This window comes from Triticum urartu, chromosome 4A, assembly GCF_056163025.1.
Source record: "Triticum urartu cultivar PI428250 chromosome 4A, HENAU_Tu73, whole genome shotgun sequence".
NCBI classification, from domain to species: Eukaryota; Viridiplantae; Streptophyta; class Magnoliopsida; order Poales; family Poaceae; genus Triticum; species Triticum urartu.
Genome location: NC_141876.1, coordinates 415,386,476 through 415,530,654, shown reverse-complemented (window position 1 = coordinate 415,530,654; position 144,179 = coordinate 415,386,476).

Genomic DNA, 144,179 nt, shown 5'->3' with positions numbered 1-144,179 from the left:
TTTCACAATTACTCAATTAGCACGAATCTAATATTACCATCTTTATATATCAAAACAATTGTCAAGTATCCAACTTCTCATAGTATTTAATGCACTCTATATGAAAGTTTTTACTATACCCATCTTGGATGCCTATCATATTAGGACTAATTTTATAGCCAAAGCAAATTACCATGCTATTCTAAAAGACTCTCAAAATAATATAAGTGAAGCATGAGAGATCAATAATTTCTATAAAATAAAACCACCACCGTGCTCTAAAAAGATATAAGTGGAGCACTAGGGCAAAAGACAAACTACTCCGAAAGATATAAGTGAAGATCAATGAGTAGTTGAATAATTATGCAACTATGTGAAGACTCTCTAACATTTAAGAATTTAAGATCTTGGTATTTTATTCAAAAAGCAAGCAAAACAAAAGAAAATAAAATGACGCTCCAAGAAAAACACATATCATGTGGTGAATAAAAATATAGCTCCAAGTAAAGTTACCGATGAACGAAGACGAAAGAGGGGATGCCATCCGGCGCATCCCCAAGCTTAGGCTCTTGGTTGTCCTTGAGTATTACCTTGGGGTGCCTTGGGCATACCCAAGCTTAGGCTCTTGCCACTCCTTATTCCATAGTCCATCGAATCTTTACCCAAAACTTGAAAACTTTACAACACAAATCTTAACAGAAAACTCGTAAGCTCCGTTAGTATAAGAAAATAAATCACCACTTAGGTACTGTTGTGAACTCATTATAAATTCATATTGGTGTAATATCTACTGTATTCAAACTTCTCTATGGTTCATACCCTCCGATACTACTCATAGATTCATCAAAATAAGCAAACAACACAATGAAAACAGAATCTGTCAAAAACAGAATAGTCTGTAGCAATCTGGATGTTTCGAATACTTCTGTAACTCCAAAAATTCTGAAAAATTAGGAAAACCAGGAAAATTTGTATATTGATCAACTTCAGTTGGAAATGGTATTTTATCGCTTTCTAGTAAAACATGAAATTTATTTTCGTGAGCGCATACTTTCTATTTTTGTCAGCAAGATCAAACAACAATTGCCCAAGAAGATCCTAAAGGCTTTCCTTGGCACAAACACTAATTAAAACATAAAAAACACAATCATAATAGAAGCTCGATGAATTATTTATTACTAAATAGGAACAAAAAGCAAAGGACAAAAATAATATTGGGCTTCCTCCCGACAAGCGCTATCGTTTAACGCCCCTAGCTAGGCATGATGATTTCAATGATGCTCACATAAAAGATAAGAATTGAAACATAAAGAGAGCATCATGAAGAATATGACTAGCACATTTAATTCTAACCCACTTCCTATGCATAGGGATTTTGTGAGCAAACAATTTATGGGAACAAGAATCAACTAGCATAGGAAAGCAAAACAAGCATAACTTCAAAACTTTAGGCACATAGAGAGGAAACTTGGTATTATTGCAATTCCTACAAGCATATATTCCTCCGTCATAATAGTTTTCAGTAGCATCACGAATGAATTCAACAATATAACTATCACATAAATCATTCTTCTTATGTTCTACAAGCATAGATTTTTTTATTACTCTCCACATAAGCAAATTTCTTCTCATGAATAGTAGTGGGAGCAAACTCAACAAAATAACTATCATGTGAGGCATAATCCAATTGAAAATTAAAATCATGATTACAAGTTTCATGGATTTCATTATTCTTTATAGCATACGTGTCATCACATAATCATCATAGATAGGAGGGATGCTTTCATCATAATAAATTTGCTCATCAAAACTTGGGGGACAAAAAATATCATCTTCATCAAGCATAGCATCCCCAAGCTTGTGGCTTTGCATACCATTAGCAACATGGATATTCAAAGAATTCATACTAACAACATTTCAATCATGCTCATCATTCAAATATTTAGTTCCAAACATTTTAATGCATTCTTCTTCTAACACTTGAGCACATTTCCATCATTTTCACAAAAGATATTAAAAAGATGAAGCATATGAGGCAACCTCAATTCCATTTTTTAGTTTTGTTTTATAGACTAAACTAGTGATAAAAACAAGAAACAAAAAGATTTGATTGCAAGATCTAAAGATATACCTACCTCCCCGGCAACGGCGCCAGAAAAGAGCTTGATGTCTACTACACAACCTTCTTCTTGTAGATGTTGTTGGGCCTCCAAGTGCAGATGTTTGTAGGACAGTAGCAAATTTCCCTCAAGTGGATGACCTAAGGTTTATTAATCCATGGGAGGCGTAGGATGAACATGGTCTCTCTCAAACAACCTTGCAACCAAATAACAAAGAGTCTCTTGTGTCCCCAACACACCCAATACAATGGTAAATTGTATAGGTGCACTAGTTCGGCAAAGATATGGTGATACAAGTGCAATATGGATGGTAGATATAGGTTTTTGTAATCTGAAAATATAAAAACAGCAAGGTAACTAATGATAATAGTGAGCAAAAACAGTATTGTAATGCGTTGAAACAAGGCCTAGGGTTCATACTTTCACCAGTACAAGTTCTCTCAACAATAATAACATAATTGGATCATATAACTATCCCTCAACATGCAACAAAGAGTCACTCCAAAGTCACTAATAGAGGAGAACAAACGAAAAGATTATTGTAGGGTACGAAACCACCTCGAAGTTATCCTTTCTGATCGATCTATTCAAGAGTCCATAGTAAAATACCACGAAGCTATTCTTTCTGTTCAATCTATCCTAGAGTTCGTACTAGAGTGCCCCGAAGCTTCTACCGGAGAGTCAAGAAGAAAACCTGTGCCAACCCCTATGCATAAGTTCACAAGGTCACGTAACTCGCAAGTTGATCACTAAAACATACATCAAGTGGATCACGTGAATATCCCATTGTCACCAAAGATAAGCACATGCAAGACATACATCAAGTGTTCTCAAATCCTTAAAGACTCAATCCGATAAGATGACTTCAAAGGGAAAACTCAATCCATTACAATAGAGTAGGGGGGGAGAAGCATCATAAGATCCAACTATAATAGCAAAGCTCACGATACATCAAGATCATGCCTAATAAAGAACACGAGAGAGAGAGAGAGATCAAACACATAGCTACAGGTACATATCCTCAGCCCCGAGGGTGAACTACTCCCTCCTCATCATGGGGAGCGTCAGGATGATGAAGATAGCCACCGGTGGTGGATTCTCCCCTTCGACAGGGTGCCGGAACGGGTCTAGATTGGTTTTCGGTGGCTACGGAGGCTTGCGGCGGTGGAACTCCCGATCTAGGTTATTTTCTGGAAGTTTTGGGATATATAAGAGGCGTTGATACGTCTCCATCGTATATACTTTTGCAAACACTTTTGCCCTTGTTTTGGACTCTAATTTGCATGATTTGAACGGAACTAACCCGGACTGACGCTGTTTTCAGCAGAATTGCCATGGTGTTATTTCCGTGCAGAAATGAAAGTTCTCGGAATGACCTGAAAATCAACGGAGAATTATTTTGGAATATATAAAAATACTAGAAGAAAGATCCACATCAGGGGGCCTCCACCTGTCCATGAGGGTGGGGGTGCTCCCTACCCCCTGGGCACGCCCCCTGCCTCATGGGCCCCCTGACGCTCCACCGACCTCAACCTTGAATCCATATATTCACTTTTAGGTAGAAAATAATCAGAGAGATGGATTCATCACGTTTTACGATACGAAGCCGCCGCCAAGCCCTAAACTCTCTCGGGAGGGCTGATCTGGAGTCCGTTCGGGGCTCCGGAGAGGGGAATCCGTCGCCATCATCATCATCATCATCATCATCATCAACCTTCCTCCATCACCAATTTCATGATGCTCACCGCCGTGTGTGAGTAATTCCATTGAAGGCTTGCTGGACGGTGATGGGTTGGATGAGATTTATCATGTAATCGAGTTAGTTTTGTTAGGGTTTGATCCCTAGTATCCACTATGTTCTGAGATTGATGTTGCTATGACTTTTCTATGCTTAATGCTTGTCACTAAGGCCCGAGTGCCATGATTTCAGATCTGAACCTATTATGTTTTCATCAATATATGAGAGTTCTTGATCCTATCTTGCAAGTCTACAGTCACCTATTATGTGTTATGATCCGTTAACCCCGAAGTGACAATAATCGGGATACTTGCCGGTGATGACCGTAGTTTGAGGAGTTCATGTATTCACTATGTGTTAATTCTTTGGTCCGGTACTCTATTAAAAGGAGGCCTTAATATCCCTTAGTTTCCAATAGGACCCTGCTGCCACGGGAGGGTAGGACAAAAGATGTCATGCAAGTTCTTTTCCATAAGCACGTATGACTATATTCGGAATACATGCCTACATTACATTGATGAACTGGAGCTAGTTCTGTCTCACCCTAGGTTATGACTGTTACATGATCGATCGCATCCGGCATAATTCTCCATCACCGATCCAATGCGTACGAGATTTTCCTATACTGTTCTTCGCTTATTTACTTTTCCGTTGCTACTGTTACAATCACTACAAAACCCAAAAATATTACTTTTGCTACCGTTACCTTTTGCTATCGTTACCACTACTATCATATTACTTTGCTACTAAATACCTTGCTGCAGATATTAAGTTTCCAGGTGTGGTTGAATTGACAACTCAGCTGCTAATACTTGAGAATATTCTTTGGCTCCCCTTGTGTCGAATCAATAAATTTGGGTTGAATACTCTACCCTCGAAAACTGTTGCGATCCCCTAAACTTGTGGGTTATCAAGAACATTTTCTGGCGCCGTTGCCGGGGAGCATATCTCTATTCTTTGTGTCACTTGGGATTTATATCTGCTTATCATTATAAAGAACTTGAAAGATCAAAGAACCAAGGTTTTTCCCTCAACTACGAGGGGAGGTAAGGAACTGCCATCTAGCTCTACACTTGATTCACCTTCTATTTTGAGTAAGCTTGCGACACCTAAACCTACTTCTGCTATTAATTCTGATATGTCGCATGTATTGATGATGCCACTTCTGCTTTGCGTGATACTTATGATGAAACTACTTCTATGCTTGATAATACTGTGCCACTTGGTGAATTTCTTGATGAACAACTTGCTAGGGCTAGGGAGAATGAAATTATTGAAACTGATAATATTAATGAAAGTGATGATGAAGATTCTCCCCTAGATATGAATTGCCTGTTGTGCCTGAAGGTTATGTTATGGATGAAGAAACTGCTAGAGACTTTCTTGCTTGCAATGATAGAAGTGATCTTAAGAAATTATTAGCTAAGCTAAAACAAAAATCTCTGAATGCTAGAATGAAATATGATCCTGCTTATGCTACTTCACCTATCTTTGTTACTGATAAGGGTTATGAATTCTTTGTCGATCCTGAGTTAATTACTTTGGTTGAATTTGATCCTTTCTATGGCTATGAATCTAAAACTGTTGTGGCACATCTTACTAAATTAAATGATATAGCTACCCTGTTCACTAATGATGAGAAAATTCGCTACTATTATATCCTTAAATTATTTCCGTTCTCATTAAAGGGTGATGCTAAGATATGGTTTAATTCTCTTGATCCTGGTTGTGTGCATAGTCCCCAGGATATGATTTACTGTTTCTCTGCTAAATATTTCCCCGCTCATAAAAAACAAGCTGATTTAAGGGAAATATATAATTTTGTGCAAATTGAAGAAGAGAGTCTCCCACAAGCTTGGGGGAGGCTTCTCCGATTACTTAATGCTTTGCCTGACCATCCTCTAAAGTAAAATGAAATACTTGATATCTTTTATAATGGACTGACCGATGCTTCTAGAGATTACCTGGATAGTTGTGCTAGTTGTGTTTTCAGGGAAAGAACTGTTGATGAAGCTGAAATTCTATTGAATAGTATGTTGACCAATGAAAATAATTGGACACTTCCTGAACCAACTCCTAAGCCAACTCCGAAGAAAAGGGGTATTCTTTTTCTCAGTCCTGAAGATATGCAAGAGGCAAAGAAATCTATGAAAGAAAAAGGTATTAAAGCTGAAGATGTTAAGAATTTACCTCCTATTGAAGAAATACATGGTCTTAATTTGCTGCCTATTTAAGAAACACATGGTCTCGATAACCCGACACATGTAGTAAAGGTAAATTCTCTCTATAGATATGATAAATATGAAACCCCTCCTGCTAAGATTGCTAGCCAATGTTTGGATGAATTTGATAACTTTATGGTTAAGCAAGAAGATTTTAATGCTTATGTTGGTAGACAATTGAAACATAAAGCTTACATGATTGAACACTTGAGTGATTATATGGATAGTGTTAAAGGTGAACTTAAACTTATTAGTAAACATGCTTCTATGGTTACCACTCAAGTAGAACAAGTGCTTAAAGCTCAGAATGAATTGCTCAATGAATTGAATAGTAAAAATAATGACTTTGTTGTTAGAGTTGCAACTAGAGGAGGTAAAGTGACTCAGGAACCTTTGTATCCTGAGGGCCACCCTAAGAGAATTGAGAAAGATTCTTAGAGAACTAATATAGATGCACCTAGTCCTTCTAAGAGGAAGAAAAAGAAAAATGATAGGACTTTGCATGCTTCTAGTGAACCTGTTGTAGACACACCTGAGAATCCCAATGATATTTCTATTTCTGATGCTGAAACACAACCTGGTAATGAACATGAACCTAGTGATAATGTCAATAATGATGTTCATGTTGATGCTCAACCTAGCAATAATAATGATGTAGAAATTGTTGGGGAACGTAGAAGAATTTTAAAATTTTCTATGCATCACCAAGATCAATCTATGGAGTCATCTAGAAATGAGGGAAAGGGGAGTGCATCTACATACCCTTGTAGATCGCGAGCGGAAGCGTTCAAGAGAACGGGGTTGATGGAGTCGTACTCGTCGTGATCCAAATCACCGATGAACAAGTGCCGAACGGACGGCACCTCCGCGTTCAACACACGTACGGTTGGGAAGACGTCTCCTCCTTCTTGATCCAGCAAGGGGAAGGACAGGTTGATGGAGATCCAGCAGCACGACGGCTTGGTGGTGGAAGCAGCGGTGATCTCGGCAGGGCTTCGCCAAGCTCCAACGAGAGAGAGAGGTGTTACGAGGGAGAGGGAGGCGCCAAGGCTTGGGTGTGGCTGCCCTCCCTCCCCCCCACTATATATAGGACCCCTAGGGGGGCGCCGGCCAAGGGGGACTTGCCCCCCAAGCCAAGTGGGGCGCCACCCACCCCTAGGGTTTCCAACCCTAGGCGCAGGGGGAGGCCCATGGGAGGCGCACCAGCCCACCAGGGGCTGGTTCCCCTCCCACTTCAGCCCATGGGGCCCTCTGGGATAGGTGGCCCCACCCGGTGGACCCCCGAGACCCTTCCGGTGGTCCCGGTACAATACCGATTACCCCTGAAACTTTCCCGATGGCCGAAACTGGACTTCCTATATATAAATCTTCACCTCCGGACCATTGCGGAACTCCTCGTGACGTCCGGGACTCCGAAAAACTTTCGGGTTACCGCATACTAACATCTCTACAACCCTAGCGTCACCGAACCTTAAGTGTGTAGACCCTACGGGTTCGGGAGACACGCAGACATGACCGAGACGACTCTCCAATCAATAACCAACAGCATGATCTGGATACCCATTTTGGCTCCCACATGTTCCACGATGATCTCATCGGATGAACCATGATGTCGAGGAGTCAATCAATCCCGTATTTAGTTCCCTTTGTCAATCGGGACATTACTTTCCCGAGATTCGATCGTTGGTATCCCAATACCTCGTTCAATCTCGTTACCGGCAAGTCACTTTACTCGTACCGTAATGCATGATCCCGTGACCAAGCACTTGGTCACATTGAGCTCATTATGATGATGCATTACCGAGTGGGCCCAGAGATACCTCTCCGTCATACGGAGTGACAAATCCCAGTCTCGATCCATGTCAACCCAACAGATACTTTCGGGGATACCTGTAGTATACCTTTATAGTCACCCAGTTACATTGTGACATTTGGTACACCCAAAGCACTCCTACGGCATCCGGGAGTTACACGATCTCATGGTCTAAGGAAATGATACTTGACATTGGAAAAGTTCTAGCAAACGAACTACACGATCTTGTGCTATGCTTAGGATTGGGTCTTGTCCATCACATCATTCTCCTAATGATGTGATCCCGTTATCAATGACATCCAATGTCCATAGTCAGGAAACCATGGCTATCTATTGATCAACGAGCTAGTTAACTAGAGGCTCACTAGGGACATGTTATGGTCTATGTATTCACACATGTATTATGATTTCCGGATAACACAATTATAACATGAATAATAGACAATTATCATGAACAAGGAAATATAATAATAACCATTTTATTATTGCCTCTAGGGCATATTTCCAACAGTCTCCCACTTGCACTAAAGTCAATAATCTAGTTACATTGTGATGAATCGAACACCCATAGAGTTCTGGTGTTGATCATCTTTTGCTCACGGAAGAGGTTTAGTCAACGGATCTGCGACATTCAGATCCGTATGTACTTTGCAAATATCTATGTATCCATCTTGAACATTTTCACGAATGGAGTTGAAGCGACGCTTGATGTGCCTGGTCTTCTTGTGAAACCTGGGCTCCTTGGCAAGGGCAATAGCTCCAGTGTTGTCACAGAAGAGAGTTATTGGTCCCGACGCATTGGGTATGACTCCTAGGTCGGTGATGAACTCCTTCATCCAGATTGCTTCATGCGTTGCCTCCGAGGCTGCCATGTACTCCGCTTCACATGTAGATCCCGCCACGACGCTTTGCTTGCAACTGCACCAGCTTACTGCCCCACCATTCAAAATATACACGTATCCGGTTTGTGACTTAGAGTCATCCAGATCTGTGTCGAAGCTAGCGTCAACGTAACCCTTTACGACGAGCTCCTCGTTACCTCCATATACGAGAAACATATCCTTAGTCCTTTTCAGGTACTTCAGGATGTTCTTGACCGCTGTCCAGTGTTCCATGCCAGGATTACTTTGGTACCTTCCTACCAAACTCACGACAAGGTTTACATCAGGTCTGGTACACAACATGGCATACATGATAGACCCTATGGCTGAGGCGTAGGGGACGACACTCATCTTTTCTCTATCTTCTGCCGTGGTCGGACATTGAGCTGAGCTCAATTTCACACCTTGCAACACAGGCAATAACCCCTTCTTGGACTGATCCATATTGAACTTCTTCAATATCTTATCAAGGTATGTGCTTTGTGAAAGACCTATGAGGCGTCTCGATCTATCTCTATAGATCTTGATGCCTAATATGTAAGCAGCTTCTCCAAGGTCCTTCATTGAAAAACACTTATTCAAGTAGGCCTTAATACTGTCCAAAAGTTCTATATCATTTCCCATCAAAAGTATGTCATCCACATATAATATGAGAAATGCTACAGAGCTCCCACTCACTTTCTTATAAATGCAGGCTTCTCCATAAGTCTGCATAAACCCAAACGCTTTGATCATTTCATTAAAGAGAATGTTCCAACTCCGAGATGCTTGCACCAGCCCATAGATGGAGCGCTGGAGCTTGCATGCCTTGTTAGCATTCTTAGGATCGACAAAACCTTCCGGCTGCATCAGATACAATTCTTCCTTAAGAAAGCCGTTAAGGAATGCCGTTTTGACGTCAATTTGCCATATCTCATAATCATAGTATGCGGCAATTGCTAACATGATTCGGACGGACTTCAGCTTCGCTATGGGTGAGAAGGTCTCATCGTAGTCAACCCCTTGAACTTGTCGATAACCCTTAGCGACAAGTCGAGCCTTATAGATGGTAACATTACCATCCGTGTCCGTCTTCTTCTTAAAGATCCATTTATTCTCTATCGCTCGCCGATCATTGGGCAAGTCTGTCAAAGTCCATACTTTGTTTTCATACATGGATCCTATCTCGGATTGCATGGCTTCAAGCCATTTGTTGGAATATGGGCCCGCCATTGCTTATTCATAGTTCGAAGGTTCACCGTTGTCTAACAACATGATTTCCAGGACAGGGTTGCCATACCATTCTGGTGTGGAACGTGTCCTTGTGGACCTTCGAAGTTCAGTAGCAACTTGATCCGAAGTACCTTGATCATTATCATTAACTTCCTCTCTAGTCGGTGCAGGCACCACAGGAATATCTTCCTGAGCTGCGCTACTTTCCGGTTCAAGCAGCAGTACTTCATCAAGTTCTACTTTCCTCCCACTTACTTCTCTCGAGAGAAACTCTTTCTCCAGAAAGGACCCGTTCTTGGCAACAAAGATCTTGCCTTCGGATCTGAGGTAGAAGGTATACCCAATGGTTTCCTTAGGGTATCCTATGAAGACGCATTTTTCCGACTTGGGTTCGAGCTTTTCAGGTTGAAGTTTCTTGACATAAGCATCGCATCTCCAAACTTTTAGAAACGACAGCTTAGGTTTCTTCCCAAACCATAATTCGTATGGTGTCGTCTCAATGGATTTAGACGGTGCCCTATTTAAAGTGAATGTAGCTGTCTCTAGAGCGTATCCCCAAAATGATAGCGGTAAATCAGTGAGTGACATCATAGATCGCACCATATCCAATAGAGTGCGATTACGACGTTCGGACACACCGTTACGCTGAGGTGTTCCAGGCGGCGTGAGTTGTGAAACGATTCCACATTTCCTACAGTGCGTACCAAATTCGTGACTTAAATATTCTCCCCCACGATCTGATCATAAGAATTTTATCTTTCGGTCACGTTGATTCTCTACCTCATTCTGAAATTCCTTGAACTTTTCAAAGGTCTTAGACTTGTGTTTCATCAAATAGACATACCCATATCTACTTAAGTCATCAGTGAGAGTGAGAACATAACGATAGCCACCGCGAGCCTCAACACTCATTGGACCGCACACATCAGTATGTATAATTTCCAATAAGTTGGTTGCTCGCTCCATTGTTCCGGAGAACAGAGTCTTGGTCATTTTACCCATGAGGCATGGTTCGCACGTGTCAAATGATTCGAAATCGAGAGACTCTAAAAGTCCATCTGTATGGAGCTTCTTCATGCGTTTGACACCGATGTGACCAAGGCGGCAGTGCCACAGGTATGTGGGACTATCATTATCAACCTTACATCTTTTGGTATTCACACTATGAATATGTGTAACATCACGTTCGAGATTCATTAAGAACAAACCATTGACCAGCGGGGCATGACCATAAAACATATCTCTCATATAAATAGAACAACCATTATTCTCAGATTTAAATGAGTAGCCATCTCGTATTAAACGAGATCCAGATACAATGTTCATGCTCAAAGCTGGCACTAAATAACAATTATTGAGGTTTAAAACTAATCCCGTAGGTAAATGTAGAGGTAGCGTGCCAACGGCGATCACATCGACCTTGGAACCATTCCCTACGCGCATCGTTACCTCGTCCTTCACCAGTCTCCGCTTATTCCGCAGCTCCTGTTTTGAGTTACAAATGTGAGCAACCGCACCGGTATCAAATACCTAGGAGCTACTACGAGTACTGGTAAGGTACACATCAATTACATGTATATCACATATACCTTTAGTGTTGCCGGCCTTCTTGTCCGCTAAGTATTTGGGGCAGTTCCGCTTCCAGTGTCCCTTTCCCTTGCAATAGAAGCACTCAATCTCAGGTTTGGTCCATTCTTTGACTTCTTCCCGGCAACTGGTTTACCGGGCGCGGCAACTCCCTTGCCGTCCTTCTTGAAGTTCTTCTTACCCTTGCCTTTCTTGAAACTAGTGGTTTTATTGACCATCAACACTTGATGTTCCTTTTTGATTTCCACCTCCGCTGATTTCAACATTGAAAATACTTCAGGAATAGTTTTCACCATCCCCTGCATATTGTAGTTCATCACAAAGCTCTTGTAGCTAGGTGGGAGCGACTGAAGGATTCTTTCAATGACCGCCTTGTCCGGGAGGTTAATGTCCAGCTAGGACAAGCGATTGTGCAACCCAGACATTTTGAGTATGTGCTCACTGACAGAACTATTTTCCTCCATCTTACAACTGTAGAACTTGTCGGAGACTTCATATCTCTCGACCCGGGCATGAGCTTGGAAAACCATTTTCAGCTCTTCGAACATCTCATATGCTCCATGTCTCTCAAAACGCTTTTGGAGCCCCGGTTCTAAGCTGTATAGCATGCCGCACTAAACGAGGGAGTAATCATCAGCACGTGACTGCCAAGCGTTCATAACGTCTTGGTTCTCCGGGATGGGTGCATCATCTAGCGGTGCTTCTAGGACATATGCTTTCCTGGCAGCTATGAGGATGATCCTCAGGTTCCGGACCCAGTCCGTATAGTTGCTGCCATCATCTTTCAGCTTGGTTTTCTCTAGGAATGCGTTGAAGTTGAGGTTGACATGAGTGTTGGCCATTTGATCTACAAGACATTTTGCAAGGGTTTTTAGACTAAGTTCATGATAATTAAGTTCATATAATCAAATTATTTAATGAACTCCCACTCAGATTAGACATCCCTCTAGTCATCTAAGTGATACATGATCCGACTCAACTAGACCGTGTGCGATCATCACGTGAGATGGACTAGTCATCATCGGTGAACATCTCCATGTTGATCGTATCTTCCATACGACTCATGTTTGACCTTTTGGCCTCTTGTGTTCCGAGGCCATGTCTGTACATGCTAGGCTAGTCAAGTCAACCTAAGTGTTTTGCATGTGTAAATCTGGCTTACACCCGTTGTATGTGAACGTTAGAATCTATCACACCCAATCATCACGTGGTGCTTCGAGACAACGAACTTTCGCAATGGCGCACAGTTAGGGGGAACACTTTCTTGAAATTACTGTGAGGGATCATCTTATTTACTACCGTCGTTCTAAGCAAATAAGAAGCAAAAACATGATAAACATCACATGCAATCAAATAGTGACATGATATGGCCAATATCATTTGCTCCTTTTGATCTCCATCTTCGGGGCGCCATGATCATCATCATCACCGGCATGACACCATGATCTCCATCATCATGATCTCCATCATCGTGTCTTCATGAAGTTGTCTCGTCATCTATTACTTCTACTACTATGGCTAACGGTTTAGCAATAAAGTAAAGTAATTACATGACGTTTATATTGACACGCAGGTCGTAAATAAATTAAGACAACTCCTATGGCTCCTGCCGGTTGTCATACTCATCGACATGCAAGTCGTGATTCCTATTACAAGAACATGATCAATCTCATACATCATATATATCATTCATCACATCCTTTTGGCCATATCACATCACATGGCATATGCTGCAAAAACAAGTTAGACGTCCTCTAATTGTTGTTGCAAGTTTTTACGTGGCTGCTATAGGTTTCTAGCAAGAACGTTTCTTACCTACGCCAAAACCACAACGTGATATGCCAATTTCTATTTACCCTTCATAAGGACCCTTTTCATCGAATCCGATCTGACTAAAGTGGGAGAGACAGACACCCGCTAGCCACCTTATGCAACTGGTGCACGTCAGTCGGTGGAACTAGTCTCACGTAAGCATACGTGTAAGGTCGGTCCGGGCCGCTTCATCCCACGATGCCGCCGAATCAAGATAAGACTAGTAACGGCAAGTAAATTGACAAAATCAACGCCCACAACAACTTGTGTTCTACTCGTGCATAGAAACTACGCATAGACCTAGCTCTGATACCACTGTTGGGGAACGTAGCAGAATTTTAAAATTTTCTACGCATCACCAAGATCAATCTATGGAGTCATCTAGCCACGAGGGAAAGGGGAGTGCATCTACATACCCTGGTAGATCGCGAGCGGAAGCGTTCAAGAGAACGGGGTTGATGGAGTCGTACTCGTCATGATCCAAATCACCGATGAACAAGTGCCGGACGGACGCCACCTCCGCGTTCAACACACGTATGGTTGGGAAGACGTCTCCTCCTTCTTGATCCAGCAAGGGGCAGGAGAGGTTGATGGAGATCCAGCAGCATGACGGCGTGGTGGTGGAAGCGGCGGTGATCTCGGCAGGGCTTCGCCAAGCTCCAATGAGAGAGAGAGGTGTTACGAGGGAGAGGGAGGCGCCAAGGCATGGGTGTGGCTGCCCTCCCTCCCCCCACTATATATAGGACCCCTAGGGGGGCGCCGGCCCTAGGAGATGGGATCTCCAAGGGGGGGCATCGGCCAAGGGGGACTTGCCCCCCAAGCCAAGTGGGGCGCCCCCCACCCCTAGGGTTTCCAACCCTAGGCGCAGGGGGAGGCCCATGGGGGGCGCACCAGCCCACCAGGGGCTGGTTCCCCTCCCACTTCAGCCCATGGGGCCCTTCGGGATAGGTGGCCCCACCCGGTGGATCCCCGGGACCCTTCCGGTGGTCCCGGTACAATACTGATTACCCCCGAAACTTTCCCGATGGCCGAAAGTGGACTTCCTATATATAAATCTTCACCTCCGTACCATTCCGGAACTCCTCGTGATGTCTGGGATCTCATCCGGGACTCCGAACAACTTTCGGGTTACCACATACTAACATCTCTAAAACCCTAGCGTCACCGAACCTTAAGTGTGTAGACCCTACGGGTTCGGGAGACACGCAGACATGACCGAGACGACTCTCCGATCAATAACCAACAGCGGGATCTGGATACCCATGTTGGCTCCCACATGTTCCATGATGATCTCATCGGATGAACCACAATGTCGAGGATTCAATCAATCCCATATTCAATTCCCTTTGTCAATCGGTACGTTACTTGCCCGAGATTCGATTGTTGGTATCCCAATACCTCGTTCAATCTCGTTACCGGCAAGTCACTTTACTCGTACCGTAGTGCATGATCTAGTGACCAAACACTTGGTCACATTGAGCTCATTATGATGATGCATTACCGAGTGGGCCCAGAGATACCTCTCCGTCATACGGAGTGACAAATCCCAGTCTCGATCCGTGTCAACCCAACAGATACTTTCAGGGATACCTGTAGTATACCTTTATAGTCACCCAGTTATGTTGTGACGTTTGGTACACCCAAAGCACTCCTACGGCATCCGGGAGTTACACGATCTCATGGTCTAAGGAAATGATACTTGACATTGGAAAAGCTCTAGCAAACGAACTACACGATCTTGTGCTATGCTTAGGATTGGGTCTTGTCCATCACATCATTCTCCTAATGATGTGATCTCGTTATCAATGACATCCAATGTCCATAGTCAGGAAACCATGACTATCTATTGATCAACGAGCTAGTTAACTAGAGGCTCACTAGGGACATGTTATGGTCTATGTATTCACACATGTATTATGATTTCCGGATAACACAATTATAGCATGAATAATAGACAATTATCATGAACAAGGAAATATAATAATAACCATTTTATTATTGCCTCTAGGGCATATTTCCAACAGAAATTGAACCTGCTGTTGATCTTGATAACCCACAATCAAATAATCAACGTTATGATAAGAGAGACTTTGTTGCTAGGAAGCACGATAAGGAAAGAGAACCATGGGTTTAGAAACCCATGCCTTTTCCTCCTAAACCATCCAAGAAAAAGGATGATGAGGATTTTGAGCGCTTTACTGAAATGATTAGACCTATCTTTTTGCGTATGCGTTTGACTGATATGCTTAAAATGAATCCTTATGCTAAATATATGAAGGAAATTGTTACTAATAAGAGAAAGATACCGGAAGCTGAAATTTCCACCATGCTTGCTAATCATACTTTTAAGGGTGGAATACCAAAGAAACTTGGAGATCCAGGAGTACCAACTATACCATGCTCCATTAAAAGAAACTATGTTAAAACTGCTTTATGTGATCTTGGAGCCGGTGTTAGTGTTATGCCTCTCTCTTTATATCGTAGACTTGATTTGAATAAGTTGACACCTACTGAAATATCTTTGCAAATGGCTAATAAATCAACTGCTATACCTGTCAGTATTTGTGAGGATGTGCCTGTTGTGGTTGCAAACATTACTATTTTAACGGACTTTGTTATTCTTGATATTCCCGAGGACGATAGTATGTCTATTACTCTTGGAAGACCCTTTTTGAATACTGCAGGGGCTGTTATTGATTGCACCAAAGGCAATGTCACTTTTCATGTTAATGGTAATGAGCGCATGGTACACTTTTCGAGGAAACAACCTCAAGTCCACAATATCAATTCTATTAGAAAAATTTCAACTATTACTATTGGAGGTTTTGAATTTCCTCTTCCTACTGTCAAGAAGAAATATGATATTCTTATTGTTGGGGACATGCATATCCCCGTTGAGGTAACCTAGTGTTATTCGAAAATTCTCTGGTTTCATGTTATTCGAAATGAGTTTGTTAACAAGTACTGATCAACCTTGTTAGTGGATTCCTTTTGAAGAGCATGAGATGGATGAATTTAGAAAACACAACTCTCTGTGCCCTCTTTTTACTTTCTGTTATTTATATTAAATAAGGCAAAAATAGTATTTTTCTATCTGTTTTCTGAATTATCCATGCAATAAAAAATACCCCGAAAATAAAAGTTCTCCAAATGCCCTGAAATTTAAATATGTCTTTTTCTGGAATATTTGAGAATATTTGGCACTGAGAACACACCAGGGGGAGCAAGCACCTGGCCACGAGGGTCCAGGGCGCGCCCACCCCCTGGGTGCGCCCCCTGCCTCGTGGGCCCATGGTGGCTCCCCTCCACTTATTCCAGCTACCACACACTCCTTCTTCCTCCCAAAAACATCACGAGCCAGCTCAAACCCGAGTCCAAGCTCATCTTGCTGCCATTTTCGATCTCCTTGCTCAAAGCTCCATTCACAAAACTGCTTTGGGGGATTGTTCTTTGGTATGTGACTCCTCCAGTGGCCCAATTAGTGTTTGTTCTAGTGCTTTATTTATTGCAATTTTTTGCTACTTAGGTGACCCTGTTCTTGAGCTTGCATGTCAAATTTATTTGGTCAAAAGTAGTTTTAATGCATGATATTGCCTCTAGGCACTTGTAGGAGTAGTTGCTATCAATTTTGTTGAGTTTGGTTCACATTTATTTTGAAGTTACTAAAAATTTCAGAAATTTTTTAGAGGAAAAAATATGTTTAGGAAAATGTACCAAGGTGGTTCTTCAAGGAAGCAAGGACCCAGACTCACAATATGCGATGCGAACGAGGAACCACCAAGGGATGCTCAAGTGCGGCCCTGTGAATGGCCGTCAGAGGACTTCATGGTTCGAGCGGGAATCAAGGAGGAATTTGAAGCTTATGTGCGTAATGCTGATCTTGCGAGATTCGAGGCAGATAAGTGCCGTCAATACCTCTATTTATCTGATTCATTTGTGAGAAGGTTTAAATTTTCATCATCACCCAATTCTCAAACTGTCCTGTTTGACCTTTATGATAAATCTTATACCATGGACTTAGAAGATTTTAACACTGCTTGTAAACTCCCACAGTGGGGTGATGTTAGTGAACCTCGCAAGTCTGAATTTAGAGTTTTTCTTGCTAGTATAACTGTGGGGGAATATAGGGATGTGACACAAGCTACCATAGGGAGCATTCATTTTCCTGCTATACATTATTTTGCTCTCTTCATAGGTAGATGCATTAATGGTAAATATGAAGCATGTCACATGTGTGTGCCTGATCTTAGCGTTCTCAGAAGCACTGTTTTAGGAGATAAACAATACAACTTGGGGGCTATCATTGCATGTAGGTTTCATAATAATCGTATTCATGGAGATTTCTATGGTGGAATTTATGCAACCCGTATAGCTAACTTTCTTGAGATACCCATACGTGGACATGATATTGAGTTGCCTCCTTCTTATCTAGATTATGATGCTATGGTTCGTCATCAGTTTGTTGAGAGGAACGATCAGTTCCTCCAGTACCGACTAATCTTTAACAGACGATGCACCTATCACGTCGCTCTCCCTGCTCCTACTTTCTTTGACTTTCAGGCAAAAGGGAGATATGTTATAACCAGGGAGGAGGCAACCGAGTACGAGAGGACGACGGAGACAGCTCACCTCCAAGCTGCAGCCCATCAGGCAATTGCCGCTGCATCTCAGTACAACCCCAGCTACAACTTTGGATATCTGCCAGGCCAGCCGTGTCCATAGACCAACTTAGGCCAAAAGCCTAAGCTTGGGGGAGTACGTATTTCTCACTGACATTACATTCATGTTCACACACCCATGCTAGTTATGGGTGCTCATACTTTTTCATTGTAATACCCATGCTAGTTTATTTTCCTTTTTTATGCTTTCTTCTTGTGCATTTGAAAAACCTTAAGAACAAACAAAAAAATTAGTTGTAGCTTTTAGCTAGTTTACTTTCCATGCCTGTAGTAATAATAATTAAAAAGAAAACCCAAAAAGATTTCTCGTTCTTCTTTTGCTTGTTGGGAGCTTTCCCGTGTAAATAGTTTTGTTTCTTTTCTGTTTTTTGGGGGTCGAGAGGAGAAGACCATGATTAAAATGTTAAGTGGCTCTTATATGTATTATTGTTGATCTAAAAAAGAGCCCATATTACCTTGTCTTCTCTCTTGAATTGAATGCTTGCAGATTCCATCTTAGTCCAACGTACGTGCACTATTATTATTATCCACACTATTCAGTCGTGCAAGTGAAAGGCAATAATGATGATTATATGATGAACTTATTGAGATGAGAAAAGCTGGTATGAACTCGACCTCTCTTGTTTTTGTAAATATGATTAGTCCATCGTTCCTGATTCAGCCTATTATGAAAGAAACACATTTGCAATGACAATTAGAGATTGTACTTGCTTATGCCATGCTTAATTAGCTAGGAGTTTATAATGGATTATCTTGCATGCCAACATGCTATTAAAATGGTTGTGATGTGGTATGATAGGGTGGTATCCTCTTTTGAATGATCCGAGTGGCTTGACTTGGCACATGTTCATGCATGTAGTTGAAACAAAATCAACATAGCCTCTACGATATTTATGTTCATGGTGCATTATATCCTACTCATGCTTGCATTCGGTGTTGATTAATTTTAATGCATGTTCATGACTGTTGTCGCTCTCTAGTTGGCCACTTCCCAGTCTTTTGCTAGCCTTCACTTGTACTAAGCGAGAATACTGCTTGTGCATAAACCCCAAAGTTGTTCCTTATGAGTACACCATACCTACCTATATACAGTATCTACCTGCCGTTCCAAGTAAATTTGTATGTGCCAAAATCTAAACCTTCAAATAAACATTCTGTTTTGTATGCTCGAATAGCTCATGTATCAACTAGGGCTGTCTGTATCTTCCATGCTAGGCGGGTTATTCTCCAGAGGAGTGGACTTCGCTCCTCACTCACGAGAAAGTGGCTGGTCACCGGGATGCCCAGTCCCATACTTTATGCAAATCAAATCAAAATAACTGCAAACAAAACTCCCCTGGGACTCTTGTTAGTTGGAGGCACTCGTTGTTTCGAGCAAGGCATGGCTTGATGCTTGTTGGTGGAGGGGGAGTATAAACTTTACCATTCTATTTGGGAACCACCTATAATGTGTGTAGCATGGAAGATATCGAGATCTCTCGGTTGTTATGTTGACAATGAAAGTATACCGCTCAAAATATTATTCATATCCATTTCAAAACTAAGCTCTGGCACCTCTACAAATCCCTGCTTCCCTCTGCGAAGGGCCTATCTATTTACTTTTATGTTGAGCCATCATCCTCTTATTAAAAAGCACCAGTTGGAGAGCACCGCTGTCATTTGCATCCATTACTGTTAGTTTAGATTGAGTATGACTTGACTGGATCTCTTTTACCATGAATTACAATGTCCAGTCAGTCCTTGATCTTTAAAGGTGCTCTGCATTTATGTTTTGCGGTCTCAGAAAGGGCTAGCGAGATACCATCTTGTCATATCATATCATGATTATTTTGAGAAAGTGTTATCATCCAAGATTTATTATTATTGCTCGCTAGTTGATTATGCCATTGATATGAGTAAACATGAGACCTAAATGTTATTTTGAATATGGTTAGTTCATAATCTTTGCTGAAAACCTGAATGCTGGCTTTACATATTTACAACAACAAGAGCAAGCAGAGTTTGTCAAAGTTTTTCTTTATCACTTTCGGTTTATCAACTGAATTGCTTGAGGACAAGCAACGGTTTAAGCTTGGGGGAGTTGATACGTCCCCGTCGTATCTACTTTTCCAAACACTTTTTCCCTTGTTTTGGACTCTAATTTGCATGATTTGAATGGAACTAACCCGGACTGATGCTGTTTTCAGCAGAATTGCCATGGTGTTATTTTTGTGCAGAAATAAAAGTTCTCGGAATGACCTGAAAATGAACGGAGAATTATTTTGGAATATATAAAAAATACTAAAAGAAAGAACCACGTCAGGGGGCCTCCACCTGTCCACGAGGGTAGGGGCGCGCCCTACCCCCTTGGGCGCACCCCCTGCCTCGTGGGCCCCCTGATGCTCCACCGACCTCAACCTTGACTCCATATATTCACTTTCGGGGAGAAAAAAATCAGAGAGAAGGATTCATCGCGTTTTACGATACAGAGCCGCCGCCAAACCCTAAACTCTCTCGGGAGGGTTGATCTGGAGTCCGTTCGGGGCTCCAGAGAGGGGAATCCGCCGCCATCATCATTATCAACCTTCCTCCATCACCAATTTCATGATGCTCACCGCCATGTGTGAGTAATTCCATCATAGGCTTGCTGGACGGTGATGGGTTGGATGAGATTTATCATGTAATCGAGTTAGTTTTGTTAGGGTTTGATCCCTAGTATCCACTATGTTCTGAGATTGATGTTGCTATGACTTTGCTATGCTTAATGCTTGTCACTAGGGCCCGAGTGCCATGATTTCAGATCTGAACCTATTATGTTTTCATCAATATATGAGAGTTCTTGATCCTATCTTGCAAGTCTATAGTCACCTATTATGTGTTATGATCCGTTAACCCCGAAGTGACAATAATCGGGATACTTACTAGTGATGACCGTAGTTTGAGGAGTTCATGTATTCACTATGTGTTAATGCTTTGGTCCGGTACTCTATTAAAAGGAGGCCTTAATATCCCTTAGTTTCCAGTAGGACCCCGCTGCCATGGGAGGGTAGGACAAAAGATGTCATGCAAGTTCTTTTCCATAAGCACGTATGACTATATTCGGAATACATGCCTACATTACATTGATGAACTGGAGCTAGTTCTGTGTCACCCTAGGTTATGACTGTTACATGATCGATCGCATCCGGCATAATTCTCCATCACCGATCCAATGCCTACGATCTTTTCCTATACTGTTCTTCGCTTATTTACTTTTCCGTTGCTACTGTTACAATCACTACAAAACCCAAAATTATTACTTTTGCTATCGTTACCTTTTGCTATCGTTACCACTACTATCATATTACTTTGCTACTAAATACCTTGCTGCAGATATTAAGTTTCCAGGTGTGGTTGAATTGACAACTCAGCTGCTATACTTGAGAATATTCTTTGGCTCCCCTTGTGTCGAATCAATAAATTTGGGTTGAATACTCTACCCTCGAAAACTGTTGCGATCCCGTATACTTGTGGGTTATCAAGCGTTGGCGTCGGGAACAAGTCAGGGGGTCCACGAGGCGGCCACGAGGTAGGGGAGCGCGCCGAGGGGGTAGGGCGCGCCCCCACCCTCGTGGTGGCCTCGGGACTCTTGTGGTCCATCTATGATGCTCCGTGGGCTTCTTCTGGTCCAAAAATGATCTCCGTAAATTTTCAGGTCAATTGGACTCCGTTTGATATTACTTTTCTGCGATACTCAAAAACAAGGAAAAAACAGAAACTGGCACTGGGCTCTAGGTTAATAGGTTAGTCCGTAAAATCATATAAAATAGCATATAAATGCATATAAAACATACAAGATTGATAATATAATAGCATGGAACAATAAAAATTATAGATACGTTGGAGACGTATCACATACAAGCATGACATTAGATGTGAGGACATGAACGTTTGACTACTAGTACACAACCCTGCGGGCCAATGTCGAACCTCCAGGGTTTGCAACGATGTCCCCGTTGAAAACGAAGGACTAGAATTCTATGTCACTCCCATTGTACTAGGGTCATGTAGCATTGACCTCATTCTGGGAATGGATTGGATGAAAGCGCATACTGCTTTTATCGCTTGCGCCACTAAAACCGTCCATCTCCTACACCCTTCCAATGAGATAGTAAGCTACCACGTCTGTCTAGTTCAAGATACCGAGTTAAGACTATATGTCTTGAATGCATTGAACGCTGCACCACTCGAGGGCATTGAAAACATTCCCGCCGTTCATGAATTCCAAGACGTCTTTCCTGGGGAATTTCCAGGGATTCCCCCTGCTAGAGCTGTTGAGTTCATCATCGACATGAAACCAGGCACCACTCCTATAGCTAAACGACCCTACAAGATGCCGCCTCATGAACTCATTGAGCTTAAGGAGGAAATCGACAAATCTCTTCGCAGTGGCTTCATTCGCCCAAGTTGCTCTCCTTGGGGAGCACCTTCTCTCTTTGTCAAGAAGAAGGATGTGACAAATCGATTGGTCCAAGATTATCGTCCTATTAACCAAGCCACTATCCAAAACAAATATCCCCTTCCTCAGTTTAATGATTTGTATGATCAACTGGCTGGTTCATCAATGTTCTCTAAACACGACTTGAGGTTGGGTTACCACCAGATCCGTGTTCGTGAAGAGGATATCCCAAAGACCACCTTCGTGACTCGATATGGTTCGTACGAGTACACCATCATGTCATTCGGCTTAACCAATGCTCCAGCTACATTCTCTCGCGTGATGAAATATATATTCATGGAATACCTCGACAAGTTCGTCGTGGTTTATCTGGATGATATCCTCGTATATTCCAAGAACAAAGAGGAACATGCTGAACATCTTCGTCTTGTCCTAGAAAAGCTTTGGAAGCACCAACTCTATGGTAAGTATTCCAAGTGTGAATTCTGGCTTTCCGAAGTAACCTATCTTGGGCATTTCATATACAAGGATGGTATTTGCCGTCAATCGTGAGCGAGTTCAGGCTATTCTCGATTGGACTCCTCCAAAGAATGTCAAGCGAGTCAGAAGTTTTCTCGGACTCGCCAGCTATTGTCGTCGATTCGTCGAGAACTTCTCCAAGATCGCCAGGCCTCTGACTAACCTGTGTCATAATGGCGTCAAGTTCTAATGGACAGACAAATGTCAGGAAAGTTTCCAGGCACTCAAAGACAAGTTGACTTCTTCCCCAGTGCTTGCTCCACCTGCTACTAAGAAGGACTTCATCATTTACTGTGATGCTTCCCGTCAAGGATTAGGCTGTGTCCTAATTCAAGAGCGCAGAGCGGTTGCTTATGCCTATCATCAATTGCGCCCTCACGAAGAGAACTACCCAATTCATGACCTTGAGCTTGCTGCTATCATACATGCACTGGAACAGTGGTGACATTACCTTCTCGGTAATCGTCATGAGATCTTCACCGACCACCAAAGTCTGAAGTATCTGTTTACTCAGCTAGAACTAAACCTCTGTCAGCAGAGATGGATGGAGACTATTGCAGACTTTGACTTGGGTATTTCGTATACACCAGGCAAGGCTAATGTAATGGTTGATGTCTTGAGCCGCAAGTCATATTGCAACCACCTCCAGGTTCACAAAGTTCAGCCCCCGCTTGTTGAAGAATTCAAGAAGCTGAACCTCCATATTGTTCCTCCTGGTGCACTTGCTCCTCCTCCTCCAGAGTTTCGCATGATGAATCTCCGTGTTGTTCCCCAACGTTCCCTTAATACCCTGGCAGTTGAACCATATCTCGTGGGCGACATCAAGACTATTCAGCACTATGACTCTGAAATCGACAAGATTAAACTCTATCTCGCAGAAGGAAAGCCCTCATTCTTCACTATTGCTAATGATGGTGCTTTGTACTTAAAGGGCCGCCTAATGGTGCCATGTGCGAGAAAAAACCTGGATATGACTCCAAAGGTTATGAAAGAAGCTGATGCTATGCCTCTGTCTATCCATCCTGGTAGTACAAAGATGTACCAAGATATCCGTCAGAGATTCTGGTGGTCTAATATGAAGCAAGACATTGCTCGTTATGTTGCTGAGTGTGACATTTGCCGTCGTATCAAAACAGAACAACAAAGGCCTGCTGGAACCCTGCAACCTATCTCTATTCCTAAATGGAAATGGGACCATGTTGAGTTGGACTTCGTTACTGGGTTTCCCAAATCATAGAAAGGTAAGTATGCAATTCTTGTCGTCATTGACCGGCTTTCTAAAGTTGCACATTTTCTGGTGGTCTAAGAAACAATCACTGCTAGTCAGCTTGCAACTCTCTACATGTCCAAAATTGTTTCACTTCACAATATTCCACTGGTTATCAGTTCGGACCATGGCAGCTTATTCACTTCAAGATTTTGGGCAAGTTTCTAAGAAGCCATGGGGACTCATCTGTCATTCAATACTGCATTTCAACCCCAGTCGCAAGGGCAAGTTGAACACGTCAACCAAGTTCTCTAAGACATGCTTCGAGCTTGTGTCCTTCGGCAAGAAATGGGAGGAATCTCTCCTGTATGCCGAGTTCTCTTATAATAATAGCTATCAAGCTAGTATAAAGATGGCCCCCTTTGAAGTGTTGACGAAAGTGTCGAATCCACTCTGAACTGGTCAGTAACTAGGGAACGTCCACTCTTCGGTCCGGATATTATCTAACACACTAAAGAGCAAGTACGCATCATTCGTGAGAACCTCAAGACTGCTCAGTCACATCAGAAGAGTCAGTATGACCGTCATCATAAAGACATGGTCTATCAACCTGGCGAAAAGGCTTATCTTTGAGTTACACTAATGAAGGGTGCTCACCGCTTCGGGATCAAGGGAAAGCTAGCTCCTCGCTATATTGGTCCATTCACTATTTTCGAAAAGCGTAGAAAGGTGGCATATCAACTGGAGCTACGCCGAACCTTTCTCAGGTTCATGATGTGTTCCACGTGTCACAACTCCGCTGCTGCTTCAAGGACCCAATCCGAGTTGTGGATCACAAAGTGCTCGAGTTGCAACAGGACCTCTCTTATAAAGAGCCTCCGGTCCGCATTCTCGACCAAGTTGAACGCCGCACACATCAGAAGGCGATCAAGTTCCTCAAGGTCCAGTGGTCGCATCATTCTGAAGATGAAGCCACTTGGGAACGCAAGGACCGCCTACGCGAAGAATACCCCACACTGTTTCCTTCTACCTCCTAAATCTCGGGACAAGATTTCTTGTAGTGGAAGAGAATTGTAACGCTCGGATAATTGAGCTACAACAACCCCACCCTAATGTACCATGTCATCATGTTTTATTAAGCCAAATTGCTACTTGATGAAATCGAAGTCAAATTCAAATTTCAAATAAAAAGTCAAATTCTTATTTCTTCAAACTGTCAAATAGAAATTTTTGATGGGTTTCAAATATTTACTAAGTAATTACCATGTAGGAATTAACATTAAATGGATTAAATTTCCCCTATAAATAATTAAAGTGAACGAGCATCCCTTATTATGCACATTAAAATATGAACTGAATTTTAAACATTTCCAAATAACCCCAAACTTTTTGGACAACACCCAAAATATCAGGAGGTAATTATTTGAGGAGTTTCTCAACTTTAACTAAAATCATTTAGTACCTAAACTAAATACAAAAAATAGATAAATAAGAAAAACAATAAACAAAAAGAAGCGAAAAACATAATACCTAATCTACTGGGCACTTGGCCCATCTAGCAAAATGAGCAGGCCCAGCCCAACTCACCTTCCTTCTTCAACCTCCTGTTCATAGGAGGCTCGGTGGACGCCTGTGCGACGTCCGTGCCTCGGATCAGCCATGCACCGGCCATCCGCCGACTCCTCTCGTTGGTTAAGACCATCCTCGACGCCCCCGGAAACCCTAGACACCCCAACTCTCCCCCTCTCGCCCCACATCCACCTCCCTGCACACGCTCGGACACCCCCGTCACCAAGGATCCATTGTATGCATAGCTACCGTCGTCCTCACGCCTAGCCGTCGTGTCTAGTCGCTTCACAGTGCTCGACTATGCCCTCTACGCCAACGAATGTGACGCGGGAGCCATCACCATGTCGGGATCGAGTCATTTTCCTCCTCTGCATCGTCATCACAGTCACCGGAACCCGCTATCGTTGAGCCCTCCCCGAGCCCGTTGTGCACCTCTAGAGGGCCCCTGTGAGCTCCGCTTCCTCCCGTGCATCTTCTTAAGCTTAGGCCCAAGCTATAACATGCCCCTGCCATCGCCAGTAGCTCCTGTTGCCACTGCCCCATGTAGTTGCCATGGCCAGAGGCCTTTTCCACGGTTGCCGAGCATGGCAACATGCTCCTGGAGACCCCAGCACACCGTAACACCCCTCACCTCCCTCCCGCTAGTGCACCGTAGCCATGCCCACCTACACCCGAGAGCCGCCCAGGCCTTGATAGCCCCGACCACGTTTGGTCGTGCCTCACCGCCTCTGCCTTGCCCCTGGAATGTGCCCTGGCTGCGTCCAACACCCACGCAAACCCCGTGCCTACCTACGTGTGGCCTCATCCACCACTCGCCCCGCACCTCGCCGGCCGCGCTGCTCGCCGCGCCGCCCCCTTGCTACTGCTGCTGCCCCGCGCGCCACCACAGCTTGCCGCCCACTCCTCGCTGCGTACCGCCATGGCCCCCGCCTCTGCTCCTGCGCCCCGCCGTGGCCTGGCCACTGTTACCTCCGGCGGCCGGCCTCGCCGCGCACTGCTGTGGCCGGCGCCCCCTGGTGGCCTGGGCATGTGCCCAATCGTGCTAGGCACCCGACACCCATTATGCCTTCCCCGCTAAGGATATGCCACTGAATGTTGGGGCCCACGCCCCTGAAAAAAGGAAATCAAATCATTAATTAAATTAATTAATTAACTATGTTTAACTTACCTAATCACTTAGTTAAGCTAATTGACTTTGATTAGTTAAACTCTGTCAATGACAAATGGGACCCATCTATCAGTTTGACTGGTCAATGGCCAGAGTTGACCGCTGACGTCAAGTTGATGTCATAAATGCTTTTTGATTAAATTAATCTGTTAACTCCTGAAAATGAATGAAAACTTTGAAAATCAATATAAAATAATCCATATCTCGGATGAAAATACTTTGTACATGAAAGTTGCTCAGAACGACTAGACGAATCTGAATACGCAGTCCCTTCGTCCACCACACATCCTTAGCATAGCGAACATGCAACCTTCCCCCTCCGGTTCGATTGTCCAAAAACGCCAAACACCGGGAATACTTTCCCGGATGTTTTCCCCCTTCGCCAGTAGCACCTACTGATAACCCACAAGTATAGGGGATCGTTTGTAGCCTTCTTCGATAAATAAGAGTGTTGAATCCAATGAGGAGCTAAAGGCAGAACAAATATTCCCTCAAGTTCTATCGACCACCGATACAACTCTACGCACACTTGACATCTGCTTTACCGAAAGCAAGTATGAAACTAGTTTGTAGATGTGATGCTAGAACTACTTTGCAAGAATAAAACTAAAAGTACTTTGCAAGATAATAAAAGTTAGGTGTTTAGAGAAAGGGTTTGTGTCAACAAGAAAGTTATTTGTCCCTAGGCAATCGATAACAAGTACTGGTAATCATTCTTGCAATTCTATATGCGGGAGAGGCATAAGCTAACATACTTTCTCTACTCAGATCATATGCACTTATGATTGGAACTCTAGCAAGCATCCGCAACTGCTAAAGATCATTAAGGCCATGAAACCTAACCATAGCATTAAGTATCAAGTCCTCTTTATCCCATACGCCATAGCCCACCTACTCGGGTTTAAGCTTCTGTCACTCTGGAAACCCACCATAAGCGAACCATGAACATATTGCAACACCCTACAACGAGGGCCCCTCACGTTTGCACAAGAACGAAGGGCATCATAGGATAGCACCATAAATAAAATATACAATCATACCAACCAAGCTCACGATTAACCCATAGGACAAAACGGATCTACTCAAACATCATAGGATAACCATAGATCATTGAGAAATAATATATTGAGTTCATCACCATGTTTAAGTAGAGATTATAGTGGGGAGAAGAGGTGTTACACTACTGCATAGAGGGGGAGAGAGTTGGTGTTGACGGTAGCAAGATTGTTGATGTAGATCGTCGTCCCGATCGTTGGCCCGGCAGCACTCTGGCGCCACCGTAAGCGAGGGGGGGAGAGCCCCCCTCCTTCTTCTTATTCCTTGGTCTCCCCCTAGATGGGAGGAGAGTTCCCCCTCTGGTCCATGGTCTCCATGGCGGCAGAGGGGCAGGAGCCCCTCCGAGATTGGATCTCCCTCTCTGTTCTCTTCTATTTCATGTTCCTCAGATTTGGCCCAGAACCGTTTCTTATATTCCGGGAGATCCGTAACTCTGATTGTGCTGAGATTTTAACACGATCGTTATACGGATATAAAATTCCTTGCGCCCGAAGTAGAGCTCCAATCGATGTTCGAGGAGGGCACAACCCACCACCACACGCCAGGGGCCTCTGGCGCGCCCTGGTGTCTTGTGGGCTGTGTGGGCCTCTGCTTGCGGTGATTGCAACTCCCAAAAATCACATATATTCCAAAATAATTCTCCGTAAAATTTTATTGCATTTGGACTTCGTTTGATATGGATACTCTGCAATACAAAAAGATGCAGAAAACAAGAACTAGCACTGGGCACTGGATCAATAGGTTAGTCCAATAAATCATATAAAAAGTTGCCAATAGTATGTGAAAGTTGTATAATATTGGCATGAAACAATCAAAAATTATAGATACGATAGAGACGTATCAGCATCCCCAAGCTTAATTCCTACTTGTCCTCGAGTACGTAAATGATAAAAAAGATAATTTTTGATGTGGAATGCTACCTAGCATAAACTTGATCATATATCTAGTCATGGAATGAATATTAACACATAAGTGATTCAACGCAATAGTCTATAATTTGACATAAAGACATCAATACTCAGGCATCCCAACAAACAATCATGTCTTTCAGAATATCAACGGTAAAGAAAGCCATCCCTACAAAATCATATAGTCTTGTCATGCTCTGTCTTCTTAACACAAAGTATTTATCATGCACAACCCTGATGACAAGCCGAGCAATTGGTTCATACTTTTTAACACACTTGAGCTTTTTCAACCCTCATGCAATACATGAGTGCAAGCCATGGATATAGCACTATGGGTGGAATAGAGTATGATGATAGGGGTAAATATAGAGAAGACAAAAAAGTAAGAAAGTCTCACATCGACGCGGCTAACCAACGGGCTATGGAGATGCCCGTCAATCGATATCAATGCGAGGAGTAGGGATTGCCATGCAACGAATGCACTAGGAGCTATAAGTGTATGAAAGCTCAATGTAGCGACCCGATCCCAATGGACCGTAGTCTCTATGCTTAAGTGTCATCCCTGGATTGGTATTACTGACACACACATTACTCAAGGATTTATTGCAGAGTTCAATCACACACTTATTACATGAGTATCTCAAAGAGAGTACTTATTACAATAATATGGCTGAAGGCCATGTAAATAAGATAACTACAGAAGCTTCGAAGATAAATGAGTCCATCCAACTCCACAGCAAAACTGAGTGCATGACAACAACCTATCGCACCTTACTCTTCGTCTGAAAAATTTACAACATGATACGTTGCAGCCGTGTAGGTCAGCACATGGAATATGCTGGCAAGATAACACCATAGAGCAATGAACAAATAAAAACTATCACTACATGCATATTTGGCTGGTGGAGGCTCTATGGTTATCATTTGCATAAAGCTATTTTTTCCCTACAACAAAGGAATATATTTTATTTAACTACAAATTTTATGTCATTATTGAGAAGGTTCCTCAAACTCAATCCCAAAATATAGTTATAACCCAACAAATTCATTAAGCAAAGTGATTAGATCAATCAATAATTCAAATACCAGATACTCAAGATGTCCATAACCGGGGACACGACTAACCATGATTAGTTTGTACACTCTGCAGAGGTTTGCGCACTTTCCCCACAAGACTCGATCTCCCCCGTTTGTTTTCTCGCACTACATGATGTTTGAGAAACAGATGACCAAGACACAGTCATTCAGAAGCATTAACTCTTTACTCTGGGTACACAGTACCACCTACATCCCCTACATCTGCTAGCCTACCACTGAAAGAGGTCACACAACTTACTCAACTATGCCAGAGCCCATAATGGCTTGTGGCTGTACGTGGAAGTTTCTAGAATGAATAGTATTATGATCCCTTTGAGCCTGGGTGGCAAATCATAGGATGATCACATGGGTACTCCGGGATATCCTAGGACAACACTGGATTGCTCCAGGTGCCCGCAACCAATCCACCCATATGTGTATTAAAGTAGCCACCTTAAGTTAACCCTTAGATACAAATAACGCTCACATCTTTCATGAATCTCACATACCAATCCATGTCTACGAGCATAGCAAAGTAATGCAATCATAACGCAATAATACCCGGGGTTTGAATATAAGACAATAGGTTCCTACCTCTTCAACCACTTCCCATACCCACATGTTATCAAAACCTACCGATGCAATGTTTGAGGATTGAAACTAATGCATAAAAACTGGGTAATAAAAGGGGTATGATCAAAGTGTTACTTGCCTTGCTGACGATCAGAAAACCCTAGTGATTCGTAGTAGCAAGCCTCGCACTCCGGAAACTCTATCATGAACAAACAATAGCATACATAAGCACTCAAGCATAAGATGCAAAGGTAAAACCATAAGAAAAGATCTAGAAAGAAAATTCAAGGGAAGAGCTTCCATTTGCAAAAAGAACCGATCAAATTGGAGTTACGAAACTCAAACTATGATCAAAAGAAGTTCGAATTTAAATCTGCTTGAAACCAAATCTAAAATTTCCAAAATCATGTTCAAGTTGTTTATCTGGATAGAGGGGAACAAGACAAAGATTTTGGTGCTGGTTTCACTAGATTTGGATAAACAAGCAAAAAGTTGTGAGGGTTTGAAAATCGGGGACTAATCGGTAAGAAAACTATTTGCGGATAGGTCCCTGGTCGAAATTAAACAGAAGAAGAAAAATCTATCGGTTGAACGTCCGCTAACAGAGACTAACGTACGAATTAGTTTGTTAACAGAGCTAAATGGGTGAACCTTCGTTAATTATCGAAATAAAATATATAAAACCGATCTAATGTAAAAACCGAAAAAACATAGAAACCGATCGGTTTTTACCTGTTCTCGAGGATTCGGCCGGCGGCGAGAAAAACCAATGGCGGCGGTGGATCGGCGAGGCGGGATGGCGGCTCCGGCGACGGCTAGTGGCGATGCGGGCGGCGAGAGGCGGCGTCGGGTAGCGGCAAGGCGGCGGCGCGGTGAGGCAGGCGGCGGCGCAAGCGGCGGCAAGCGGCTGTGGCGGCATGGGCGGTGGGGCGGTGGTGCAGTGCGTGCGGCGGTGGCTTGATGGGGAGAGGGGGCGGCAGCGGCGGTGGCTAAATAAGAGGGGGCGTCTTGGGGAAGGAGGCACGGGCAGCGGCGGAGTCCGGCTTGGACTCGAGCGGCGGCGACGGCGTGCGGGATTCACGCACTCGGGGAAGGCGGCGGCGGTGCGGGCCGGTTGGGCTTTGGCCCAGTCAGTCAAAGAGTTTTTTTTAAATAATTTTGCCGAAAAGGAAAAATCTAATAGTAAAATAAATAAAAATCTAAAATCCCAAAAATGATTTTCTCGGTCCTCTACTAATATTTAGGACAACGTGAACATTTTTCTGGGCTAAAATGCAATTTTCAAAAATGCATTTTTTGCTAATTTAACCGAATAAAATCTCAAATAAAATTCAAATAAAATAAATATTTTTATTCAAAGTTAAATTTCCATTATTTCCTCTATTTTGAAGAATTTATGTTATCTTCTCTCATTATTTTATTTATTTTGGAAATAAATGGAAAAATAATTCCAAATAAAAATCACCTTGATCCAGTTTACCAATTTTGAAAATTCAAAAATGGAATTTTCTAAAAACCTCCAACTCTCTCACATGGTCCTTGAGTTGCTTAATGTCTCTAGGATCAAAATGTCCAAATAAAATAAATTCAAAATGCAAGAACCATGGATGCATATGATGACCTAATAATTAACATCCAAATTGAAAATTGAGATGTTACAAACCTACCTACCCCCCCTTAAGATGAATCTCGCCCTCGAGATTCGGGTTGGCTGGCAAATAGTTGTGGGTGGTCTTTCCATAGGTCTTCTTCTTGCTCCCTGGTGGCTTCTTCCTCGGTATGGTGGCTCCACTGAACTTTGCAAAACTTGATGGCCTTGTTGCTTGTAAATCGGCTGGCACACTCGAGAATCTTGACGGGTTTCTCCTCGTAGGTTAGGTCACTCTCCAATTGAATTGCTTCCAGGGGCACTATATCTCTCAGAGGAATATCGGCCATCTTTGCATGGCACTTCTTTAACTGGGAAATGTGAAACACATCATGAACTCCTGACAATCCTTCGGGTAACTCCAATTTGTAGGCAAATTCTCCCATACGTTCCAAAACTCGGTATGTGTAACACCCACGATGCGGCTATATCTCCCACGTGTCGGAGCATGACTTAGAGGCATAACCACATAGTAGGCATGTCGCAAGAGGGGTAATCTTTACACATCCCATGTACTGAATAAGAAAGAGATAAAGAGTTGGCTTACAATCGCCACTTCACACAATACATAAATATAGCATTAAATCATCCAGATACAATCAAGGTCTGACTACGGAACCGAATAAAGAAAGACAACCCCTAATGCTAGATCCCTGATTGCCTCGACTGGGCTCCACTACTGATCAACTTGAAACGAAACAACACAACGAACACGATTTTCATCAAGCTCACACTTGAGCTCTGTTGCGTCACCTGCACGCTTGTCATCGGTACCTGCAACTGTTTGAAGTAATCTGTGAGTCACGGGGACTCAGCAATTTCACACCCTAGCGATCAAGACTATTTAAGCTTATGGGTAGGAAAAGGTAGTGAGGTGGACATGTAGTAAGCACTAGCATGTATGGTGGCTAATGTAACACCCCGGATGTAATTTACCTAATCTCTACTCCAACTCTTGCCATTTCCGGCGCTAAGTTATTTTATTTCCTCGTTGTCGGGTTTTTCGTCTCCGTGTGTTGTTGTCTTTGTCATGCATCTCATATCATGTCATCATGTGCATTGCATTTGCATATGTGTTCGTCTCATGCATTCGAGCATTTTCCCCGTTGTCCATTTTGCATTCCGGCGCTCCTATGTCACCCGGTGTCCCTTTCTACCTCTTTTCGTGTGTGGGGGTTAAAATTTCCGGATTGGACCGAGAGTTGTCATGCGGCCTTGGTTTACTACCGGTAGACCGCCTGTCAAGTTTCGCGTCATTTGGACTTCATTTGATACTCCAACGGTTAACCGAGGGACCGAAAAGGCCTCGTGTGTGTTGTAGCCCAACACCCTTCCAATTTGGCCCAAAACCCACCTAAACCCTCTCCATCATCTAGAGCGTTCGATCACGATCGCGTGGCCGCAAACCGCACCTTATTTGGAGCTTCCTAGCTCCCTCTACCTCTATATAAAGGGATCCTCCCCGAAATTTTTGGATCTTTCCTACCCTAAACCCTAGCCCCCTTCTTCCTCCGCGCGCCGAACAGCGTCCGCCGGCGCCGGACGTGTCCGACCTGACCGCACCACCGTTTTGCTCCAGTGGCATCCCGCCACGTGTCCCTCCGTCCTCTCCCGCCGCTCGCGGCCCGCCGGGCCCGAGGAGAGCTCCCGCGGCCCGGGTCTCCTCCGCCGCCGCCCGGGTCTTCTTCTTCCTCTCGCGCCGCCCGACGCCACTTTGCCGCCACGCCGCCCCATCGCCGGCCCCTCGCCGGAACCCATCAGTCGCCGCCCCGCCGCGCCTAATAGCGCCGCTCGGAGCCACCACCGCGGCGAGCCTCTCCGTCTTCTCCTCCGGCCGAGTCTCCAAGTTCCACGACGAACTCCGGCCAACTCCGGCGCCAAGTACCACTCTGACCGCCGTTGTCCACTGTTTCGGCAAAGTTTTCCGTCGATCCTCGAAATCCGCGCCAGATCTGGATCTGGGACGAAGGGTTGACTTTTGCCCCGAAACCCTAATTTTCTTGAAATCTTTGACATGCCATAACTCTGCATCCATAGCTCCGATTGGTGCGTGTAGCATATCAAAATGTTCGTCTCGACGAGTACATCATTTCATCTTAATGCATCATTTTCATTTGAGCTCATCTTGATGCCCGAAATGCTATTGGAAGAGGGCTATGTGATGAATTTGTCAGATCTGTTTCAGCAAATAGCCTTTTGTCATTTTGCCATGATTGATGTGTGCATGCTATGATCCTGAGCTCTACATGTGTTTTGTTATATGCCATGCCATCTTTACAGAGGTGCTTGCCATGTATTTTTGTGATATTTGTGGTGACTAGCACAAGCTTGCAAAGTAGCGTAATCGGTAATGCTGATTTCAGGGACTTAGAATTCCTCGAAGTCCTTCTCCTGATTTTGTTGTCATGCCATATGTTCATGTTGTTTCCTAGTGATCCGTGCCTCTTTTGAGGATGATCAGTAAGGATGTTTTGTTAACATTGTGGTGCTCTATCCATCCATGTCCTTGTTTGCATTTATGGAGCACCCTAGCTTGAGTCAATCGAGCTCTACTTTTGCTATAAATTGATCCTGGCAGATTGTTGACATGTTTAGCGATTTTGCCGAGGATGTTGCTATTGATCCGTGCATGCTATGTTGTTGTTCTTGCCATGTCTAGCTCCTATGTCATGTCTTATTCATGGGTGTATGATTAGTTTGTCATGCAATGCTCCGTAGTGAGTGCATCGAGCTCGTAAACATGCCTACTCGTTAACTGATTTGCATGCTCCAGTTTTTCACTAAGTCTGAATCTGTTTATGTTTTTGCCATGTTCACATGCTTGCAATTGTATTTTCTGTTCCCTTTTGGCTCAAGGTCACTAAGGGACTTTTGTTAAGTGCTTTGAGTAGCTTCATGCGATTCCTTGATTTGCCATGTTAAGTTACTGTAGCTTGTAGTTTTCATGCTCTAAAGTGTGCTTCCTGATGATAAATTCCAGACTTGTGTTAATTTCACTAAGTCTGAAACCTGTTATCATTTGCTCTTTTTCCATGCTTGTTTGAACCTGTTAATGCATGAATTAGCCGTAGCTCAGTGTTCATCTTTTGTCAAGCATCATGAGTGGATCCCTGCCATGTATTTTGTTGCCATGTTTGAGTGTTGTAGCATATTTATCTTGATGCATTTAGTTGGTCACTTGCTGATTATCGCAGACCGGTGCCATATTTGTTTTGCTTGCCATTTCCAAACCGTGCATCCGATTCCGGTGATCTTTATATAGATTTCAACTGAAATCAACTCCCCTTTCCAGTGGCACTCTTGGATTTACATGTTGATGCCAGGTTCAATCATTCCTTTGCAAATCATGCATATGCATCACATATCGCATCCCGCATATCATACCATGTTTGCATCATGTTGTTTGAGCATTGCACGTGGTTGATTGTGCTCCCTTTGCTTGTTATTCTTGTTTGGCAAGATCCGGGAGATGAGTTCGTGAACGAGGAGACCGTTGAGTTCGCTTACAAGGATCAAAGCAACTCTGACACCTTTGCAGGCAAGATGACCATACCCTCGAAATCACTTCTATCTTTGCTTGCTAGATGCTCGCTCTTTTGCTATGCCTATGCTATGATACCTACCACTTGCTTATCATGCCTCCCATATTGCCATGTCAAACCTCTAACCCACCTTGTCCTAGCAAACCATTGTTTGGCTATGTTACCGCTTTGCTCATCCCCTCTTATAGCGTTGCTAGTTGCAGGTGAAGATTGGAGATCGTTCCTTGTTGGAACATTGTTTATTTCTGGGATGTCACTATATTATCTTGTTTATCTTAATGCACCTATATACTTGGTAAAGGGTGGAAGGCTCAGCCTTATGCCTGTGTTTTGTTCCACTCTTGCCGCCCTAGTTTCCGTCATATCGGTGTTATGTTCCCGGATTTTGCGTTCCTTACACGGTTGGGTTATAATGGGAACCCCTTGACAGTTCGCCTTGAATAAAAATCTTCCAGCAATGCCCAACATTGGTTTTACCATTCGCCACCTAGCCTCTTTTTCCCTTGGGTTCCACGGACTCAAGGGTCATATTTATTTAAACCCCCGGGCCAGTGCTCCTCTGAGTGTTGGTCCAACCTGTCAGCTGCCGGTGGCCACCAGGGGCAACTCTGGGCTAGCCTACCGGAACCTTGGACAATCTGGTGTGCCCTGAGAACGAGATATGTGCATCTCCTATCGGGATTTGTCGGCACATTCGGGTGGCTTTGCTGGTTTAGTTTTACCATTGTCGAGGATGTCTTGTAACCGGGATGCCGAGCCTGATCGGATTGTCTTGGGAGAAGGAATATCCTTCGTTGATCGTGAGAGCTTGTGATGGGCTAAGTTGGGACTCCCCTGCAAGGATTTGAACTTTCGAAAGCCGTGCCCGCAGTTATGGGCAGATGGGTATTTGTTAATGTCCGGTTGTAGATAACATGAAACTTAACTTAATTAAAATGCACCAACCGCCTGTGTAACCGTGATGGTCTCTTCTCGGCGGAGTCCGGGAAGTGAACATGGTGTTGGAGAAATGCTTGACGTAGGTTGTTCTAGGATCACTTCTTGATCATAGTTGTTCGACCGTGCGTTTGCCTTTCTCTTCTCGCTCTCTTTTGCGAATAGGTTAGCCACCATATATGCTAGTCGCTTGCTGCAGCTCCACATCATACCTTTGCCTTACCTATAAGCTTAAATAGTCTTGATAACGAGGGTGTGAGATTGCTGAGTGCCCGTGACTCACAGATTCCTTCCTAGACCAGATGCAGGGACCGATGATACCGTTCCAGATGACATGACCGAGCTCAAGTGGGAGTTCGATGAAGACTCTCGTCATTACTATGTGTCTTTCCCAGATGATCAGTAGTGGTGCCCAGTTGGGGCGATCGGGGACTTTGTCGCATTTGGGGGTTGATCTTTATTTTGGTACTGTAGTCGGACCATGAGTATATTGGATGAATGTAATGACTTATTTATGTATTTGTGTGACGTGGCGAGTGTAAGCCAACTATGTACTTTACCCCTTTTATTTATTTACATGGGTTGCTGTGAAGATTACCTCACTTGCGACATTGCTTTCAATGCGGTTATGCCTCTAAGTCATGGTTCGACATGTAGGAGATATAGCCACATCGAGGGCGTTACAAGTAGGTATTCGGAGCCTTCCCCGACCTTAGGAGCCCCCTGGTTGATCGAATCGTTGGCGTTGTTGAGTCTAGAAAAATGGTTTGAGTCATCTAGGATTTATATATCGGAGAGTTTAGGAATTCTTTTTACTCCCCAGTCCCTTCGTTGCTCTGGTGAGGCATCCTGACGTAGAGTTTTGACTCTTCTCTTCTCAAATTTCACTAAAAAAATTTAGGATCACGCGGGTATCTTGGAATCGTTCCGATCGATTTGTGACGAGAACATTGTTCTTGGTGCCTCCTGTCATTTAGGGGTTGTGGCAGTGTCCCGGGGAGTTAAGCTCCGAGGTGTTGTCGTCACAATTTTATCGTTGAGATTCTGGAATACCTGAGTTTCGCCGACATCGAAAATCTCTTTTATGTAGTTGTTGGTGAGATAACCTCGACGCCACCCAGTAATGGGGCGGGAGTTCGGGAGTATTTCCATAACTTGTATAACGGATGCTTTTCGAAGGTTGAGGTAAATGATTTCTGAAGGTTTCTTGGTTATGTGTTGAAGGATGGATACAGCTGGATGTAGGATTTGCTAGATTTGGGTGAGATATTATGCTTCCCCTGTATCCCCAACACCTGATTGCATAACCGGAAAGGTTCGGGAGTTTCATAGGTGGGAATTCTTGTAGCTCTAGTTCTTCTTCCGCAGATATTTGGTTTGGGATTGGGTAATCCTCACCAAGTATTCGTTCTTGCCCGTACCTTGTTGGTTTTATTCTTCTACCTCAATTCTAAGTGGCTTCTCAGTTTATGGAAATGTGACCATTTCAATTGGAATGCATTTGTTCATTTTGTTCGGATGTGAAGACTTTATGTTGCAATTTCAACCCATTTGATTCAGCTTCAATATTTGTTTGTCAAGATGCTAATGGATGTCAACCTCTTCAGGATGGCTCCTCCAACGCGCACGATGCTGAATCCTGATCCGCTGCCACCACCTCCACCTCTGGAGGCATGGCAAGCTGTGATGGCCGCTACCAATGCAAACACACAACTGATCATGCAACTTCTTCAAGAGCGCAACCAAGGGAACCAGGGCCATGGCAACAATCAGAATCAGTCTGCTACACTCAACCAGTTCCTTGCTAACTAGCCAAAGACCTTCAGCAATTGTGTTGAGGCAACAGACGCTGATGATTGGCTCATGGACATATGCAAGCATTTCGAGTGCAGTAACGTCAGGCCTGAGGACTTTGTCAAGTTTGCCTCCTTCCAACTCTAAGACCAAGCTACAGAATGGTTTCAGCAGTACAAAGATTCCAGAGGAGGCCGTGTGATTACCTGGGATGAATTCCGTCAAGACTTCAAAGCTCATCATATTCCTAAGAGTGTAGTTGAGAGCAAGCGTGAGGAATTCCGCAACCTGAAGCAAGGCATTATGTCTGTTTACCAGTACAACATCATGTTTCAGAAGCTCGCCCGTTTTGCTAAGCAAGACGTCCCTGACGAGAAGAGCATGATATACCAGTTCAGGGGTGTTCTCAGAGAAGAACTCCAGCTAGCTCTCGTCCTTTTTGAGCCCAAGAAGTATGATGAGTTCTACAATATGGCAATGAAGCAAGAGACTGCTCAACTGAAGTGCGATGCTTCCAAGAAGCGAGTCAGAGATGCAACTCCTTCTTCCTCAACTCAAGTGGCTAAGCAGCAAAAGTATTGGCTTCCTCCTCCTCCGTTCCGTCAGCCTTATCAACAGAAGAGCAAAGGTGGCAGTGGATCTTCCCACCCACCCAACCCTGGCTTTCATAACAAGACTTCGTGTCAAGCTCCAAGATCAAGTGCTCCGTATCACCGTCCGCTCTCGGAGGTCACGTGCAACAAGTGCCAACAGAAGGGTCACTATGCCAACAAATGCTTCAATCAGAGACGTCTCCCTCCTCCTCCTGTGAGATCGGCAAGTACCGCAGTGGTCAAGCATAACCCCAAGCACGCCAAGGTCAACTTGATGAATGCAGCTCAGGTAAAGGACTCGTTAGATGTCATCATGGGTAACCTTCCTGTTAACGATATTCCTGCAAAAGTTCTTTTTGACACTGGTGCATCGCGTTGTTTCATCTCGAGACCTTTTGCATCTAAGCATGAATTGGCTCTCCAAGTTTTGCCTAGACCGATAGCAGTTGTCTCTCCGGGTAAACGCATGAATGCTAACTCCAGGGTTCCGGATGTTACTATCACGTTGGGCGACTACAAGTTTCTGTCATCTCCTACAGTTCTTGGTGACTCGGATATTGATCTTATTCTTGGAATGGATTGGCTTTCTAAGCACAAGGCTCAGCTTGATTGTGCTGCCAGGCAGATTCATTTGACTCATTCGTCTGAGGATGTTATTGTCTTTGCCGCAAGAGATGATACCATTCGTCTGTTTTCTCTCAATGAGAAGGGTGAACTGGATGCCATCTCTCAAATTCCAGTCGTTTGCGAATATCAAGACGTCTTTCCAAAAGAGCTTCCAGGAATGCCTCCGCACCAGCCAGTTGAATTTGTCATCGATCTTGACCCTGGCACGGAACCTGTTTACAAACGTCCTTACAAGCTTGGACCTGAAGAGTTGAAGGAGCTGAAGAAGCAACTCGATATTCAAGAGTGAATGGGTCTCATCCGACCCAGTTCTTCTCCGTGGGGTTGTGGAGTTCTTTTTTGTGAAGAAGAAGGATGGAATGGACCGACTTTGTGTTGACTACCGTCTATTGAACAAGAAGACTATAAAGAACAAGTACCCACTTCCCAACATCAACGAGCTGTTTGAACAACTCAAAGGTGCTCAAGTATTCTCCAAGCTTGATCTCCGTATGGGCTATCACCAGATTCAAATTCGTGAGCAAGATATCCCCAAGACAGCATTCAGAACAAGCTATGGTTCATATGAATACACTGTCATGTCTTTTGGCCTCGTCAACGCTCCTCCGACATTCTCTCGCATGATGAACTTCATCTTCAACCCCTACACAAATGACTTCGTCTTGGTCTACCTCGATGACATTTTGGTCTTTTCCAAGAACAAGGGAGATCATGCCAAGCACTTGCGTTTGGTGCTGGATAAGCTCAGAGAACATCAGTTCTATGCCAAGTTTTCAAAGTGCGAGTTTTGGCTCGATGAGGTTCTCTACATTGGGCATATCATCTCTGCCAAGGGCATAGCGGTGAATCCTGAGAAGGTGTATGCAATTGTGAATTGGGAACCACCTCAGAACGTGAACCAACTCCGCAACTTCCTTGGTCTCGCGAGCTATTGTCGAAGGTTCGTTGTGAACTTCTCAAAGATCGCGAAGCCTTTTTCCAACCTTCTCCAGAAGCACGTGAAGTACGTTTGGTCTCCCGAATGTGACATCGCTTTCAACACCCTGAAAGAGAAATTAGTCACTTCTCCAGTTCTGACTCCTCCTCATGAATCCAAACTGTTCGAGGTCTTCTGTGATGCCTCTCTTCAAGGTCTTGGTGCAGTGTTGATGCAAGAGAAGAAAGTTGTGGCGTATACTTCTCGCCAGTTGAAGCCCAATGAAAGGAAATACCCCACTCATGACATCGAGTTGGCGGCAGTTGTGCATGCTCTTTTGACTTGGAGACATCTCTTATTGGGAAGGAAAGTGGACATCTTCACTGACCACAAGAGTCTCAAGTACATCTTCACTCAGCCTAATCTCAACCTCAGGCAGACTCATTGGGTCGAAATGATTCAAGAGTATAATCCGAGCATCGAATATACTCCAGGCAAGGCCAATGTAATTGCTAACGCTTTGAGCAGGAAGGCTTACTGCAACAGTCTGATTCTCAAGCCTTACCAACCCGAGCTTTGTGAAGCTTTCCGCAAACTCAATCTGCAAGTTGTTCCTCAAGGTTTCCTCGCCAACCTTCAAGTCTCTCCTACTTTGGAAGATCAGATTCGCGAGGCTCAACTTCTTGATGCTATGGTGAAGAAGGTGAAGATTGGGATTGCCAAGAGTCAACCCAAGTACAAGTGCTATCGTCTTGATGACAAGGATACTCTATTCTTTGAGGATCGCATTGTTGTGCCTAAAGGTGACCTTCGTAAAGTCATTATGAACGAGGCTCACAATTCACTCCTCTCCATCCACCCTGGGAGTACAAAGATGTACCAGGACCTCAAGAAGGCGTATTGGTGGACTCGAATGAAGCGTGAAATTGCTCAGTTCGTGAATGAATGTGATGTCTGCAGAAGAGTGAAGGCAGAACACCAACGACCAGCTGGTCTCCTCCAACCTCTTGCCATTCCAGAATGGAAGTTTGACCACATTGAGATGGACTTCGTGACTGGATTTCCAAAGTCCAAGCGTGGGAATGATGCTATCTTCGTTGTCATCGACAAACTCACTAAAGTGGCTCACTTCCTGCCTATCAAAGAGTCTATCATAGCAGCTCAATTGGCAGAGCTTTATACCTCTCGATTGTCTCTCTGCACGGCATTCTGTAGTTGATATCTTCAGATCGTGGCAGCATATTCACCTCGAAGTTTTGGGATTCTTTTCAGAAGGCCATGGGCACCAACATCCGTTTCAGCACAGCTTTTCATCCTCAAACTAGCGGCCAAGTCGAGCGTGTCAATCAGATTCTTGAAGATATGCTCAGGGCTTGCATTATCTCTTTCGGTATGAAGTGGGAAGATTGTCTTCCATATGCCGAGTTTTCCTACAACAACAGATTTCAAGCGAGTTCGGGCAAGGCCCCATTTGAAATTCTCTATGGCAGGAAGTGTCGTACTCCTCTTAACTGGTCAGAGACTGGTGAATGTCAACTTCTTGGAAATGACTTGATCACAGAGGCAGAAGAGATGTGCAAAGTCATTCGTGATAACCTCAAAGTAGCGCAATCGCGCCATAAGAGCTACTATGATAGTAAGCATCGTGATTTGGCTTTCGAGATCGGAGACCATGTTTACCTCCGCATTTCTCCAATGAAAGGTACTCGTCGCTTCGGTATCAAAGGGAAGCTTGCCCCTAGATACGTGGGTCCTTTCAAGATCGTCAGCAAGAGAGGCGATCTCGCCTATCAACTCGAGCTTCCCTCCAACTTTGCAAACATGCACAACGTGTTCCATGTCTCTGAGCTCCGCAAGTGCTTCAAGACTCCTGACCGCACCATCAACTTCAAAGACATTGATTTCCAAGAAGACCTTTCTTATCATGAGCACCCAGTTGCTATTCTTGAAGAGACTGAGCGCAAGACTCGCTACAAGTCAATCAAATTCCTCAAAGTCAAGTGGTCACACCATTCCGACCGTGAAGCCACCTGGGAACGCGAGGATCACCTCCGTTCTGAGTACCCAGAGTTTTTCCAGTCCTAGATCTCGGGACGAGATCCTTTCGTAGTGGTGGAGTGTTGTAACACCCCGGATGTAATTTACCTTATCTGTACTCCAACTCTTGCCGTTTCCGGCGTTAAGTTATTTTATTTCCTCGTTGTCTGGTTTTCTTGTCTCCGTGTGTTATTGTCTTTGTCATGCATCTCATCTCATGTCATCATGTGCATTGCATTTGCATACGTGTTCGTCTCATGCATTCGAGCATTTTCCCCGTTGTTCGTTTTGCATTCCAGCGCTCCTATGTCACCCGGTGTCCCTTTCTACCTCTTTTCGTGTGTGGGGGTTAAACATTTCCGGATTGGACCAAGACTTTTCATGTGACCTTGGTTTACTACCGGTAGACCGCCTGTCAAGTTTCGCGCCATTTGGACTTCGTTTGATACTCCAACGGTTAACCGAGGGACCGAAAAGGCCTGGTGTGTGTTGCAGCCCAACACCCTTCCAATTTGGCCCAAAACCCACCTAAACCCTCTCCATCATCTAGAGCGTTCGATCACGATCGCGTGGCCGCAAACCGCACCTCATTTGGAGCTTCCTAGCTCCCTGTACCTCTATATAAAGGGATCCTCCCCGAAATTTTCGGATCTTTCCTACCCTAAACCCTAGCCCCCTTCTTCCTCCGCGCACCGGACAGCGTCCGCCGGCGCCAGACGTGTCCGACCTGACTGCACCGCCGTTCCGCTCCAGTGGCATCCCGCCACGTGTCCCTCCGTCCTCTCCCGCCGCCTGCGGCCCGCCGGGCCCGAGGAGAGCCCCCGCGGCCCGGGTCTCCTCCGCCGCCGCCCGGGTCTTCTTCTTCCTCTCGCGCCGCCCAACGCCACTTCGCCGCCACGCCGCCCCTTCAACGGCCCCTCGCCAGAAACCGTCAGCCGCCGCCCCGCCGCGCCTAATAGTGCTGCTTGGAGCCACCACCGCGGCAAGCCTCTCTGTCTTCTCCTCCTCCGGCCGGGTCTCCAAGTTCCACGACGAACTCCGGCCAACTCCGACGCCAAGTACCACTCCGGCCGCCGTCGTCCACTGTTCCGGCGAAGTTTTCCATTGATCCTCGAAATCCGCGCCAGATCTGGATCTGGGACGAAGGGTTGACTTTTGCCCCGAAACCCTAATTTTCTTGCAAACTTTGACATGCCATAACTCTGCATCCGTAGCTCCGATTCGTGCGTGTAGCATATCAAAATGTTCATCTCGACGAGTACACCATTTCATCTCATTGCATCATTTTCATTTGAGCTCATCTTGATGCCCAAAATTCTGTTGGAAGGGGGCTATGTGATGAATTTGTCAGATCTGTTTCAGCAAATAGCCTTTTGTCATTTTTGCCATGATTGATGTGTGCATGCTATGATCCTGAGCTCTACATGTGTTTTGTTATATGCCATGCCATCTTTACAGAGGTGCTTGCCATGTATTTTTGTGATATTTGTGGTGACTAGCACAAGCTTGCAAAGTAGCGTAATCGGTAATGCTGATTTCAGGGACTTAGAATTCCTCTAAGTCTTTGTCCTGATTTTGTTGTTATGCCATATGTTCATGTTGTTTCCTAGTGATCCGTGCCTCTTTTGAGGATGATCAGTAAGGATGTTTTGTTGACATTGTGGTGCTCTATCCATCCATGTACTTGTTTGCATTTATGGAGAACCCTAGCTTGAGTCAATCGAGCTCTACTTTTGCTATAAATTGATCCTGGCAGATTGTTGACATGTTTAACGATTTTGTCGAGGATGTTGCTATTGATCCGTGCATGCTATGTTGTTGTTCTTGCCATGTCTAGCTCCTATGCCATGTCTTCTTCATGGGTGTATGCTTAGTTTGTCATGCAATGCTCTGTAGTGAGTGCATTGATCTCGTAAACATGCCTACTTGTTAACTGATTTGCATGCTCCAGTTTTTCACTAAGTTTGAATCTGTTTATGTTTTTGCCATGTTCACATGCTTGCAATTGTATTTTCTGATCCCTTTTGGCTCAAGGTCACTAAGGGACTTTTGTTAAGTGCTTTGAGTAGCTTCATGCGATGCCTTGACTTGCCATGTTAAGTTCCTGTAGCTTGTAGTTTTCATGCTCTAAAGTGTGCTTCCTGATGATAAATTCCAGACTTGTGTTAATTTCACTAAGTCTGAAACCTGTTATCATTTGCTCTTTTTCCATGCTTGTTTGAACCTGTTAATGGATGAATTAGCCGTAGCTTAGTGTTCATCTTTTGTCAAGCATCATGAGTGGATCCTTGCCATGTATTTTGTTGTCATGTTTGAGCGCTGTAGCATATTTATCTTGATGCATTTAGTTGGTCACTTGTTGATTATCGCAGACCGGTGCCATATTTGTTTTGCTTGCCATTTCCAAACCGTGCATCCGATTCCGGTGATCTTTATATCGATTTCAACCGAAATCAACTCCCCTTTCCAGTGTCACTCTTGTTCCAAGTTAAGGCCAGGTTCAATCATTCCTTTGCAAATCATGCATATGCATCACATATCACATCTCGCATATCATACCATGTTTGCATCATGTTGTTTGAGCATTGCACGTGGTTGATTTTGCTCCCTTTTCTTATTGTTCTTGTTTGGGTAGAGCCGGTTGACGAGTTCGTGAACGAGGAGCCCGTTGAGTTCGCTTACGAGGATCAAGGCAACTCTGACACCTTTGCAGGCAAGATGACCATACCCTCGAAATCACTTCTATCTTTGCTTGTTAGATGCTCGCTCTTTTGCTATGCCTATGCTACGATACCTACCACTTGCTTATCATGCCTCGTCAAACCTCTAACCACCTTGTCCTAGCAAACCATTGTTTGGCTATCTTACCGCTTTGCTCAGCCCCTCTTATAGCGTTGCTAGTTGCAGGTGAAGATTGAAGATCGTTCCTTGTTGGAACATTGTTTATTGCTGGGATATCACTATATTATCTTGTTTATCTTAATGCACCTATATACTTGGTAAAGGGTGGAAGGCTCGGCCTTATGCCTGGTGTTTTGTTCCACTCTTGCCGCCCTAGTTTCCGTCATATCGGTGTTATGTTCCCGGATTTTGCGTTCTTTACACGGTTGGGTTATAATGGGAACCCCTTGATAGTTCGCCTTGAATAAAAGTCTTCCAGCAATGCCCAACATTGGTTTTACCATTCGCCACCTAGCCTCTTTTTCCCTTGGGTTCCGCGGACTCAAGGGTCATCTTTATTTAAACCCCCGGGCCAGTGCTCCTCTGAGTGTTGGTCCAACCTGTCAGCTACCGGTGGCCACTAGGGGCAACTCTGGGCTAGCCTACCGGAACCTTGGACAATCCGGTGTGCCCTGAGAACGAGATATGTGCAGCTCCTATCGGGATTTGTCGGCACATTCGGGTGGCTTTGCTGGTTTAGTTTTACCATTGTCGAGGATGTCTTGTAACCGGGATGCCGAGCCTGATCGGATTGTCTTGGGAGAAGGAATGTCCTTCGTTGACCGTGAGAGCTTGTGATGGGCTAAGTTGGGACTCCCCTGCAGGGATTTGAACTTTCGAAAGCCGTGCCCGTGGTTATGGGCAAATGGGAATTTGTTAATGTCCGGTTGTAGATAACATGAAACTTAAATTAATTAAAATGCACCAACCACGTGTGTAACCATGATGGTCTCTTCTCGGCGGAGTCCGGGAAGTGAACACGGTGTTGGAGTAATGCTTGACGTAGGTTATTCTAGGATCACTTCTTGATCATAGTTGTTCAACCGTGCGTTTGCCTTTCTCTTCTCGCTCTCTTTTGCGAATAGGTTAGCCACCATATATGTTAGTCGCTTGCTGCAGCTCCACATCATACCTTTGCCTTACCTATAAGTTTAAATAGTCTTGATCGTGAGGGTGTGAGATTGCTGAGTCCCCGTGACTCACAGATTCCTTCCTAGACCGATGATACCGTTCCAGATGACATGACCGAGCTCAAGTGGGAGTTCGATGAAGACTCTCGTCGTTACTATGTGTCTTTCCCGGATGATCAGTAGTGGTGCCCAGTTGGGGCGATCGGGGACTTTGTCACATTTGGGGGTTGATCATTATTTTGGTACCGTAGTCGGACCATGAGTGTATTGGATGAATGTAATGACTTATTTATGTATTTGTGTGACGTGGCGAGTGTAAGCCAACTATGTACTTTACCCCCTTTTATTTATTTACATGGGTTGTTGTGAAGATTACCACACTTGCGACACTGCTTTCAATGCGGTTATGCCTCTAAGTCGTGCTTCGACACGTAGGAGATATAGCCGCATCGAGGGCGTTACAGCTAACTTACGCAAATAAGAGCGAGAAAAGAAGCAAAGCACGGTCGTGAACTAGAAGTGATCAAGAAGTGATCCTGAAACTACTTACGTTCAAGCATAACACAAGAACCGTGTTCACTTCCTGGACTCCACCGGCAAGAGACCATCACGGCTACACACGCGGTTGATGCATTTTAATTAAGTTAAGTGTCAAGTTCTCTACAACCGGATATTAATAAATTCCCATCTGCCCATAACCACGGGCACGGCTTTTGAAAGTTCAAAACCCTGCAGGGGTGTCCCGACTTAGCCCATCACAAGCTCTCACGGTCAACGAAGGATATTCCTTCTCCCAGGACAACCCGATCAGACTCAGAATCCCGGTTACAAGACATTTCGACAATGGTAAATGAATACCAGCAAAGCCGTCCGAATGTGCCGACAAATCCCGATAGGATCTACACATATCTCGTTCTCAGGGCACACCGGATTGTCCAAACTTCCGGTAGGCTAACCCAGAGTTGCCCCTGGTGGCCACCGGCGGCTGACAGGTTGGACCAACACTCAGAGGAGCACTGGCCCGGGGGGGTTTAAAATAAAGATGATCCTTGAGTCTGTAGAACCCATGGGAAAAAGGCTTAGGTGACAAATGGTAAAACCAAGGTTGGGCCTTGCTGGAGGAGTTTTATTCAAGGCGAACTGTCAAGGGGTTCCCATTATAACCCAACCGCGTAAGAAACGCAAAATCAAGGAACATAACACCGGTATGACGGAAACTAGGGCAGCAAGAGTGGAACAAAACACCAGACATAAGGCCGAGCCTTCCCCCCTTTACCAAGTGTATAGGTGCATTAAAGTAAACAAGATATAATAATGATATCCCAATAATATCCATGTTCCACACAAGGAACAAACTCCATCTTCACCTGCCACTAGCAATGCTATAAGAGGGGCTGAGCAAAGCGGTAACATAGCCAAACAACGGTTTGCTAGGACAAGGTGGGTTAGAGGCTTGACATGGCAATATGGGAGGCATGATATAGCAAGTGGTAGGTAACGCAGCATAGCAATAGAGCGAGCAACTAGCAAGCAAAGATATATGTGATTTCGAGGGTATGGTGATCTTGCCTGAGATCCCACAAGGAAGAAGAACGAGTCCATGAAGAAGACAAACGGACGTAGTTGAACGGATCCTCACAACTCTGAAACGGAACCGAAGCTAACGAGAGAAGCTACCCGGAAAGAAGCAAGCAACATATTAAACAATCATCACACAAACATGGCATGATGCACAACCGCGTATGATGCATGTCCGGTTTAAGGAGGCATGGCATGGCAAAGTGCACAAACAATACTACAAGTTAAGTGGAGCTCAATATGCAACGAGTTGCATATTGCCGGACACCACATTTGATTATTTAGTTCGATCTCATTTATGTACCCAACAATATTAAATGTTCTTAAACATGGCAAGGGTTGGAGCAAATGAAAACTATCTATCTAGGCAAGTTTAAATGAGGCCGGAACAACAAACAACAAGTCCGGAAACTCCTCATGAGCATATTTTGGATTAGGTACTGTTCTTCCCTAAACCATATTTTAGAGTTGTTAAACATGCAAAGTAAGGTCATCATGTTAAACTAGGCATTTTTCTACCCCAAATACATATAAAGTTTATTTAAATCCGAGCTACGGTTAAGTAGTTATGAAATAAATCATTTTAACAACTTATTTAAGCAAATTTAAACAAACAGCATTTTAAACATTTTAAACATAGATGAAAAAGTCATATTATGAAAATACACAAAATTCTAAGCAACTTTCATGTTAAGTTTGTTTAATTCCGATGCACGGTTGTGGAGTAATTAAATGCAAGAAGAACAGGGGCTTTTCTGCAAAACTGTTTTACATTGGATATTAGACAAATACACTGATAGAAAAAAATTGGAGCGGGCCATAACTGAAACAGGGCATGGCTGGGGGATTTCTCACCGTGGGCTTGGCCCATGAGTTGGAGGGGAAGTAGGCCGGGGCGCTACTGGGCCTCAGCGCTGGATGGGAGGCTAGCGGCAACGGCTCGAACAGAGTCAACGGGCGCAGTCGACGGTCTGGTTCGAGCAGAGGAGGCTTCGCGCGGCCGACGTGGCTGGCGACGCGGTCAACGTGCCAGGCAGAGGAGGCGCATGGGGCAGCAGTGACGGGGTACATCGCTCGAACTCGAGCTCCCGAACAAAGACGAACGTGGCGGCGGGTGCAGGCGAGATCCGGCGACGCGGATCCTGTCCAGGACAGGCGCGGGAGGCAAGATCCGTCACGAGGAAGCTCTTGGCGGCGGCGAACTTGGACCTGTGGCTTCCATGGCTGACGAGAGAAACTCCTGCGAGAGAGAGAGAGAGAGAGCTGGAGAAAGAAGGACGGGGAGGAGGGACCGAGGGAGAGGGCGCGGGGTCGGCCTGGGGCCTGCTGTGGCCGGCTCGAGGAGAGCCGCTGGTCTCGAGCGCATGAGGAGGGAGGAGCTCGGGGAGGCTCGTTCCTGCTGAAGACGAGGCCATGGGCGACGCTGTCGGGGAGGCGACGAGCGAGGAGGTTGAGGCCCGCGCGTGGTTGGTGCGGCTGCTCCATGGGAGGAGCTCCTGGTCGGAGGCTTCGGGGTACTTGAGCACGAGCTCCTGCTCGATCCGGCAGCGGGGCAATGAACGGGCGGCGGCCATGGCGCGGTCTCCTGCAATTGATGGGCAGAAAGCAATGGGTTCAGAGAGGGAAACGGGAGGAGCATGGGAAGGAGAAGAAGGGGCGTTGGTGCTCAGCTCCGGCGAAGCTTGCCGGCGGTGACGTGGCATGAGGCGAAGGCTCGGGCTCCTTCTGAGACGTGGGAGGAGGAAAGGCCTCGATCCAATCGGGATTGAGCTCTGGCTGGCTGCGCGAAGGTTTGTTGAGGCATGATCTGGAGGACAGGGGAGATCTAGGAGAGGAATGGCGGCTGCGGGTTGGCTCGAGATGGATCCCGAGGGGAACCAGAGACTGGCGGCGGGGAGGAGGATCCCTAGAAATTAGGGATTTGTCTGATTTGGGTAGGGGTTGGTCTATATATATAGGGATAATAGGATTAGGTTTGGACCCTCCGATCAAAATCAGACGGTCTCGGATAAATAGGTTAGGAAGCCCAATTAAGAAAACGGAGACGTTTTGTAGATGTTTGGGGATGATCCATACCCAACGGTGACGACTGCCCGGGTCGGGTCCGAGACAGTTTCGGACGCGCGAGAGGGGTCTATGCACTGCGCAAAGAGGGGTAGGCTGGGCCAAGGTGGACTATGTAGAAGGCTTTGGGATGAGAGGAGAGAAGAGAAGTGCGGCCTAGCAAGGTCTTCGGAGACCGAAAACGTCCGACGTGTGACCGGCTATATTGCCGCTATAGTTATCCGTTGGGGCGTCAAACGGACTCCGAATGCGATGAAACTTGGCAGGCGGTCTACTGACAACATAACAACACCGCACGCCAACTTTCATCCCATTCCGAGAACATTTTCCGGCCACTTATAAAATAATATTTCGGAGGTGCCGCGGGCACGTGCAAGTGTGTCTGGGCTCAGAACGGACAACGGAAAGAACGAGGAGACCGGGACGAATGCTAGTTCTGAAAACATGATGATGCAATGCACATGATGACATGACAAGATGCAACATGCAAGCGAATAACATGGCAACGTTGGTGAATAACTGGAAGACACCTGGCGTGTCGGTCTCGGGGCGTCACAACACTCCACCACTACGAGAGGATCTCGTCTCGAGATCTAGGATGGCACCGGAGGGAAAACGAAGAGGAAGAGGAGAGGTAAAACTAATTGCTTCTTTGACAAATGAGTGAAACCAATGAACCTTGCGAGTTTGAACAAATTGAAAGAAAGAAAAACGACAAAGATGTTCAAAGTTGAAAACACTCCGTTAGAAGAGAGGAACAAGGAACATTACGGAAACCTTGTAGGTTGAAAGACATAAGAAAAAGGGTTGCAAATGACAAGAAGTACATGCAAGCACTTCAGTTAAAATGAGATGTACAAGGAATGATAAAGATCAATTACGACAACAATTCGGTTGGAAATGGAAGGTAGAGGATATGAACTTGGCAAAATCATAGCACTTGGATGAGACTTCGGTTAGAAGAGGAATGATAGACACAACACACTGGTTAAAACAAGATAGAGAAGGAATAAGAATGATATAATTTGGGCAGCACTTCGATTGTAAAACGAATGAATTGATTTAAGATCTTGACAAGATGAGAAGATACTTGATGAAATCAACAACACTGCCTCCGGAACTATTGAAAGGATGGCACAAGGGGTAGGAAAGATTTCAGACAGCACTCCGGCTGAGAAGGGAGGCAAAACTTGACAGAATGGGAAGAACTTGAAAAGAGGGCACGACACTCCGGTTAAATGGATAAGCACGAAAAAAACACGATCTTTGACAAAACGAGATGATGGGTGAAAATAGCAACAATACAATGCCTCCGGAACGAATGTAAGAATGGAATCAAAAGAACGGAGGAGAAGACCACATCTTCTACCTGAAATGAGCTTGGAAAAGCATCTTTAGGAGAAGGTTCGAACGGAGTTGTTGGAAAACCAACAACAAAAAGAGTAAGCTTACATTGGGCTTATGGGAAACATCTCAAAACTATGAGGTGAAATTATGCCACTATGGAAACAAAAGATTGGATTGATATAACCAAGGAGACGAGAGACTATTTCACCGAGAGGATAAATGAAGAACTTAGGTCATTCATGAGCACCATAAATAGCAAAATCCTTAGGGAAAAGCTTTAGGTGAAATATAACCCAAGATAACTCCAATGAAGAGATTGATGGATTGCAAAGATGTCTTGAGCGAAGAGAAAATGATGGATTTAGATATGTCACTCTTGAAAACTTGTGAATCATGAGACACGAAGAGAAATTATCAACAATGACATAACACCACATCAAAAGATGAGATGTGAAAGGATTGCATTTCGGAATGCAAGAAGAAGAATACTTGAGCTCCTCTGAAAAGAATCTCGATGAACGCTTCGAGAAGGAATTAAATCCTTGATGAGCCACCAAGTAGCCTCCATGAAGAACTCCGGTAATCGAAGGAATGATCACAAAGAAGTGAAGGATGAAAAGAATAAGATTGAAGCCTTGCAATGATTAGATGAAGCTTTGCGATGATATAATTGAGAGATCTTGGAACTCCAGGAAAGAAAGATGAACAAATGAAATCAAGAATTTTTGATGAACCTCCGGAATAAGGAATTAATCATTTGGGTGAATCAAGAATAAAAATTATTTTATGCTCATCCTTCACCAATTTAGATTGATGACAAGCAACGGATTTGGCATACTACTTATTCTCGTAGAAAGGATTAAGATAGACATAGCGCAAACTTGAGAAAAGACTTCAACGAACCACCATTAGGATTGAAACAACGAATGAATTAATATGATAACCAAGGAAGAGAATTCTTGAACGAACCACCATTAGGATTGAAACAACGAATGAATTGATATGATAACCAAGGAAGAGAATTCTTGAACGAACCACCATAAGGATTGAAAACGATTGAAGAAAAGATAAAGAAAAACCGGGAAGAATTAAAGAACAAATGAAGATACTTGAGGGAATTTGATACATGAGAATGAAAAGATCACGAACTGATTAGAGAATATTTGAATGATGCACCGGTAAGATTTGGAGAACGAGAGCTGAAGGCTGGAATGAATAAACCCGAAATGATGGTCTTCGGAGAATCAGACTGAAAAGACTCCTGAAATGCTCCAGATGGGTGAAAAGAATTCTCACATTCGAAAACAATTATGAGAGGAAGGCATCAAGCTAAAACCACGAATCATCGAGAGAATGGACAAGATTGAGAGAGAAAAATCTCCTTCGTTCTTCAATTACGAGAATGACGATGAGAAACACCTTCATGAATTGTTGAAATACTCCGGGATGACGAATAGAAAGGTTGAGCCAACAATGAAAAGAGTTATAAGATCTTGGAGAAACCAACTGACTGATGATAATTCATTCTTACGTCAAACTTTGAAAGATTTGAGAATAGCACCGGTGAAATTAGAAGAGTTAGGTAAGATCCTGGAAAAAGACATGTGAGTTAGGGCCCACTCAAAAGATACACCGTTGAATGATTTAAAAGATAGATTGCGCCCGTTGAATTAAATGGCTTGAATGAGATAACATCCTCGCAAAAGCTTGAACGAATGCAGAGTGGGAACACGAATCTTCTGAGATATCTTCAGCACTCCAGAACAATTGCATAGCAAGCGGGGAATGATTAAGAGGTGCACCGGCATGAGAAGACATTTGAAATGAGGAAGAGAATATGATTAACAAAGCTTGGCTTGAATCCACCGAAGAAGAAAAGAACGAATAATGATGAACTTGTAGAGCATTTTCATGAGAACCACCGGGTAAGAGCATTGAAAGAAAAGAATGGGGAGACTTCACATCAATAAAATGGATACTTGATTAAGATATATGAGTCCTTGAAGAAAAGGTTGGGCAGGTGGAAAAAACAAAGACAACTTCGGACGGATGAAACAAACACCGTTGAGAAACTTAGAATTGATCCTGCGGATGTTGAAATGATCGGATCCACTTGAAGAGAAACACGCCGGTTGAAAAGGACTGACATGACAATCTTGATTATCATAAAGGATTAGTATTCACATAGAAATATGAGAACACTATTTAGGAAAGGTATGGAATCAACATTTGACTGCGAAGCAACTCGAATACCACAACTCAAAAGAAAACAAAGGATTTGGCTCGTAGAATAAGCCAAAACAAACATATGATAGACTTATCGTCTGAACTTTTCATGGTGAGGCCCACACGGGCTCGATCGTACAACACCATCATGTACAAGCCAGTGCACATGACATACGAAGCGTCCCCGAGTCAGCATAGCCAAGGACTCTTTAAGACACAACGAGAACACTGTAAGACCAACCGTGGATAGGCGGACCACTAGACGTCGAACCCCAATCTCATATCATGCATCTGTCGGAAAGATATCCTAGGAGCTACTTGAATTCCCACTTATAAACTCCCAAAACTTTCTGGTTATGCAATCAGGTGTTGGGGATACAGGGGAAGCATAATATCTCACCCAAACTAACAATTCCTACATCTGTTGTATCCATCCTTCAACACATAACCAAGAAACCTTCGGAAATCATTTACCTCAACCTTCGAAAATCATCCGTTATACGAGTTATGGCAATACTCCCGAACTCCCGCCCCAGTACTGGGTAGCGTCGAGGTTATCTCACCAACAACTACATAAAAGAGATTTTCGATGTCCGCGAACTCAGGTATTCCAGAACTGCAACGATAAAATTGTGACGACAACACCTCGGAGCTCAACTCCCCGGGACACTGCCACAACCCCTAAATGTCAGGAGGCACCAAGAACAATGTTCTCGTTACAAAACCATCAAAACGATTCCAAGATACCCGTGTGATCCTCAAAAATTCGTGAAATTTGAGGAGAGAAGAGTCAAAACTCTACGTCAGGAGGCCTCACCAGAGCGACGAAGGGACTGAGGAGTAAAAAGAATCCTACTCTCCGATATATATAATCCTATAAGACTCAAAACAAATTTTAGACTCAACAATGCCAGCGATTCGATCAAGCAGGGGGCTCCTAAGTCGGGGAAAGCTCTGATACCAACTTGTAACACCCACGATGTGGCTATATATCCCACGTGTCGGAGCACGACTTAGAGGCATAACCGCATAGTAGGCATGTCACAAGAGGGATAATCTTTACACATCCCATGTACTGAATAAGAAAGAGATAAAGAGTTGGCTTACAATCGCCACTTCACACAATACATAAATATAGCATTAAATCATCCAGATACAATCAAGGTCCGACTACGGAACCGAATAAAGAAAGACAACCCCTAATGCTAGATCCCCGATCGCCCCGACTGGGCTCCACTACTGATCAACTGGAAACGAAACAACAAAACGAACACGATCTTCATCCAGCTCCCACTTTAGCTCTATTGTGTCACCCGCACGGTTGTCATCGGCACCTACAACTGTTTGAAGTAATCTGTGAGTCACGGGGACTCAGCAATCTCACACCCTCGCGATCAAGACTATTTAAGCTTGTGGGTAGGAAAAGGTAGTGAGGTGGAGCTGCAGTAAGCACTAGCATATATGGTGGCTAACTTACGCAAATAAGAGCGAGAAGAGAAGCAAAGCACAGTCGTGAACTAGAAGTGATCAAGAAGTGATCCTGAAACTACTTACGTTCAAGCATAACACAAGAACCGTGTTCACTTCCCGGACTCCACCGGAAAGAGACCATCACGACTACACACGCGGTTGATGCATTTTAATTAAGTTAAGTGTCAAGTTCTCTACAACCGGATATTAACAAATTCCCATCTGCCCAGAACCGCGGGCACGACTTTCGAAGGTTCAAAACCCTGGAGGTGTGTCCCAACTTAGCCCATCACAAGCTCTCACGGTCAACGAAGGATATTCCTTCTCCCAGGACAACCCGATCAGACTCAGAATCCCGGTTACAAGACATTTCGACAATGGTAAATGAATACCAGCAAAGCCGTCCGAATGTGCCAACAAATCCCGATAGGAGCTACACATATCTCGTTCTCAGGGCACACCGGATTGTCCAAACTTCCGGTAGGCCAACCCAGAGTTGCCCCTGGTGGCCACCGGCGGCTGACAGGTTGGACCAACACTCAGAGGAGCACTGGCCCGGGGGGTTTAAAATAAAGATGATCCTTGAGTCTGTAGAACCCATGGGAAAAAGGCTTAGGTGACAAATGGTAAAACCAAGGTTGGGCCTTGCTGGAGGAGTTTTATTCAAGGCGAACTGTCAAGGGGTTCCCATTATAACCCAACCGCGTAAGAAACGCAAAATCAAGGAACATAACACCGGTATGATGGAAACTAGGGCAGCAAGAGTGGAACAAAACACCAGGCATAAGGCCGAGCCTTCCCCCCTTTACCAAGTGTATAGGTGCATTAAAGTAAACAAGATATAATAATGATATCCCAATAATATCCATGTTCCACACAAGGAACAAACTCCATCTTCACCTGCAACTAGCAATGCTATAAGAGGGGCTGAGCAAAGCGGTAACATAGCCAAACAACGGTTTGCTAGGACAAGGTGGGTTAGAGGCTTGACATGGCAATATGGGAGGCATGATATAGCAAGTGGTAGGTATCGCAGCATAGCAATAGAGCGAGCAACTAGCAAGCAAAGATATATGTGATTTCGAGGGTATGGTGATCTTGCCTGAGATCCCACAAAGAAGAAGAACGAGTCCATGAAGAAGACAAACGGACGTAGTCGAACGGATCCTCACAACTCTGAAACGGAACCGAAGCTAACGAGAGAAGCTACCCGGAAAGAAGCAAGCAACACATTAAACAACCATCACACAAACATGGCATGATGCACAACCGCGTATGATGCATGTCGGGTTTAATGAGGCATGGCATGGCAAAGTGCACAAACAATACTACAAGTTAAGTGGAGCTCAATATGCAACGAGTTGCATATTGCCGGACACCACATTTGATTATTTAGTTCGATCTTGTTTATGTACCCAACAATATTAAATGTTCTTAAACATGGCAAGGGTTGGAGCAAATGAAAACTATCTATCTAGGCAAGTTTAAATGAGGCCGGAACAACAAACAACAAGTCCGGAAACTCCACATGAGCATATTTTGGATTAGGTACTGTTCTGCCCTAAACCATATTTTAGAGTTGTTAAACATGCAAAGTAAGGTCACCATGTTAAACTAGGAATTTTTCTACCCCAAATACATAAAAGTTTATTTAAATCCGAGCTACGGTTAAGTAGTTATGAAATAAATCATTTTAACAACTTATTTAAGCAAATTTAAACAAACAACATTTTAAACATTTTAAACATGTATGAAAAAGACATATTATGAAACTACACAAAATTCTAAGAAACTTTCATGTTAAGTTTGTTTAATTCCGATGCACGGTTGTGGAGTAATTAAATGCAAGAAGAACAGGGGCTTTTCTGCAAAACTGTTTTACACTGGATATTAGACAAATACACTGATAGAAAAAAAACAGGAGCGGGCCATAACTGAAACAAGGCATGGCTGGGGGATTTCTCACCATGGGCTTGGCCCATGAGTTGGAGGGTAAGCAGGCCGGGGCGCTGCTGGGCCTCTGCGCTGGATGGGAGGCTAGCGGCAGTGGCTCGAACAGAGTCAACACGCGCAGTCGACGGTCTGGTTCGAGCAGAGGAGGCTTCGCGTGGCCGACGTGGCTGGCGACGCGGTCAACGCGCCAGGCAGAGGAGGCGCATGGGGCAGCAGCGATGGGGTACAGCGCTCGAACTCGAGCTCCCAAACAAAGACGAACGTGGCAGCGGGCGCAGGCGAGATCCGGCGACGCGGATCCTGTCCAGGATAGGCGCGGGAGGCGAGATCCGTCAAGAGGAAGCTCTTGGCGGCGGCGAACTTGGACCTGGGACTGCCATGGCTGATGAGAGAAACTCCTATGAGAGAGAGATGTGAGAAAGAGAGAGCTGGAGAAAGAAGGATGGGGAGGAGGGACCGAGGGAGAGGGCGCGGGGTCGGCCTGGGGCCTGCTGTGGCCGGCTTGAGGAGAGCTGCTGGTCTCGAGCGCATGAGGAGGGAGGAGCTCGGGTGTAGCGACTCGACCTCAAACGGTCAAGTCTCTGTGCTTCAGTGTCATCCCTGGATCGGTAATGCTGACACACACAGTACTCGAAGGATTTATAACAGAGTAGCAATCACACACTTATTGCATCGGATGTCTCAAAAGAGAACTTATTACAATAAATATGGCTTAAGGCCATCTAATACGATAATAGCGGAAGGCTTGGAAGATAAAGTGAGTCCATCAACTCCAACGGCATAGCTGAGCTGCACGGCAACGACCTAACGAACCTTACTCCTCGTCTGAAAGTCTGGAACATAATACAATGCAGCCCAAAAATGGGTCAGCACATGGAATATGCTGGCAAAGTAACACAGTAGAGCAAGAACAGAATAATGCTATCACTACATGCATATTTGGCTGGTGGAAAGCTCTATGGTTACAGTTTTGCGAAAAGCCAATTTTTCCCTACAACAAAGGAATAGATTTTAAATTTTACTATCATGGTAGTTGAAACATCATTGAGAAGGTTCCTCCAACTCAATCCCAATTAAAGTGGTTAACATCCCAGCAGCATTAATTAAGAGTGATGAGATACTTAAGATACTCCAAGTACTAGATACTCAAGATTTGTCCATAACCAGGGACACGACTAACCATGATTAGTTTACACACTCTGTAGAGGTTTGCGCACTTTTCCCCATAAGACTCGATCTCCTCCGTTGGATTTCTCGCACTACATGATGTTTGAGAAACGGATGACCGAGACACAGTCTTTCAGAAACATTAACTCTCTACTCCGGGCAGATCATACCAAACCTACAACCCACTACCTGCTGATCCACCTCTTCAAGAGCTTCACGTAACTTACTTAACTATGCTAGAGCCCATAATAGCTTGTGGCTGCACACGGAAGTTTCTAGCATGAATAATCTCAGTTCCCTTTGAGCCTGGGTGGCGGTCCTTAGGAAGATCACACGGGTACTCCGGGATTTACAAAGAATACAGGCAACACTGAGTACTCCAGGTGCCTCAATCCACCCAGATGTAAATTTAAGTTGCCACCTTAAGTTGAACCATTAATTAACAATCTCACCTCTTTCATGGATTTAACTCACCCAAACCACGTCTACGAGCATAGCATAGCAATATAAGCAAAGCGCAGAGGTAACTCCCAAGGGTTGAATGTAACAGGGTAATAGGTTCTACCTCATCAACTACTTCCCAACCCACAAGTTAATGTCATCCTAATCTTGAAATGTTTGAGGATTGGAACTAATGTATAAAAACTGGGTGATAAAGGGGTATGATCAAAGTGTTACTTGCCTTGTTGATGATCCGCGTAACCTAGAGACTCCAAATAACACGCTTCGCACTCCAGGAATTCTATCGCAAACAAACAATAGCATACATAAGCAACAAACAAAGAAGTATGGGTAAAACTCAAATAAGAAGATCTAACCAGAAGTTCAACTTAAGAACTCCGGTTTGCAAAAAGAATCAAACCAAACGGAGCAACGAAACTCAAACGGCAAAAGAAACAAGATCCGTTTACTAATCTGAACTAAGGTCAAATTTTATAGTACCAAAATCTTGTTCAAGTTGGTTAAGAGGAAAGAGGGTCTCAAGACGAAGATCTAGGCTCTTGAATCGCCTGATTCCGACTAACGAGCGAGAAGATAAACTGAAACGAAAATCGGATCAGAAATCGCGATCGAAAATAATCGCGGAAAAATTCCGATAAAAGGAAATTGACGAACAGGCTGACGAATGAGCGTTCGTTATCTGTAACTAACGAGGGAAAACCGTTCGTTAAAACGAACTTCCGGACAAACGTCCGCTAAAAAGAAAAACTAGTGAACTGAAAAAAAACGACTAGGGTTTTCTAACGAAAACCGAACGGCGCTAACCTCCGGCGAGGTCCGGCACGGCGGCGGCTCCGGCGTGGGCGGCATGGCGCGGGGCGGCGGCGGCAGCGGCGAAGGCGGCGCGGCAACGGCGAGGCGGCGCGGCGGCTCGGCAGCAGCGGCGGCGGCTTGCGGCGGGGCGCGGCTCGAGGCGGGGTGGCGGCTTACGGCGGCGGGGGCGGGGCGGGGTGCCTTGGGGGAGGGGGCACGACGCGGGAACGGGAGTCCGAGCTAGACTCCCTGTCGGTGGCGGCGGCGGCACAGTCTCCTGCCAGGAGACGGCGGCGCGGGGGCGAGGTGGGCCGGCGGGTGGGCTTCGGCCCAGTCGGCCTAGGTGCGCTCTTTTTTTAAACAATTCCAACGAAACTCAGAAAAATCCTAGGAAATAAAATAAAATTCTAAAAATTCCAAAACAAATTTTCACCGTCTAAATAAAATATTTAGAACAAGAGGAACATTTTCTTGGCCCTAAAATGCAGTATTTTGGAGAAGTCATATTATCTCCTCTCATATATTTTTAATTATGAAATATTTTCGGAGAGAAAAATAATTAAAACCAAAATCCTCGTTTCATTATTTGATAAAAATCAAATAAGGAAACCGGGAAATCCCCAACTCTCTCAGTGGGTCCTTGAGTTGCTTAGGATTTCGAGGATTGTGGAACGAAAATGCAATAAAATATGCTATGCAAGAATGACCTATGTATAACATTCCAAATTGAAAATTTGGGATGTTACAAACCTACCCCCCTTAAGATGAATCTCGCCCTTGAGATTCGGGTTGGCTAGAAAATAGGTGTGGGTGGTCTTTGCGAAGGTCATCCCCTCGTTCCCAGGTGGCTTCATCCTTGGTATGGTGGCTCCATTGAACTTTGCAAAACTTGATGACCTTGCTGCGGGTGACTTGACTGGCAAACTCCAAAATCTTGACTCGCTTCTCCTCATAAGTCAAATCACTGTCCAACTGAATCGCCTCCAAGGGTACTGTATCTCTTAACGGTATATCGGCCATCTCAGCATGACACTTCTTCAATATGAAACGTGGAACACGTCATGAACTCCTGACAGTCCTTCAGGTAACTCCAACTTGTAGGCAACTTCTCCCATCCATTCCAAAACACGATACGGTCCTACAAATCTCGGGGTTAACTTTCCTTTAACTCCAAAACGTTTCACTCCTCGCAAGGGGGATACTCATAGATATGCTCTGTCTCCAATTTCGTAGGTTACCTCCTTGCGTTTTGAGTCTGCATAACTCTTCTGCCTGGACTGAGCTATCTTCAGTCTATCACCAATCAGCTTAACCTTCTCTTCAGACTCCTTGATCAAGTCTGGTCCAAACAACTGTCGGTCTCCTACTTCATCCCACATTAACGGTGTTCTGCACCTTTGTCTGTACAGGGCTTTGAACGGTGCCATCTTCAAACTGGCTTGGTAGCTATTGTTGTATGAGAACTCTACGTAAGGCAAATTGTCATCCCAACTAGATCCATAATCTAGTGCACAGGCTCTCAACATGTCCTCCAGAATCTGATTGACTCTCTCGGTCTGTCCATCCGTCTGCGGGTGAAATGTTGTACTGAACTCCAATCTCATACCCAAAGTCTGGTGTAACTGATGCCAAAACTTTGAAGTAAACTGTGTTCCTCTATCTGATACGATGGTCCTTGGAACTCCATGCAGACATACGATCTTGGACATATATATCTTGGCCAACTTCGCACTGGTATAAGTGTGTTTCACTGGGATAAAGTGATCCACTTTGGTCAAGCGACCAACTACTACCCATATGGAATCATATCCTGATTTGGTCCTGGGCAATCCGGTGATAAAGTCCATGCCAAGTTTATCCCACTTCCATTCGGGTATCGGCATAGGCTGTAACAGTCTTGCCGGCTTTTGATGCTGTGCCTTCACTCTCTGACATACATCACATACGGCTACATACTCGGCAATATCCTTCTTCATACCTATCCACCAGAAACGTTCCTTCAAATCCAAATACATCTTGGTGTTTCCAGGGTGTATCGAGTATGGTGAGTCATGAGCCTCCTGTAGTATTAACTTCCTAATCTTTGTGTTATTGGGCACGTATATCCGGTCCTCAAACCATAAGGTATCGTGCTCATCCTCATGAAAACCTTTGGCCTTTCCTTTGCTCATCTTCTCCTTCATCTCAGCAATCTCTTTGTCATCCTTCTGAGCTTCTCAAATCTTTCCCAACAATGTAGACTGAACCTACATTGTTGAAACAAAACCTCTAGGAACAATCTCTAATCGAAGTTCCACGATATCCTCTGCTAACTCCTTTGGCACTCCCTTACTCGCAAGGATGTTAGCATAACTCTTCCGGCTCAAAGCGTCTGCTACGACATTGGCCTTTCCTGGATGATAGTGCAGCTTCATGCCATAATCCTTTATAAGCTCCAACCATCTCCTCTGCCTAAGGTTCAGTTCCTTCTATGTGAAGATGTACTTCAAACTCTTATGATTCGTGTACACATCACAACGGTTTCCAATAAGTTAATGTTTCCAAGTCTTCAATGCATGCACTACAGCTGCTAACTCCAAATCATGCGTGGCATAATTCAACGCGTGAGGTTTTAGTTGTCGCGAGGCATACGAAACAACTCTTCCATCCTGCATAAGCACACATCCAAGTCCCAAGTGAGAGGCGTCGCAATACACTTGGAAGTCCTTATGTATATTTGGCAGTGTCAGCACTAGGGCTGTAGTCAAACGTTTCTTCAACTCCTGAAAACTTGCCTCGCAGTCTTCTGTCCATTTAAACTTGGTATCCTTCTTCAATAACTCCGTCATTGGCTTCGCAATCTTGGAAAAATTCTCAATGAATCTCCGATAGTATACGACGAGTCCAAGAAAACTGCGGATCTCGCTAACTGAAGTGGGTGCCAACCATTCAGTGACTGATTGAACATTGGTGGGGTCTACTACTATACCCTCTCCTGATGTAACATGTCCAAGGAATCCGACTTCCTTCAACCAAAACTCGCATTTGTTGAACTTGGTGTACAACTGATGTTCCCTGAGTTTCTCGAGAACTAGTCGCAAATGCTCCCTGTGCTCCTCTTCATTCTTCGAGTATACCATAATATCATCAATGAACACCACAACAAACTTGTCCAAATACTCCATGAACACCTTGTTCATCATGCTCATGAAATAGGCAGGGGTGTTGGTCAGTCCAAATGACATGACCGTATACTCATATAATCCGTAACGCGTGGTGAATGTTGTCTTTGGTATATCTTTCTCTCGAGTCTTCAACTGATGGTATCCCGATCGCAAATCGATCTTTGAAAACACCTTAGCTCCTTGCAGCTGATCAAATAGATCATTGATCATCGTCAGTGGGTACTTGTTCTTGATCGTCACTTCATTCAAGGCCCGATAATCAGCAACCATTCTTAGGGATTTATCCTTCTTCTCAACCAAAAGTACTGGGGCTCCCCAAGGTGATGAACTCCTTCGAATGTATCCTTTCTCCAACAACTCCTTGATATGTTTCTTAATTTCCTCCAGATCATTCGCGGGCATCCAATGGGGTTTCTTGGATATTGGCCCGGTACCTGGCAATAGCTCTATCAAAAACTCAATGTCTCGATCCGGTGGCATGCCTGGTAACTCCTCTGGAAAAACATCCAGGTAATCCCTCACTACAGGCACTTCCTCCTGAACAACTCCCGTGAGGGTATTCACTTGACTCCTCCTAGGCACATGCCTAGATACATACTTAATCCTTTTTCCCTCCAGGGTGGTGAGATAAATCGACTTACTAGCACAGTCAATACTTCCTCCATACTTTGACATCCAGTCCATGCCTAATATCACAATCCAAGATAATTAGGTCAGACGGAAAAACATGGGTGCCAGTGGTTAGGGGTATCTGGTCGCACCATCGACTAGCCATATACTCTGCTCCAGGTGAACTCACTAAGAGAGGGGTCCTAAGGGTTTGGGTTGGTAGTTTAAACTTGTCCACAAATCCCCTTGATATGTATGAATGCGATGCACCAGTATCAAATAGAACAAGAGTGGTAAATGACTTAACCAAAAACTTACCTATTACCGCGTCTGGCTGCTCTTCAACCTCCTCCACGTTAACGTGGTTCACTTGTCCTTTGTTGAATGGATTGGGCTTCTTCCCAGCGCTCCCATTTCCGTTTCCATTCTTTCCTTCAGGGAACTCCGTGGCATAGTGTCCAGTCTTCCCACACTTGAAACAAGTAACATGACTTAAATCTCTTTTGGCGGGTGTGGCTGGATTGGGGCAGTTCTGATTGTTATTGGCTCCGTTCCCATTCCCATTCTTAGTACCATTGTGATTATGCGATCCTCCTCCGGTGTGGTTATGACCTCCATGGTTATGAACAAGTCCTCCCGAGTTCCGGGTTAGGCGAGGCTTCTGCTGAGATCCTGAGTTATACCTCCCTTGTCCATACTTCCTCTTACGGCTCTCAATCTGCTGTTGCTTCCCTTCAATCATAAGAACCTTATCTACCAACTCCTGGTAGTTGTTGAAGGTGGCTACCATCAACTGCATACACATCTCATCATTCAGCCCTTCCATAAACTTCTCCTACTTCGCGGCATCTGTGGCCACATCGTCAGGGGCATAGCGAGATAGCTTGCTAAACTCATCCACATACTGAGCCACAGTACGGTTTCCCTGGCGTAAGTTGCGGAACTCACGCTTCTTCATACTCATAGCTCTAGTTGAGACATGGGCTGTGCGGAAAGCTTGCTGATACTGGTCCCAAGTTACTATGGCTATAGGGTAGGTGACAGTGTAATTCTCCCACCACGATGCTGCTGGTCCATCCAATTGATGTGCGACAAAGCGCACCTTCTCAGCATCGGTACATCCTACCGTGGTCAACTCCCTTCCAATACGGCATAGCCAATCATCAGCAACTATAGGCTCGGTGCTACTGGAGAACACCGGTGGCTGCAACCTCAAAAAATGGGCTAAGTTGTCAATTGGTGGTGGTGGATTGTTGTTGTTGTTGTTGCCCTGGTTCTGGACTAGCAATTGCATCAGGGTATTCAGTTGCTGGATTAACCGAGTGAGCTCAGGTGGGAAGGCAAATCTGGGGTCACGTATTAGAGGCATCTGATGGGTTTAGATGGAAGAGAGTAGAATAGAATGAGGTCTAATGAGAAGGCACTACCCATATGCACATGAGACAAACACAATCATTTCACTCAATCAATCAAGAAAGGGCATACAAGCGGTCTAGAACTATCGCAAAAGTGTTCAACTACTACTGAATACATGGGGGAATACTACTAATCATTGGGTGGTCATCTAGAAATTTTGATCGATGGAAGATTCCATGATATCTGCTCCAGCTTCGTCTTCAAAGTCATCATCACTTGGGTCGGAGTCGGTGTCGTCGATGATGATGTAGTCCTCCGGACGAATCTCCTTGGGTTCTTCATCTTCTTCTACTGGAGTGGGGTCTCCCATGAATATTCCGATCTTATTAATCAGGTCATCATTCTTTTCCAGTAGTGTCGCAATTTCCTCCTCATATCCATCGCGTGTAGACTTAAGTTCTTCTTCCAGCTCGATGATCCTTGTCTTCGCCTTCTTCAAATCTGTCATGTCGGCGCACATCTGATTTTCCTGGCGTCGAATGTGTTAGTTTAGTTCCTGGATGAAAGCTGCAATTGATCTATCCTTCCTGGTGTTGATCATCTCCCATTGCTCGTCTCGGCGCCCACATATCTGGTAGATAGTGTCCTTAAGATCCTTGTGATATACTTCTGTTGGGGAACGTAGTAATTTCAAAAATTTCCTACGCACACGCAAGATCATGGTGATGCATAGCAACGAGAGGGGAGAGTGTTGTCCACGTACCCTCGTAGACCAAAAGCGGAAGCGTGAGCACAATGCGGTTGATGTAGTCGTACGTCTTCACGATCCGACCGATCAAGTACCGAACGAACGGCACCTCCGAGTTCTGCACATGTTCAACTCGATGACGTCCCTTGAACTCCGATCTAGCCGAGTGTTGGGGGAGTGTTTCGTCAGCACGACGGCGTGGTGACGATGATGATGTTCTACCGACGAAGGGCTTCGCCTAAGCACCGCTACGATATGACCGATGTGGATTATCGTGGAGGGGGGCACCGCACACGGCTAAGAGATCCAAGGGATCAATTGTTGTGTCTTTGGGGTGGCCCCTGCCCCTGTATATAAAGGAGTGGAGGAGGGGGAGGGCCGGCCCTCTCTATGGCGCGCCCTAGGGGAGTCCTACTCCCACCGGTAGTAGGATTCCCCCTTTCCTAGTAGAACTAGGAGCCCTTCCAAGTAGTAGGAGTAGGAGGGAAGGAAAGGGAAGGGAAAAGGAGAAGGAAGGAAGGGGGCGCCCCCCTCCCTAGTCCAATTCGGACCAGCCCATGGGGAGGGGTGCGGCCACCCTTTGAGGCATTTCTCTCCTTTCCCGTATGGCCCATTAAGGCCCAATACGAATTCCCGTAACTCCCCGGTACTCCCGAAAATAACCGAATCACTCGGAACCTTTCCGATGTCCGAATATAGTCGTCCAATATATCGATCTTTATGTCTCGACCATTTCGAGACTCCTCATCATGTCCCCAATCTCATCCGGGACTCCGAACTCCTTCGGTACATCAAAACACATAAACTCATAATATAACCATCATCGAACTTTAAGCGTGCGGACCCTATGGGTTCGAGAACTATGTAGACATGACCGAGACACGTCTCCGGTCAATAACCAATAGCGGAACCTGGATGCTCATATTTGCTCCTACATATTCTACGAAGATCTTTATCGGTCAAACCGCATAACAACATACGTTGTTCCCTTTGTCATCGGTATGTTACTTGCCCGAGATTCGATCATCGGTATCTCAATACCTAGTTCAATATCGTTACCGGCAAGTCTATTTACTCGTTCCGTAACACATCATCCCGCAACTAACTCATTAGTTGCAATGCTTGCAAGGCTTATAGTGATGTGCATTACCGAGTGGGCCTAGAGATGCCTCTCCGACAATCGGAGTGACAAATCCTAATCTCGAAATACGCCAACCCAACAAGTACCTTCACAGACACCTGTAGAGCACCTTTATAATCACCCAGTTACGTTGTGACATTTGGTAGCACACAAAGTGTTCCTCCGGTAAACAGGGGTTGCATAATCTCATAGTCATAGGAACATGTATAAGTCATGAAGAAAGCAATAGCAAAAAACTAAATGATCAAGTGCTATGCTAACGGAATGGGCCAAGTCAATCACATCATTCTCTAATGATGTGATCCTGTTAATCAAATGACAACTCATGTCTATGGCTAGGAAACTTAACCATCTTTGATTCAACGAGCTAGTCAAGTAGAGGCATACTAGTGACATACTGTTTGTCTATGTATTCACACATGTATTATGTTTCCGGTTAATATAACTCTAGCATGAATAATAAACATTTATCATGATATAAGGAAATAAATAATAACTTTATTATTGCCTCTAGGGCATATTTCCTTCAGTCTCCCACTTGCACTAGAGTCAATAATCTAGTTCACATTGCCATGTGATTTAACATCAATAGTTCACATCACCATGTGATTAACACCCATAGTTCACATCATCATGTGACCAACACCCAAAGGGTTTACTAGAGTCAATAATCTAGTTCACATCGCTATGTGATTAATACCCAAAGAGTACTAAGGTGTGATCATGTTTTGCTTGTGAGGGAAGTTTAGTCAACGGGTCTGCTACATTCAGATCCGTATGTATTTTGCAAATTTCTATGTCAACAATGCTCTGCACGGAGCTACTCTAGCTAATTGCTCCCACTTTAAATATGTATCCAGATTGAGACTTTGAGTCATCTGGATCAGTGTCAAAACTTGCATCGACATAACCCTTTACGACGAACCTTTTTGTCACCTCCATAATCGAGAAACATATCCTTATTCCACTAAGGATAATTTTGACCGCTGTCCAGTGATCTACTCCTAGATCACTATTGTACTCCCTTGCCAAAAATAGTGTAGGGTATACAATAGATCTGGTACACAGTATGGCATATTTTAGAGAACCTATGACCAAGGCATAGGGAATGAGTTTCATTCTCTTTCTATCTTCTGCCGTGGTCGGGCTTTGAGTCTTACTCTGTTTCACACCTTGTAACACAGGCAAGAACTCTTTCTTTGACTGTTCCATTTTGAACTACTTCAAAATCTTGTCAAGGTATGTACTCATTGAAAAACTTATCAAGCGTCTTGATCTATCTCTATAGATCTTGATGCTCAATATGTAAGCAGCTTCACCGAGGTCTTTCTTTGAAAAACTCCTTTCAAACACTCCTTTATGCTTTGCAGAATAATTCTACATTATCTCCGATCAACAATATGTCATTCACATATACTTATCAGAAATGATGTAGTGCTCCCACTCACTTTCTTGTAAATACAGGCTTCACCGCAAGTCTGTATAAAACTATATGCTTTGATCAACTTATCAAAGCGTATATTCCAACTCCGAGATGCTTGCACCAGTCCATAGATGGATCGCTGGAGCTTGCATATTTTGTTAGCACCTTTAGGATTGACAAAACCTTCTGGTTGCATCATATACAACTCTTCTTTAATAAATCCATTAAGGAATGCAGTTTTGTTTATCCATTTGCCAGATTTCATAAAATGTGGCAATTGCTAACATAATTCGGACAGACTTAAGCATAGATACGAGTGAGAAACTCTCATCGTAGTCAACACCTTGAACTTGTCGAAAACCTTTTTGCAACAATTCTAGCTTTGTAAATAGTAACACTACTATTAGCGTTCGTCTTCCTCTTTAAGATCCATTTAATCTCAATGGCTCGCCGATCAATTGGCAAGTCAATTAAAGTCCATACTTTTTTCTCATGCATGGATCTCATCTCAGATTTCATGGCCTCAAGCCATTTCGCGGAATCTGGGCTCATCATCGCTTCCTCATAGTTCGTAGGCTCGTCATGGTCAAGTAACATGACCTCCAGAACAGGATTACCATACCACTCTGGTGCGGATCTCACTCTGGTTTACCTACGAGGTTCGGTAGTAACTTGATCTGAAGTTACATGATCATCATCATTAGCTTCCTCACTAATTGGTGTAGTAGTCATCGGAACATATTTCTGTGATGAACTACTTTCCAATAAGGGAGCAGGTACAGTTACCTCATCAAGTTCTACTTTCCTCCCACTCACTTCTTTCGAGAGAAACTCCTTCTCTAGAAAGGATCCATTCAAAGCAACGAATATCTTGCCTTCGGATCTGTGATAGAAGGTGTACCCAACATTTTATTTTGGGTATCCTATGAAGACGCACTTCTCTGATTTGGGTTTGAGCTTATCAGGTTGAAACTTTTTCACATAAGCATTGCAACCTCAAACTTTAAGAAACGACAGCTTAGGTTTCTTGCCAAACCATAGTTCATACGGTGTCGTCTCAACGGATTTAGATGGTGCCCTATTTAACATGAATGCAGCTGTCTCTAATGCATAACCCCAAAACGATAGTGGTAGATCGGTAAGAGACATCATAGATCGCACCATATCTAATAAAGTATGGTTATGACGTTCGGACACACCATTACACTGTGGTGTTCTAGGTGGCGTGAGTAGTGAAACTATTTCACATTGTTTTTAACTGAAGGCCAAACTCGTAACTCAAATATTTTACTTCTGCGATCATATCGTAGAAACTTTTATTTTTGTTACGATGATTCTCCACTTCACTCTGAAATTCTTTGAACTTTTAAAATGTTTTAGACTTGTGTTTCATCAAGTAGATATACTCATATCTGCTCAAATCATCTGTGAAGATCAGAAAATAATGATACCTGCCACGAGCCTCAATATTCATCGGACCACATACATCAGTATGTATGATTTCCAACAATTCTGTTGCTTGCTCCATTGTTCCGGAGAACGGAGTCTTAGTCATCTTGCCCATGAGGCATGGTTCGCAAGCATCAACTGGTTCATAATCAAGTGATTCCAAAAGCCCATCAGCATGGATTTTCTTCATGCGCTTTACACCAATATGACCTAAACGGCAGTGCCACAAATAAGTTGCACTATCATTATTAACTTTGCATCTTTTGGTTTCAATATTATGAATATGTGTATCACTACGATCGAGATCCAACGAACCATTTTCATTGGGTGTGTAACCATATAAGGTTTTATTCATGTAAACAGAACAACAATTTATTCTCTTACTTAAATGAATAACCGTATTGCAATAAACATGATCAAATCATATTCATGCTCAACGCAAACACCAAATGACACTTATTTAGGTTCAACACTAATCCCAAATGTATAGGGAGTGTGCGATGATGATCATATCAATCTTGGAACCACTTCCAACACACATCGTCACTTCACCCTTAACTACTCTATGTTCATTCTGCAACTCCCGTTTCGAGTTACTACTCTTAGCAACTGAACCAGTATCAAATACCGAGGGGTTGATACGAACACTAGTAAAATACACATCAATAATCTGTATATCAAATATACCTTTGTTCACTTTGCCATCCTTCTTATCCGCCAAATACTTGGGGCAGTTCCGCTTCCAGTGACCAGTCCCTTTGAAGTAGAAGCACTTAGTCTCAGGCTTAGGACCAGACTTGGGCTTCTCCACTTGAGCAACAACTTGCTTGCCGTTCTTCTTGAAGTTCCCCTTCTTCCCTTTGCCCTTTTCTTGAAACTAGTGGTCTTGTATACCATCAACACTTGATATTTTTCTTGATTTCTACCTTTGTCGATTTCAGCATTACGAAGAGCTTGGGAATCGTTTCCGTTATCCCTTGCATATCATAGTTCATCACGAAGTTCTACTAACTTGGTGATGGTGACTAGAGAATTCTGTCAATCACTATTTTATCTGGAAGATTAACTCCCACTTGATTCAAGCGATTGTAGTACCCAGACAATCTGAACACATGCTCACTGCTTGAGCTATTCTCCTCCATCTTTTAGCTATAGGACTTGTTGGAGACTTCATATCTCTCAACTCGGGTATTTGCTTTAAATATTAACTTCAACTCCTAGAACATCTCATATGGTCCATGACGTTCAAAACGTCTTTGAAGTCCCGATTCTAAGCCGTTTAAGCATGGTGCACTAAACTATCAAGTAGTCATCATATTGAGCTAGCCAAATGTTCATAACATCTGCATCTGCTCCTGCAATAGGTTTGTCACCTAGCGGTGCACCAAACACATAATTCTTCTGTGCAGCAATGAGGATAAACCTCAGATCACGGACTAAGTTCATGATAAATTAAAGTTCAATTAATCATATTACTTAAGAACTCCCACTTAGATAGACATCCCTCTAATCCTCTAAGTGATCACGTGATCCAAATCAACTAAACCATGTCCGATCATCACGTGAGATGGAGTAGTTTCAATGGTGAACATCACTATGTTGATCATATCTACTATATGATTCACGCTCGACCTTTCGGTCTCCGTGTTCCAAGGCCATATCTGTTATATGCTAGGCTCGTCAAGTTTAACCTGAGTATTCCGCGTGTGCAACTGTTTTGCACCCGTTGTATTTGAACGTAGAGCCTATCACACCCGATCATCACGTGGTGTCTCAGCACAAAGAACTTTCGCAATGGTGCATACTCAGGGAGAACACTTGTACCTTGATAATTAGTGAGAGATCATCTTATGAAGCTACCGTCGAACTAAGCAAAATAAGATGTATAAAAGATAAACATCACATGCAATCAAAATATGTGACATGATATGGCCATCATCATCTTGTGCCTTTGATGTCCATCTCGAAAGTATCGTCATGATTTCCATCATCACCGGCATGACACCAGGACCTCCATCATCTTGATCTATATCAATGTGTCGTCACATGGTCGTCTCGCCAACTACTGCTCTTGCAACTATTGCTATCGCATAGCGATAAAGTAAAGCAATTATTTGGCGCTTGCATCTTATGCAATAAAGAGACAACCATAAGGCTTCTGCCAGTTACCGATAACTTCAACAAAACATGATCATCTCATACAGCAACTTATATCTCATCACGTCTTGACCATATCACATCACAACATGCCCTGCAAAAACAAGTTAGACGTCCTCTACTTTGTTGTTGCAAGTTTTACGTGGCTGCTACGGGCTGAGCAAGAACCGTTCTTACCTACGCATCAAAACCACAACGATAGTTTGTCAAGTTGGTGCTGTTTTAACCTTCGCAAGGACCGGGCGTAGCCACAATCGCTTCAACTAAATTTGGAGAAACTGACACCCGCCAGCCACCTGTGTGCAAAGCACGTCGGTAGAACTAGTCTCGCGTAAGCGTACGCGTAATGTCGGTCCGGGCCGCTTCATCCAACAATCCTGCCGAACCAAAGTGTGACATGCTGGTAAGCAGTATGACTTATATCGCCCACAACTCACTTGTGTTCTACTCGTGCATATTATCAACGCATAAAACCTAGGCTCGGATGCCACTATTGGGGAACGTACTAATTTCAAAATTTTCCTATGCACACGCAAGATCATGGTGATGCATAGCAACAAGAGGGGAGAGTGTTGTCCATGTACCCTCGTAGACCGAAAGCGGAAGCGTTAGCACAACGCGGTTGATGTAGTCGTACGTCTTCACGATCCGACCGATCAAGTACCGAACGCACGGCACCTCCGAGTTCTGCACACGTTCAAATCGATGACGTCCCTCGAACTCCGGTCCAGCCGAGTGTTGAGGGAGAGTTTCGTCAGCACGGCAGCATGGTGACGATGATGATGTTCTACCGACGTAGGGCTTCGCCTAAGCACCGCTACAATATGACCGAGGTGGATTATGGTGGAGGGGGGCACCGCACACGGCTAAGAGATCCAAGGGATCAATTGTTGTGTCTTTGGGGTGCCCCCTGCCCCTGTATATAAAGGAGTGGAGGAGGGGGAGGGCCGGCCCTCTCTATGGCGCGCCCTAGGGGAGTCCTACTCCCACCGGGAGTAGGATTCCCCCTTTCCTAGTAGAACTAGGAGCCCTTCCAAGTAGTAGGAGTAGGAGGGAAGAGGAAAGGGAAGAGAAAAGGAGAAGGAAGGAAGGGGGCGCCCCTCCTCCCTAGTCCAATTCGGACCAGCCCATGGGGAGGGGTGCGGCCACCCTTTGAGGCCTTTCTCTCCTTTCCCGTATGGCCCATTAAGGCCCAATACGAATTCCCGTAACTCCCCGATACTCCCGAAAATAACCGAATCACTCGGAACCTTTCCGATGTCCGAATATAGTCGTCCAATATATCGATCTTTACGTCTCGACCATTTCAAGACTCCTCGTCATGTCCCCGATCTCATCCGGGACTCCGAACTCCTTTGGTACATCAAAACACATAAACTCATAATATAACCGTCATCGAACTTTAAGCGTGCGGACCCTACGGGTTCGAGAACCATGTAGACATGACCGAGACACGTCTCCGGTCAATAACCAATAGCGGAACCTGGATGCTCATATTCGCTCCTACATATTCTACGAAGATCTTTATCGGTCAAACCGCATAACAACATACGTTGTTCCCTTTGTCATCGGTATGTTACTTGCCCGAGATTCGATCGTCGGTATCTCAATACCTAGTTCAATGTCGTTACCAGCAAGTCTATTTACTCGTTCCGTAACACATCATCCTGCAACTAACTCATTAGTTGCAATGCTTGCAAGGCTTATAGTGATGTGCATTACCGAGTGGGCCTAGAGATACCTCTCCGACAATCGGAGTGACAAATCCTAATCTCGAAATGTGCCAACCCAACAAGTACCTTCGGAGACACCTGTAGAGCACCTTTATAATCACCTAGTTACGTTGTGACGTTTGGTAGCACACAAAGTGTTCCTCCGGTAAACGGGGGTTGCATAATATCATAGTCATAGGAACATGTATAAGTCATGAAGAAAGCAATAGCAATAAACTAAACGATCAAGTGCTATGCTAACAGAATGGGTCAAGTCAATCACATCATTCTCTAATGATGTGATCCCGTTAATCAAATGACAACTCATGTCTATGGCTAGGAAACTTAACCATCTTTGATTCAACGAGCTAGTCAAGTAGAGGCATACTAGTGACATACTGTTTGTCTATGTATTCACACATGTATTATGTTTCCGGTTAATACAATTCTAGCATGAATAATAAACATTTATCATGATATAAGGAAATAAATAATAATTTTATTATTGCCTCTAGGGCATATTTCCTTCAACTTCTCCAATGCGTCCCATGGTGATGTGAGCTGCCATACTCTTTCTTAAACTCCAGGTTGGTGCATCGGAGGAAAATTCTATGGGCTTAGTGACTGGCGTGAATGTCCTTCCTGGAACTTGAACTTGAATCATCCATCGCTCCTCTTCTGGTAAAGTGGTGTTGTATGTCCCGGTGAAGCTTGGTATTCCTATATTCATGTACCTAGTGACTTCCTTCAAGTGTCGTCCAAAAGGTGCGTCTTCATCCATTTGTGCAAACTTGTTCTTCATCTCCGCCATCCTAAAGAGTAGAAAATGGAGAGGAGTCAGAAATGAGAAGAGAATAGTGATCTAGGGCTTTAGCTTAGTGCTCGTGTCCTACACTCAGCGTGTGCTCTGATACCATCGTTGTAGCGACTCGACCTCAAACGGTCAAGTCTCTGTGCTTCAGTGTCATCCCTGGATCGGTAATGCTGACACACACAGTACTCGAAGGATTTATAACAGAGTAGCAATCACACCCTTATTACATTGGATGTCTAAAAAGAGACCTTATTACAATAAATATGGCTTAAGGCCATCTAATACGATAACAGCGGAAGGCTTGGAAGATAAAGTGAGTCCATCAACTCCAACGGCATAGCTGAGATGCACGGCAATGACCTAACGAACCTTACTCCTCGTCTGAAAAGTCTGCAACATAATACGTTGCAGCCCGAAAACGGGTCAGCACATGAAATATGCTGGCAAAGTAACATAGTAGAGCAAGAACAGAATAATGCTATCACTACATGCATATTTGGCTGGTGGAAAGCTCTATGGTTACAGTTTTGCGAAAAGCCAATTTTTCCCTACAACAAAGGAATAGATTTTAAATTTTACTATCATGGTAGTTGAAACATCATTAAGAAGGTTCCTCCAACTCAATCCCAATTAAACTGGTTAACAACCCAACAGTACTAATTAAGAGTGATGAGATACTTAAGATACTCCAAGTACTAGATACTCAAGATTTGTCCATAACCGGGGACACGACTAACCATGATTAGTTTATACACTTTGTAGAGGTTTGCGCACTTTTCCCCACAAGACTCGATCTCCTCCGTTGGATTTCTCGCACTACATGATGTTTGAGAAACGGATGACCGAGACACAGTCTTTCAGAAACATCAACTCTCTACTCCGGGCAGACCATACCAAACCAACAACCCACTACCTGCTGATTCACCTCTTCAAGAGCTTCACGTAACTTACTTAACTATGCTAGAGCCCATAATAGCTTGTGGCTGCACACGGAAGTTTCTAGCATGAATAATCTCAGTTCCCTTTGAGCCTGGGTGTCGGTCCATAGGAAGATCACACGGGTACTCTGGGATTTCCAAAAAATACAGGAAACACTTGGTACTCCAGGTGCCTCAGTCCACCCAGATGTAAATATAAGTTGCCACCTTAAGTTGAACCATTAATTAACAATCTCACACCTGTCATGGATTTCACTCACCCAAACCACGTCTACGAGCATAGCATAGCAATATAAGCAAAGCGTAGAGGTAACTCCCAAGGGTTGAATGTAACAGGGTAATAGGTTCTACCTCATCAACTACTTCCCAACCCACAAGTTAATGTCATCCTAATCATGCAATTTTTCAGGATTGGAACTAATGCATAAAAACTGGGTGATAAAGGGGTATGATCAAAGTGTTACTTGCCTTGCTGACGATCCGCGTAACCTAGAGACTCCAAATAACATGTTTGCGCTCCGGGAATTCTATCGCAAACAAACAATAGCATACATAAGAAACAAACAAAGAAGCACGGGTAAAACTCAAATAAGAATATATAACCGGAAGTTCAACTTAAGAACTCCGGTTTGCAAAAAGAATCAAACCAAACGGTGCAACGAAACTCAAACGGCAAAAGAAACAAGATCCGTTTACTAATCTGAACTAAGGTCAAATTTTATAGTACCAAAATCTTGTTCAAGTTGGTTAAGCAGAAAGAGGGTTTCAAGACGAAGATCTAGGCACTTGAATCGCCTGATTCCGACTAACGAGCGAAAAGATAAACCGAAACGAAAATCGGATCGGAAATCACGATCGAGAATAATCACAGAAAAATTCTGATAAAAGAAAACTGACAAACAAGCTAACGAACGGGCGTTCGTTGTCTATAACTAACGATCGAAAACCGTTCGTTAAAACGAACGTCCGGACGAACGTCCGCTAAAAAGAAAAACCAAAAAGAAAAACCGGCGAACCGAAAAAAACGACTAGGGTTTTCTAACAAAAACCGAACGACGCTAACCTCCCGCGAGGTCTGGCAGAGCGGCGGCTCCAGCGTGGGCGGCATGGCGCGCGGCGGCGGCGGCAGCGGCGAAGGCGGCGCGGCAGCGGCGAGGTGGCGCCGCGGCGGCGGCAACGGGCGGCGGCGGCTTGCGGCGGGGCGCGGCTCGAGGTGGGGCGGCGGCTTACGGTGGCGGGGGCGCGACTTATAAAGGGGGCGGGGCGGGGTGCCTTGGGGGAGAGGGCACGGCGCCGGAACGGGAGTCCGAGCCAGACTCCCTGTCGGCGACGGCGGCGGCGTAGTCTCCTACTAGGAGACGGCGGCGCGGGGGCGAGGTGGGCCGGCGGCTGGGCTTCGGCCCAGTCGGCCTAGGCGCGCTCTTTTTTTAAACAATTCCGCCAAAACTCAAAAAAATCCTAGGAAATAAAATAAAATTCTAAAAATGCCAAAACAAAATTTCACCGTCTAAATAAAATATTTAGAACAAGATGAACATTTTGTTGGCCCTAAAATGCAGTTTTGAAAACGTGTAATTTTTCTAATGGAAATAAAATCCAAATAAAAATAAATAAAATCAAATAAACGATTTTAATATTTTTCCTCCAATATTTCATTTATTTTGGAGAAGTCATATTATCTCCTCTCATATATTTTTAATTATGAAATATTTTCGGAGAGAAAAATAATTAAAACCAAAATCCTCGCTTCATTATTTGATAAAAATCAAATAAGGAAACTGGGAAATCCCAAACTCTCTCCGTGGGTCCTTGAGTTGCTTAGGATTTCGAGGATTGCGGAACGAAAATGCAATAAAATATGATATGCAAGAATGACCTATGTATAACATTCCAAATAGAAAATTTGGGATGTTACATCGGGGAGGCTCATTCCCGCTGAAGACGAGGCCATGGGCGATGCTGTCGGGGAGGCGACGAGCGAGGAGGTTGAGGCCCACACGAGGTTGGTGCAGCTACTCCATGGGAGGAGCTCTTGGTCAGAGGCTTCGGGGTAGTTGAGCACGAGCTCCTGCCCGATCCGGCAGCGGGGCGATGAACGGGCGGCGGCCATGGCGCGGTCTCCTGCAACTGATGGGCAGAAAGCAAAGGGTTCAGAGAGGGAAACGGGAGGAGCATGGGAAGGAGAAGAAGGGGCGTTGGTGCTCAGCTCCGGCGAAGCTTGCTGGCGGTGGCGTGGCACGAGGCGAAGGCTCGGGCTCCTTCTGAGACGAGGAAGGAGGAAGGGCCTCGATCCAATCGGGATTGAGCTCTGGCTGGCTGCGTGAAGGTTGGATGAGGCATGATCTGGAGGATAGGGGAGATCTAGGAGAGGAATGGCGGCTGCCGGTTGGCTCGGGATGGATCCCGAGGGGAACCAGAGACTGGCGGCGGGGAGGAGGATCCCTAGAAATTAGGGACTTGTCTGATTTGGGTAGGGGTTGGTCTATATATATAGGGACAATAGGATTAGGTTTGGACCCTCCAATCAAAATCAGACGGTCTCGAATAAATAGGTTAGGGAGCCCAATTAAGAAAACGGAGACGTTTTGTAGATATTTGGGGATGATCCGGACCCAACGGTGACGACTGTCTGGGTCGGGTCCGGGACAGTTTCGGACGCGCGAGAGGGGTCTATGCACTTTGCAAAGAGGGGTAGGCTGGGCCAAGGTGGATTTTGTAGAAGGCCTTGGGCTGAGAGGAGAGAAGGGAAGTGCAGCCCGGCAAGGTTTTCAGAGACCAAAAACGTCCGACGTGTGACCGGCTATACTGCCGCTATAGTTATCCGTTGGGGCGTCAAACGGACTCCAAATGCGATGAAACTTGCAGGCGGTCTACTGACAACATAACAACACCGCACACCAACTTTCATACCATTCCAAGAACATTTTCCGGCCACTTATAAAATAATATTTCGGAGGTGCCGCGGGCGCGTGCAAGTGTGTCTGGACTCAGAACGGACAACGGAAAGAACGAGGAGACCAGGATGGATGCAAGTTTTGAAAACATGATGATGCAATGCACATGATGACATGATAATATGCAACACGCAAGCAAATGACATGGCAACGTCGGCGAATAACTGGAAGACACTTGGCACGTTAGTCTCGGGGCATCACAGTATGGTCCTACAAATCTTGGGGCTAACTTTCCTTTGACTCCAAATTGTTTAACTCCTCGAAGTGGTAACACACGGAGATATGCTCTGTCTCTGATTTCATAGGCTACCTCCTTGCATTTAGTGTCAGCATAACTCTTTTGCCTGGACTGAGCTACCTTCAGTCTATCACGAATCAACTTAACCTTCTCTTCAGACTCTCTGATTAAATCTGGTCCGAACAACTGACGGTCTCCAACTTCATCCCACATCAATGGTGTCCTGCACCTCCTTCCATACAAAGCTTCCAAAGGAGCCATCTTCAAAATAGCTTGGTAACTATTGTTATATGAGAACTCTGCATATGGCAAATTATCATCCCAACTAGATCCATAATCTAGCGCACAAGCTCTTAACATGTCCTCCAGAATCTGATTGAGTCTCTCGGTCTGTCCATCTATCTGCGGATGAAAGGTTGTACTGAACTCTAGCCTGGTACCCAAAGTCTGGTGTAATTGATTCCAAAACTTTGAGGAAAACTATGTTTCTCTATCTGATACGATGGTCCTCGGAACTCCATGCAGACATACGATCCTGTTCATATATATCTTGGCTAACTTCGCACTCGTATAAGTGGTTTTCATAGGGATAAAGTGAGCCACTTTGGTTAAGTGATCAACTACTACCCAGATGGAGTCATAACCTGATTGCATCCTGGGTAATCCGCTGATGAAATCCATGCCAAGCTTATCCCACTTCCATTCGGGTATCAGCATAGGCTGGAGTAATCCTGCTGGTTTCCGATGTTCTGCCTTAACTCTCTGACATACATCACATACTGCTACATACTCGGCAATATCCTTCTTCATACCCGTCCACCAGAAACGTTCCTTCAAATCCAAATACATCTTGGTGTTTCCTGGGTGAATCGAGTATGGCGAGTCATGAGCCTCCTGAAGTATTAACTTCCTGATCTCTGAATCATTGGGCACATAAATATGATCCTCAAACCATAAAGTTTTGTGTTCATCCTCACAAAAACCTTTGGCTTTTCCTTTACTCATCTTTTCCTTTATCTCCGCAATCTCCTTATCAGTCTTCTGGGCTTCCCAAATCTTTCCCAACAATATGGACTGAACTTCCAATGCCGCAACAAAACCTCTCAGAACTATCTCCATTTGAAGTTCTTTGAGATCGTCGACTATCTCTTGAGGTAATCCTCCGGTCACGAGGGTATTAACATAACTCTTGCGGCTCAAAGCGTCTGCTACAACATTGACCTTTCCTGGATGATAATGCAGCTTCATATCATAATCCTTTATGAGCTCCAACCATCTCCTCTGCCTGAGATTCAACTCCTTCTATGTGAAGATGTACTTCAAACTCTTATGATCCGTGTATACATCACAACAGTTTCCAATAAGAAAATGTTTCCAGGTCTTGAGCGCATGCACTACGGCTGCTAACTCCAAATCGTGCGTGGCATAATTCTTCCATATTGCATAAGTACACCTCCAAGTCCCTGGCGAGAAGCGTCGCAATATACTTGGAAGTCCTTGCGTATATCCAGAAGAATTAGCACCGGGGCTGTAACTAAATGTTTCTTCAACTCATGAAAACTGGCCTCACATTTGTCGGTCCATTTCAACTTGGTGTCCTTCTTCAATAACTCTGTCATGGGTTTCGCAATCTTGGAAAAATTCTCAATGAATCTCCGGTAATATCCTGCGAGTCCAAGAAAACTGTGTATCTCTCCAACTGAGGTGGGTGCCAACCACTCAGTGACAGACTGAACCTTGGAAGGGTCTATTGCTATACCTTCTCCAGATATATCGTGTCCAAGAAATCCAAATTCCTTCAACTAAAACTCACATTTGCTGAACTTGGCATATAGCTGATGTTCCCTGAGCTTCTCGAGAACTAAGCGCAAATGTTCTTTGTGTTCTTCTTCATTCTTCGAGTATACCAGTATATCATCAATGAACACCACAACAAACTTATCCAAGAACTCCATGAACACCTTATTCATCATACTCATAAAGTAGGCAGGGGCATTAGTCAAACCAAAAGACATGACAGTGTACTCATATAGCCCGTACCTTGTGGTAAAAGCTGTCTTAGGTATATCCTGTTCTCGGATCTTCAGCTGGTGGTATCCTGATCGAATATTGATCTTGGAGAATACTTTAGCTCCCTGCAGCTGGTCAAACAAATCATTGATCATCAGTAGTGGGTATTTGTTCTTGATCATCACCGAGGGAGTCCTGGATTAGGGGGTCCTCGGATAGCCGGACTATATACTTTGGCCGGACTGTTGGACTATGAAGATACAAGATTCAAGACTCCGTCCAGTGTCCAGGTGGGACTCTCCTTTGCGTGGAAGTCAATCTTGGCAATTCGATATGTAGATCTCCTCCCTTGTAACCGACTCTGTGTAACCCTAGCCCCCTCCGGTGTCTATATAAACCGAAGGGTTTAGTTCGTAGGACGAAAACAATCAGAATCATAGGGTAACTTCTAGGGTTTAGCCTCTACGATCTCGTGGTAGATCAACTCTTGTAATACTCATATCATCAAGATCAATCAAGCAGGACGTAGGGTATTACCTCCATCGAGAGGGCCCGAACCTGGGTAAACATTGTGTCCCCTGCCTCCTGTTACCATCCGCCTTAGACGCACAGTTCGGGACCCCCTAGCCGAGATCCGCCGGTTTTGACACCGACATTGGTGCTTTCATTGAGAGTTCCACTGTGCCGTCGCCATAAGGCTTGATGGCTCCTTTGATCATCGGCAACGATGCGATCCAGGGTGAGGTTTTTCTCCCCGGACAGATCTTCGTATTCGTCGGCTTCGTACTGCGGGCCAACTCGCTTGGCCATCTGGAGCAGATCGAGAGCTACGCCCCTGGCCATCAGGTCAGGTTTGGAAGCTTAAACTACACCGCCAACATCCGCGGAGACTTGATCTTCGACGGATTCGAGCCCATGTCAGGTGCGCCACGCAGTCTCGACGAGCATGACTTAGCTCTGCCGTCGGATGGTGTCCGGGAGATCACACCTGTGGCTACTCCGGCCTTCGATCCGGAGCAGATCTTGTCGTCCTAGGACGGGTGGATAGACCCCGCCATGGAGGCTGCACACTCAGCGGCGATAGAGCCAAATACTGACTTCACCCCCTATGAGACTTGTGTTGCCGAACCCTTGGATTCATCCCCGGCCACAGGCTCTGAACCGCCCGCGTCCGTGCCTATCGGATCTGATTGGGCACCGATCATGGAGTTCACCTCCGCAGATATCTTTCAACACTCGCCCATGGGAGACTTGCTAAATTCATTGAAATCTCTCTCCTTGTTAGGAGACCCTTGGCCGAACTGTGTCCGGCTTGAGTGGGAAGAGGACGACGAAGAAATTCATTCCCCACCCACCACCCACTTAATAGCCACTATCGACGACTTAACCAACATGCTTGATTTCGGCTCCGAAGACATCGACGGTATGGACGACGATGTAGGAGAAGAACAGGAACCACCGCCCACAGGGCGCTGGACTGCCACCTCATCATATGATATATACATGGTGGACACCCCCAAAGAAAGCGATGGCAATAAGGCAATAGGGGATAATCCCCCCGAGAAGCAATTTAAGCACCGGTGTTAACGGCGCCGCTCTAAGCCCCACCATTGCAAAAACGGCGATACCGGCACAAGAGACAATAACGCTATTGATAGCACCGAAGACGAGGACAATCCCCTCCAGCCAGGCCCCGAGCGGGAGGATGGGAAGCCAGCCCTAAGGAACAGGCAGAAGACGGAGAATCTGAGGATGACAATTACACGCCTCTCTCCGAAGGCGAGGTGAGCCTCGGCGACGACGAATTTATCATGCCTGAGGATCTCGCCGAACAGGAGCGCTTCAAGCGCCGGCTTATAGCCACGGCAAAAAGGCTGAAGAAAAAGCAACAACAGCTTCAAGCTGACAAAGATCTGCTAGCGGATAGATGGACCGAGGTCTTGGCGGCCGAGGAATATGAACTCGAACGCCCAACCAAAAGTTACCCAAAGCGCGGGTTGCTACCCCAACTCGAGGAGGAAGCATTAAAGCCTACGCTCCCAGCATATGATGCGGCTGACCGACCACCTCGTGGCCGAGACAAAGCGACATATCAGGCCGAAGTCCAGCTCGCACCCCATCGCCAGTCAATTAAAAACACAAAGGCCCGGGGCAACATGCAAGACCTGCGAGATGTATTGGAAAACAAAGCATGACATACAAGATCGATCTATGGATCATGGGGGCGCGCCCCTACGCGTGACGACGACCGTCACGCCGGATACACTAAAAGCAAATCCGGCCGGGCCGAATACAGCAGACAAGACTCATATGAACTGCGTCGTGATATAGCCCGACACAGAGGTGCCGCTCACCCCCTATGCTTCATTGATGAAGTAGTGGATCACGAGTTCCTAGAAGGTTTTAAACCCGTGAATATCAAATCATATGATGGCACAACAGACCCCGCGGTATGGATCGAAGATTTCCTCCTCCATATCCACATGGCTCGTGGTGACGATCTACATGCCATCAAGTACCTCCCATTAAAACTCAAAGGGCCTGCTCGGCATTGGCTCAATAGCCTGTCGGCAAACTCCATTGGCTGTTGGGAGAATTTGGAAGACGCATTCCTTGACAACTTCCAGGGCACTTATGTGCGACCACCAGATGCCGATGACTTGATTCACATAACCCAACAACCAGGGGAATCAGCCAGGAAATTCTAGACTCAGTTCCTAACTAAAAAGAACCAAATCGTCGACTGTCCGGATGCCGAGGCCTTAGCGGCATTTAAGCGTAACATCTGCGACAAGTGGCTCGCCTGACACCTCGGCCGAGAAAAGCCGAAGTCCATGGCAGCCCTCACAAAACTCATGACCCGCTTTTGCGCGGGCGAGGATAGCTGGCTGGCTCGCAGCAACAACACTTCAAGAAACCCTGGCAATTCAGATGCCAAAGATAGCAACGGCGGGCCACGTCGCAACAGACACAAGCACCGCAACAATGGCGACAACGCCAAAGACACGGCAGTCAATGCCGGATTCAGTGGCTCTAAATCCGGACAGCGGAAAAAGCCGTTCAAAAGAAGCAATCCGGGCCCGTCCAGCTTGGACCGCACACTCGATCGTTCGTGTCAAATTCACGGCACCCCGGATAAACCAGTCAACCAGACCAACAGAGAATGCTGGGTGTTCAAATAGGCCGGCAAGTTGAATGCTGAAAACAAGGAAAAGGGGCTGCATAGTGACGACGAAGAGGAGGCCCGGCCGCCAAACACAGGAGGGCAGAAGAATTTCCTCCACAAGTGAAAACGGTAAACATGATATACGCAACTGATACGTCTCCAACGTATCTACAATTTTTGATTGCTCCATGCTATATTATCTAGTGTTTTGGGCAATATTGGGCTTTATTATCCACTTTTATATTATTTTTGGGACTAACCTATTAACCGGAGGCCTAGCCCAGATTTGTTGTTTTATGCCTATTTCAGTGTTTTGAAGAAAAGGAGTATCAGACGGAGTCGAAACGGAACGAAATCAACTGGAGAAGTTATTTTTGAAAGGAAACACACCTGATGGACTTAGACCCCACGTCAAGGAAGGAACGAGGTGCTCACGAGGGTGGGGGCGCCCCCCCCCTTAGGGCGCGCCCCTGTCTCGTGGGGCCCTCGTGGCTCCCCTGACATACCTCCTGCACCCATATATACCTACATGGCCTAAAACTTCCAGAACACAATAGATCGGGAGTTCCGCCGCCAGAAGCCTCCGTAGCCACCAAAAGTCAATCGGGACCCTCTTCCGGCACCCTGCCGGAGGGGGGAACCCTCACCGGTGGCCATCTTCATCATCTCGGCGCTCTCCATGATGAGGAGGGAGTAGTTCTCCCTCGGGGCTGAGGGTATGTACCAGTAGCTATGTGTTTGATCTCTCTCTCTCTCTCGTGTTCTTGAGATGGCACGATCTTGATGTATCGCGAGCTTTGCTATTATAGTTGGATCTTATGTTTCTCCTCCCCCTCTTCTCTCTTGTAATGAATTGAGTTTCCCCTTTGGAGTTATCTTATCGGATTGAGTCTTTAAAGACTTGAGAACACTTGATGTATGTCTTGCCGTGGATATCTGTGGTGACAATGGGATACCATGTGCCACTTGATGTATGTTAAGGTGATCAACTTGCGGGTTTCGTGACATTGGGAACCTATGCATAGGGGTTGGCACACGTTTTCGTCGTGATTCTCCGGTAGAAACTTTGGGGCACTCTTTGAGGTCCTTTGTGTTGGTTGAATAGATGAATCTGAGATTGTGTGATGCATATCGTATAATCATACCCACGGATACTTGAGGTGACATTGGAGTATCTAGGTGACATTAGGGTTTTGGTTTATTTGTGTCTTAAGGTGTTATTCTAGTACGAACTCTAGGGCTGTTTGTGACATTTATAGGAATAGCCCAACGGATTGATTGGAAAGAATAACTTTGAGGTGGTTTCGTACCCTACCATAATCTCTTCGTTCGTTCTCCGCTATTAGTGACTTTGGAGTGACTCGTTGTTGCATGTTGAGGGATAGTTATGTGATCCAATTATGTTATCATTGTTGAGAGGACTTACACTAGTGAAAGTATGAACCCTAGGCCTTGTTTCCTAGCATTGCAATACCGTTTACGCTCACTTTTATCACTTGTTACCTTGCTGTTTTTATTATTTCAGATTACAAATACTATTATCTACTATCCATATTGCACTTGTATCACCATCTCTTCGCCGAACTAGTGCACCTATAAAATTTACCATTGTATTGGGTGTGTTGGGGACACAAGAGACTCTTTGTTATTTGGTTGCAGGGTTGCTTGAGAGAGACCATCTTCATCCTATGCCTCCTAAGGATTGATAAACCGTAGGTCATCCACTTGAGGGAAATTTGCTATTGTCCTACAAACCTCTGCACTTGGAGGCCCAACAACGTCTACAAGAAGAAGGTTGTGTAGTAGACATCAGCAACCCATATTCCCAAGAGGGAACGGAAGCATGCACTAAGGGACGTCTATGCGTTGGAGCCAGTCGCCCCAAAGTTCAACCCATGGTCTTCTTATCCGATCACCTTCGATTGCAGGGACCACCCCACCAGTATCCGTCATGGCGGTTCTGCCGCATTGGTCCTTGACCCCATCATTGACGGATTTCACCTCACTCGGGTCCTTATGGACGGTGGCAGCAGCCTGAACCTGCTCTATCAGGATATAGTGCGTAAAATGGGTATAGAACCCTCAAGGATCAAACCCACCAAAACCACCTTTAAAGGTGTCATCCCAGGTGTAGAGGCCTATTGCACGGGCTCAATCACGCTGGAAGTGGTCTTCGGATCTCCGGACAACTTCCGAAGCGAGGAGTTAATCTTCGATATCGTCCCCTTCCGCAGCGACTATCATGCACTTCTTGGACGAACCGCATTTGCCAGATTCAATGCGGTACTGCATTATGCATACCTCAAGCTCAAAATGCCAGGACCTCGCGGGGTTATAACAGTTAATGGAAACACAGAGCGCTCACTCCGCACGGAGGAACACACTGCGGCCCTCGCAGCAGAAGCGCAAAGCAGCCTTATGAGGCAAACCGCCAATTCGGCGAAAAAGACCCCGAACACCTTCAAGCGAGTCCGGAGTACCCCGCAAGAGGCTCACCAGGCATGTTTAGAGCTCGCCTAGCAAGTCAGCCTCCGTCCTAGTCCCATTCAAGCGGCGAAATTAGTGCCGCGCGTACATAATTACGCACTCAAGATACCATGGGCATAGGCGGAGGCACGACCACGTCACAGCCCACAATGCGGCTCAACCGCTTTAGGGCCCATATACCTTTAACATTTTCTTCCTTTCAGGCCCCTACTCTCTAAAGGCCCTCCCCGATAGTCTGATTATCGGACCCGTCACGGGAAGGAAACACCAAGGAGGCAAGAAGCTTTGACGTACAAGGGAATCCCCAGGTGGCCTCTAATAACGATCACTATACCTGTTTTACATACCCATATGCAGCTTGCCCTTGCATAGGACATGTCAAATAGTCCTATTTTTTACTTATTACACTACATGTATACATATGCTCGGACGTATCATTTAAATAACAATATACAACATCAGCTCATTATTGCATTCCTTTATCCTTTCTTCCTTTTTGTCTGCTTACTTATGACAAGTTGCACCCGTACATTCTGATACGACCAGTGCGCCAGGGGCTTTAGTTTACCCCATAACACGGCATGAAAAGTCCGAACACTTTCGATAGTGCGGCACCCCGAACTTATAGCATTATATGCATTAGCTCCGAATCATGTCTTGGGGTCAATAGTTGGGTTTTCCCGGCTCCCATGTTTTGGTGCCTTACGTTCCGCTATATCGGCTAAGGTAGCACTGGGAGAACTACCGCGATTGTCTCCCGGTTCTTCTGGACGAGCACCTCAGTAGAGAAAGCCGAAAACTGACTGTCATGATGCAGCGAGAGCTGGTCGCTATTCGAGAGGTCTCAAATCCTTAAAGACTTTTTCCGCTTTGGGCGAGGACTCGACCTTGTCCGATTTAGGCGTACATAGCGCCCCAAGTTCGGCCTTACGAATACTAGGGGCTTCGCCAAAATTTAAAATTGTAGACTTCTATGGCTAAGTGAGAGTGATAAAGCTATATAGTTCGATTGCCTAGTTCGTTGTGCTGAACACCTGCTTCTAAGGACCCAAAATTGGGATAAAGAGTGATCAGGTTTATCCCGAACACCTCAGTACTAGTTATGTGGGGGCAGAAGCCGATGACTGGCCAACTCTCAAATTTTATAAACGGCCGCACAAAAGGTAATATTTTAAATTAACAAGCATTACGCAGCGCACATGAACTCGTTTCATATTACAGGATCAAAGAGTACATTCATTCAAATATCACATCCTTGGCACATTCATCTGCCACAAGGCAAGCACCCTTCAGGACACTGTCATAATACTTTTCGGGGTGGCGATGCCCTTGCCCTCCGGTGGCCCCTCCTTCACTAGCTTTTCGGCGTCCATCTTCGCTCAGTGCACTTTCGCCTGGGCAAAAGCCCTGCGCGCACCCTCAATGCAGGCGGACCGCTTTATCACTTCAAGCCGGGGGCAGGCGTTTACAAGCCGCCTTACCAGCCCGAAATAACTGCTGGGCAGGAGCTCGCCAGGCCACATCCGGACTATGAGGCCCTTCATGGCCAGTTCGGCCGCCTTGTGAAGCTCGACCAGCTGCTTCAACTGGTCGCTCAAGGGCATCGGATGTTCGGTCCCAGTATACTGAGACTAGAACAACTTCTCCGTCGAGCTCCCTTCCTTGACCCAGTAGAACTCCGCGGCATCTGACACACTGCGGGGTAGATCTGCGAATGCTCCTCGAGAGCTCCGAATTCGGGTAAGTAAAAGGAAAGTTTCCTTGACATGCTTGCTTTGCATAAAGAATACCTTACCCGCCGCTATCTTCTTGACTGCCTCAATTTCCTGGAGGGCCTTTTGGGCTTCGGCCTTAGCATTTTGTGCGTTCTCGAGGGCCTTCGCAAGCTCGGACCCTTGCATCTTAGAGTCACGCTCCAAGGACTCGTACTTCTTGACAAACTCCTGGAGCTTTTGCTGAACCTCGCCGACTCGGGCCTCTTGCTTCTCGCGCTCGGTGCGCTCCTTGGCCGCTTTGCCTTCGACCTTGGATAGTGCCTTCTTCAGGGTCGCCACCTCGGTCATTGCCCCTAGTAAAATTCATGACGATCCTATGATCTAACAACCAGTTTCCTCTTTCTCTATCAGTAAACAGACAAGGTATCACTTACCTTTGTTCTCCTCGAGCTGCCTCTTGGTAAGGCCGAGCTCTTCCTCGGACCGCTCAAGGTCCCGCTTAAATGCGGAGACCTCCACCATATGAGCGGCAGCGGCCAACAGTGAAGCCTGCTTATTCACATAGACATATTCTGATTAGACGTGTGGTTATTATTTGATACTCTGTTCGGCCTTTCTTCTGAACACCAAACAGAGCATTAGGGGTTACTGTCTATGCTGTAACATTTTCTCACAATTTGATTACTTACCTCAAAGCCTGTTAGGAGGCTGGCACAGGCTTCAGTCAGTCCGCTTTTGGCGGACTGAATCTTCTTGACCACCGCGCTCATAATAGTGCGGTGCTCTTCGTCAATGGAAGCGCCGCGGAGCGCTTCCAGCAAATTGTCCGATGACCCTGGATGGACAGAGGCCATCGGCACAGACTTGCTGCCCCCGGCATTAAATCCCATGGGAGACTTACCCCTCGTGCGCCCAGCGTCCGAAATGTCGCCTTGGGGCACTTCCGGAACTGCCTCCCCTTGGTTCGGTACCCTCTGAGACAGCACCTCGACGTCGTCCGTAGGGCGGGGGGAGGAGGCGGTCGGGAACGAATCGTTGTTCATCTCCGACGGGCCCAAAGACTCATCCGAAGAGGATACGTCGATACGGGCTTTGGAGGGGGTGCATGATCATGTTCGGCATGATAAGAAATAATAAAATAAAACATACCAAGAGCTATTATGGTATCCGGATACTTACGACTTCGCCAGGGGCTTGTCCCTGGGCAACCACTCCTCGTCGCTAAAAGCGGCCACCGTGGAGCAGTCCGGAAGGAGAGTCCTTCCCTTCTTGGACCCTTTGGCTTCCCCTGATGGGGCGGCCTTCCTTTTCTTGTCTCCCCGGCTGAGGGGGGAGAACTTTCCTCTTCCTCCTGCTCGTTTTCATGGGAGGAGGACGCCTCGGTGTTATTGGACGACGATTCCGATATGACCTTGCGCCGGAGACCTTTCCTGGTCCCCGTGGCCTTCTTCTTGGCCTTCTTCTCCGGTGCCTCATAGGGCGCCGGAGCCAGCATCTCCGTTAAGAGAGCACTTGCTGGATCCTCGAGCAGTGGGGCCGGATAGTTGATTTGCTCCGCTATCGCAACCCATTCCTGTTAAATGGCATGGAGGCTTAGATCCCCCACATGATTATACCGGGGAAAGAAACATCTTATGAGATATAAAGAGCTTACCGGATTGGCAGGGCGCTTTGTGTTGAGTCCGCGATCCTCGGTAAGGGGAGGAGGTACCTCGGCGGCCTTGAATAGCACCCTCCAGACATCTTGGTGCGTCGTGTCAAAAAGCTCTCGCAGCGTCTGGTGCTTGGCCGGGTCGAACTCCCACAAATTGAATGCCCGTCCTTGACACAGAAGGATCCAGCGGAAGAGCAAGACCTGGACCACGTTGACGAGCTTGATTTTCTTGCTTATCATATTTCTTACGCAGTTCTGGAGTCCGGTCAGCTCCACCGATGAACCCCAGGATAGGCCCTTCTCTTTCCAGGAGGTGAGCCGCGTGCGGATGCCAGATCGAAATTCAGGGGCCGCCACCCAGTTGGTGTTGCGCGGTTCGGTGATGTAGAACCACCCCGATTTTCACCCCTTCATTGTCTCCACATAGGAGCCTTCGAGCCAGGTGACGTTGGGCATTTTTCCCACCATCGCGCCTCCGCACTCCGCTTGCTGGCCGACCACCACCTTCGGTTTAACGTTGAAGGTTTTCAGCCACAGGCCGAAGTGGGGCTTGATGCGGAGGAAGGTCTCGCACACGACGATAAATGCCGAGATGTTGAGGATGAAATTTGGGGCCAGATTGTGGAAGTCCAGCCCGTAGTAGAACATGAGCCCGTGAACAAAGGGGTGGAGGGGAAATCCCAGCCCGCAGACTAAATGGGTAAGGAATACAACCCTTTCGTAGGGTTCGGGGGTAGGGACGATCTGCCCCTGTCTGGGAGCCGGTGTGCGATGTCTGCGGCCAGGTATCCGGCTTCCCGAAGCTTCGTAATGTTCTCCTCCGTAACGGAGGAGACCATCCACTTGCCTCCCGCTCCGGACATGTTTGGAGTGGTTTTACGGAGAAAATGCAAACTTCGGCGTTGGAGCTCGAGTGCGCAAGAATGGATGGGCAGGGAAGAAGAAGGCGTGGGTGAAAAGGAGGAGTCCTTGTCCCTTTATAAGGGCGGAAGAAGCTATGCGCCTCCCCACCTGCCTGGTAAAACTCACTTATTCCCCATGCGTCGTAATTGATGGCACGGTTGGGTTACCCACACCCATATTGATGAGAATCCCGTGACAAGGGGACACGATCTCTGCTTCGACAAGACGTGCCCAGAAAACCGCCTCGCAATACGCGTAGCAGCTGGTTCAGAAAAACGGTTCGAATAATGGACAGGCCATGGCGTGATGTCACGTTACGAAAAGTTGTCAGCAGATTAGATTTGTGGGAATATTTTACTCTCTACGATGGTATGTGGAATTTGTTTTGCAGAGCCGGACACGATCCTTGTGTTCCAAAATCTTCTGTGGAGTATTCGGAGGAGGAACCTGCCTTGCAATGCCGAAGACAATCTGCGCGCCGGACTCATCGTCATTGAAGCCTGGTTCAGGGGCTACTGAGGGAATCCTGGATTAGGGGGTCCTCGGACAGCCGGACTATATACTATGGCCGGACTGTTGGACTATGAAGATACAAGATTGAAGACTTCGTCCCGTGTCCGGGTGGGACTCTCCTTTGCGTGGAAGGCAAGCTTGGCAATTCGGATATGTAGATCTCCTCCCTTGTAACCGACTCTGTGTAACCCTAGCCCCCTCCGGTATCTATATAAACCAGAGGGTTTAGTCCGTAGGACGAAAACAATCAGAATCATAGGCTAGCTTCTAGGGTTTAGCCTCTACGATCTCGTGGTAGATCAACTCTTGTAATACTCATATCATCAAGATCAATCAAGCAGGACGTAGGGTATTACCTCCATCGAGAGGGCTCGAACCTGGGTAAAATTGTGTCCCCTGCCTCCTGTTACCATCCGCCTTAGACGCACAGTTTGGGACCCCCTACCCGAGATCCGCCGGTTTTGACACCGACAGTCACCTCATTCACACGATAATCCACAACCATCCTCAAGGATCCATCCTTCTTCTCAACTAAGAGCACTGGGGCTCCCCATGGTGATGAACTTGGTCGAATATAACCTTTCTCCAATAACTCCTTAATCTGCTTCTTAATTTCCTCTAGATCATTTGTGGGCATCCGATACGGTCTCTTCGATATTGGTCCGGTGCCTGGTAACAGCTCTATAAAAAATTCTATATATCGGTCTGGTGGCATGCCTGGTACTTCCTCCGGGAATACGTTGGGATAATCCCTCACAACTGGCACTTCCTCCTAAACAACTCATGAAAGTGAATTTACTCAGGTCCTCCTTGGCACGTGCCTAGGTACATACTTGATCCTTTCTCCCTCCGGGGTGGTGAGAAGTATCGACTTACTAGCACAATCAATGTTTCCTCCATACTTCGATAGCCAATCCATGCCTAGTATTATATCCAATCCTTGTGACTCGAAAATTATTAGGTCTTAGGGGAAAACATGCCTACCAATGGTTAATGGCAACCGATCACACCATCGACTGGCCATATACTCCGCTTCTGGTGAGCTTACTAACAAGGGTGACCTGAGGTCTAAGGTTAGCAATTTAACTTGTCCATAAATCCCCTTGATATGTATGAATGCGATGCACCAGTGTCAAAAAGAACAAGGGCGGTAAATGACTTAATCAAAAACTTACCAATCACTGTGTTAGGCTGCTCTTCAACTTCCTCAACGTTGATGTGGTTCACGTGACCTCTGGTGAAAGGATTTAGCTTCTTCCCTGAGCTTCCATTGCCATTCCATTGTTTGCTTCAGGACACTCGGTGGCGTAGTGTCCAGTCTTCCCGCACTTGAAACAAATAATGTGGCTTAGATCCTTCTTGGCGGGTGTAGTGGGGTTGAAACGGTTCTGGCTGGTGTTTCCTCCATTCCCATTACCAATTTTAGGGCCACTGTGGTTGTGTGAACTTCCTCCATTGTGAGTATGACCTCCATGGTTATGATGGGTATGTCCTATCGAATTCAGGGTAAAACGAGGCTTCTGCTGAGCTCCAGAGTTGTACTTCCCATGTCCATACTTCCATTTGCGGTTCTCTATCTGCTGCTGCTTGCCTTCAATCATGAGAGCCCTGTCTACCAACTCCTGGTAGTTAGTAAATGTTGCCACCATCAACTGCATACTCAGCTCATCATTCAGCCCCTCAAGAAACTTCTCCTGCTTCGTGACATCTATGGCCACATCATCTGGGCGTAGCGTGCTAACTTGCTGAACTCCTCCATGTACTACGCCACCGTACGGTTTCCCTGGCGTAAGTTGCAGAACTCACACTTCTTCATACTCATGGCCCCAGTTGAGACACCTGCAGTGCGGAATGCTTGCTGAAACTGATCCCAAGTGACATTGGCCACGGGGAAGTGACTGTGTAGTTTTCCCACCATGAGGCTGCGGGTCCATCCAATTGATGTGTGGCAAAGCGCACCTTCTTAGCATCTATGCAACCTGCGGTGGTCAGCTCCCTTCCAATCTTGCGGAGCCAGTCATCAGCAACAATCGGCTCGGTGCTACTAGAAAACACCGGCGGATTCAACCTTAGAAAGCGGGCTAAGTTGTCAACTGGAGGTGGTGGCGGCGGGTTGTTGTTGTTGTTGTTTGTTGTTGTTGCCTTGGTTCTGAACTAGCAACTGCAATAAGGCATTCTGCTGTTGGATCAACTGAGTGAGCTCCGGTGGAAAGGCGAAAGCGGGGTCACGTCTTGGAGGCATCTAATAGGTTTAGAGGGGTGAGAACATAATAGAGTGAGGTCTAAAGAGAGATTTCACTACCCATATGCACATGAGACAGACACATTCATTTCACACCACTCAATTAAACAAGATTCATACAATTGATCTAAGCTACCGTTACAAAATCTCGTGGACTATTACTATATACATGGAAGAACTCTAATGGTAATATGGTGGTCGACTAGAAATTTTGATCGGTGGAAGACTCCATAATATCTGCTCCAGCTTCGTCTTCATAATCATCATCGCTGTCGGGGTCGGAGTCTGTGTCGTCTAGTATGATGTAATCCTTTGAACGAATGTCCACTCTAGGTTTGGGATCCCCCATGAATATTCCTAGCTTCTTCTTCAGGTCTTCATTCTTCTCCAGTAGTACAACAATTTGTTATTCATAGCCATCGCATGTAGACTTGAGTTCCTCTTCTAGCTCCATGTTCTGGGTCATCACCTTCTTCATGTCTATCATGTTGGTGCACATCTGGTTCTCGTAGCATCAAATGTGCTGGTACAACTCCTGTATGTAGGCTGCAATGGATCTATCCTTCCTGGTGCGAATCATCTCCCATTGCTCATCTTGGCGTCCACATATCTGATAGACGGTTTCCTTAAGATCCTTGTTGTACACCTCTCCTATGCGTCCAATGGCGATGTGGGCGGCCATGCTCTTTCCTAAACTCCAGGCTGGTGCATCAAAGGAAAACTCGATAGGCTCAGTAACTGGCGTGAATGTCCTTCCTGGAACACGAACTTGAATTGTCCGGCGCTCCTCTTCTGGTAGAGTTGCGGTGTAGGTTTCGGTGAAGCTTGGTATGCCGATGTTCAAGTGCCTAGTGACTTCCTTCAAGTGTCGTCCCAAAGGGGTGTCGTCATCCGGTTGAGTGAACTTGTTCCTTGGGTCCGCCTTCTATAGAGTAGAAATGGAGAAGAGTTAGAAATGAGTAGAGAAGAGTATCTTGTGGCTTTTCCGAGTGGTCGCATCCTACAGTCAGCGTGTGCTCTGATACCGTCTTGTAGTGACCCGATGCCAATGGACCGTAGTCTCTATGCTTAAGTGTCATCCCTGGATCGGTATTGCTGACACACACAATACTTGAGGATTTATTGCAGAGTTCAATCACACACTTATTACACGAGTGTCTCAAAAAGAGTACTTATTACAATAATATGGTTGAAGGCCATCTAAATAAGATAATTGCGGAAACTTTGAAGATAAATGAGTCCATCCAACTCCATGGCAAAACTAAGTGCATGACAACGACCTATCGCACCTTACTCTTCATCTGAAAATTCTGCAACATGATACGTTGCAGCCGTTTAGGTCAGCACATGGAATATGCCGGCAAGATAACACCATAGTGCAATGAACAAATAACGACTATCACTACATGCATATTTGGCTGGTGGAGGCTCTACGGTTATCACTTGCATAAAGCTAATTTTTCCCTACAACAAAGGAATATATTTTATTTAACAACAAATTTTATGTCATTATTGAGAAGGTTCCTCCAACTCAATCCCAAAATATAATTATAACCCAACAAATTCATTAAGCAAAGTGATGAGATCAATCAATAATTCAAATACCAGATACTCAAGATGTCCATAACCGGGGACACGACTAACCATGATTAGTTTGTACACTCTGCAGAGGTTTGCACACTTTTCCCCACAAGACTCGATCTCCTCCGTTGGTTTTCTTGCACTACATGATGTTTGAGAAATAGATGACCGAGACACAGTCTTTCAGAAGCATTAACTCTTTACTCTGGGTAGACAGTACCACCTACATCCCCTACATATGCTAGCCTACCACTGAAAGAGGTCACACAACTTACTCAACTATGCCTAAGCCCATAATGGCTTGTGGCTGTAGACGGAAGTTTCTAGCATGAATAATATTATGATCCCTTTGAGCCTGGGTGGCAAACCATAGGATGATCACACGGGTACTCCGGGATATCCTAGGACAACACTGGATTGCTCTAGGTGCCCGCAACCAATCCGCCCATATGTGTATCAAAGTAGCCACCTTAAGTTAACCCTTAGATATAAATAACTCTCACAAATTTCATGAATCTCGCATACCAATCCACGTCTACGAGCATAGCAAAGTAATGCAATCATAACGCAACAATACCCAGGGTTTGAATATAAGACAATAGGTTCCTACCTCTTCAACCACTTCCCATACCCACATGTTATCAAAACCTACTGATGCAATGTTTGAGGATTGAAACTAATGCATAAAAACTAGGTAATAAAGGGGTATGATCAAAGTGTTACTTGCCTTGCTAACCATCAGAAAACCCTAGTGATTCGTAGTAGCAAGCTTCGCACTCCGGAAACTCTATCGTGAATAAACAATAGCATACATAACCACTCAAGCATAAGATGCAAAGGTAAAACCATAAGAAAATATCTATATAGAAAGTTCAAGTGAAGAGCTTTGATTTGCAAAAAGAATCAATCGAATCGGAGTTACGAAACTCAAACTACGATCAAAGGAAGTTCGAATTCAAATCTGCTTGAAACCAAATTTTAAATTTCCAAAATCATGTTCAAGTTGTTTATCTGGACAGAGGGAAACAAGATGAAGATTTTGGCGTTGGTTTCACTGGATTTGGATAAACGAGCAAAAAGTTGTGAGGGTTTGAAGATCAGGGACTAATCGGTAAGAAAACTATTCGCGGATAGGTCCCTGGCCGAAATTAAACAGAAAAAGAAAAATCTATCGGACGAAAGTCTGCTAATAGAGACAAACGAACGAATTTGTTTGTTAACAGGCTAAACGGTTGAACGTTCGCTTATTATTGAAATAAAATAAATAAAACCGATCTAATCTAAAAATCGAAAAAACCCGTAGAAACTGATCGGTTTTCACCGGTTCTCGAGGTTTCGGCCGGCGGCGAGAAAAACCAATGGCGGCGGCGGATCGGAGAGGCGGGACGGAGGCTCCGGCGACGGCTAGCGGCGGTGCGTGTGGCGGGAGGCGGCGTCGGGAAGCGGCGAGGCTGCGGCGCGGTGAGGCGGGCAGTGGCAGGGCGGCGCAGGCGGCGGTGGCTTAATGGGAAGAGGTGGCGGAGGCGGCGGCGGCTATATAAGAGGGGGACCGGCTTGGGGAAGGGGCACGGGCGGCGGCGGAGTCCGACTCAGACTCGAGCGACGGCGGCGGCAGGCGGGACTCCCCGCTCGGGGAAGGCGGCGGCGGTGCGGTCCGGCTGGGCTTCGGCCCAGTGAGTCGAAGAGTTTTTTTATAAATAATTTTGCCAAAAAGTAAAAAATCCGAAAATAAAATAAATAAAAATCTTAAAATCCCAAAAATAATTTTCACGGTCCTCTACTAATATTTAGGACAACGTGAACATTTTTCTGGGCTAAAATGTAATTTTCAAAAATGCATTTTTCCTAATTTAACCGAATAAAATCTCAAATAAAATAAATATTTTTATTCAAAATTAAATTTCCATTATTTCCTCTATTTGAAGAAGTCATATTATCTTCTCTCATTATTTTATTTATTTTAGAAATAAATGAAAAATAATTCCAAATAAAAATCACCTTGATCCAATTTACTAATTTTGAAAATTCAAAAATGGAATTTTATGAAAACCTCCAACTCTCTCACATGGTCCTTGAGTTGCTTAAGGTCTCTAGGATCAAAATGTCCAAATAAAACAAATTCAAAATGCAAGAATCATGGATGCATATGATGACCTAATAATTAACATCCAAATTAAAAATTGGGATGTTACACTCAATATGGAAACTAAGTGCGCGTGCATCTAATCCTAAAATGAAAAATCCCACTAGTATATGAAAGTGACAATATAGAAGACTCTCCATATGGAAAACATGGTACTCCTTTGAAGCACAAGTGTGGTAAAGGATACTAACAATACCCCTTCTCTCTTTGTTTATTTTTTCTTTTTCTTTTTCTTTTTCTTTTTTGTTTCTTTTTTTCTTTTTCTTTTTCTTTTTTCCTTTTCTTTTTCTCTCATTGTCTGGAGTCTCATCCCGACTTGTGGTGGAATCATAGTCTCCATCATCCTTTCCTCACTTGGGCACTTCTCTAAAAATGAATAATGATGATCATCACATTTCTATTTACTTATAACTCAAAAGAAATAAAAATTACAACTCGATACCTATGACAAAGTATGACTCTATATGAATGCCTCTAGCATGTACGAGGATGTGCAATGATCTAGCGTACCATGTATGAAAAATGATGAACGGTGGCCGAGCCACAACTACCATGTCAGCTATATGATCATGCAAAGTAATATGACAATGAATGCTTAAGCCATCAAACGGAAGCGGTGGAAGTTGCATGGCAATATATCTCGGAATGGCCATGGAAAAGCCATAATTGGTAGGTATGGTGGTTGTTTTGAGGAAGTTATAATAAGACTTATGTGTGATAGAGCGTATCATATCATGGGGTTTGGATGCACCTGCGAAGTTCGCACCACGTCTCGATGTGAGAAAGGGCAATGCACGGTAACGTAGAGGCTAGAAAACTGCGGAAAGGTAAGAGTGTGTATAATCCATGGACTCACATTAGTCATAAAGAACTCATATACTTATTGCAAAAGTTTATTAGCCCTCGAAGCAAAGTACTACTACGCATGCCCCCATGGGGATAGATTGGTAGGAAAAGACCATCGCTCGTCCCCGACCACCACTCATAACGAAGACAATCAATAATAAATCATGGTCCAACATCATAGCATAACGAGAGATTATACGTACATGCTTCAGGAATCACAAACCTTAACACCAATATTCTTACTAAACACAACCATTTACTATTACCTCCCACATATTCCATCTCTATATCGCAAAACTATTGCAAGGAATCAAACATATCATATTCAGTGATCCATAAGTTTTATGTAGGATTTTATGACTAACCATGCAAATGACCAATTCATGTTGACTCTCTAAATATATATAAGTGAATCAAGAGAGTTTAATTATTTCTACAAAAGACCATGCTCTAATAAATATAAGTGAAGCAAAAGAGCATTCTTCAAACAACTATTTCCTATGTGAAGAGAAACATGCAATCCAAACTTCAAATGATATAAGTGAAGCACATGAAGCATTCTATAAAGCCATACTCAAAAGATATAAGTGAAGTGCAATGAGCATTCTATAAATCAACCATGGACTATATCATACCAACATGCTACATAAAAGAAAAATGAAAACTAAATGCAAAAGACGCTCCAAGGTTTGCACATATCACGTGAAGGAAACGAATCTGAAAACATACCGATATTTTTGAAGAAAGATGGGATGCCTTTCGGGGCATCCCCAAGCTTAGATGCTTGAGTCTCCTTGAATATTTACTTGGAGTGCCTTGGGCATCCCCAAACTTGAGCTCTTGCATCTCCTCCTTCTCCTCGCATCGAGACCTCCTCGGTCTTCAAACACTTCATCCACACAAAACTTAACCGAACTTTTAGTGGCGGGGTTAGTGAATATGGCAATGGAATCCCATGATGTATTGCTGTAACATTATTGTATAATTATAAACAAACATCACCCACTGTAAGCTATCACAATTCTATGGCCCCGAGTCAAGGAGGCTTCCACTAGAATTCAAACATACGCAAATAATGAAACTATAATAGTAATCTGTGAAAACAGGATAGTCTGTAAAGATTCGAACATCCACCATACTTCTGTAACTCTAAAAATTCTGAAAATTAGGACAAAATAAACATTTTGTATATAAAGACAGTACAAAAAGTTTCAGAACTGTTTGATGTTCCAATAAAAAATGTAAAATCGAGCACTACAGCCAAACTTTCTATTTTGCACCGCACAAACCAACAAGCAATTTAATCATCCTAAAGGAAAACATTGGCACATTATTTTTATAATACAATGGAATTGTACAGGGGGATAATTATTTTTGTGAGAATCTTCATGAAAAATTCAACATTGTTTCCATGAGCATGAACACAACTGTTCAAGGTCGACCCTCACTTCTCCAATGCATAACTTAAAATCACTTCTCTTTTGTGAAAAGGTTTTTAAGTTCCCCTCTATATTTTTGTTTTGTTTTTAAACTTTACAAAAGCACTCAACCGAAATAAATGACTCTCTAAAACTTCCGGGTTGTCTCCCGGCAACGCTTTCTTTAAAGCCATTAAGCTAGACATAAAGTGCTCAAGTAATGAATCCACCCGGATCCCAAGGTATATCAAATCCAATTTGAATAAACAATGATTTAGCATTTAGTAATGAGCACAAAGCAACATATATCATGCAATCACGAAGTCTAACTCTCTTCCTATGCGTCGGCATGTCATAAAAGAACAATTCATGCACATCAAGTAAAGGCCAATACATAGCATAAGCAGTTTCTTGCAATTTTATCGTGTTGGAAGCATAGACAGGTGGAGATATAGTTCCTTTCTCATAATAATTGCAAGTAGGAGCAGCAAGCACATGCATATTATATTCATGAAAATTATCATGTGCAACGGTAAAAGGCAACCCATCAATGTAATCCTTAATAAGTGCAAATTTCTCTGATATAGTGTAGTTTGGAGAATTCAAAAAGATAATAGGACTATCATGTGTGGGTGCAATAGCAACAATTTCATTCTTAATATAAGGAACTATAGCAAGTTCATCTCCATAAGCATAGTTCATATTGGCATCTTGGCCACAAGCATAGCAAGCATCAAGTTCATCAAAAAGGGATATTTCAAATGAATCAACGGGATCATAGCAATTATCATAGCATTCATCCTTCGGTAAGAACGAAGGGAAATTAAACAACGTATGAGTTAAAGAGTTACTCTCATTAGAAGGTGGGCACGGGTAGCTAATCCGCTCTTCCTCCTTTTGTTCTTCGCTCTCCTCATCATCTTTTTCATCCAATGAGCTCACAGTTTCATCAATTCCTTCTTCCATAGACTCTTGCAAAATATTATTCTCTTCTTGGAGAGTAGAGACTCTCTCAATAAATTCATCAATATCGAAATTGAATTTATAATTATCATAGCAATATTTAAGGGTAGCAAAATTTTCAGGTCTATAAACTGAATCATCAAAATCTTCGAACTTTTCAAACAAACATTCAATTTCATAAGCACCCTTAAAAGCAACAAATTATTTTATTTGTTCCACATCATAGTAATAATATATACCATTAGCATAAGAAGCCAAGGTTTCATTATCATTAAATTTGCATGAAAAGGGAAGGTGTGGAGCATTCATCCTAGAGCAACAAGTATAATCATGTCTCTGGCATAAATTCCAAGCATTCCAATGCAACATATGAATTTGATCCCATAATAGTTTCCCTTTTTGTGTCAAGCGATAATACCTAAAGTATTCACGTTGATCCAACGTTACTCCCATTATCAAGTTGAATGGGGTTTTCTCAGGATTATCAAAGTAGTGCATAATATCTGTTACATAACGAGCATCGAGGGTTTTAGGAGGTTTCCCATCTCCATGAGTAGCAGGTACAACTAGTTTTTTTGGTGTTTCATGTTCCATATCCATAACTAAAGATAGAGAACAACTTAGAACAGGAAATAAAAACTACTTAATGATAAAGCGAACAAACACACACGAGAATATTCACCCCACACTATAACTACCCGGCAACGGCGCCAAAAAAGGTCTTGTTAACCCACAAGTATAGGGGATCGTTTGTAGCCTTCTACGATAAATAAGAGTGTCGAACCCAACGAGGAGCTAAAGGCAGAACAAATGTTCCCTCAAGTTCTATCGACCACCGATACAACTCTACGCACACTTGACGTCTGCTTTACCGAAAAAAGTATGAAACTAGTTTGTAGATGTGATGCTAGAACTACTTTGCAAGAATAAAACTAGAATTACTTTGCAAGATAATAAAAATTAGGTGTTTAGAGAAAGGGTTTGTGTCAACAAGAAAGTTATTTGTCCCTAGGCAATCGATAACAAGTACCGGTAATCATTCTTGCAATTCTATATGAGGGAGAGGCATAAGCTAACATAATTTCTCTACTTGGATCATATGCACTTATGATTGGAACTCTAGCAAGCATTCGCAACAACTAAAGATCATTAAGGTCATGAAACCCAATCATAATGCCTTTTCTCTCATAATATGCAAGGTATACACAAAGAGGGAGAATTCCGGCAGCTGGAAATCTGAACCTGGAAAAGCTATGTCAGGCCATCTATTCTGCACAACTCCAAACAAGCTGAAACTTCATGGAGAATTTTTATGGAATATTTGAGGAATATAGGAGCAAATAACTACCATATGGGGCCCACCAGGTGGGCACAACCCACCTGGGCGTTCCAGGGAGCCCAGGCGTGCCCTGGTGGGTTGTGCTCACCCAGGCCCACCTCTGGTGCCCATCTTCTGGTATATAAGTCATTTTGACCTAGAAAAAAAATAGGGAGAAGACTTTCGGGATGGAGCGCCGCCGTCTTCAGGTGGAACTTGGGCAGGAGCACTTTTGCCCTCCGGCGGAGCGATTCCGCCGGGGGAACTTCCCTCCTGGAGGGGGAAATCATCGTCATAATCATCACCAACAACTCTCCCATCTTTGTAGGGCAATCTCCATCAACATATTCAACAACACCATCTCATCTCAAACCCTAGTTCATCTATTGTGTTCATTCTTGTTATTGGAACTATAGATTGGTGCTTGTGGGTGACTAGTAGTGTTGATTACATCTTGTAGTTGATTACTATATGGTTTATTTGGTGGAAGATTATATGTTCAGATCCAATATGATATTTAATACCCCTATGATCTTGAGCATGATTATCATTTGTGAGTAGTTACTTTTGTTCTTGAGGTCACGGGAGAAATCATGTTGCAAGTAATCATGTCAACTTGATAGGTGTTCGATATTTTGATAGTATGTATGTTGTGTTGCCCTTAGCGGTGTCATGTGAACGTTGACTACATGACACTTCACCATATTTGGGCCTAAGGGAATGCATTGCGGAGTAGCCACTACATGATGGGTTGCGAGAGTGACAGAAGCTTAAACCCCAGTTTATGCGCTATTCCGTAAGGGACTGGTTGGATCCAAAAGTTTAATGCTATGGTTAGAATTTATTCTTAATACTTTTCTTGTAGTTGAAGATGCTTGCGAGAGGTTTAATCATAAGTAGGAGGTTTTCTCAAGTAAGAACAACACCTAAGCACCAGTCCATCCACATATCAAATTATCAAAGCACCGAACACGAATTAAACCAACATGATGAAAGTGACTAGATGGAAATCCCATGTACCCTCAAGAACGCTTTGCTTATTATAAGAGACTGTTTTGGCATATCCTTTGCCTCAAAAGAATTAGGCTACCTTGCTGCACTTTTGCTACTATTATCATTACTTGATTGTCACAAATTACCTTGCTATCAAACTACTCTGCTACTTACAATTTCAGCACTTGCGGACATTACCTTGCTGAAAACCACTTGTCATTTCCTTCTGCTCCTCTTTGGGTTCGACACTCTGACTTATCGAAAAGAGCTACAATTGACCCCCTATACTTGTGGGTCATCAATTACATATAGCGGTGGTCCACCACTACAAAAAAATACACTTCCGTGTTGATACGTGTTTGTCACAGTAGGTCACATTTTCTGTCATGCATGTACATCCATGACGATTTTATGATAGAATCAAGATAGTCATACATGTGCTATCATAGAAGTGTTCCATGACGTTAACAAAATTATCATCACGGAAGTTTCCACTTCCATGATGATAAATGGCGCATCATGGAAGTGCTTTGGTCAAGGGTAACCGACATGTGGCATCCACCGTAACGGATCGCTGTTAAGCTATCGGGTCCGGTTTTGGATCCAATAACCCGTTAACAACCCAGACCAATGGGGATTTTCCACATGTAAAATTCTCATTGGCCGAAGGAAACATGTGTTGGCTCACTGTTGGGACAGATGTCATCCACTCATTGGACAGGAGGCGCCTATGATAGGTCGACACGTGGCACGGACCAACAGAGGCCCATTCCGGTGAAAAGGCCGGCCCGTTTGACTTGGTCAAAAGGTAGCGGGCCAGCCCATGGAAAGCCTGTTAACGGCATGTTCATATATAGCCCATTTACGGCTCGTTAACTCATGGCCCGTCACAGCCTATCGGAATTAAGCCCAGTAGCTTCATATGGGCCGTCCAATATGATTCCAGCCCGTTGTAACTTCCGGCCCATGTATGGACCATGATGTCTTTCAGCCCATATGAGGCCATTTGTAACTCTTGGCCAATTAACGGCCCGTAATGAACAGTGTACCACTTTATACCCATTCACGACCCATTATTCCATTGGGTTGTTTCCAACCCGTGTCATCTTTCGGCCTTCTCAGGGCCCATTTATTCTTGGGCTCATTTCCAGCATTTGGTTACTTACGCCCTGTTACTGGCCTTTTCTTCTTGTGGACCAAATTCAACCTGTGGTTACAGTCGGCCCGTTTGTGGCCCATTAAACTGTTGGGCCGTTTTCATAGCGTCATCAAATACGGCCAATTAACGACGACACGTTATGGTCGGCCCATGAACGGACGATTACAACTCTAGCCCGTTTATGGCCCATAATGCGGTCTGTTATTGGCCCATGTTTGGCCAATCGATCATATGGCCAGTAGAAGGCCCACTGATGCTACAATCCGTAGAAGGCCCATTGTTTCTATGGCCCGTAGAAGGCCCATTGTTTCTACGTCCCATAGAAGGCCCATTGTTTCTACCTCCCATAGGAGGCCCATGGTAACTACAGTAAATATGTAGCACATGGTTATTGTTGCCTAGTTTTAAAAAATAGGTTATTGCGGCCACTAGCAAACCACGGAAAAAGAACTGCACTGACTACAAGCAAACAAATAAACAAGACAACAAGGAAATAAATAAGCAAGCAACTTACGCTAGGCTATCACGGCTATTACACATATTACATCCACTGGGCATTAAAGTTCACCACTAATGCAAATATAGGGAACAAAGCAGCATATCATATACACTAGTTGTCAAAGTTAGTGACCAGTGCAAATAAATGCCCCAGCAAAACAAGTCCAGAACTGAAACCACGTCAGAAGAGCTCAAGAAACAATATCATGGGTACCCATAATGCTGGCAAGATGGTTAGCAAGCTTATTAACTTTCTCTTGTTTGGCGCTTAAATCCTCCAACGCTTGTTGTTGCACCAGAAAGTATGCATCTGAATTCTGCAGGGACTTCCTTAGTCCTTCAGCTTCCTGTCACAGCACATCTGGTCGATGTCTTTCAACTTGAAGTTGAGACTCAAGAAGACGAATTGATTCAGGCAGCGAGTTTGAAGAGCTTGTGCCAGCAGTAGTGGCCAGTAACTCGAACACTACATCAAGACATGACTTTGGGGTTGTCTTACTATCGTCAAGATAGTTTTTATCAGCTTTCTTGGAGACCAACAGGGATGTCTCACTATCTTGAACCTTATCTGCATTACTTCCTTTACCATTGCATAATGGGGTACTCTTCTCCAATATTTTGTCTGCATTCTAAAAGAGAAACAAGCATACCACATCACAGGTTTACCATGTTGTATATGAAACTCATTTTGGTAAATCAGTTCAGTAGTAAAGTGGACAAGATAACAACATGAAACAAACATATATCTATGTACCATGGTCACTGTATGGTCTATATCATTCTAGTTTTTGTTGTCAAATCAAGATAGAGACACAGTTCAAATAATATTTGTTGAAGACAAAGCAGAATAGACAGAATATAAGTGTGGGAAACTAGAGAGCAATAACAACACTTGTGATGTGCATGACATGAGAACATAACTGTTTATTCAATTGAAACTGAAATCAACATAGAGCAAGTATAACAGCAAACCAGTTAAAGAAACAGGTTTAAAACATACGTGTTACGCCATTGGAGTTTCAAGTCCATCCTTCAAATTTGAAAATAGTTGGTACGAGTAAATACAGTGATGCAAGAGCAAAGGAGTATGAACCATAGCTATAAAACCTGACCTGAGAACAATTCTTCTTCTGCTTTAAGCGTTGAGTTGGGATTTAGAGTGGTGGTCCTCGTGCTTTGGGCACTGCAGTTCCCTTACTAACTGCTCGTGTTTACATGCTCTATGATGGCGACAGTGTTGTGTCAACTGAAACTGGGTTACTATCTATTGGGGTTGGGGTTAGAAGGGGTGTAGCTGGTTCTTTGTCCAACTGGGTAGGGGTACAATCTGCGAGAGTCTGGGTTATTGTAGTGACCAGACCTCAAACAGTCTGATCTCTGTGCTCCGGTGTCATCCCTGGATCAGTAATGCTGAGACCACACAGTACTCGGAGGATTTATAACAGAGTAGCAATCACACACTTATTACATCGAGTGTCTCAAAAGAGAACTTATTACAATATGTATGGCTTAAGGCCATCTAATAACGATAACAGCGAAAGGCTTGGAAGATAAGTGAGTCCATCAACTCCAACGGCATCACTGAGTATAAGACCATGACCTAAAAACTCCTTAATCGTCGTTTGAAAAGTCTGCAACATTAACGTTGCAGCCCGAAACGGGTCAGCACATGGAATATGCTGGCAAGGTAACACATAGAGGGTAATGGAATGAAACAACTATACTATATGCATATTTGGCTGGTGGAAAGCTCTATGGTTACAGTTTTGCGTAAAGCCAATTTTTCCCTACTACAAAGGAATAAATTTATTTAACTATCATGGTGGTTGTTAAACATTGAGAATGGTTGACAGCATTCTCAATCCCAATTAAGCATCATCATTAAACATAACCCAACAAAATTAATTTAGAGTAACATGTTGAGATTCACATGAAAATCCAAGTACTAGATACTCAAGATGTCCATGACCGGGGACACGGCTAACCATGATTAGTTTATTACACTCTGTAGAGGTTTGCGCACTTTTCCCCACAAGACTCGATCGCCTCCGTTTGGTTTCTCGCACTACATGGTGTTTGAGAAGACGGATGACCGAGACATAGTCTTTCAGAAGCGCTAGCACCTTACGATGGGTAGACCGTACCACCTACATCCCCTACATCTGCTAGTCTACCACTGTAAGAGTTCGCACGACTTAGTCAACTATGCTAGAGCCCATAATAGCTTGTGGCTGCACACGGAAGTTTCTAGTATGAATAGTCTCATGATCCCTTTGAGCCTGGGTGGCGGTCCAAAAGAAAACAGGCAAGTCCTGGAATACCCAGGTGCCTCAATCCACCCAGATGTGTGTTTAAGTTGCCACCTTAGATAAACCATTAATTAACAATCTCACATCTGTCATGGATTTCACTCACCCAATTCACGTCTACTAGCATAGCATGGCACAATAAGCAAACGTAGAAGTAACTCCCAAAGGTTTGATAATAAACAGGTAATAGGTACTACCTCATCTACTTCCCATCCCATAATTTAATTAGATCCTAATCATGCAATGTGTGAGGATTGATCTAATGCAATAAAACTGGGTAGTAGAAAAGGTATGATCAAAGTGTTGTTGGGGCTTCCCACTTCGTCATGGTTTCAACTTTAGTGGGATCTACTGTTATACCTTCTCCAGATATAACATGTCCGAGGAATCCTACTTCCTTCAACCAAAACTCACATTTGTTGAACTTGGCATATAATTGATGTTCTCTGAGCTTTCCAAGTACCAAACGCAAATGCTCCTTATGTTCCTCTTAATTCTTTGAATAAACCAGGATATCATCAATGAACACTATGACGAACTTATCCAAAAACTCCATAAACACTTTGTTCATCATGTTCATAAAATAGGCAGGTGCGTTAGTCAGACAAAATGACATAACGGTATACTCGTACAGCCCATACCTGGTGGTAAAAGCTGTCTTAGGAATATCCTGTTCTCGAATCTTCAACTGGTGGTATCCTGGTCGGAGATCGATCTTGGAAAATACCTTAGCTCCTTGCAATCGATCAAACAGATCATTAATCATTGGTAGTGGGTACTTGTTCTTGATTGTTACTTCATTCAATCCTCGATAATCGACAACCATCCTTAACGATCCATCCTTCTTCTCCACTAGAAGTACTGGCGATCCCCAAGGTGAAGAACTTGGGCGAATATATCCCTTATCCAGTAACTCCTTAATCTGCTTCTTAATTTCCACCAAATCCTTTGCTGGCATCCTATATGGTCTCTTTGACATTGGCCCTGTGCCTGGCAATAGCTCAATCAAAAACTCAATATCTCTATCCGGTGGCATGCCTGGCAACTCCTCTGGAAATACATCAGGGAAATCCCTTACCACTGGTACTTCCTCCTGCACAACTCCTGTTAAGCAATTTACTTGGGTTCTCTTTGGCACATGCCGGGATACATACTTGATCCTTCTCCATTCTGGGGTGGTAAGCTAAATTGACTTACTAGCACACTCAATATTCCCTTCATACTTTGATAACCAATCCATGCCTAATATCACATCCAATCCTTGAGATTCCAATACTATTAGGTTTGAGGGAAAACATAGTTACCAATCCTTAATGGTAACCGATCACACCATAGACTAGCCACATACTCTGCTCCGGGCAAGGTTACTAACATGGCCATAGCTCCTGCTGAAACATGGGCAGTTCGAAAAGCCTGCTGAAACTGGTCCCATGTGACAGTGTCTACTGGGAAAGTGACTGTGAAATTCTCCCACCATGATGCTGCGGGTCCTTCTAACTGATGTGTGCCAAACTTCACCTTCTCCGCATCTGTGCATCCTGCTGTGGTCAACTCCCTAGCTGTCTTGCGGAGCCAATCATCTGCTACTATCGGCTCGGTGCTACTGGAAAACACCGGCGGATTCAACCTAAGAAAACGGGCTAAGTGGTCAATAGGTGGTGGTGGTGGTGGGTTGTTGTTGTTGTTCCCCTGATTCTGATTCTGGACTAGCAACTGCATCAATGTGTTCTGCTGCTGGATCAACTGGGTGAGCTCCGGTGGAAAGGCAAATCCGGGGGCACGTCTCGGAGGCATCTGAGGGTTTAGAAAAGATGAGATATAAGAATAGAGGGGGTCTAAAGAGAAAACACTACCCATATGCACACGAGGCAAAACAAACAATTCACTTCAATCAATCAAACAAGGGCATACAATCGATCTATCTATCGCAAAAGTGCTCGGACTACTATATTTACATGGTGGACTACTACTACTGATGAGGTGGTCTACTAGAAATATTCTACGGTCATTGACTCCATGATATCTGCTCCAGCTTCATCAACATAGTCATCATCGCTACTATCTGCTTCCGAGTCGGTGCCATCGATGATGATGTAGTCTTCCGGGCTAATTTCCTGGGGTTCTTCGTCTTCATCTACTGGCGTAGGGTCTCCCATAAATATTCCAATCTTCTTGATCAGGTCGTCATTCTTCTCCACTAATACTTCAATTTCCTCTTCATAATCTTCACGTGTAGCCTTGAGTTCTTCCTCCAGTTCCTTGATTCTAGTCTTTGCCTTCTTCAGGTCTATCATGTCGGCGCACATCTGGTTCTCCTGTCGTCGAATGTGCTGGTTTAGCTCCTGGATAAAAGCTGCGATTGATCTATCCTTCATGGTGCTGATCATCTCCCAGTGTTCATCTCAGCGCCCACAAATCTGGTAGATAGTATCCTTGAGATCCTTGTAGTAGACTTCTCCAATGCGTCCCATGGCGATGTGAGCTGCCATACTCTTTCCTAGACTCCTAGTTGGTGCATCAAAAGAAAACTCTATGGGCTCAGTGACTGGCATGAACGTCCTTCCTGGAACTTGAACTTGAATCATCCAGTGCTCTTCTTCAGGTAAAGTGGCGTTGTAGGTTCCCGTGAAGCTTGGTACTCCTATATTCAGGTATCTAGTGACTTCCTTCAAGTGACGTCCAAAGGGTGTATCTTCATCCGGTTGTGTGAACTTATTCCTTGCATCCGCCATCCTAAAGAGTAGAAAAGATGAGAGGTTAGAAGAGAAGAGAGTGAATAGTGATCTAGGTCTTGTGCTTAGTGGTCGTGTCCTACAGTCAGCTTGTGCTCTGATACCATCTCTGTAGCGACCAGACCACAAACAGTCTGATCTCTGTGCTCTGGTGTCATCCCTGTATCAGTAATGCTGACACCACACAGTACTCGGAGGATTTATAACAGAGTAGCAATCACACACTTATTACATCGAGTGTCTCAAAAGAGAACTTATTACAATATGTATGGCTTAAGGCCATCTCATAACGATAACAGCGGAAGGCTTGGAAGATAAGTGAGTCCATCAACTCCAACGGCATCACTGAGTATAAGACCATGACCTAAAAACTCCTTAATCGTCGTCTGAAAAGTTTGCAACATTAATGTTGCAGCCCGAAACGGGTCAGCACATGGAATATGCTGGCAAGGTAACACATAGAGGGTAATGGAATGAAACAGCTATACTATATGCATATTTGGCTGGTGGAAAGCTCTATGGTTACAGTTTTGCGTAAAGCCAATTTTTCCCTACTACAAAGGAATAAATTTATTTAACTATCATGGTGGTTGTTAAACATTGAGAATGGTTGACAGCATTCTCAATCCCAATTAAGCATCATCATTAAACATAACCCAACAAAATTAATTTAGAGTAACATGTTGAGATTCACATGAAAATCCAAGTACTAGATACTCAAGATGTCCATAAGCGGGGACATGGCTAACCATGATTAGTTTATTACACTCTGCAGAGGTTTGCGCACTTTTCCCCACAAGACTCGATCGCCTCCGTTTGGTTTCTCGCACTACATGGTGTTTGAGAAGACGGATGACCAAGACATAGTCTTTCAGAAGCGCTAGCACCTTACGATGGGTAGACCGTACCACCTACATCCCCTACATCTGCTAGTCTACCACTGTAAGAGTTCGCATGACTTAGTCAACTATGCTAGAGCCCATAATAGCTTGTGGCTGCACACGGAAGTTTCTAGTATGAATAGTCTCATGATCCCTTTGAGCCTGGGTGGCGGTCCAAAAGAAAACAGGCAAGTCCTGGAATACCCAGGTGCCTCAATCCACCCAGATGTGTGTTTAAGTTGCCACCTTAGATAAACCATTAATTAACAATCTCACATCTGTCATGGATTTCACTCACCCAATCCACGTCTACTAGCATAGCATGGCACAATAAGCAAACGTAGAAGTAACTCCCAAAGGTTTGATAATAAACAGGTAATAGGTACTACCTCATCTACTTCCCATCCCACAATTTAATCAGATCCTAATTGTAACGCCCTCGATGCGGCTATAGCTCCCACGTGTCGAGGCACGACTTAGAGACATAACCGCATTGAAAGCAATGTCGCAAGTCAGGCAATCATTACAACATCCCATGTAATACATAATAAAAGGGGGAGAACATAGTTGGCTTACACTCGCCACGTCACATCAGAGTACATAAATAACATCCATCAAACAATCACTCATGGCCCGACTACGGCGCCAAAATGGAAAAGAACCCAACATGCGACAAGGCCCTGAATCAAACCCCAACTAGGCACCACTACTGATCATCGGGAAAGGAAACATAATAACGCTGAGAGTCCTCGTCGAACTCCCACTTGAGCTCGTACTCGTCACCTGGAGCGGAATCACCTGGACCTACATCTGGAATTATAGTAACTGTGAGCCACAGGGACTCAGCAATCTCGCACCCTCGTGATCAAGACTATTTAAGCTTGTAGGAATGGATGAGGCAAATATATGTGGAGCTGCAGCAAGCGACTAGCGTATATGGTGGCTATCTTATACGCAAAAGAGAGCGAGAAGAGAAGGCAAGCGCGAGCGAGAAGCTAGAAGGAACAACCTGCGCAAACATAACTCCAACACCGTGTCCACTTCCCGGACTCCGCCTAAAAGAGGCCATCACGGCAACACACACGGTTGATTCATTTTAATTAATTAAGGTTTAAGTTATCTACAACCGGACATTAACAAATTCCCATCTGCCCATAACCGCGGGCACGGCTTTCGAAAGTTCAATCCCTGAAGGGGGTCCCAACTTAGCCCATGACAAGCTCTCACGGTCAACGAAGGAATAGACCTCCACCCGAGTCACACCGATCAGACTCGGTAACCCGGTACAACAAGACAGTTCGACAGGTTAAAACAAGACCAGCAACACCGCCCGAATGTGCCGACAAATTCCGATAGGAGCTGCACATATCTCTTTCTCAGGGCACACTCAGATGAGACATCCTACGAGTAAAACCAACCCTCAAGTTGCCCCGAGGTGGCCCCGCAGTCTACTCGGTCGGACCAACACCTAGAGGGAGCACTGGCCCGTGGGGGGCTAAAATAAGATGACCGTTGAGTCTGCAGAACCCAAGGGAAAGAAAAGGGTAGGTGGCAAATGGTAAAACCAATGTTGGGCATTGCTGGAAAAGCTTTAATCAAGGCGAAATATCAAGGGTTTCCCATTATAACCCAACCGCGTAAGGAACGCAAAATCCGGGAACATAACACCGATATGACGGAAACTAGGGCGGCAAGAGTGGAACAAAACACTAGGCGAGAGGCCGAGCCTTCCACCCTTTACCAAGTATATAGATGCATTAAGATAACATAGCAATATAATGATATCCCAACAAGTAAATAAATGTTCCAACAAGGAACGGCTCCAACCTTCACCTGCAACTAACAACGCTATAAGAGGGGCTGAGCAAAGCGGTAACATAGCCAATCAACGGTTTGCTAGGACATGGTGGGTTAGAGGTTCAACATGGAAATTGGGAGGCTGACAAGCAAAAGGTAGGCATCGTAGCATTGGCAAAGCAAGAGCGAGCAAACTAGCATAGCAAAGATAGTAGTGATTTCGAGGATATGATCATCTTGCCTGCACAGTTGTCAAAGCTGACTGGATCCTCACAAGCAAACTCAACGGGCTCCTCGGTAGAGAACTCGTCTCCCGGCTCTACCCAACAAGACAAACAAGCAGCAAGGATACAATCAACCACGTGCAAGACCAAGCAATATGATGAAATGATGATATGCTATGCGGGATGCGATGCGGGATGCAAAATGCAAGATATGACAGGAAATGCATGAACCTGGCCTCAACTTGGAATTCCAAGGGTTCCACTGGATAGAGGGGATGAAATCGCTTGAAAACGATATAAAGATCATTGGAATCGGAGTTACGGTTTGGAAATGGCAAGCGTTTTAAGATATGACACCGGTCTGCGATTTACAGCAAGTAGGCATCTAAATGCAACGAGATGAACATGCTACAGCCACCAAACGTGACAAAAAAATACATGGCAGGGATGCACACAAGATGCTTAACAAAAGACTAGCACTGAGCCACGGCCAAATCATCCATTAAGAGGTTCAAACAAGCATAGCAAAAACGCAAATGCAAAACAGATTCCAGACTTTGTGAAATTAACACTTGTCTGAAATTTCAGATCACGATGCTCTCTTTGGAGCAGCAAACCAACATGATAAATGACCTGAACATGACAAGTAAGAACATGGCATGGAGCTACTCAACAATCTTAACAAAAGATCCAAAGTGACCTGGGGCCAAAAGGGAACACAAAATATATTAACGGGCACACGAACATAGCTAAAACACAACCAGTTTTCAGACTTAGTGAAAACTGAGACATGCTGAAAAATAACTCACGAAGGCATGTAAACGAGCTCGATGCACTCACCACGGTGCAAGTCACAGCAAGGAAAGCATACATCTATTAATAAGGCACAAAATACAAGCTAGACATGGCAAGAACAATGGCATGTCATGCACGGATCAACTACAATAACTCCGGCAATATCGCAAACAAGTTGACGATCTGCCCAGATTCACCACGAAGCAAAAGTTGAGCTCCATTGAGTCAACCCAGAGCACTGCACATATGCAAAAAAAGACATGGATGGATAGATCATAACATGAGTAACAAAAGTCCCTTACGGATCATCCTCAGAAGAGGCACGGATCATTAGGAAACAAGCTGAACATATGGCATCATGAACTAAAATATCCCAGACTTAGTGAAAACAACTAAGTCCCTGAAAACAGATTTGCCGGGTGCCTCACTTTGCAAGCTTGCACAAGTCACCACACACATCCTAAAAATGCATGGGTTGCACCTCTGGAAAGAAGACAAAATGCTTAACAAAACATATGAAGGACTCACAGGCATATCATGCACACAATAATCATGGCAAAAATGACAAAAGTCTAAGATGAGCTAGCAGATCTAACAATTAACTCACGAAGCCCTCTTCTAACAGCATTTTGGGCATCAAGATGAGCTCAAATGAAAATGATGCAATGGAATGAAATGATGTACTCGTTGAGGCGAACATTTTGATATATCATATGTCCAAATCGGAGCTACGGATGCAAAGTTACGGAGCCTCGAACATAGAAACTTGGACTGAAAAATCTGAGGACTTAGAAGAATTTTGACCTAGGGTTCGTCCCAGATCTGGATCGGCACACGAACCGAGGAGCTCCGGCGAGGGTTGACTTGCTCCGGCGAGGTCGCAAAACCGGCGAGGAGGAGTGTGAGAGCCGGACCCGGCCGGATCCGGGCCGGACCTGGCGGCGGACGGCGACGGCGACCACCGGGGACGCGGGGCGGCGAGCCCGCGGCGGAGGGAGGCGGCCGGCGAGGAGGGAGATGCAGGCGCGGGCGGCGGCGCGGGCCTCGGGGGCCGGCCTTGGGCTCCCGGGCCGGCGGGGATGTGGGGAGGCGGCGCGGCCAACGGGAGGCGGACACGTGGCGGCGGCGGGATAAGTCGGACGTTGTCCGGTGCGGCCGGACACGTCCGTCGGCGGCGGATCTGGCGGGGATGATTTTTTTTTTAGAACTAGGGTTCGAGGAGGAAGACGAGATCCGAAATTGGAGGGGGTATATATAGGCATAAGTGGAGCTAGGAGAGTCCAAAAGAGGTGCGGTTTTCGGCCACGCGATCGTGATCGAACGCTCTAGGACATGGAGTAGAGTTTGGTGGGTTTTGGGCCAAATTTGAGGGGTGTTGGGCTGCAACACACACGAGGCCTTTTCGGTCCCTCGGTTAACCGTTGGAGTATCAAACGAAGTCCAAATGATACGAAACTTGACAGGCGGTCTACCGGTAGTAAACCAAGGCCGCATGGCAAGTCTCGGTCCAATCCGGAAATGTTTAATCCCCACACACGAAAGAAAGCTAGAAATGGCCACCGGAGGAGAACGAAGCGCCGGAATGCAAAACGGACAACGTGGAAAATGCTCGAATGCATGAGATGAACACGTATACAAATGCAATGCACATGATGACATGATATGAGATGCATGAAAACGAAAACAACACACAGAGACAAAGACCCGAACCCGAGAAATAAATATAACTTAACGCCGGAAACGGCAAGAGTTGGAGTACGAATAGGGAAAGTTACATCCGGGGTGTTACAACACTCCACCACTACGAAAAGATCTCGTCCCGAGATCTAGGACTGAAAGAACTCCGGGTACTCAGAACGGAGGTGATCCCCGCGTTCCCAGGTAGCTTCACGGTCGGAATGGTGTGACCACTTGACTTTGAGAAATTTGATTGACTTGTTGCGAGTCTTGCGTTCAGTCTCTTCAAGAATAGCAACTGGGTGCTCACGATAAGAGAGATCTTCTTGGAGCTCAATGTCCTCGAAGTTGACGGTGCGGTCAGGAGTCTTGAAGCACTTTCGAAGCTGAGAGACATGGAACACATCATGAACATTTGCAAAGTTTGAAGGAAGCTCGAGTTGATAGGCGAGGTCGCCTCTCTTGCTGACAATCTTGAAAGGTCCCACGTATCTAGGGGCAAGCTTCCCTTTGATACCGAAGCGACGAGTACCTTTCATAGGAGAGACACGGAGGTAAACATGATCTCCGATCTCGAAAGCCAAATCACGGTGCTTACTATCATAGTAGCTCTTCTGGCGGGATTGGGCTGCTTTGAGGTTATCACGAATGACTTTGCACATTTCTTCTGCTTCTGTGATTAAGTCATTACCCAGCAGCTGACGATCACCGGTTTCAGACCAGTTGAGAGGGGTACGGCACTTCCTGCCATACAGAATTTCAAAAGGGGCCTTGCCCGAACTTGCTTGAAAACTGTTGTTATAGGAGAATTCAGCATAAGGAAGACAATCCTCCCACTTCATGCCGAAGGAGATCACACAAGCCCTGAGCATATCTTCAAGAATTTGGTTGACACGCTCGACTTGACCGCTTGTTTGAGGATGGAAAGCAGTGCTGAAGCGGATGTTAGTGCCCATGGCCTTCTGGAAAGAATCCCAAAACTTCGAGGTAAAGATGCTGCCACGGTCTGAAGATATCACTTGAGGAATACCGTGCAGAGAGACAATGCGAGAGGTATAGAGTTCCGCCAATTGAGCTGCAGTGATCGACTCTTTGATAGGCAGAAAGTGAGCCACTTTGGTGAGCTTGTCGATGACGACGAATATAGCATCATTGCCATGCTTGGACTTTGTAAACCCAGTCACGAAGTCCATTTCGATGTGGTCAAACTTCCATTCTGGAATGGCAAGAGGTTGGAGGAGACCAGCTGGCCTTTGGTGTTCTGCCTTCACTCTTCTGCAGACATCACATTCATTCACGAATTGAGCGATCTCGCGCTTCATTCGAGTCCACCAATAAGCTTGCTTGAGGTCCTGATACATCTTTGTGCTCCCAGGGTGGATGGAGAGGAGAGAATTGTGAGCCTCGTTCATGATCACTTTACGAAGTTCACCTTTGGGCACAACAATACGATCCTCGAAGAAGAGAGTGTCCTTGTCATCAAGGCGGTAGCACTTGTACTTGGACTGACTCTTGGCAATCCCAATCTTCACCTTTTCACCATAGCATCAAGAAGCTGGGCTTGGCGAATCTGGTCTTCTAAGGTAGGAGAGACTTGAAGGTTGGCGAGGAAACCTTGAGGAACAACTTGCAGATTAAGCTTGCGGAAAGCTTCACAAAGCTCGGGTTGATAAGGCTTGAGAATCAGACTGTTGCAGTAGGCCTTTCTGCTCAAAGCGTCAGCAATCACATTAGCCTTGCCTGGAGTATACTCAATACTCGGATTATACTCTTGAATCATTTCAACCCATCGAGTTTGCCTTAGGTTGAGATTAGGCTGAGTGAAGATGTACTTGAGACTCTTGTGATCAGTGAAAATGTCCACTTTTCTTCCCAATAGAAGATGTCTCCAAGTCAAAAGAGCATGCACAACTGCCGCCAACTCGAGATCATGAGTGGGGTAGTTCTTCTCATTAGGCTTCAACTGGCGAGATGTATAAGCGACAACTTTCTTCTCTTGCATCAATACTGCGCCAAGACCTTGGAGAGAGGCATCACAAAAGACCTCGTACGGCTTGGATTCATCAGGCGGAGTCAGGACTGGAGCAGTGATCAACTTCTCTTTCAAAGTGTTGAAAGCAATATCACACTCCGGAGACCAAACATACTTGACGTGCTTCTGAAGAAGATTTGAGAGAGGCTTCGCGATCTTGGAAAAGTTTTCAACGAATCTTCGGCAATAGCTTGCGAGACCGAGAAAACTGCGGAGTTGCTTCACATTCTGAGGAGGTTCCCAATTCACAATTGCGGATACCTTCTCGGGATTCACGGAAATGCCCTTGGCAGAGATGATATGACCAAGATAAAGAACCTCATCGAGCCAAAATTCACACTTGGAGAACTTGGCATAGAACTAATGTTCCCTGAGCTTATCGAGAACCAAACGCAAGTGCTTGGCATGATCTTCCTTGTTCTTGGAGAAAACCAGAATGTCATCGAGATAGACCAAAACGAAGTCATTGGTGTAGGCGTTGAAGATGAAGTTCATCATGCGAGAGAACGTCGGAGGAGCGTTGGCGAGGCCAAAAGACATGACAGTGTATTCATATGAACCAAAGCTTGTTCTGAATGCTGTCTTGGGAATATCTTCTTCACGAATGCGAATCTGGTGATAACCCATACGGAGATCAAGCTTGGAGAATACTTGAGCACCCTTGAGTTGTTCGAACAGCTCATTGATGTTGGGAAGTGGGTATTTGTTCTTGATGGTCTTCTTGTTCACTAGACGGTAATCAACACAAAGTCGGTCCGTTCCATCCTTCTTCTTCACAAAAAGAACACCACAACCCCACGGAGAAGTACTAGGCCGGATGAGACCCAATCTTTCTTGCTCATCGAGTTGCTTCTTCAGCTCCTTCAACTCTTCAGGTCCGAGCTTGTAAGGACGTTTGCACACAGGTTCCGTGCCAGGTTCAAGTTCAATAACGAATTCAACTGGTCGGTGCAGAGGCATTCCTGGGAGCTCTTCTGGAAAGACGTCTTGATATTCGCAAACGACTGGAATTCGCGAGATGGCATCCAATTCACCCTTCTCATTGAGAGAAAACAGACGGATAGTATTATCCCGAGCGGCAAAGATAATTACATCCTCAGACGAATGAGTCAATTGAATCTGTTTGGCTGCACAATCAAGATGTGCCTTGTGCTTAGAAAGCCAATCCATTCCGAGAATAAGATCAATATCCGAGTTACCAAGAACCACCGGAGAAGAGAGAAACTTGTAATCGCCCAACGTGATAGAGACATCGGGAGCAACCAAACTAGAAGTCAAAAGCTTGCCGGGAGAAACAACTTGCATGACTTTGGGCATAATCTCGGTATCAACATTGTGCTTCGATGCAAAAGGGCATGACAAAAAGGAATGCTATGCACCAGTGTCAAAAAAAACTTTTGCAGGAATATCATTAACAGGAAGGTTACCCATGATCACATCTGACGAGTCCTCTGCCTGAGCTGCATTCATCAAATTGACCTTGGCATGCTTGGGATTATGCTTGACCACAGCTGTACTTGCCGATCTGATAGGAGGAGGAGGAGGAAGACGCCTCTGGTTGAAACACTTGTTGGCATAGTGACCCTTCTGTTGGCACTTGTTGCACGTGACCTCTGAAAGCGGACGGTGATACGGAGCACTCGATCTTGGAGGTTGAGACGAAGTCTTGTTCTGAAAGCCTGGGTTGGGGTTGGGTGGGTGGGAAGAACCACTGCCACCTTTGCTCTTCTGCTGATACGGCTGACGGAACGGAGGAGGAGGAAGCCAAAACTTCTGCTGCTTGGCCACTTGAGTAGAGGAAGAAGGAGTAACATCTCTGACTCGCTTCCTGGAAGCATCACACCTCAACTGAGCAGCCTCTTGCTTCAGTGCCATGTTGTAGAACTCATCGTATCTCAAAGGCTCGAAGAGAACAAGAGCGAGCTGAATATCTTCTCTAAGACCACCCCTGAACTGATATATCATGCTCTTCTCATCAGGCACGTCCTGCTTGGCAAAGCGGGCAAGTTTCTGGAACAATTTGTTGTAGTCATAGACAGACAAAGAGCCTTGCTTCAGATTGCGGAATTCCTCACGCTTGCTTTCAACCACGCTCTGCGGAATGTGATGAGCTCGGAAATCTCGACGGAAATCATCCCAAGTGATAACACGTCCACCTCTGGAATCCTTGTACTGCTGGAACCATTCTGCAGCTTGATCTTTGAGTTGGAAGGAAGCGAACTTCACAAAGTCCTCAGGCCTGACGTTGCTGCACTCGAAATGCTTACACAGATCCACAATTACTGAAAGTCTTTGGCCCGTTAGCAAGGAACTGGTTGAGTGTAGCAAAGTGACTCTGACTGCTGCCTTGATTCCCTTGACTACCTTGATTGCGCTCTTGGAGAATTTGCATGATCAGCTGAGTGTTTGCATTGGTTGCGGCCATCACAGCTTGCCATGCCTCTGGAGGAGGTGGAGGCGGTGGCAGATCAGGATTCGGAGTCGTGCGCGTTGGAGGAGCCATCCTGAAGAGGTTGACCACCATTAGCACATTGACAGATAAATATTGAAGCCGAATCCAACGGAATGAAAAATTGCAACATATAGTCTTCACATCCGAACAAAATGAACGAATGCATTTCTCTTGAAGTGGTCACATATTCCTAAATTGCGAAGCCACGAAGAATCAGGTAGAAGGGGTACATCAACGGCGGATGGAATCAACATATGACGTCGAAGCAACTCGAATGCCACAACTGAAAATAAAACCAAGGGTTGGCTTGCGGAATAAGCCGGAACACACATATGATAGAAATTTCGTCCGAAGTTTTCGTGGTGGGACCTACACGGGCTCGATCGTACAGCACCATCATGTACAAGGCAGTGCACATGACCTACGAAGCGTCCCCGAGTCAGCATAGCCAAAGACTCTTTAAGACACAACGAGATCAATGTAAAATCGACCGTGAATAGACGAACCACTAGACGTCGAACCCCAATTTTATATCATACATCTGTCGGAAAGATATCCTAAGGCTACTTGAATTCCCACCTATGAAACTCCCGAACTTTTCCAGTTATGCAATCAGGTGTTGGGGATACAGGGGAAACATAATATCTCACCCAAACTAGCAAATCCTACATCCAGCTGTATCCATCCTTCAACACATAACCAAGAAAACTTCGAAAACCATCTACCTCAACCTTCGAAAAGCATCCGTTATACAAGTTATGGCGATACTCCCGAACTCCCGCCTCAGTACTGGGTGGCGTCGAGGTTATCTCACCAACGAACTGCATAAAAGAGATTTTCGATGTCGGCGAACATATCTCAAGTATTCCAGAATTGCAACCATAAAATTATGATGACAACACCTCAGAGCTCAACTCCCCGGGGCACTTCCACTAAACCCCTGACAGGAGGCACCAAGACAGTATTCTCATCATAAGCCATCGGAACAAATCCAAGATACTCGCGTGATCCTAAAAAAAATTTAGTGAAATTTGAGAAGAGAAGAGCCAAAACTCTACGTCAGGATGCCTTACCAGAGCGATGAGGAGACTGCGAAGTAAAAAGAATTCCTAACTCTCCGATATATAATTCCTAAATGACTCAAAACATTTTTCTAGACACAACTCGGCTGCTAAAAACGATCAAGCAATGGGGCTCCTAAGGTCGGGGAAGGCTCTGATACCAACTTGTAACGCCCTCGATGCGGCTATAGCTCCCACATGTCGAGGCACGACTTAGAGACATAACCGCATTGAAAGCAATGTCACAAGTCAGGCAATCATTACAACATCCCATGTAATACATAATAAAAGGGGGAGAACATAGTTGGCTTACACTCGCCACGTCACATCAGAGTACATAAATAACATCCATCAAACAATCACTCATGGTCCGACTACGGCGCCAAAATGGAAAAGAACCCAACATGCGACAAGGCCCTGAATCAAACCCCAACTAGGCACCACTACTGATCATCGGGAAAGGAAACATAATAACGCTGAGAGTCCTCGTCGAACTCCCACTTGAGCTCGTACTCGTCACCTGGAGCGGAATCACCTGGACCTGCATCTGGAATTATAGTAACTGTGAGCCACAGGGACTCAGCAATCTCGCACCCTCGCGATCAAGACTATTTAAGCTTATAGGAATGGATGAGGCAAATATATGTGGAGCTGCAGCAAGCGACTAGCGTATATGGTGGCTATCTTATACGCAAAAGAGAGCGAGAAGAGAAGGCAAGCGCGAGCGAGAAGCTAGAACGAACAACCTGCGCAAACATAACTCCAACACCGTGTCCACTTCCCGGACTCCGCCGGAAAGAGGCCATCACGGCAACACACACGGTTGATTCATTTTAATTAATTAAGGTTTAAGTTATCTACAACCGGACATTAACAAATTCCCATCTGCCCATAACCACGGGCACGGCTTTCGAAAGTTCAATCCCTGCAGGGGGTCCCAACTTAGCCCATGACAAGCTCTCACGGTCAACGAAGGAATAGACCTCCACCCGAGTCACACCGATCAGACTCGGTAACCCGGTACAACAAGACAGTTCGACAGGTTAAAACAAGACCAGCAACACCGCCCGAATGTGCCGACAAATCCCGATAGGAGCTGCACATATCTCTTTCTCAGGGCATACTCAGATGAGACATCCTACGAGTAAAACCAACCCTCAAGTTGCCCCGAGGTGGCCCCGCAGTCTACTCGGTCGGACCAACACCCAGAGGGAGCACTGGCCCGTGGGGGGCTAAAATAAGATGACCGTTGAGTCTGCAGAACCCAAGGGAAAGAAAAGGGTAGGTGGAAAATGGTAAAACCAATGTTGGACATTGTTGGAAAATCTTTAATCAAGGCGAAATATCAAGGGGTTCCCATTATAACCCAACCGCGTAAGGAACGCAAAATCCGGGAACATAACACCGATATGACGGAAACTAGGGCGGAAAGAGTGGAACAAAACACTAGGCGAGAGGCCGAGCCTTCCACCCTTTACCAAGTATATAGATGCATTAAGATAACATAGCAATATAATGATATCCCAACAAGTAAATAAATGTTCCAACAAGGAACGGCTCCAACCTTCCACTGCAACTAACAACGCTATAAGAGGGGCTGAGCAAAGCGGTAACATAGCCAATCAACGGTTTGCTAGGACATGGTGGGTTAGAGGTTCAACATGGCAATTGGGAGGCTGACAAGCAAAAGGTAGGCATCGTAGCATTGGCAAAGCAAGAGCGAGCAAACTAGCATAGCAAAGATAGTAGTGATTTCGAGGGTATGATCATCTTGCCTGCACAGTTGTCAAAGCTGACTGGATCCTCACAAGCAAACTCAACGGGCTCCTCGGTAGAGAACTCGTCTCCCGGATCTACCCAACAAGACAAACAAGCAGCAAGGATACAATCAACCACGTGCAAGACCAAGCAATATGATGAAATGATGATATGCTATGCGGGATGCGATGCGGGATGCAAAATGCAAGATATGACAGGAAATGCATGAACCTGGCCTCAACTTGGAATTCCAAGGGTGCCACTGGATAGAGGGGATGAAATCGCTTGAAAACGATATAAAGATCATTGGAATCGGAGTTACGGTTTGGAAATGGCAAGCGTTTTAAGATATGACACCGGTCTGCGATTTACAGCAAGTAGGCATCTAAATGCAACGAGATGAACATGCTACAGCCACCAAACATGACAACAAAATACGTGGCAGGGATGCACACAAGATGCTTAACAAAAGAATAGCACTGAGCCACGGCCAAATCATCCATTAAGAGGTTCAAACAAGCATAGCAAAAACGCAAATGCAAAACAGATTCCAGACTTAGTGAAATTAACACTTGTCTGAAATTTCAGATCACGATGCTCTCTTTGAAGCAGCAAAACAACATGATAAATGACCTGAACATGACAAGTAAGAACATGGCATGGAGCTACTCAACAAGCTTAACAAAAGATCCAAAGTGACCTGGGGCCAAAAGGGATCACAAAATATATTAACGGGCACACGAACATAGCTAAAACACAATCAGTTTTCAGACTTAGTGAAAACTGAGACATGCTGAAAAATAACTCACGAAGGCATGTAAACGAGCTCGATGCACTCACCAAGGTACAAGTCACAGCAAGGCAAGCATACATCTATTAATAAGGCACAAAATACAAGCTAGACATGGCAAGAACAATGGCATGGCATGCACGGATCAACTACAATAACTCCGGCAATATCGCAAACAAGTTGACGATCTACCCAGATTCACCACGAAGCAAAAGTTGAGCTCGATTGAGTCAACCCATAGCACTCCACATATGCAAACAAAGACATGGATGGATAGAGCATAACATGAGTAACAAAAGTACCTCACTGATCATCCTCAAAAGAGGCACGGATCATTAGGAAACAAGCTGAACATATGGCATCATGAACTAAAATATCCCAGACTTGGTGAAAACAACTAAGTCCCTGAAAACAGATTTGCCGGGTGCCTCACTTTGCAAGATTGCACAAGTCACCACACACATCCTAAAAATGCATGGGTTGCACCTCTGGAAAGAAGACAAAATGCTTCACAAAACATATGAAGGACTCACAGGCATATCATGCACACAATAATCATGGCAAAAATGACAAAAGTCTAAGATGAGCTAGCAGATCTAACAATTAACTCACGAAGCCCTCTTCTAACAGCATTTTGGGCATAAAGATGAGCTCAAATGAAAATTATGCAATGGAATGAAATGATGTACTCGTCGATACGAACATTTTGATATATCATATGTCCAAATCGGAGCTACGGATGCAAAGTTACGGAGCCTCGAACATAGAAACTTGGACTGAAAAATCTGAGGACTTAGAAGAATTTTGACCTAGGGTTCGTCCCAGATCTGGATCTGCACGCGAACCGAGGAGCTCCGGCGAGGTCGCAAAACCGGCGAGGAGGAGTGGGAGAGCCGGACCCGGCCGGATCCGGGCCGGACCTGGCGGCGGACGGCGACGGCGACCACCGGGGACGCGGGGCGGCGAGCCCGCGGCGGAGGCGGGGTCGGCCGGCGAGGTGGCGACGGGGGCGGCGGGCGGCGCCGGCGCGGCTGAGGCGGAGGGAGGCGGCCGGCGAGGAGGGAGATGCAGGCGCGGGCGGCGGCGCAACCGGGCGGCGGCGCGGGCCTCGGGGGCCGGCCTTGGGCTCCCGGGCCGGCGGGGATGTGGGGCGGCGGCGCGGCCAACGGGAGGCAGACACGTGGCGGCGGCGGGGTAAGTCGGACGTTGTCCGGTGCGGCCGGACATGTCCGTCGGCGGCGGATCTGGCGGGGATGATTTGTTTTTTTTTAGAACTAGGGTTCGAGGAGGAAGACGAGATCCGAAATTGGAGGGGGTATATATAGGCATAAGTGGAGCTAGGAGAGTCCAAAAGAGGTGCGGTTTTCGGCCACGCGATCGTGATCGAACGCTCTAGGACATGGAGCAGAGTTTGGTGGGTTTTGGGCCAAATTTGAGGGGTGTTGGGCTGCAACACACACGAGGCCTTTTCGGTCCCTCGGTTAACCGTTGGAGTATCAAACGAAGTCCAAATGATACGAAACTTGACATGCGGTCTACCGGTAGTAAACCAAGGCCGCATGGCAAGTCTCGGTCCAATCCGGAAATGTTTAATCCCCACACACGAAAGAAAGCTAGAAATGGCCACCGGAGGAGAACGAAGCACCGGAATGCAAAACGGACAACGTGGAAAATGCTCGAATGCATGAGATGAACACGTATGCAAATGCAATGCACATGATGACATGATATGAGATGCATGAAAACGAAAACAACACACGGAGACAAAGACCCGAACCCGAGAAATAAATATAACTTAACGCCGGAAACGGCAAGAGTTGGAGTACGAATAGGGAAAGTTACATCCGGGGTGTTACACTAATCATGTAATGTGTGAGGATTGATCTAATGCAATAAAACTGGGTAGTAGAAAAGGTATGATCAAAGTGTTACTTGCCTTGCTGATGATCCGCAAAACCTAACGATTTGAAGTAATAAGCGGCGCACTCCGGTTATTCTATCGCAAACAAACAAACAAGCATACAATAAGTACTCATCTAATGCACAGGTAAAACTCAAATAAGAGATCTAACCAGAAGGTTCAACTTAAGAACTCCGGTCGGCAAAAAGAATCAAATCGAACGAAGCAACAAAAGACAAATGGCGAAAGAAAACAACTTCGTTCTACTAATCTGGATCTAGGGCAAATTTTACAGTAACAAAAACTTGTTTAAGTTGGTTAAACGGATAGAGGGTTTCGAGACGAATCCCTAGGCGCTTGAATCGCCTGATTCCGATAAACGAGCGAAAAGTTAAACTAAAACGAAAATCGGATCAGGAATCGCGATCAGAAAAATCGTGGATTTAATCCGAGAAAAAGAAAAACGACGAACACCGAATTTTTTTTCTCTTTTTTTTCGGCACGGAAAACGAGGCGCGACGAACCTCGGGCGACGGGATCGTCGTCGGCGGCGGCGGGGGCTCCGATGGCGTGCGCGGATCGAGGCGGGGCTGATGGGCTGGGGCGGCGCTATTTAAAGGCTGCCCCCAGGCGGTGTCCCACTCGGGTACAGCCCGAAGTCGGTTCGTTTTTTTTAATTATTCCGCTCGGAAGAAAAAATAAAAAGAAATACTAAACGGACTCCAAAAATCCGAAATAAATTTTCACGGGCTTCTAAAATCAAGCCGCACAAGGTGAACTTTTATTTGGGCCCTAAATGCAATTTTGAAAAACGCACATTTTTCCTAAATTCAAATAAAACACCAAAAAACTCCGAAATAAAATCTTATTTGATTTTTTTATTAAATCCTCAATATTTCTTTATTTTGGGAAATTTATTTTATTCCCTCTCTCATATTTTTGTAATAGAAATAATTGATGATAAAATAAATAAAATCAAATGATCCTATTCTCAAAATTTGAGAGAACTCAAATATGAAAATAACGAAATCCCCAACTCTCTCCGTGGGTCATTGAGTTGCGTAGAATTTCTAGGGTCAACCAAAATGCAAAATAAAATATGATATGCATGATGATCTAATGTATAACATTCCAAATTGAAAATTTGGGATGTTACAAACCTACCCCCCTTAAGATGAATCTCGCCCTCGAGATTCGGGTTGGCTAGAAAATAGGTGAGGGTGGTCTTTGAGAAAATCTTCCTCTCGCTCCCAGGTGGCTTCATCCTCCGTGTGGTGGCTCCACTGAACTTTGCAAAACTTAATAACCTTGCTCCGAGTAACTCGGCTGGCAAACTCGAGAATCTTAACTGGTTTCTCCTCGTAGGTCAAATCGTTATCCAACTGAATAGTTTCCAAAGGCACTGTGTCTCTCAATGGTATGTCAGCCATCTCCGCGTGACATTTCTTTAACTAAGAAACGTGGAACACATCATGTACTCCTGACAATCCTTCGGGCAATTCCAACTTGTAGGCCACTTCTCCCATACGCTCCAAAACTCGATATGGTCCTACAAATCGTGGTGCTAACTTCCCTTTAACTCCAAAACGCTTTGTTCCCCGAAGTGGAGATACTCGAAGATAAGCTCTGTCTCCGACTTCGTAAACTGTCTCCTTGCGTTTAGAATCTGCATAACTTTTCTGTCTGGACTGGGCTACCTTGAGCCTATCGCGAATCAATTTCACCTTCTGTTCAGACTCCTTAATCAAGTCAGGTCCAAACAACTGGCGGTCTCCAACTTCGTCCCACGACAACGGTGTTCTGCACCTCCTTCCGTACAAGGCTTCGAAAGGGGCCATCTTTAAACTGGTTTGATAACTGTTGTTGTAAGAGTACTCTACATATGGCAAATTATCGTCCCAACTAGATCCATAATCTAGCGCACAAGCTCTCAGCATATCCTCCAAAATCTGATTGACTCTCTCGGTCTGTCCATCTGTCTGTGGATGAAAAGTTGTACTGAATTCTAGCATGGTACCCAAAGTTTCGTGCAACTGCTTCCAGAACTTTGAGGTAAACTGGGTTCCTCTATCTGATACGATACTCCTTGGAACTCCATGCAAACATACGATCCTGGTCATGTATATCTTTGCCAACTTAGCACTGGTGTAAGTGGTCTTTACCGGGATGAAATGAGCTACTTTCGTCAATCGTCAACTACAACCCAAATCGAGTCATAGCCTGAAGGAGTCCTGGGCAATCCCATGATAAAATCCATGCCTAACTTATCCCACTTCCATTCGGGTATCGGCAATGGTTGTAACAATCCTGCTGGCTTCTGATGCTCTGCCTTTACTCTCTGACATACATCACAAACTGCTACATACTCTGCTATATCCTTCTTCATTCCGGATACATCTTGGTATTTCCTGGGTGAATTGAATACGGTGAGTCGTGTGCCTCTTGCAAAATCAACTTCCTGATCTCCGGGTCATTGGGCACATAAACGCAGTCTTCAAACCATAGGGTGTCATGCTCATCCTCACGGAATCCTTTAGCTTTTCCTTTGCTCAGTTTCTCCTTTATAGTGGCAATCTCTTTGTCAGCTTTCTGAGCTTCTCTGATTCTATCCATCAAAGTTGACTGAATCTCCAATGCTGCTACATAGCCTCTCGGAACTATTTCCAAACATAGTTCACGAAGATTTTCTGCTAACTCCATTGGTATTCCTCCCGTCATTAACATATTGACATGGCTCTTACGGCTTAATGCGTCAGCTACTACATTAGCCTTTCCGGGGTGATAATGCAATTTCATATCATAATCCTTGATAAGCTCCAACCATCTCCTTTGTCTGAGATTTAACTCCTTCTGTGTGAAAATGTACTTCAAACTCTTATGATCCGTGTACACCTCACAATGATTTCCAATGAGAAAATGTCTTCATGTCTTCAAAGCATGCACTACGGCTGCTAACTCCAATCATGCGTAGCATAATTCAACTCATGAGGCTTCAGTTGTCTTGAGGCATATGAAACAACTCTCCCTTCCTGCATAAGCACTGCTCCAAGTCCTCGACGTGAAGCGTCGCAATACACCTCATAATCTTTGGTCTGGTCTGGCAAAATCAACACTGGTGAGGTAACCAAACGTTTCTTCAATTCCTGGAGACTAGCCTCACATTCGTCTGTCCATATGAACTTGGTATCTTTCTTTGATAACTCCGTCATAGGCTTCGCAATCTTTGAGAAATTCTCAATAAATCTCTGGTAGTATCCTGCGAGTCCAAGAAAACACCGGATCTCTCCAACTGTTGTTGGGGCTTCCCACTTCGTCATGGTTTCAACTTTAGTGGGATCTACTGTTATACCTTCTCCAGATATAACATGTCCGAGGAATCCTACTTCCTTCAACCAAAACTCACATTTGCTGAACTTGGCATATAATTGATGTTCTCTGAGCTTTCCAAGTACCAAACGCAAATGCTCCTTAAGTTCCTCTTAATTCTTCGAATAAACCAGGATATCATCAATGAACACTACAACGAACTTATCCAAAAACTCCATAAAGACTTTGTTCATCATGTTCATAAAATAGGCAGGTGCGTTAGTCAGACAAAATGACATAACGGTATACTCGTACAGCCCATACCTGGTGGTAAAAGCTGTCTTAGGATATCCTGTTCTCGAATCTTCAACTGGTGGTATCCTGGTCGAAGATCGATCTTGGAAAATACCTTAGCTCCTTGCAATCGATCAAACAGATCATTAATCATTGGTAGTGGGTACTTGTTCTTGATTGTTACTTCATTCAATCCTCGATAATCAACAACCATCCTTAACGATCCATCCTTCTTCTCCACTAGAAGTACTGGCGATCCCCAAGGTGAAGAACTTGGGCGAATATATTCCTTATCCAGTAACTCCTTAATCTGCTTCTTAATTTCCACCAAATCCTTTGCTGGCATCCTATATGGTCTCTTTGATATTGGCCCTGTGCCTGGCAATAGCTCAATCAAAAACTCAATATCTCTATCCGGTGGCATGCCTGGCAACTCCTTTGGAAATACATCAGGGAAATCCCTTACCACTGGTACTTCCTCCTGCACAACTCCTGTTAAGCAATTTACTTGAGTTCTCTTTGGCACATGCCGGGATACATACTTGATCCTTCTCCCTTCTGGGGTGGTAAGAAAAATTGACTTACTAGCACACTCAATATTCCCTTCATACTTTGATAACCAATCCATGCCTAATATCACATCCAATCCTTGAGATTCCAATACTATTAGGTTTGAGGGAAAACATAGTTACCAATCCTTAATGGTAACCGATCACACCATAGACTAGCCACATACTCTGCTCCGGGCGAGGTTACTAACATGGCCATAGCTCCTGCTGAAACATGGGCAGTTCGAAAAGCCTGCTGAAACTGGTCCCATGTGACAGTGTCTACTGGGAAAGTGGCTGTGAAATTCTCCCACCATGATGCTGCGGGTCCTTCTAACTGATGTGTGCCAAACTTCACCTTCTCCGCATCTGTGCATCCTGCTGTGGTCAACTCCCTAGCTGTCTTGCGGAGCCAATCATCTGCTACTATCGGCTCGGTGCTACTGGAAAACACCGGCGGATTCAGCCTAAGAAAACGGGCTAAGTGGTCAACAGGTGGTGGTGGTGGTGGTGGGTTGTTGTTGTTGTTCCCCTGATTCTGATTCTGGACTAGCAACTGCATCAATGTGTTCTGCTGCTGGATCAACTGGGTGAGCTCCGGTGGAAAGGCAAATCCGGGGGCACGTCTCGGAGGCATCTGAGGGTTTAGAAAAGATGAGATATAAGAATAGAGGGGGTCTAAAGAGAAAACACTACCCATATGCACATGAGGAAAAACAAACAATTCACTTCAATCAATCAAACAAGGGCATACAATCGATCTATCTATCGCAAAAGTGCTCGGACTACTATATTTACATGGTGGGCTACTACTACTGATGAGGTGGTCTACTAGAAATATTCTACGGTCGTTGACTCCATGATATCTGCTCCAGCTTCATCAACATAGTCATCATCGCTACTATCTGCTTCCGAGTCGGTGCCGTCGATGATGATGTAGTCTTCCGGGCTAATTTCCTGGGGTTCTTCGTCTTCATCTACTGGCGTAGGGTCTCCCATAAATATTCCAATCTTCTTGATCAGGTCGTCATTCTTCTCCACTAATACTTCAATTTCCTCTTCATAATCTTCACGTGTAGCCTTGAGTTCTTCCTCCAGTTCCTTGATTCTAGTCTTTGCCTTCTTCAGGTCTATCATGTCGGCGCACATCTGGTTCTCCTGTCGTCGAATGTGCTGGTTTAGCTCCTGGATAAAAGCTGCGATTGATCTATCCTTCATGGTGCTGATCATCTCCCAGTGTTCATCTCGGCGCCCACAAATCTGGTAGATAGTATCCTTGAGATCCTTGTAGTAGACTTCTCCAATGCGTCCCATGGCGATGTGAGCTGCCATACTCTTTCCTAGACTCCTAGTTGGTGCATCAAAAGAAAACTCTATGGGCTCAGTGACTGGCATGAACGTCCTTCCTGGAACTTGAACTTGAATCATCCAGTGCCCTTCTTCAGGTAAAGTGGCGTTGTAGGTTCCCGTGAAGCTTGGTACTCCTATATTCAGGTATCTAGTGACTTCCTTCAAGTGACGTCCAAAGGGTGTATCTTCATCCGGTTGTGTGAACTTATTCCTTGCATCCGCCATCCTAAAGAGTAGAAAAGATGAGAGGTTAGAAGAGAAGAGAGTGAATAGTGATCTAGGTCTTGTGCTTAGTGGTCGTGTCCTACAGTCAGCTTGTGCTCTGATACCATCTCTGTAGCGACCAGACCTCAAACAGTCTGATCTCTGTGCTCTGGTGTCATCCATGTATCAGTAATGCTGACACCACACAGTACTCGAAGGATTTATAACAGAGTAGCAATCACACACTTATTACATCGAGTGTCTCAAAAGAGAACTTATTACAATATGTATGGCTTAAGGCCATCTCATAACGATAACAGCGGAAGGCTTGGAAGATAAGTGAGTCCATCAACTCCAACGACATCACTGAGTATAAGACCACGACCTAAAAACTCCTTAATCGTCGTCTGAAAAGTTTGCAACATTAATGTTGCAGCCTGAAACGGGTCAGCACATGGAATATGCTGGCAAGGTAACACATAGAGGGTAATGGAATGAAACAGCTATACTATATGCATATTTGGCTGGTGGAAAGCTCTATGGTTACAGTTTTGCGTAAAGCCAATTTTTCCCTACTACAAAGGAATAAATTTATTTAACTATCATGGTGGTTGTTAAACATTGAGAATGGTTGACATCATTCTCAATCCCAATTAAGCATCATCATTAAACATAACCCAACAAAATTAATTTAGAGTAACATGTTGAGATTCACATGAAAATCCAAGTACTAGATACTCAAGATGTCCATAACCGGGGACACGGCTAACCATGATTAGTTTATTACACTCTGTAGAGGTTTGCGCACTTTTCCCCACAAGACTCGATCGCCTCCGTTTGGTTTCTCGCACTACATGGTGTTTGAGAAGACGGATGACCGAGACATAGTCTTTCAGAAGCGCTAGCACCTTACGATGGGTAGACCGTACCACCTACATCCCCTACATCTGCTAGTCTACCACTGTAAGAGTTCGCACGACTTAGTCAACTATGCTAGAGCCCATAATAGCTTGTGGCTGCACACGGAAGTTTCTAGTATGAATAGTCTCATGATCCCTTTGAGCCTGGGTGGCGGTCCAAAATAAAACAGGCAAGTCCTGGAATACCCAGGTGCCTCAATCCACCCAGATGTGTGTTTAAGTTGCCACCTTAGATAAACCATTAATTAACAATCTCACATCTGTCATGGATTTCAATCACCCAATCCACGTCTACTAGCATAGCATGGCACAATAAGCAAACGTAGAAGTAACTCCCAAAGGTTTGATAATAAACAGGTAATAGGTACTACCTCATCTACTTCCCGTCCCACAATTTAATTAAATCCTAATCATGCAATGTGTGAGGATTGATCTAATGCAATAAAACTGGGTAGTAGAAAAGGTATGATCAAAGTGTTACTTGCCTTGCTGATGATCCGCAAAACCTAACGATTTGAAGTAACAGGCGGCGCACTCCGGGTATTCTATCGCAAACAAACAAACAAGCATACAATAAGTACTCATCTAATGCACAGGTAAAACTCAAATAAGAGATCTAACCAGAAGGTTCAACTTAAGAACTCCGGTTGGCAAAAAGAATCAAATCGAACGAAGCAACAAAAGACAAATGGCGAAAGAAAACAACTTCGTTCTACTAATCTGGATCTAGGGCAAATTTTACAGTAACAAAAACTTGTTTAAGTTGGTTAAACGGATAGAGGGTTTCGAGACGAATCCCTAGGCGCTTGAATCGCCTGATTCCGATAAACGAGCAAAAAGTTAAACTAAAACAAAAATCGGATCAGGAATCGCGATCAGAAAAATCGCGGATTTAATCCGAGAAAAAGAAAAATGACGAACGCCGAATTTTTTTTCTCTTTTTTTTCGGCACGGAAAATGAGGCGCGACGAACCTCGGGCGGCGGGATCGTCGTCGGCGGCGGCGGGGGCTCCGATGGCGTGCGCGGATCGAGGCGGGGCTGATGGGCTGGGGCGGCGCTATTTAAAGGCTACCCCCAGGCGGTGTCCCACTCGGGTACGGCCCGAAGTCGGTTCGTTTTTTTTAATTATTCCGCTCGGAAGAAAAAATAAAAAGAAATACTAAACGGACTCCAAAAAATCCGAAATAAATTTTCATGGGCTTCTAAAATCAAGCCACACAAGGTGAACTTTTATTTGGGCCCTAAATGCAATTTTGAAAAACGCACATTTTTCCTAAATTCAAATAAAACACCAAAAAACTCCAAAATAAAATCTTATTTGATTTTTTATTAAATCCTCAATATTTCTTTATTTTGGGAAAGTCATTTTATTCCCTCTCTCATATTTTTGTAATAGAAATAATTGATGATAAAATAAATAAAATCAAATGATCCTATTCTCAAAATTTGAGAGAACTCAAATATGAAAATAACGAAATCCCCAACTCTCTCCGTGGGTCATTGAGTTGCGTAGAATTTCTAGGATCAACCAAAATGCAAAATAAAATATGATATGCATGATGATCTAATGTATAACATTCCAAATTGAAAATTTGGGATGTTACAGTTATGTGTGGTGAGGCTGGTTCTTGGGCAAGTACAACCGTGGTTCTATCTGCATCGACTGGTAGCACTATCTTTTCTGAAGACCGTGTTGTTACTCCCTTAGATACTACCATCACCCTCTCCAATTCAAATGGCTGATAAACAAGAAAAGTAATTGAATGTACAGCATTGTATGATAGACAGGTGCAATGGATAGTGGGGAATAAAAGAGGGCATGAAATAAATCACAATTATGTTATCTAACCAAACATGATAGCATGACACAATTTCACATATATGATGGCTAACAAAACAGGATAGCATGACACAATTTCACATATATGATGACTAACTAAAAAGGATGGAAAGACATAGTTCAAAATATGATGACTATGTAAACATGATGACATGATATAACTATATAATATATTTATTAAATAGGTTGGCATGCCATAATTCACATACATGCCGCCTATGGAAACATGATAGCATGATATAATTCACATATAGAATGACATAATTCAAAATATGATGACTGTAAACACTAAACATGATGAGATGATATAACTATATGATGTCTTTATTAAATGGGTTGGCATGCCATAATTCAGATATATACTGTCTATGTAAACATGATGGCATGATATAATTCAAATATATGATTTATATACTAAGCAAGTAAGCAGATGGCAATTGCATATATGATGTAAAAACTAAGCAATGCAAGACAACATGCATGACATGAGTAATATAACCCTGCCGAGTTTGAGCATAGATCTCAGGGGGGAAATAGGACTGATCATTAGTCTCTGAATCCTCCTCTGAGGAGTTATTTGTTACCCGCAAGATGTCTGCTTCAGCAGGTAGCATTGTCTACTATGAATACCTTGTTTTCACTCCAGATACTTCCATCACTGCTTCAAATGGCTGATGCACAGGAAGAGTAGTTGAATATACAAACTTGTCAACAAATGGAACACGTAATACAAAAAAGGATAGCATGATATAATTCACATATATGATGATTGGCTAAACAACATGGCATTGCATAATTCACATATATAATGCGTTGCAACAAGATAGCATTGCATAATTCACATATATAATGTCTTGCAACAAGATGGCATTGCATAATTCACATATATGGTAAATAGACACTAAACAGGTGGCATTCACACAAAGCATGTCTAAAGCAATCAAATGACATAACAATGCAAGACACCATACGCACGATATGAGCAACATAACCCTGCCAAGTTAGAGCATACACCTCGGGGGGAGGGGAATAGGACTGGTCATCTGTCTCTGAATCCTCCTTTGAGGAGCTATCCGTAACCATCAAGATATGCATTTCATCAGATAGCATAGTCTGCTCTGAAGACCTTGTTTTCACTCCAGAATTTTCCATCACCGTGTCAAATGGCTGATGCACATAAGAGTAGTTGAATGTACTAACATTGTTGACAAATTTAATATGTAATGAGAAAAAGGATGGCCTGATATAATTCACATATAAGATGACTGGCTAAGCAGGATGGCATTGCAAAATTCACATATATGATGCCTGGCTAAACAAGATGGTGTTGCATAATTCACATATACAATAAAGAAACTAAACAAATGGCATTCACAAAAAGCATGTCTAAACTAAGCAGATGACATATTTGATGTATAAAGTAAGCAATGCAAGGCACCATATGCATGATATTACCAACATCAGCATGGCAAGTTAGAGCAAAGACCTCAGGGGGTAAATAGGAGTGGTCTTCTCCTTCTGAATCCCCCATAGAATAGTTGTCTTCCTCTTGATTACAATCCAAAATGGGTGGAGGGGGCTTCCTTTGCGCCCACCATGGAGCGATGTTTGCATGAAATTTTATTGCCACGCAAGGCTCATCTCTTTTGCTCTACATGTTCAGTTCCATTGTGTATAATAACTGACATGCATAGGAATAAAACATAGTGATATTATGTAAGGAGTGCATCAGAAATCCAGAGTGATGGTGGCAACCTGTGGATAGACCCAAAACCAATGATAGCAGGCAGATAATGGCTTCAGTTACAGCTAATCACTACTAGGGAAAAGCCTATACACAGAATCTTACCAGCAGCACGCTTTAAAATAAGGCGCTGCTGCTAACTAGCAGTAGTGCGCGCGCACAAACCTCGCTGCTGAAATAAATGTATCAGTAGCGTGCCCTCTCAAAGACGCGCTACCGCTAGAATTGCCACGACGCCGCCGCTAGGCTAGTTCTAGCAGCAGCGCGCTAATATGAAGAGCGCTACTGCTAGGGACCATAGCAATAGCGCATTTACACAATAACCGCTACTGCTAAGTTTACTAAACAAATTAGTCCCACGTCGCTTCGTGAAGAGAGTTTGTACCACCGTAAATATGTTACTTCTCAAACTTTCACAGCCGCTTGGTCTTCATTGAACTTTGTGTATAGAATTTGTGGCCGCAATATGAGTGTTCACTAGTTCCTAAACTGGTGAGGACTCATATTGACAAATCAGATTGTACACAAAAAGATCATTGATGATCAATGTATTTTTATGTCTATTTTTACATGCTGACACATAGCAGTAGTGCGCTCTTTGTGAAAGGCGCTACTGCTAGGTCGTTTAGCAGTAGCGCCTTTTGCTGTAGTGCGCTACTGCTAAGACATTATATCCCCCCCCCCACTCTCTGATCTATCCGATCCACTCACACTCACTCGATCTCCCCCTCAACCCCCCACGCCGGTCCTCCCCCGTCGCCCCTCCTCCGATATGCGCCGCCTCTACCTCCTCCTCCTCGCTGGACTCGGTACCGGCCTCCTCCTCTGTCCTCCCTCTAGTCGCCGCTGGCCGGACCCTCCTCGCTCCGCCTTCCTCCTCCGTCCTCCCTCCACTCGTCGCCGACTGGTCCCTCCTCGCTCCGTCTTCCTCCTCCGTCCTACTCTCTTCTCCCTCCTCGAGTCGCCCCTCCTTCTCCCTCCTCCCTCCTCCATCCACAACCCCTCCTCCCTGCTACATTTTGATTTAGTAGGCTAGTTGATTTAGTTGATTTAGAACATTTTGATTTAGTTGAGTTAGTATGTAGTTGATTTAGAACATCTTGATTTAGTTGATTTAGTAGGCTAGTTGATTTAGTTGATTTAGTAGGCTAGTTGATTTAGTAGGCTAGTTGATTTAGTTGATTTAGAACATTTTGATTTACTTGATTTAGTATGCTAGTGGATTTAGTAGGCTAGTTGATTTAGTATGCACCATTTTATTGTTATTTTTTTCCGTACATGGATAGGTAGATGCTTTTGTTTTTTTGTAATAAGTTATTTTTTGGCAAAATGTAGGTGCCAATTTAGTTAAATTTGCCACTTGTTTTTTTAATCAATTATCTTAGGCAATAGGGGCCAAATGGGATGAAATGTCTTGGTAGGTGGTACCCTTATTTGATAGATATTTGTGAAAAGTTTTTTCGGCAATAGGTGCCACCGAAATGCTTTCTCCATAAAATTGCTTCTCGCGGAAGAACCAAAAATATCACAAGCTACTGTTTTTCTTTCCTGTGAAGTGAATCGTTAATCCTTTGCTCATATTGCCCTAGGAAAATGGCGCCACCATCACCACCACTATGTCGACTGTGCAAGTCAAGGTGCGCCAGCAGCCTTGCAACTGGCAAGCTGTTCGGCATCTACTTCCAGCTGAGTTTTCGTCATGCGGTGGTAAGAAATTAGATGAAATGTAACAACTATTTTATTTTTAGTGCTGGCATTACTGCATTGTGTCATTTTGCTTTTTTTACACAGGTCGTCCCATGCAATGTGAGGTTGAAATTCAACAAGCTGACAGGAGACACTGTGACATTTGAGGCTCCTGGGGGCGTACACTATGGAGGTCGAGAAATGACGCAATATGTCGTAGATTGGAGGAGATGGATGGACCTGTTTCCTTGCCCACATGCATCTTATTGGTGGTGAGTTGATCAGCTTTTCCTTCAGAGCAGAAAGACCCAAGCTGGCTGTCATTTATCTCAACCTGGTGGAAGATGACGAAGATGATGAAGATGATGAAGATAATGAGGACGCACTCGATGAAGATGATGAGAACCCACTTCATGAAGCCATCATAGCTCAAAGAATGAGGCTGAGCGAGGAGGAGGTGTGCAACCTATGGGACATAATTCCGCCACGTGATGACTTTGTCGGGGTGCCATTCATGACCCACCTGACAAGTACCATGGTCGATCGGCATGAAATGGTATGTTATACGTACTACCTATAGTAATTTGATGATATATATGTGCTTTATTGTTATACTTACAAATGCAAATTATTCGATGATATGCTTAGTAATTTGATGATATATATATATATATATTCGATGATATACTTATTAGTAGAATTCATGATTAGTTAGTACAAATGCGTAGTACTATGTCTTTTGATAGTGTAGAAATCTGGACTTAATAGAAATATATTTGCAAGAGTATGTGTGAGGCTATTTATTAATTGATATGTTTTTCTTATTCAGAAATTGCCAAAGAACCTACCTGTGAGTTGTGGTATCGAGCCTGATGAAGAAGGCTCAGCTGGACTACGCCTTACTGCAAGGGGCTCTGTCACCACATGTACTTACCGCATGGACACAGACGGTCGCACACACTTAAACTCGGTTGGGTGGAAGAGATTCCTCGTTGGCAAGAATCTTCGTGTTGGACAGGCCATCCTAATTACTATCAGGAACACCCACCACCTAGGCTTGAGGATGATGATCGTCGTCGATATCATCTAGAACTACATGTGTGTGTGTGTGGCTATATCATCCAGAACTACATATGATGATCATCGTCGATATCATGTAGAACTACATATGATGATCATCGTCGATATTATCTAGAACTACATATGATGATCGTCATCGATATCACCTTGTACTGCTTCAGGATGCATGTTGAGTATATATGAAATTATTATCTAGTACTCCCTCCGTTCCAAATTACTCGTTGTGGTTTCAGTTCGAATTTGAACTAAAACCACGACGAGTAATTTGGAACCGAGGGAGTACTACCTAGTACCTATAATGCTTTATGAAATTGATATCTAGTAGTACCTAGTATCTGGAAATTGATGTTTATTGAAGCTGAAATGGGGTAGGAAGCCGGGGGAAATGATGAAAGATATAGCAGTAGCGCAGGGCCAGGAAATCGCTACAGCTAATTAATAGTAGCGCGTTCCGGAAACGCGTTGCTGATATAGTCCATAGTAGTAGCGCGGGTGCAGACCGCGCTACTACTAACTATTAGCTGTAGCGCCTTATTGGTAGCGCGACTGCCCGCGCTGCTGATAGCCTCAAAACCCGCGCTACTACTAGGGTTTTCCCTAGTAGTGAATTGCTTCTTTATTGTTTGTTTCCCACCCAACATGAAACCCATAGTAGACACTAGAGATTAACCAGATAGTAGATATATACTATTGATTGCGGCCCCGATATGTACCCCATAACCATTTAAAAACTCAAGTTTCAGCATTAGTTTGGAGCTGACTCAGAGTCTAATCGGTGACAATATGATAAAGTAGCATGTAATATTAAGCGATGCATAATGTAAGCAAACACGAAAGAGTGCGACATCTCTTGCGGACCCGTGTAGTCCTCAAGGTCATCTACTCGGTTGATGATGGTAAAGCAGTTGTCATGCTGCCGGCGGCGGGGAAGAAGATCTGAAGCGGTGAAAGACAGTCTGGAGGCCGGATCACTGTTGTGGTGGACCCTTCTGTCACTGGAGCAGCTGAGCTAGGGTGGACGACGGCGCAGTAGGAGTAGGACAAACCACACAAGGTTTTCTTTGACAACTATCTGTAAGAGAAGTAATTCTGTAAGGGCTCATTTGAATTGGAGGATTCTAACAACGCAGGGATAGGAAATACACAGTAATAGGATAGGAATGCACGTGCAAAACAGAGAATTTAAAAACACAAGATTTCTGCCAATCTGGGTGTTTGATTCACAAGAATTGGAAGATTACAAGATGCAAAGAAGCATGGTGAGATTAAGTCAAACCATAAGAAAATGTACGATTATAATGCTATTATGCTACTATCTCTTAGTCTTGTGCTTCATGAATAGGAATTTGAAAAGGAGGACAAGTGGATATTAAAATTTCTACGGTTTTTCTTTCAATGAGACACTAAAGGAACAAATCCTATAGTTTTCCTTTGCTCCATTCCTTTGAACCAAATGCATGGATAGTAGTACCATAAGAAACTTTCCAATTCCTATGTTTTTCCTTAACTTTTCCTTTCAAGCACTGGAAATTCTAGTAGCCAGGCATGAGCAGGGAAAAGCCTACACTCAAAAAATGTTTTTGTGCTACTTCTACTACTTTGAACCCAAGCCACTGCCCTACTACCTCAACTCCCAGCCCCATCTACAAATGCACAGCTCAAACACGTAGAGATAAATAATGATGGCATTCAAGAGAGTCCATCATGGATAGCTAAGTTTCCTGGTACCTCACTGCTTGTCTTATAGTAGGAGAAACTAATCGTATTTCACATTACTACGTGTGCTCAGTGGACAATATATATAACATGTAGAGTAAAAAAGTGATGCAACAAGTGTACAACCTCTTTGGCGAAGCCATGTCGATCTCAGCGTGATTGGGTTGGTCAGTCAGGATGCTCTGGCTGATTTGGCTATCGGAGGAGGGGAAGAAGATCTTAGGCGTCTGGAGATGGAGCCCGGGGTACTGCTCCGCTGTGATGGAGGGTTTCATCGTTGGAGCAGCTCTGGTGAGTTGTACGACGGTGAGGCTGAAACAGGACAAGAGAGACAACATTAACCTGAGTGGAATTCTAATAGCATCTCCAATAGATGACGTAAAATACATAACCACAAAGTGCTAGATGTAAAATACATCAGCTGCTCATCTCTGAACTTAACTGTCGAAAGTAAATTTAACTATCGAAACTGAACTTAACTGTCGAAACTGAATTTTGTTGTCGTAATTGAATCTTACTATCGAAACTGGACGGACTAGTAGTAGAAAAGCAGTAGCAGCGCCTGGAGCAGCAGCACGTGCGAGAGCTGGGGCAGCTGGTCGTGTAGCAGCATCTCAGGTAGCAGCTGCAAGGGCTCGAGCGAGAGCAGTATCTGCTGCTCGTGCAGCAGCAGCGTGCGCAAGAGTAGAGCAGCAGGGCTGAAGCTACACGTCAGTGCACTGACTTTTTCATCTCTGGTCACTTGATTTTCCAGCCGTTGGATACGAAATCAAGTGCTTGCAGTTCATCTTCAACCTCCACCCCCTAAGATGCCAGCCACCACCGGCCAAACCGCCAGCCCCTGCCGCTTCACCGCCCCGCCCACCCCGAAACCACTCCCCACCGCCGGTCCACTGCCCCCCGCGCGCCGAGCTTTTTCTCTGGCGATCCCCATGCCCCCGCCCCACCACCATGCCCCCACACTGAATCCAAAGATAGATCGTGGGGTGCCTCTCCGGCGAGCCCCCCTTCCTGCTGCGGCTGGTTCTTCCTTAACTCCGGGAGCCCCCCACCCCTGAAAATTGACTGGCCCAAAAGTCGATTCAGTCGACTGAAGTGTAGCTAAATTAGAGTAGCAACACAAGCAAGAGCAAGAGCGAGAGCAGCAGCGCAAGCAAGACCAAAGAGTGAGAGCAGTAGCGCGAGTAAGAGCAAGAGCAGACCAGACAGGGGACCGAGAGCAAGAGCAGAGCAGCAGTGCGAGCAAGAGCCAAAGAAGCAGCAGCTCCTACTGATGTGGACGTCACCGCCGAGGGAGCGACTCCATGGAGGAAGTGGTTGGCGATGCCGTCGTGAATGGAGATGCGCCATGTCAGCTTGGGACCGAGCGTCGGCAGCACCGTGAGATTGAATCAAGAAGAAAATGCGGCGATTAGTGTAGAACCTCTTTGGTGGCGCCGATTAGGCCTCAGCTTCATCTGAGGAATCAATGATGATGTTGCTTTTCTGGTGGTTGATGTCTACTACACAACCTTCTTCTTGTAGACGTTGTTGGGCCTCCAAGTGCAGAGGTTTGTAGGACAGTAGCAAATTTCCCTCAAGTGGATGACCTAAGGTTTTATCAATCCGTGGGAGGTGTAGGATGAAGATGGTCTCTCTCAAACAACCCTGCAACCAAATAACAAAGAGTCTCTTGTGTCCCCAACACACCCAATACAATGGTAAATTGTATAGGTGCACTAGTTCGGTGAAGAGGTAGTGATACAGGTGCAATATGGATGGTAGATATAGGTTTTTGTAATCTGAAAATATAAAAACAGCAAGGTAACTAATGATAAAAGTGAGCGTAAACGGTATTGCAATGCATTGAAACAAGGCCTAGGGTTCATACTTTCACTAGTGCAAGTTCCCTCAACAATAATAACATAATTGGATCATATGACTATCCCTCAACATGCAACAAAGAGTCACTCCAAAGTCAGTAATAGCGGATAACAAACGAAGAGATTATGGTAGGGTACGAAACCACCTCAAAGTTATCCTTTCTGATCTATCTATTCAAGAGTCCGTAGTAAAATAACACGAAGCTATTCTTTCCGTTCAATCTATCATAGAATTCGTACTAAAATAACATCTTAAGACACAAATCAACCAAAACCCTAATGTCACCTAGATACTCCAATGTCACCTCAAGTATCCGTGGGTATGATTATACGATATGCATCACACAATCTCAGATTCATCTATTCAACCAACACAAAGAACTTCAAAGAGTGCCCCAAATTTTCTACCGGAGAGTCAAGACGAAAACGTGTGCCAACCCCTATGCATAGGTTCACGAGGTCACGGAACTCGCAAGTTGATCACCAAAACATACATCAAGTGGATAACATGATATCCCATTGTCACCACAGATAAGCACGTGCAATACATACATCAAGTGTTCTCAAATCCTTAAAGACTCAATCCGATAAGATAACTTCAAAGGGAAAACACAATCCATTACAAGAGAATAGAGGGGGAGAAACATCATAAGATCCAACTACAATAGCAAAGCTCGTGATACATCAAGATCGTATCACCTCAAGAACACGAGAGAGAGAGAGAGAGAGAGAGAGAGAAAGAGAGAGAAAGAGAGAGAGAGAGAAAGAGAGAGAAAGAGAGAGAGAGAGAGAGCATCGGGATAACTACTCCCTCCTCGTCATGGAGAGCATCGGGATGATGAAGATGGCCACCGGAGAGGGATTCCCCCTCCGGTAGGGTGCCGGAACGGGTCTAGATTGGTTTTCGGTGGCTATAGAGGCTTCTGGTGGCGGAACTCCCGATCTATTGTGTTCCCCGATGGTTTTAGGGTATATTGGTATATATATATAGGAGGAAGAAATGCGTCAGGGGAGCCATGAGGGGCCCACGAGGGTGGAGGGCGCGCCCCCTGCCTCGTTCCTTCCTCGTTGCTTCCCTTACGTACACCCCAAGTCTTCTGGATTGTGTTCGTTCCAAAAATCACGTTCCCGAAGGTTTCATTCCGTTTGGACTCCGTTTGATATTCTTTTTCTATGAAACTCTGAAATAGGCAAAAAAAGAAACTGGCACTGGGCTCTAGGTTAATAGGTTAGTCCCAAAAATCATATAAAATAGCATATAAATGCATATAAAACATCCAAGGTTGATAATATAATAGCATGGAATAATCAAAAATTATAGATACGTTGGAGACATATCAGCATCCCCAAGCTTAATTCATGCTCGTCCTCGAGTAGGTAAATGATAAAAACAGAATTTTTGATGTGGAATGCTACCTAACATATTTATCCATGTAAATCTCTTTATTGTGGCAAGAAAATTCAGATCCATAAGATTCAAGACAAAAGTTTAATATTGACATAAAAATAATAATACTTCAAGCTTACTAACAAAGCAATCATGTCTTCTCAAAATGACATGGCCAAAGAAAGTTATCCCTACGAAATCATATAGTCTGGCTAAGCTCCATCTTCACCACACAAAATATTTAAATCATGCACAACCCCGATGACAAGCCAAGAAATTGTTTCATACTTTTGATATTCTCAAAACTTTTCAATATTCACGCAATATATGAGCGTGAGCCATAGATATAGCACTATAGGTGGAAAAGAATGGTGGTTGTGGAGAAGAAAAAAAGGGAGAAGATAGTCTCACACCAACTAGGCATATCAACGGGCTATGGAGATGTCCATCAATAGATATCAATGTGAGTGAGTAGGGATTGCCATGCAACAGATGCACTAGAGCTATAAGTATATGAAAGCTTGCTACCTCTTTTAGCACTGCGTTGGTTTTCCCCGAAGAGGAAGGGATCATGCAGCAAAGTAGCGTCAGTATTTCCCTCAGTTTTTGAGAACCAAGGTATCAATCCAGTAGGAGGCTACGCGCGAGTCCCTCGCACCTGCACAAAACAAATAAATCCTCACAACCAACGCAAATAGGGGTTGTCAATCCCTATAGGGCCACTTACGAGAGTGAGATCTGATTGATATGATAAGATAATATTTTTGGTATTTTTATGATAAAGATGCAAAGTAAAATAAAGGCAAAGTAAATAGCAAAGTAAATAACTAAGTAGTAGGAGATTGATATGATAAAGATAGACCCGAGGGCCATAGGTTTCACTAGTGGCTTCTCTCGAGAGCATAAGTATTCTACAGTGGGTGAACAAATTACTGTTGAGCAATTGACAGAATTGAGCATAGTTATGAGAATATCTAGGTATGATCATGTATATAGGCATCACGTCCGATACAAGTAGACCGACTCATGCCTGCATCTACTACTATTACTCCACTCATCGACCGCTATCCAGCATGCATCTAGAGTATTAAGTTAAAAACAGAGTAACGCCTTAAGCAAGATGACATGATGTAGAGGGATAGACTCATGCAATATGAAGAAAACCCCATCTTGTTATCCTCGATGGCAACAATACAATACGTGCCTTGCTGCCCTTACTGTCACCGGGAAAGGACACCGCAAGATTGAACCCAAAGCTAAGCACTTCTCCCATTGCAAGAAAGAGCAATCTAGTAGGCCAAACCAAACTGATAATTCGAAGAGACTTGCAAAGATAACCAATCATACATAAAAGAATTCAGAGAAGATTCAAATATTATTCATAGATAGACTTGATCATAAACCCACAATTCATCGGTCTCAACAAACACACCGCAAAAAGAAGATTACATCGAATAGTTCTCCACAAGAGAGGGGGAGAACATTGTATTGAGATCCAAAAAGAGAGAAGAAGCCATCTAGCTAATAACTATGGACCCGTAGGTCTGAGGTAAACTACTCACACTTCATCGGAGGGGCTATGGTGTTGATGTAGAAGCCCTCCGTGATTGACGCCCCCTCCGGCGGAGCTCCGGAACAGGACCCAAGATGGGATCTCATGTATACAGAAAGTTGCGGTGGTGGAATTAGGTTTTTGGCTCCGTATCTGATCGTTTGGGGGTACGTAGGTATATATAGGAGGAAGGAGTATGTCGGTGGAGCAACATGGGGCCCACGAGGGTGGAGGGCGCGCCTGGTGGGCGTAGGCGCGCCCCCTACCTCGTGGCCTCCTGTTACGTGTCTTGACATAGGGTCCAAGTCTCCCGGGTCTTGTTCGTTGAGAAAATCATGTTCCCGAAGGTTTCATTCCGTTTGGAATCCGTTTGATATTCCTTTTCTTCGAAACCCTAAAACAGGCAAAAACAACAATTCTGGGCTGGGC